Source organism: Sander lucioperca, chromosome 6 (assembly GCF_008315115.2).
Source record: "Sander lucioperca isolate FBNREF2018 chromosome 6, SLUC_FBN_1.2, whole genome shotgun sequence".
NCBI classification, from domain to species: domain Eukaryota; kingdom Metazoa; phylum Chordata; class Actinopteri; order Perciformes; family Percidae; genus Sander; species Sander lucioperca.
Genome location: NC_050178.1, coordinates 5234417 through 5347537, shown reverse-complemented (window position 1 = coordinate 5347537; position 113121 = coordinate 5234417). Strand labels below are relative to the sequence as shown.

At 40.7% G+C, this 113121-nt stretch overlaps 3 protein-coding genes and 2 long non-coding RNA genes across 8 annotated transcripts; 2 read left to right on the top strand and 3 right to left on the bottom strand.

Annotated features, from left to right (window-relative positions):
* Positions 1–2700: 2700 nt before the first annotated feature.
* Positions 2701–17585, top strand: edem1 (ER degradation enhancer, mannosidase alpha-like 1). The gene is made up of 12 exons (XM_031301513.2): positions 2701–3273; positions 11697–11769; positions 12322–12425; positions 12787–12958; positions 13162–13345; positions 13526–13700; positions 14185–14305; positions 15347–15517; positions 15603–15676; positions 15777–15873; positions 16130–16315; positions 16425–17585. Exons 1-12 carry the CDS (start codon positions 2804–2806, stop codon positions 16512–16514), a joined length of 1917 nt encoding a protein of 638 aa, XP_031157373.1. The 5' UTR covers positions 2701–2803; the 3' UTR covers positions 16515–17585.
* A 1120-nt stretch (positions 17586–18705) lies between these two features.
* gnat1 (guanine nucleotide binding protein (G protein), alpha transducing activity polypeptide 1) lies at positions 18706–22618 on the bottom strand. The gene is made up of 9 exons (XM_031301514.2): positions 22311–22618; positions 21173–21215; positions 20941–21082; positions 20671–20828; positions 20466–20594; positions 20230–20359; positions 19950–20103; positions 19634–19850; positions 18706–19553 (listed from the first exon to the last, which is right to left on the bottom strand). Exons 1-8 carry the CDS (start codon positions 22414–22416, stop codon positions 19660–19662), a joined length of 1053 nt encoding a protein of 350 aa, XP_031157374.1. The 5' UTR covers positions 22417–22618; the 3' UTR covers positions 18706–19553; positions 19634–19659.
* A 1264-nt stretch (positions 22619–23882) lies between these two features.
* sema3fa (sema domain, immunoglobulin domain (Ig), short basic domain, secreted, (semaphorin) 3Fa) lies at positions 23883–75546 on the bottom strand. Of its 4 annotated transcripts, none has more exons than XM_036002273.1 (19): positions 75109–75546; positions 73455–73608; positions 44413–44573; positions 44267–44329; positions 41846–41965; positions 40264–40353; positions 39116–39209; positions 37862–37981; positions 36200–36339; positions 34427–34541; positions 29669–29738; positions 28710–28854; positions 28332–28554; positions 27947–28035; positions 27599–27640; positions 26961–27118; positions 26736–26818; positions 26354–26487; positions 23883–26240 (listed from the first exon to the last, which is right to left on the bottom strand). In XM_036002273.1, exons 2-19 carry the CDS (start codon positions 73564–73566, stop codon positions 25812–25814), a joined length of 2388 nt encoding a protein of 795 aa, XP_035858166.1. In that variant the 5' UTR covers positions 73567–73608; positions 75109–75546; the 3' UTR covers positions 23883–25811. The 4 variants fall into 4 exon arrangements, with proteins under 4 accessions (XP_035858166.1, XP_035858167.1, XP_031157677.1 ...); XM_031301815.2 differs by having other exon boundaries at positions 25812–26240; positions 26736–26803; positions 75109–75544; XM_036002274.1 differs by lacking the exon at positions 40264–40353.
* A 406-nt stretch (positions 75547–75952) lies between these two features.
* LOC116051479 lies at positions 75953–112281 on the top strand. The gene is made up of 3 exons (XR_004105359.1): positions 75953–76085; positions 108545–108827; positions 111329–112281. It is a non-coding gene; the product is annotated as an uncharacterized LOC116051479 (long non-coding RNA).
* Positions 84391–90605, bottom strand: LOC116051480. Its single transcript, XR_004105360.2, has 3 exons — positions 90594–90605; positions 88899–88902; positions 84391–84552 (listed from the first exon to the last, which is right to left on the bottom strand). It is a non-coding gene; the product is annotated as an uncharacterized LOC116051480 (long non-coding RNA).
* Positions 112282–113121: the final 840 nt, after the last annotated feature.

Below are 113121 nucleotides of genomic sequence, written 5' to 3'. Positions count from 1 at the left end.
ATAACCGGTGCGACAAAGCTTACGGGAAAGTCAATCGAGTACAGGTTGTACACCTGCACAGTCCTGACGAGGTCTAATCAGCCAAAGTGAAAACACCTGTGCAGGTGTACCATGGCTCTTTAAAAATCCCATTAATCCTGAAGTAAAAGAAAATATTTTCAACTGCACTTCTTACAAAAATGTAATTACTCTTTCTGTAGACAGGTCCATTTTAGTGTTGTGTATAGACATGGTGTGCATGAGATCTAATGACTTAACATAATATGGTGTTGTGCCTTTATAACTCCAATCTGCACAGTGATAAATAGCAATACCATCAGATAAACGTGATGTATGATTAAAATCCAACAGTAAAGTCACTAAAGTAATGCAGTCTAGCAAAGTGCATTTCAGTGTCAAATGTCTATACTTTTATTGTAATATTCAGAATCCTAAATGGGATTTTTAAAGACCCATGGTACATCAACACAGGTGTTTTCAATTGGCCTGATTAGACCTCTTGTCAGGACTGTGTGGGTGTACAGACTGTTCAATTGACTCTTCTGTAAGTTAGTTCTGTATGTGGAGTTTGGTGGACTTTTCACAGCAGTGAAAGCTAGTTCCAGGATCCTGGTATTGTGCATCCTGGCTCACTGGCATGGCTTATGGCGACACTTAATGGAAGTGAGCCATCTGTTATGCCAAGTCAAATGTCTGCTGTGAAAAGGGTCTATAGTGCTTATCTGAGGCAGTAAGACACCTCATGATCTATTTAGTCAGTAGATTTGAGTCCTAAACAAGATCCAAACTCATTAAGTATATGGCGTTTAATGTGTGAAACAACGTGTCTGCTTTTTTACACTACAGGCAGTTGTGAAAGAAGTACTCAGATCCTAATTAAAAGTACTAATACCATACTGTAAAAATACTGCATAAAAAACATTTCTTAAGTTAAAGTATGTAAGTATTATCAGCATTTTTATTATTATCAAAAATAAAAGTACTCATTCTGCAGAAAAATTGTCTGTTTTACTGTTATAGGCTACTATTAAGGGTGCTCTGATTGATCACAACCGATCACAATCGGCTGATAGCCATTCTAAATAATCAGATGGGCTCAAAAGGGCCAATCAGAAGAGCTTACCAGATGATGATACGTGCTGAGGTGCTATATTGTCTAATTTCTGGTCCATCGTCGCTTCTGTGGCAAGTTGTCGTTTTTTAATAGCTAGACTGGATATTTATTGCAGATATCTGTAATTCAATTCTTCCTAGTCAAAATTTCATTTCAGATATCCACAATGACATTCTTCCTAGAACAAATTGCATCACTTTTGCCATTCATTGGGCTTTCAATTTACGATATCTGCAAATTCTTACTAGGAAAAATTCCAATTTCAGATATAGATATAGATAGTCATTATTTTAATTGCAGATATCCAAAATGAAAAACAGATATACGCAATACATTTGTGGATATCTGCAACTGCACCTTTAGTAGTCTTAATGCAATTGTGGATATTCGTAATTTTACTAGTCAAAATGTATTTTTGGATATTCCAGATTACATTATGAATATCTGGAATGGTTTTAATAAAACAAAAACATTATATAAAATGTAATAATAATAAACTAATTAACATTTTAATTACATTTAATTATAATTATAATTTTTTTATATACATTTACGTTTATTGACAAATAACAAGGTACACACATATAAACATATAAAAACAGAAAGTGCCAAGGGATCAGAACATAAATCAGTTCACAAAAATGTTACACAGATTCAGTGTTTAATAGCTTTCTTGTTTTAAGAATACAGGATTGATGTAATGTAAAGTTGATTTGATTTATGATTAGAAAATTTAGATTTATGAATATGAGATGAGCAAGTAATAAGATCAAATTGATGACATATATATTGATTTGCTTTGGTAGTAGAGCAAAAATTGCCAAACAATACATTCTAATAGACATAAATCATCTGGAACCATTTGACAAAATGAGCCGGCCACTCAATGTTCTTTGTCATATGTGTGTAGAAATATCTTGGAGGGATAAAAACGATTAAAAATTTTACTTTCTTAACCTTATTTAAAATCAGATGTTCAGGTAAGAAATGTAAGCACCAGATTTACTTCCAGTCCAGGTCTGAAGTAAGGTTATTTCAGTAGGAAACAGCATTTAGAACAGAGACCATTTATTTTTTAAATAAAGCACGTATATCACGATTATTATCTTTTTACAGGAGAAACAGGTCTGACCAACACCAGTAACAACAGGACCCAGTAGTAAAGTAAATTCACATAATCCTGAGCTTATGAGAAGCATTATGGCACCGGAATTGATTGCATCAAAAACTAACGAATATTGCTTTGGTTGTTTAGGAATATCACACTTGTTCAGAAGTTCATGACATCAACCCACAACTAGTATAATTGGAGGATATTTACACCTGACCCAACCATCGCTTTAAAGCTCTGTGCCCCTGAACGTCTCACTCCTGTGGCTGTTTTCTATTGGTGCAGAAGTTAAATCAGAATAATAAGACACGTCAGGACTGCCACGAAAACGCAACTAGGAGATTGACAGCTCTGCGACCAATCGCAAGACGAGCCCACTTCGTTCTTTTGCATGACGACACAAGAATAAACCCAATCACAGCTCAGAATCTGGTAGGGGCTGGTCTATTGACAGGAAGTGTGTAGGGCGGAATCACCACTATCTCTATGCTTGTAGTTGACAAACAGATGATTTCACATTCATTCCTCGGACGTATGTGGACTTAAAGTATGCGTTTTAAGATCGACCCGGGGCAAAGATGCAATGGAGGTCAATAGTAGTTGGTCTGGTTGTATTGAGACTCTCCCTCAGCTGTGTGCTGTGGCTAGCTTTCGGACTGGGACCTAACGTTAGCTGGGGGTTCAACTTCCCACTCGGTTTCAGTTTGCACAAATTAGACTTGTTATTCAGGGACGAAAAAGGGATCGACCCGAAGGGTAACTCGTGGTCTCAACGAATACACGGTCACATACATGAAAATGCGGCAACCACCTGCGCAAATGTTGGAGAGGCGTCAACCAAGAGATCCTACCTGAGCTTCTTCGATGGCAACAAGGACGAGTACGTCCGGAGATACAGCTCCTTCCCAGACACACTGAAAGCAAAAATGAAGGACATGGCCAAAGACATGTTTTATTTCGGGTATGACAATTACATGAAATATGCCTTTCCCGAGGACGAGCTGAATCCCATTGACTGTAAAGGGAGGGGACCAGACGTGCTAAACCCGTGAGTCATAAGCTGTCCTGACTGTCTGCACCGACAGGTTAATGTTTTCTTTAATAAGTGTATTCATGTTTGTGCTTTCAATGGTGGTGGTTTCAGCCGAGTGGCACCCTGACCTGGCAGTGACCGACAGTTAGATTTGAACTCTGCAGACTGTAACGTTAATTTGCATGTACTTTGCAATAGTAGCTGTAGTGTAATCCTACTGATCTCAGTGCTGCCTACTGCTGCTCAGTAATGAACAGATTATGTTTCAGACACCTTTTGCATTGAACAGTAGCAGTAGGTCTTGATGGGGTTCCTATCAGATTAACCCTTGTGTTGTCTTCTTTTTTTCGACGCCTTTTTTTCACAGTTTGTTTTTGCTTTTTCCAATGTTTTAAATTGTTAAATTTTTCTTCTACACATTTTCAGCGCATATTTCTACGTCCCATATTTTCTGATATAAAACAAAAATTGAAAACGGGTCAATTTGACCCGAGGTCAACACAAGGGTTAAGGAACTGTTTAACCACTTCATCGCTTAATTCATTTGAAATTGAGATTAGACCTTATAGAAATATATGAAATTAATGAAGGTAAAGAAAAGGGGCGGGAAGTAACAATTATTTTATTATCAATAATTCTGCTGAATATTTAATCAGTTTATTGTTTAGTCTATGAAAGAGCCCTAGGTGACATCTTCAAATTGCTTGTTTGGTACAATTCAATTCAATTCAATTTTATTTATAGTATCAAATCATAACAAGAGATATCTCGAGACACTTTACAGATAGAGTAGGTCTAGACCAAACTCTGTACTTTACGAAGCCCCAACTATTACAGTGGTTGCCTCAAGAGCAAGCATTAGCAGTAGCTATTGCGACAGTGGCAAGGAAAAACTCCCTTTTTTTGTTAGGAAGAAACCTCGGACAGACCCAGACTCTTGGTAGGCGGTGTCTGACGGCACCAGTTGGGGGAGTGGTGAATGGTGGCAATAATAGTCATAATAAAGATAGTGAAGCAGTGATCACAATGGTAGTCATAGTAGTTCATGTCATAGTAGGGCACAGCAGGGCGTTACGGGGTGTAGTGTGGCACAGCAGCCTGGGTGGACGCGGTTGGACGCGGCAGGACGCAGTCGGACACTGCGGGGAAACGCAGAGCGTAGCAGGGTGTAGTAAGTCCATAGCGTCAGCTGCACCCAGGACCCCGGTGTAGGTGCCACCCAATTCCAAGGCGATGTTCTGGGTGAAGAAGAAGCAAAGGGACTCCGGGGAGAAAACTCCCCAGAGCTAGGTTAGTAACAGGCATTTCTGGGACTAAGATGCACACAAAAGGAGACAAGTGAAAAGAGAGAAGAGGGAGCGGCTCATTGTGTCCTTGGAAGGAGCTTCCCACAGCAGTCTAGAGTTATAATAGCATAACTAAGAGAGGCAGGCTAAAGAGAGGGGCCCTGGACCGGGCTCGTACTCTCCCCTGCCGGAACGGGCTTGTACTTCCTGCCTCCCTCTACTCTACTCTACTATGCTGCAACTCCTCACTCCCTAACTATAAGCTTTATCAAAGATGATGGTTTTCAGTTTATTCTTAAATGTGGCGACGGTGTCAGCCCCCCGAACCCAAGTTGGGAGCTGGTTCCACAGGAGAGGAGCCTGGTAGCTGAAGGCTCTGGCTCCGATTCTACTTTTAGAGACTCTAGGAACCACAAGTAGCTCTGAGTTCTGGGAGCGCAGTGCTCTAGTGGGACAATAAGGTACTAAAAGCTCTTCTATGTATGATGGTGCTTGACCATTTAGTGCTTTGTAGGTCAGGAGAAGGATTTTAAATTCAATCCTGGATTTTACAGGAAGCCAATGCAGAGAAGCTAATACAGGAGAAATGTGATCTCTTTTGTTAGTTCTTGTCAGAACACGTGCTGCAGCATTCTGGATCAGCTGGAGGGTCTTGAGGGACTTATTTGAGCAGCCTGATAGTAAAGAATTACAGTAGTCCAGCCGGGAAGTTACGAATGCATGGACTAGTTTTTCAGCATCGTTTTGAGACAGGATGTTCCTGATTTTGGCAATGTTACGAAGATGGAAAAAGGCTGTTCTTGAGGTTTGTTTTAAGTGGGCGTTAAAGGATAGATCCTGGTCAAAAATGACTCCTAGATTTCTGACAGTAGTGCTGGAGGCCAGGGCAATACCATCTAGGGTAGCTATATATTTAGATAATGAAGTTCGGTGGTGCTTGGGTCCCAGCACAATAACTTCCGTTTTGTTTGAGTTCAACATCAGAAAATTGTGGGTCATCCAGGATTTTATATCTTTAATGCACGCTTGAAGTTTAGCTAACTGACCGCTTTCGTCTGGCTTGATTGACAGATATAATTGGGTGTCGTCTGCGTAACAGTGAAAGTTAATTGAGTGTTTCCTAATAATATTGCCTAGAGGAAGCATATATAAAGAGAATAGAATTGGTCCAAGCACTGAGCCTTGAGGAACGCCATGGCTAACTTTAGCGTATTTGGATGGTTTATCGTTAATATTAACAAATTGGGATCGCTCAGAAAAATAGGACTTAAACCAGCTTAGTGCGATTCCTTTAATGCCAACTAAATGTTCCAGTCTCTGTAAGAGGATGGTATGGTCAATAGTGTCGAATGCAGCACTAAGATCTAATAAGACAAGTACGGAGACAAGTCCTTTGTCAGCAGCAGTTAGAAGGTCGTTAGTGATTTTCACCAGTGCCGTCTCTGTGCTATGATGCATTCTAAATCCTGACTGAAAGTCTTCAAATAGACTATTTCTATGCAGAAAGTCACACAATTGATTAGCGACTACCTTCTCAAGGATTTTGGAGAGAAACGGGAGGTTAGATATAGGTCTATAGTTGGCTAAGACCTCAGGGTCGAGGGTGGGTTTTTTCAGAATAGGTTTTATCACAGCTACTTTAAAAGACTGCGGTACGTGACCCGTTAATAAGGACATATTGATCGTATCTAGTAATGTGGTGTTGACCACGGGTAGTGCTTCTTTAAGTAGCTTCGTTGGAATGGGGTCTAAGAGACAGGTAGTTGGCTTAGCTGAAGAGACCCTTAACATTAATTGTTGGAGGTCTAAAGGATAAAAGCCGTCTAAATAAGTATCAGGTCTTATCGTTCTCTCTAGCCCTCCTGCGCCCAATGGTGAGTCGTTGGAAGCTGTGGGCAGAAGGTGATGAATTTTTTCTCTAATTGTTATAATTTTATCATTAAAAAAGGTCATGAAGTCATCACTGCTCAGAGCTATAGGAATAGATGGCTCAATAGAGCTGTGACTATCTGTCAGCCTGGCTACAGTGCTGAAAAGAAACCTTGGGTTGTTCTTATTTTCTTCTATTAGTGTTGAGTAATAGTCTGATCTGGCATTTCTGAGGGCCCTCCTATAATTTTTTAGACTATCTTGCCAATCCACACGAGATTCTTCCAGTTTGGTGGAACGCCATTTACTTTCAAGTTTTCGTGAGATTTGTTTTAATTTGCGAGTTTGGGAGTTATACCAAGGTGCTAGTTTCCTTTCCTTCATCATCTTCTTTTTGAGAGGAGCAACCGAGTCTAAAGTAGTCCGTAGGCAGGCCGTAGCAGCGTCTACAAAGTTATCAAGTTGGGAGGGACTAGAGTTAACATAACAGTCCTCTGTTATATTAAGGCATGACATTGAGTTAAGTGCTGTTGGAATAGCTTCCTTAAATTTAGCTATAGCACTGTCAGATAAGCATCTAGTGTAGAAACTTTTATTTAATTTCGTATAGTCTGGTAGTAGGAATTCGAAAGTTATTAAAAAATGGTCTGATAATAAAGGATTCTGCGGAAATACTATTAAATCGTCAATTTTGATGCCATATTCTAGCACAAGGTCGAGGGTGTGGTTAAAACAGTGCGTGGCCTTATGCACCCTCTGACTGAAACCAATAGAATCTAGCAGTGAATTGAAAGCAGTACTAAGGCTATTGCTCTCAATGTCCACATGGATATTAAAATCACCTACAATAAGTACTTTGTCTGATTGAAGGACTACGCATGATAAAAACTCTGAGAATTCAGATAAAAACTCAGAATATGGACCTGGTGCTCGGTAAACAACAACGAATATAATTGGCTGTACTGTTTTCCATGTTGGGTGTTGAAGATTAAGAACAAGGCTTTCAAACGAGTTATAATTTAGTTTAGGTTTAGGATTAATTAACAGGCTCGAGTCAAATATGGCTGCAACTCCCCCTCCTCGGCCTGAGCCTCGTGGAATTTGGGTATTATTATGACTGGGAGGAGTGGCTTCGTTTAAACTAACATATTCGTCATGGCCCAGCCAGGTTTCGGTGAGGCAGAATAAGTCAATGTGGTTATCTGATATCAATTCGTTTACCAATAATGCTTTCGATGACAGAGATCTAATATTTAATAGTCCACATTTGATTTTCCTATTCTGTTCTATCGTTGCAGTGGTTGTTTTAATTCCAATTAGGTTGTTTAGTATAGCACCTCTTTTGTTAGCGTTTGGTTTAAACGGTCTCAGTCGGGGGACAGACACGGTGGTTATGGGATTATGAATGGGTGATTGCTCTGAAGGGAGCACAGAGGGGCGTGTAGCGCTGTATCTCTGATTATTGACTTTGGGAGAGTGTGTCTGGTCAGTGTGCTTGTGAGAGTGTTTACGGGATGTAAACAGTCAATCAGAGGTCTGGGTATGCAGGGCGTGGTGCAAATTTCCACGTAGCATCTGGCTTCCGCGTGTATTGGGATGAATCCCATCCCTGCTGAACAGGGAGCCACGTTCCCAAAACAGATTGAAGTTGTCAATAAAACCTATCCTGTGAATACTGCATGTGAGCTGGAGCCAGGTGTTAAGGGAGAGTAGTCTGCTAAAGAGGCCTGATCCGCGACCTAGAGATGGAAGTGGGCCCGAAATAAAAACCGACTTCCCAGTGCTTTTTAAAGCCTCAATGAGAGTGGTAAAGTCTCGCCTTGTGCGCTCACACTCCTGAATCCGAGTGGACATGTCGTTATGTCCACAATGGACCACGATGCGTTTGATAGAGGTCGGAAATGAGGGTATCAGGTCCATAACTTTAGCCAGGATGTCTGCAACTTTGGCTCCGGGAAAACAGTGTGTGACAGCATTATGAAACCGTAGGTCTCTAGTGATGGAGTCCCCAATAATTACTGTGGTTAGGGGGAAGAGCGGACGAGGAGTGGGGGGGTGTGGGTAGCCGGTGACGGGAGCAAAACAGTCAGTGTCGGTTTCAGATGGGCAGGGAAAAGAAGAGGAAGAATGCTTACCGTTCGGTTGTGGAGATTTTTTTTGAGGAACGTTGTCATTTGGCCGATCCAGGCAGTGTAGGCCACCGGACCGTCTGACTACCGCATCCCTCAGAAGCTTTCGCCGCGCGGTAGCAATCGTCTTCCGTGACGACGGCTGGTCAGTCTGCTTTGAAGCGGGGCGAGCCCGGTGAGCCGCACTGGCCACCACCGGCTCCGACTCCGACAAAGCATTGAAGCGGTTGGAGAGGCTGAGGGCAGGAGGCGATGGAGCCCTACCCGAGGCTCTCTTTCGGCCGCAAACCACCTCAGTCCAGGGTGGCTTGATAACCGGTGTCGAGCAGGACGATGGGCGTGGGCAGGCAGCTGGGTCCCATGGCGCGGTATCCTGGAAGGCCGCCGAGAGAGATGAGATCCGGAGCGACTGATTATGAGCCACGTCCAAGCAGGCGGTTAACAAAGCATCTTTGGTTTTTAAGTCCTCGGAAAGCCGACGAACATCTTCCCTGAGGTCAGCAATTTCTTTGTTTGTATTATTGAACAACGAGGAAATCCTGAGGGGGAGTGGGGACTCGCCAGGTGTAGAGGTTGCCATGAAGCTAGCGTTAGTTTAGCCGGTAGGCCTAGTCTTGATAAATTAGCGTGAGGCTAATACTTACTTACACGTAAAAATGTATCTTTGGTTTTAAAAACACTGTATTAGTATAATAAAAACTAGGCGATAGAGCCGACTGTTAGGTAGGAGGTTGAAGGCAGCTGCCGGCTGCCTCGTCCCCGCCGACTGCTGTCGCCTGTTAAGAACAAATTACATTTAACAATGAATCCAGCTAATTTAAATAGCTCACGTTACTGTATTGTGTGAACAGTTAACATCCTTTAATATTGTATGTTGCAGTTTTTTTTGCGAGGTGCAAATGTTCCACCAAAACAAGTTCCTTCCTGAGGAGATTTTGCAGAGGCACGCTCGCTGCCCAAGACGATTGAGGGCAACCGAAAGACCAAAACCTAAGGATAATTTGTTTATTATCACAAAAGTTTAAGAAAATCAGCAGATATTGAAAAGCAGGGAACCATGACGTTTTTGTTAAAAAAGTCTTAAAATTGATAGAATTAATTTAATTAATTAATTATACAAATAATTATGATTGATTCTATGTTGATGAACTACTTGGTTAATCGAGCTCTCTCTGCGCTTAAAAATATCACACTTAACCAAAGACAAAAAGAGAGAGAGAAATCCAGCAAGCATAAGAACTGTTTGCATACCCAGCTACCCAGTCTTTATGTTACTCTCAGGGGAGTAAAATGCACAGACAGTCTATACCTTCTTCAGTGTGCAAACGCATAGGCTAGCTGAAACACCTGCATGTTATTGCCCTGTGCTGGACATTGAAACAGACAGACTAGAATTACACTACAATAAGCCATCTAATGAAAAGTTTCACTCCCCATACTGTTATCTTAGACTTTCAGGGTAAACCGTTGTCCAGTTTGTATGCAAAAATAATATGAATGCAATCATTGCACAGTGTCTGTAATAAACACAAAATAAAAGACATCTGAGGTTACGATATGTTAAATAGGCTAGCGGTTTAACAGAAGTAAATTTGACATGTCATATAAAAAAAGCAGGTCGGTATATTTCTAGAGGCCGGTTCACTCAAATTACAGAAAAACATTTTCTGCTCAGCCATCATGGTAGCTAGCCATGCCGGACGTAGGCAAGTAACCAAACTCTCCTTTAGATGCAGCAGAGTACAGAAGTTGTGAGGGTTTTGGGGATTACTAGAATAAATGTTCAGTTAAAAGTGTATTGGCATGTGATTGACAAATGAACAAAACAAACATTTCTTACTATCTGCAGCAGCAGAGTCAACAGTGTTATCCACCAACATTCCTCTCAGTCGCATAATGTGTAACAGGTTTTGTCTTCAGTTTGAATGAAATTGGCGCAAGACATACAGTTGCATCAAAAATAATGGTGCCTGACGGGACTTGAGCGAAAATGATTAGTAAATCATCAGAAAATGTAGCATTGACTATTTTGATGATTCACTTTTCAAACAAATTCTTATAATTCTTCTCATATTTAATAATAGCTTGAGAGGTGGCCAGGTTGGTCAGTGGGTAGAGCAGGCGCACATATACTGAGAGGTTTATGCCTCGATGCAGAGGTCCACGGTTCGAATCCGACCTGTGACAATTTCCTCCATGTCTTCCCCCTTTCTCACCTAGCTGTCCTATCAAATAAAGGCGGAAAAAGCCCAAAAAATAATCTTAAAAAAAAAAATAGCTTGAGAGATATTTGGGTTTGAACTGTTGGTCAGGCAAAATAAGTCATCTTGAACTTTAGGAAATTGTGACGGTTTTTACTATTTTATAGACCAAATGATTAATCAATTAAAAGAGAAAATAATTGTCAGATTAATCGATAATGAAAATAGTTGTTAGTTGCCATCCTAGCTAGAGCTGCAATGATTAATCGATTAGTTGTCAACTATTAAATTAATCACCAACTATTTTGATAATCGATTAATCAGTTTGAGTAATTTTTTTATAATCTATAATCTAATTCCAGCTTTTTAAATGTGAATATTTTCTAGTTTCCTTACTCCTCTGTGCCATTAAACTAAATAACTTTGAGTTGTGGACAAAACAAGACATTTGAAGGTCTCCTCTTTGGCTATGGGAAACATTGATCCACATTTTTTCACGATTTTCTGATATTTCAGAGACCAAACAACTAATCGATTACTCGAAAAAATAATCAACAGATTAATCGACAATGAAAATAATTTGCAGCCCTATCCGGAACTGATAATAACTATGTAATGAGGGAAAACAGCCACCCGTTGTCTTCAGATCAGCTTTGGCGTTAATTTTCTCAGGAGTCCTGAACTGTGCGGTGGGATGTCAGACAATTAAAGAAGGAAACCCTCTAGTTAGTGGGGAGATGTTATTTATCATTCACATGTTTTTTTTTTTAATATGGTGTTTCTGTTGTTCTCTCCATCCCGTCTGCTAAGATAAGACTTTGCACTCACATCCGAACTCCACGTTGTTGGATTTAAAAGATGCTCTGTGTTTGTGTGTGTTTTTGTGACCTGTTCATTATTTCTCCCTCTTTTGCAATGACAGCACTGAGTCTGTTTCACTGCTTTCATTTCAGGTCAAACATCAACATAAATGACGTCTTGGGGAACTACTCCCTTACACTCATCGACACCTTAGACACCCTACTGGTAAGTTATACTATGTTATACCATGTCCTGCAAAATCAGCAGAGTTTTTCTTTCTGACTAATCAGTGATTAGTATTGACATTTTCCATTATATTAACTTTAAATATGAGATTGAAAGCAGCTTAGTTCAGTCTGTGAGGTGGAAAATGTGAGTTTAACATCATCTGTTTTGCAACAAATGTACTACGTTAAGAGGCACAGTGGTTAGCACTTCCTGTGTAGTTGTCTGTTTTTCTGCCACAGTCAAAACATTTCTTGACGTGGAATCAGGCGGAGCCGAGTTTCTAAACTCAACTTGTTACTGTGTCAGACCTAAACCGGATGGATCAGGGTGTCTCCTAAGTCAATTTCACATGCACTAGACTCTATTCTGCAGTTGTGACTTGATGGCTCAAATTATTAATCAGAGCTTCTTTACAATAGTTGCCATCTATAATGATAAGAATATAGATAGAATAGAAATAGAATTTTAGCAAAATACCTGGAAGCCATTTAGTAGTTATGCGCCCAAATAAGCTAAGCTGTGGTTACATAATGTGGTGTTTCTCTACAGGTGCTCGGCAATGTGACAGAGTTCCACAAAGCTGTCAAGCTGGTTATAGATACTGTATCTTTTGACAAGGACTCAACTGTGCAAGTTTTTGAGGCAAACATCAGGTACAAATGTTGCTACTATTTTCATTCTGCTATACTCATACATAAGAAAAAAAACTGACCTACTTGCTGAAGATACAAATCTTTCAACCAAAAACATGCACAGCAATTGTGAAAGCAATAATCTTGCATGTGATCATTGTAGGATTACTTCTATAGTCACCTTATTGGACTTTTAAATTATTTCATTTATGACCGTTTTAAGTTGTCTGGCTGTTACCGTGAGAACCATACTGACAAACAATGTGACATGATATGTACACAGATTTCATGATATCAATACCAGAAAAAGCTTATTGTAATGATCTGTTCACAATATGCTTCTGTGTGGAACCCCAGTGTCATATTTCTCTTTCCTTTGAAGGATCCTGGGCAGCCTTATCTCATCTCACATCCTGCTGACGGACCCGAAACATCCATTTGGCAAGGTCGGCTTTGACGATTACGATAATGAGCTGCTTCACATGGCTCATGACTTGGCTGTCCGCTTACTGCCGGCCTTTGAGAATACCAGCACAGGCATTCCTTACCCCCGGGTGTGTGAGACTGTTAAAATCTAGAGCTACTATTATTATTGCTATTTTTACAAGATGCCTGCTCATAGACACACAACTTCCTCAAAAGAGTTTTAGCTCTACCTTAAGTAGCTATCATGTGAGGGAAGTTGCATGACCTCATACATACCATACTGTAAAGACTGAAATGTCACACAGCGTCTTCATTGGTTTGTAAAATGCAGGTGAATCTGAAGACTGGCGTTCCTCCTGATAGCATCAATGAGACTTGTACTGCAGGAGCTGGGTCCCTGCTGGTGGAGTTTGGGATTTTGAGCCGCTTGATTGGAGATTCCACATTTGAGTGGGTAGCCAGACGAGCCGTCAGAGCTCTGTGGAACCTGAGGAGCAACGAAACCGGTCTGTTGGGTAAGTACAGCTGTGTATGTAGTCACGTAAATACAATTATCTTCTATTTTCTTTTTCTTTTATTTAGTTCTTTTTTAAGCTTCTACCCAGCATGGTTAAGTCTACAACATGTAAATATGATGCCTACAATATCATATAACTTAAAGCATTTTTATGTGATTTCTATCTGTAATTCTTTAGGGAATGTAGTGAATATCCAAACAGGCCAGTGGGTTAGCAAGCAGAGTGGTCTGGGAGCCGGTATGGATTCCTTCTATGAGTATTTGCTGAAATCGTACTTACTTTTTGGTGAAAAAGAGGACTACAGGATGTTCCAAGCTGCTTATGAGAGCATTCACAACCACATGAGGAGAGGGTGAGTCTCATTCTGAAAAAAACGTGACACTGTGTGCATTTGGGTGAAAGTGGGTGGGACTGGGGGATTCACATCAGGTTGCATCTGAAATGAGAAACTTTCTCTGCTGTGTGACTGAATCTCTGTCTAGGATTGGCCAAAACAAGTGAAATTAATACAACTGCTTACGGGTTTACAGAATTTTTTTTTTTCTGAGAGATGTGGAATATGAATTCTGAGACTTTAGGATGTCATGAGATGTCTGATGGGACATCTGCATTCACACAGAAACGTAACACTTTCCTCTTCCTTAGAAATCACTGATAATTAGCCCTTGAGCAAGTGACACAGCCTTAACTCTAGCTGAGTTTGGCTGGTCAACAGCAAAATAATCACAGGGGCACTGTGGTTGCTTTAGTATTTGAATATACAAACATTATATTAGGATGTTGATACACATACTATGACATATTGTGAACCCTCTTCTGCCTCTGTGTTTTTCCAGGAGAGAGTCATGTAATGAAGGAGAGGGTGACCCACCTCTGTATGTTAATGTGAACATGTTCAGCGGTGAAATAATGAACACCTGGATTGACTCCCTTCAGGCCTTCTTTCCTGGGCTGCAGGTTAGTTTATGCACTTTCAGCTATGACAGATCTTATATTTAAGTGTAAAATATAGGGATCGACCAATAACTGGTTTTTCAAGGCCGATACTGATACCGATTATTAGTAGTTATTAAAACCGATAACCGACATTTGGAACCGATATGCATTTACAGTGGAATTGAAAATCAAGTCAAAATTAAGATTTTGGAATGTTACCATAGACTGTATAATATTAATGGACAGAGCATGTGTGACGTCACCCATTGGTTTGTGGAGATCTGCTATGAGTCGTCGAGTTTGCCGTTACGGGCGCAGCCATCCTGGTTGCGGATGTGACGATTTTAGACGAGAGGGAGGAGTGAGGAGTGAGGGAGGAGCCCTTACACTCTACGTTACGTTACACACTTTCACTGGCAATCACGTCATAGCCACGCCCTCCATAATTCAAAAAATGAACATCATTCTGTGTTGCAGAATACTTAAAACTAGCGATTGAGACCATAAACTAATTATGAAAATGTTTACTGAGGTAATAAATCAAGTGAGAAGTGGATCACTTTTTCATAGACTTCTACAGAAACCGACCTCCTTTTGCAACTGCACGTGTCGCCCCCTGCTGGAATTCAGATAGAATGCAGGTTTAAGGCACTTCGCATTTGCAGCACTTCAACGAACCTGATGCTTTGTCCATTAATATTATAGTCTATGAATGTTACATTTGCCAATAAAAAAATGTTTAAATGCTTTATGCAATTATTTAATAAATTGGAAACTTTCAACGTAATACACATTAAAGGATAGTCAGATATTGTTGTGGGCGGGACATTAAGTCAGATTCAGTGGTGAGTGAAACTGAAGCAGAGGGACAGACACACAGCTGTAGTGGAGCCAAAGTAGCACACTTTTTAATTAGTTAACTTTATCGGTTATCAGGCAAATAAAACGCTGATTCAAATAATCTGCAAACTGCCAAAAAACAGGTCGATAATCGGCCTATCCATAGTAAAATATGTGTTGTTGTGTTCAGCTAAAGTAAAGTGTTGCCACTCTGTGTACAAGGTGCTGAATGGTGATGTAGATAATGCAATTTGCCTGCACGCCTTCTACTATGCCATCTGGAAGCGCTTTGGGGCTTTGCCAGAGAGATACAACTGGCAGCTGCAGGCTCCTGATGTGCTCTTCTACCCCTTAAGACCAGAGCTGGTGGAGTCAACCTATCTGCTGTACCAGGTACTGACCTGTTGTAACACAGCACTGGTGGTGGTGGTGGTTTATTATCTTTTACTCAAAAGTTGTTTTTCTTCACTTCCCACAGGCGACCAAAAATCCTTTCTATTTACATGTTGGAATGGATATCCTTCAGAGCCTTGAGAAAAATGCCAAAGTCAGGTGTGGATCATGTAATATATACCTTGTTTTATTTTAGTTTTTATTTTCTACTATGCTTTGATACTTTAAGCTGAGCTGAGCTGAGCTGTGTCGTTTGCAGATGTGGGTATGCCACTCTCCACCATGTTGTGGACAAATCCAAAGAGGATCGCATGGAGAGCTTCTTCCTCAGTGAGACATGCAAATACCTTTACCTGGTAAGTTACAGTCTGAGTATGCCAGAGATGGAGCTGGTATTTATGGATATAGAATGACATGAGAGCATACTATGATGCTAGATATGTTGTAAAGTTTTGATAATTGTAATAAAAGCTATTGCAATTATCAAGATATTTATTAAAAATATCATCTTATCTGATTTTGTTGGTGTCACCCAGACATTGTCAGAATACAACTTAGCCCAACGTTTGGCTCAGCTGTCATACAAACAAAAATGTCTCTCTTGCATTGCAGCTGTTCGATGAGGACAACCCACTTCACAAATCCGACAACAAGTACATCTTCACTACAGAGGGCCATGTTGTGCCTATAGACAAGCGCTTCAGGGAGAAACAGTGGAACGACTTGTTTCCTTGTGAAGAGGGAGTGCTGGCAGAGCAAGAGCCAAACAAGCGGCCACCACCGAGCAACACCAGCAATGTTAGGCCATCCTCCTCGCCCAGCCCATCTCACTTTTCACCATTTTTAGTGTCATGCGTATCTTATATTGTGATAACATTCTAACTTCTTCCTTTTCTCCCTCTAATAGTGCAACAGGATCCCAGAGGAGCGACGGTACACTCTGCCATTAAAGAGTGTCTACATGAGGCAGATCGATAACATGGTGGGACTTTTCTGAGTAAGAGGATGCATGTGGTGACATTGAGATGAACAGGCCTTCTGTACACCCCCCTCAGGTGCAGATGCGGTGAGGTTAAAAAGGATCATTGTTGGTCAAAATCCTCGTCCCCTCTGTTCCGCTGCTCAGTATCCAGACGGGGAACTGACACTAAAGGAAACCTGAGAAAGCAGATTGATCACTTGCTGTATTACTGAAAAGACTGTGTGTGGGTACTTTTGCTTTGTTGGGTGAGCATGAACTTATGTGCTGGAAAATGAGGAGTCATGCTTCATTTTTGCCTAGTGACGAATTGAGATTGGAAGGGAAGGGGATTTTAGAATTGCTGGTGTGTTTTTGTCCGTTTAGGTGTTGGTTCAGGTGTGAGTGTGTATACATTGTTTGTGTGTGTGTGTGTGTGTGTGTGTGTGTATGTATGCATAATTGAAAATTACAGCTGAGCTGTGAATCATTGTTTTTTTTGGGAACAGTGCCATCTAGCCACACATATGTAAAATGTATAGCCTATAAAAACACTCACCTCTTAAACTATCTCTCTAAACATAATGATTAGTGCCTCTTTCCAGTTGATTCACTTGATTAGATCAGTGCTTTTAAAGAAGGGCTGCACATTAGCATACTGACAGTGAGAGAGAGGCTCAGGACAACTCGCTGTTTTAAAGTGCCTTTTTTATTTTTCTTGGTCTGTCTGGATGTGTTGAAGTATTTGTCAAGAATTTGTTTGAGGCAACTGAACGAATCGATATTTGCACAATAGATGTCATTCCATGTGTATGTACAGTTTACGCTGATTATGACATTAAGATCCTTTTTGTTTTTAGACATGACAAACAAGCCATAAAATGTATTTTTTAATGTTATGAGCGAAAATGTTCTGTCAGACGTATTTAGTACACAGACTCTTGTTCAGAGTAGATGGAAGTAGCCATTTGTGTTTCTTTTTCTGTTTCTCTGTCACATATTTGCACATCATCATTACTTATTCATTGTCATGTGGGGAGAACTCAGGGTTGAAAGAAAAAAAGAAATCAATTAATGCTTTCATAAAAAAATAAAACTTCATTGAAATGTTGTTGCCTGAAATGTCTTAGGATAGTCCTAGTTATTTATATTGCAAATCTTCCAACTTGGTTATCTGAGGTAATAGAATAACTGCACTGAACTAAAGTACAGTCATACTGTGAATATATGTGATGTCCCCTTAACTGTGATGTTTGATTCATGTACAGCTCTACTGAGATATCTCTACTGGATTGGTTCATTTTATACCAAACATCCTTAGTGTCTGTAACACAGCAGAGAGCTTCAGGCTGCATGACTCGATTATGTCACAGCATCGGCATCTTCTTTGGCTTTTGGACACACATATTCTCAAGTGTTTTCTTAACTGCTCCAGGCCATAGCTGACATCACCTCAACCATTTTGTCTTAAATTCTCTTCAAAGAAAGAGTGACATTTTAGGAATTTCGCTTATTCACTGTCTTGCTGAGAGTTAGACAAAAAGGTCGATACCACTTGATACCATTTTGGGGCCCGTTTCTCAAATGTGATTTGCGAGCACAGCTTTCATACAGGTGACAAATGTTTCTTGTTCAGAAATAGAAGATAAAAAAGCAAGTCCTGTAGGACTCTGGCATGCTAATGCACTGGTCAGAAGTATGGTTTAGGTTAGCTTTGATTAGCACAACACATCCAAAATAATTGGACAGGAATTGATGTATGGTAAATATGAAGCTAACCCCAGCAGCTGGTTAGGTTATCTTAGCACAAGAACAGGAAATGGAGAAACAGCTAGCTTAAATACGTACAAGATGTAGCGTGTTAATTAGTGAGCTTAAGAGATGCTACTAGGTGGTTTTTGGTACTTGGACAGAGCCAGGCTAGCTGTTTACCTCTGTTTCCGGTGTTTGTGCTAAGCTAAGATACAGCTGTCACCAGCTGCTGGCTGTAGCTTAAAATGTACCGTACAGACATGAAACTAGTATTGATCTAGTCATCTAACCTTCGGCAAGAAAGCAAATAAGTATATGTCCCAAAAACTATTCTTCTAATCTATCTGAATTTATTTACCTTTTAATTAAAGGTAAAGGATGTTTACATTTTAAAGGAGTAGTTTTTGATTCATAATGCTAGAAAAGAAACCAGAAATATTATGTGAAATTGAATAAATGACAGATTATGAACAAGACATTGCTGTGTTAATTTTTATTTGTGAAAGTGGGAAAGTACTCCATTTTCTATAAGCTTTAATAGGTTTAGGCAAGGTTTGCAATTATTGGTTTTTGTACAGGATAGTTGGCTCACAGGCCTAGAGATTATGTTAACCTTTAGACAAGTATTTTTTAAATTGAAGTATATTACATCTACCACTTAACAGTTACAGATCCATATGGTATCACCACCATTCATGAACTGTCAAATAGAAAATTGTTTAATTGTAGACTTAATTAAACTAGTCCTTTTAACTATAACTATTTCAGAAAGTTACATGTTCTAACACTTAAAAATTAAGTATCTCATCTGTTTAAATTTGGTCTCAAAGTGAGCTGTAGACCTGTACATAAAAGCCATTTCTAGTGACAAGTTCAGGTTGAATTGTGTGTGCAGTAGGTGAGGCCCTCTTGTTTGCTTACTGGCTGTATACTGACCAGTTACTGGAGAAAAGATGCATTAGCCTGACATCTATTCACATTAGTGGATGTGAAAAGAAAACACGTAATGCTGACATAAGCTTTTGATGTCTTAACTACAGATTGCATAGCTCTCCAAAAGATGATTTCAAGAGACTCAAGAGAAAAGGTAGCTAGACTAAAATTCAACTCATCTGAAATCTGCACAGGATTTTCTGACTGAAGAGCTGTCTTCTGGACTTGACCCGAAGTCTTGTCAAAGCTACAACTTCATTTGAACACAACAAATTGATTTTTATTTTTTGCGTTCGCCAGTTTTGAGGATGGTCAGGGGTTTAGTTTTCATCCTCAGTCCTCAGTTTGAATTGAGAGAGGATTTGTGGAATGTGACAGGGCTACAACATCACCCTGTAAAAAAAGAAAGAAAGTGACACTGCTTAATATCTGCTTATTAGTATCATTACGATACTGTGCAAACTTTTTCTCACCTTCATTGGGTTTCTCAGCATGACTTTTAGAAGAGACCACAATCTTTCAGGTTTTCTTTGATTATGATGTCGGTTACAGCGTCAAACACAAACTTCACGTTCTCTGTGTCTGTTGCACAGGTCATGTGAGAGTAGATTTCTTTGATGTCTCGGCGCAGGTTCAGGTCTAAGAACTGAATTTTGATGTAGTTACCAGCATCCTCATATGTATTGGGGCCTTAACGGAAATATGTCAAGATAAACAGGCACATTTAATCAGTTTGTCACTTTTTAAAGTCCTTCAATATGCTGCAATTTGTGTTTTGATAAACCTCACCATCGTATTCAGGGAAGCACATGCTGAGATGAGCTTTCTTGATCTTCTCAGTGAACACATCTTTCTTGTTGAGGAAGAGTACAATGGAGGTGGTGGCGAAGTAGCGGTGGTTGCAGATACTGTTGAACAAGTGCAGACTCTCGTGCATTCGATTCTGAAAGAAAGGATTTGTGTCTTTACCAAGTCCCAATAAAGAGCCTTTCAAATTAACCAGCCGTTGATTGTCCAAAATACACACAAAGTATAGAATATGAAGTGTGAAATATTACTGCCATCATACCACTTCATCATCCTCCACCAGCACCATGTCGTAGGCGCTCAAAGCAGCAATGAAGATGATACAGGTCACACCTTCAAAACAATGAATCCACTTCTTCCTCTCTGACCTCTGGCCACCCACATCAAACATTCTGCATGGAAACAGAAGCATGTTATCTTTATGATTGCAATCCAGCAAAGTGGGAGCACTGATGAGTTATTGGTGCCATCCTCTTGAGAAATACTACACTGACTAACCTGAAATTGAGATCTTTCAAGCCAAATGTGGTCTCGATGATACCAGTGGTCTTCACTCTTGATCGCAGCACATCCTGCTCAGTGGGCACATAGCCTGGTTGGATCAGCCGCTCCAAGTCACTCAGGTAGCTGAGGGGAAATCAAATTCCTTCAACAACAAACACTAATGTGGCAATTTTATATTTCAGCTTGGGTGATTTCTTACTATCCAGCTGAGTCATTGAGTTGGTACTCTGAGGCCCTTTCAAAGCACGCTTGAATGCCAGAGTCCTTCCATAGGCGCAAAATGATGTCTGACATCTCTTTAGGCATGGTTCCTTCCTCAATGGTGTCTGCAAGGTGCATGAGTTTCCTGGCATCATCCTGCAGGGCGGATGGAAGAGGACAGGGACACGTACAATTTATGTTTACTAGTCTGCTAGAAATCTTAAAATCAATTCACCCAAAACCCATTAAAGTGTATCTCAGCTGTTACCTGCTGATCAGGGTGGCCATAGTTCATATTGAATGTGCTCATGGCCTTCACAATGGCCATGATGGACTGCAGGGTGTTGCTGTAGATGATGACAATGAACTCCATGGATTCTTCAAGTGAGTAGCCATCTTGGTGGATAATTCTGATAACAAAATACAGCATTAGTATGTGATTTACAGTCGGTTAGAGAAAGAATTAGACATTTCTTTGGCGCAAGAGTCAAATATCTTACTTCATCTGTTTGACGATAGTGCTTTTGCCAGATTCTCCAGCGCCTATATGAAGGTAGAAAAACATATTAAATGTAATTATTCACATCAAATAATAACACAATGCTTTTATTCCAAACTTGATCTCAACATTTATGAGGATTTTGAAGAAATGTGACTTCTTCTTAACCATAGTTTTTGTGCTTTTATTTATGTTTTGGATTATATTAATGTGAGAGGAGAATGATTTTAACCGCAGGTAATGGCATTCATCAGACAGAGGATCCCAGCAAGTCATAATACTTCTTACTTCAGGTCTTATCTTGTTCAATGCTTAGGTAAGGCAGAACTCTTCCTGCTGCTGACCCACATTGTCATGCAGAGATGATTAAGCTGAGTGCAAAACTAAATCTGTAAGAAGCTGACAGATATTTAGAACAATATATGCCAGACTCGACCAATCTTGCATATGATTTTGCTTTTAAATCCAACGTTGTTATATACAATATAGCCTACAGATATTTTGGTGTATAGAACTTGTTGGTTCTTGAATTAAAAAGCTAACCTAATCATACTAAATTGCCCCCTCAATGGACAATTTACAAAATGCCTGTGATGTATTTGGGTTATTGTATTTGAATGCTGCAGCCACAGGCCCTGTTTGGGTTGGGTGGTAGTGTATCTGTGTCCTTCAGGGTTAAGCCCTTTGTTTTGGAGGACCTGTTTCAGGATTAACAAGGGATTGGGTTGAGTGATTATTAAAGTGTCTAAGCAATTCACTGACACAGGTATTAAGCCTTTACTCAAACATGTTGCTTGTTTTCTCACAGTTAAAAATGAACAGGCTTTCAAAATTACGCAGTAAACATTTAAAGGCTATTCAGAGCCATATGGTCTATCCATAACGCACTTAAGTCAACAAGATATGTCTGTGTTAATAACGTCAAGTGTGTGGAAGATTAAACCAAACTTTTTACACGAGACAAAGTAATGCCCCAGCTACAATTGTGCCCCATAGACAGATAACTATTAACTATTACTCTTGTAGGATCAAGGGGTAAAAATATTTCCACCATGTGGCCTTATGGGGCCCTTAAATATGTGTTACTATGATGATGAAGTTTCCTGTTATACTGTAGCATCCAACTTGACTGTCTTTACCTAGCAGCAGCAGCTTAACAGTTCTTGCATCCCTCTCGGCATCCTCCTTCAGCTTCTTCTCCAGCCCTCTTGAGTGTTTCTCCTCGGCGCTTGCTCCAGCCCCCATTCTACTTTTCCCGGTTTGGGCCCCTCTGCTCAAAAGCCAAGTGTCAGGAAAAAATCCGAGATGGTCCTAGCTGATCGCCTACTTTCTAACCGGTGCCTTAATTATGCAGCTGATGCGTCACCTGCCTGCGGAAACAACTGGAGAATGTTTGAGAATTTTCCTGTCTTAGGAGAGGATTTCGCATTCTCTGCCCATCTGACAGAGGAGGGCCAATGGAGCACAAGGACAGGAGTGTTTTAGGGCCGAGCCAAAGGTGTGAGCAGAGGCAGACATACATCAGTGTAGGAGTGATCTAACCTTTAGGGGGACTTTGCTGTGCTCAGCGGAAGATGAACATCGGCTCAAGTGCTTATCTCTCTATGCTGTTCTTGGGTGCCTTTAAAAGAGAAGTATGTAAAGCTCAATAACTTCGTGCTGAGTGTTGAGTGTGTCTATGGAAACCAGATTCATCTCACATCAGGACCAAAATAAAAATGAAACCAGATGTCTTGAATGTATGCTGTTTGGAAAGAAGTCCAATAGAGGGATTAAAACAACTCTACTCCACACAGTAGGCCTACAACAATCAGCAAACGGGGTTACTGAAATAAATAAAAAAGACCCCCCACCGCCAAGTCCAAACATAAAGAAAGGCAAAACATTTCTTATAGGATACTGCAGACTGAAGGGTGAGCTCCGAAGTGCTTAAAGAGCTTTGCAGTTTCACCTGACAGATCTCATTGACCTCAATCTGAAGCTGGTTAAGAATCCTAATCTACTCACTTTCAATTATGTGTGCATGCATGTACATTATGCGTGTGTATGAGCATTGCACAGAATTTTCCTAAGTGGTTGTCTCTTTTTCTGTTTGTCTGTTGTAAAGCACTTTTGTGAATAAAGTTTATAATTATCACTTCAACTTTACAGAGCTCTTTTGTGGAGTCAACGTTGCTTAAGCTCCCGAGTCACTACTGCGAATGAAAACACTGATGGTGGAACCTAACTAAGTACACTAACTCAAAGTACTTGTAACTTTCTTGAATATTTCCATTTTCTGTCACTTTGTACTTCTACGCCGCTACATTTCAAAAGGTAAATATTATCCATTTTACTCAACTGCATTTATTTGACAGCTATAGTTACCAATGACTTTACAAATAGAAAACAGATAATATTATATACATTATAATCTAATATGTGCAATAGTAGATCACTCAAAGTGGGCATTATTCTGTATTTTTACCTTTGATAATTAAGTACATTTAGCTGGTAATACTTGCAAACTTTTATGTACAGTAAGTAACATTTTCAATGCAGACATTTTACTTGTGAGGGAGTATTTTACAGTGTGGTTTTGCTATTTTTACTTAAGTAAAGGATCTGTATACTTCCCCTACCAGAATGTGTATGCTACAGATCACATACATATTACACAACAGAGCTGGCAGACTATGTGCTCACCAATGGCAAACAGAACAGAACCTCTGTTATTATAAAATATAGAGCTTTAATTTATTAGTCAGCAACATTGATGAGGAAGAAAAGAAAGTATTTTTTGTACAAGTCATTACAACAACATCAACTGTGCATTATATCATACATTACTTTACCTCAAAGACCCAGAGCAAAATCTGCCAAACAGAGAAAATAAAACAGATGCACGTTTGAAATATATGCACATTTTTGAGAAGAGAGAAAAAGAGAGAAAAAGAGAGAGAGAGAGAGAGAGAGAGAGAGAGAGAGAGAGAGAGAGAGAGAGAGAAAGAAAGAGAGGATTTAAAATCACAATCTGACCTTTCTGTACTTTCAGCATCTTTCTTTCTTGCACTGATAGTATTTCCATATTCCCACAACGAGAAAGACATTCACTGACATCCACAGCAACTTAGCATTTTAGACAAATACCATATACATTACACTGTACATGCCATGCACAATGAAAAGCCACCTTCTGAAGAGTTTGGTACATGTTCTCTTCAGGTTTGGTGGTGATCAGCTTGTTAGTGGTTGTACTTGTGACATTGTGACAATTTCTTTTTCTCCACTGTACGAAGTTTTATATTAAGTCTGTGGCACACATAGCAGTATGACACTGCATTGGACTGACAAACACAGTAGCTATGGAAGCTGATACAAAAAATTCAGAACCAATCAAAGTAGTCAATTCCAAAGCACTGCAATCAGCAACTTTATCGTTGTCATCTAATAAAAGTGTAGACCTATTACATGATTAATATTTACTTAGTGAAACCAATATTTAGCATGAAACTGGCAGGAATGGATTCATTGAGAGCTAAAAAAAACCCCCAACCTTAAATGAATATACTGCATATGCCACAGATACTTGTGAAGTATTTACTGTTTTATCAAGATTACCAATTTGGCAACAGAAGGTGCTTTGTCTCTAATATTTTGATATCACAAACTGTCACAAACTCACATATAGCTGCCTGCTGGAATTTCATATCTCAAAAGAGAAAAGAGAAGGCAATGTTATATTTTCAGCTTTTTTGTCATTAAAGGACCCTTTCCCCCAGCAAAAAACAGCTTATCACAAACATTTGTTAAGGATACAACATTGAGATGTGATATTCACATATAAACAAAAACAAACACTTGGCAGCAACTGATTTTGGAAGAATTTGGGTGGGTGATGTAGCATCATTGCTTGAGGCCAGGCTGGACCACTAACATGAAAGGAGAGACATTTCACCTGCCAAAGGGCCTTTCATTAACATGCAACATGTTGTCACAGCCTCAGTCTGTGGGCATTTCTTTCATCCTTGCGTGTCCCAAGAAATGCGATCATCATTCTGTCAACAGCTTGTATCTTTCAGTAAAAAAAAAACTGTTCTGGTGCTGAGTTCTGGTGAAGAAGTTTAGGAAAGTTCGAGAATTTCACTGAAGCAGCGACTCGACTTCCAGCTTGGACACTGAATACTGCCAGCAGTCACGGGATCCAACATGGTCGCCTGTGACAGTTAAATACATGTTCATCGGTCCTCTTCCATGTGTGGATACTCCCAAAGTCCTGGGTTGTCGTTGCGGTTTCACAAAAACACCCAACATAGAGATATTTTCAACATAATAACACATTGTAATAAACAATAACACTAACAATAATATAATAATAACAATGTTTGCACAAATTTACCTATTCACAAAAAAAAACATGTTTTCTAGATAGGTACAAAGAATTACTTTTTACAACCTACAATAAATATTGTGTATTTTTTCCAACAGTCACATAGAAACGGTTTGATGCTGTTGCTTTTGGTTGCAGTATCGGTCTTGTCTGTTATGATAATTAGATTTTTCTAACTGGAGTCATTCCCCTAAATGGAGGGGTTGCAGTGTTGAGGAAGTGGTGTGAAAAGGTAGACTGGGGGAATATGATGAGGTGTATATCCAGCTCCTCATGTCTCAGCTGGAGTTGTTTGCTCATCATGATGCCTACGGTTGCGAGGCTTCTTCTGTTCTTTCAGCTCCTTCAGGCTTTTAGCTTTGTTGTCCCCGAGGATGCTGTCTCCAAGCTGCCAGTAATCCTGGCAGTACTGGTTGATCAGGCCCATCTCCGGCTGGCTAAGGATGGTCAGCAGGTCCTTATACTGACCGGCACTGGGAGTCCAGGCGCTGGACTGCAGAGGAGGTAGGGCTGGGCTGCCTGTTTCCACCAACACGTTGTTGACTGTGCGACTGGAAAGGACTACAAGCTGCAGTTTGACAAGCGTGTGTTTGAAGTTTTTCTCGGTGGATGTGCACTGGTAGATGCCGCTGTCGGAGGACTGCAGTGAGCGGATCAGAAGACCTTGTTCTGTTTTTAGGATGCGGCCCTCTGAGCGAATCTGGAAGGACGGACAGTAAAGAGGACAATTAGTGTGAAATTTAAAGACTTTATTCATTCATTCATTCATTTAAAACATAACTGTAACTGCTTTACAGTGAAAGCTTTGCTCACCTCTTTTCTCCTGTCACTGTTTTCCTTCTGCAGGTGCCACTTGAGAGACACATGAGGAGACCTGGCCTGACACTCCAGGAATGTAGTGCTGCCCTCCACCCCATACTGAACCATCTCCAGAGTATTCTTATTGGCTATAAAACAATATATATATTTGATGCATTATTCCTAAATAAATATATAAAATATATGAAATAGATAGATAGATAGCACTCAAGGAAGTAGGCAAGAAATAAATTGGAATAACCAGCAAGAGGCACAATAATAGTTCAATATTATTCCTATTTCCATTTGAGTGACATCTTTGGTTCACTAATTCTGTATGTATGTCTGTATACTCGGTACTGTATGGGCTTAATACAAAAGTTGTCCTGATACTCACTGTTAGAATTATAACCTCTGCATTGGCGGATCGGGTTGCCGTACTTTACATCCTGCCGACGGCTCCGTCTAGAGGGTTCAGATCAACAATCGAAAATAAAAAGCTTAACGTCAACATATTTTGAAAATATTACATCATGTCATGAACACACATAAACTAGTAGCTACTGTACCCATCACATGCCTGTGTATACTGTATTCTATACTGTATATACTTAATCCTCACCTCTTCTGTGAGGAGGAGTATCTGGAGCAGGATTTGCCATCCCAGGCACAGTACGGGTCTCTGGCCAGACAGCAGTCAGCGCAGACTTCCCCGTACACATCACAGCGATGGAGAGCCAGGTGGGTCACCCCCAAAACTGATCCTACATACAGTTGTTGCTATTTAAAAAAAAAAAAAAAAAAACAGAGATGAAGATCAGAAAAAAATAATAAAATATAAAGATTTTGGATACTACTTTATTATACAGTTCTGTAATTTCTTAGTGATTTCGAGATATTACATTTCCTTGAAAGAACTCAGAAATTGTTCATTTATTGTATCATTAGAAACATTTTCTAGGCAATATGTGCAATATGCCTGTCTTTAGATAATTTCAACATTTTTGCACATTTGGCTGTGCACTGACTTAAAAACTCCTGCCCTACTGCAATCTACCATTTGAACACCATTTGCCATAAAATATACATAGTACTTTTCAGGACCCCTATGGTTTATAGTTATCAATTCCTTTCTATGAAATTGTATGACAACTATGGGAACTGTAAAGTTAAGCGTTTTCACGTGTTTTTTCAGATGTTGAGATGTAAGATGATTGCTGTGCTACTTTTTTCTTTAACTATTTGGTCTGAGCCACTCACCCGTTTTGATGAAATCTTCATGGTGGTAATTGCCGTGGGAACCTGCAGTGACACAGTTAACAAAAGCTTCAAATGAGCAGACAAGGAATATTCAGTCGATTACATTTTCTCTTAGATAACAATCACAGTGTATATAAATGATGCGCGCACGCACGCACGCACGCACGCACGCACGCACGCACGCACGCACGCACGCACGCACGCACACACACACACACACACACACACACACACACACACACACACACACACACACACACACACACACACACACACACACACACACACACACACACACACACAGGACAGAGAGAGAAGGAGTAAATAGATTTAGGTCAGAAAACTGACCTTGAAGACCTCCACTTCCTCTAAGACCAGCTCCTCTGTCTGCAAGTCGTCTCTAGGCAGGACAATTACTTTCTGGACTGTCCCCCGATCTGCAAAACACAAGAGAGAAGCAAGTTTAACTCCAAAACTGTTGACGTTTTGAGCCATGGACCTAAGCTTCAGCTGAACTCATTTCATCCATCCACTTGAATATCTGTTTTCTTTAACAGAAAACTGCTTTGAGAACTCCCAAAATTAAGAGGCAAAGCAGATCCTCTACTTTTGTGTAAAGCTGCCAGACAGAGCCAAGGCTAGAGGACTTAAACTTCACAATAAACTTCAAACTTGACTATTAGATCACTGGACAATCATCACATAATGTCAACTAAGGCTTTAGAGCACTGACCTGTGCCCAGGAAGAGCACCTCGTAGCTCCCGTCAGCAGCTGCCACTTGGTCCACTGCAATGGTGGTGAACTCATAGTCCACGTTGGTTCTGACCACCAGGGGGCGCTTGTGCACTGGGTATACAGCATTGTACATAGTGGGGTGGTTTCGCATGAAGTTGATAACCTCATCTGGGTAATCCTTTGTGGATTTCATGTTGGGGGTGAAAGTGCCTCCAGGACACTGTTGACAAAAAAAATAGATCTAACTGTGAAACCGGCAATTTACCAAATTCTTTTTGCAGTAAAAACATGTTCTTATAAAAAAAGGATGACAGACAATTTTGTTTGTAATGGGAGGAGGCGTGGATTCAGGATTGTTTATTGTTTATAACTCACAGTGCCAGGTCGTGGGTAGGGAATCTTCCCAGTGTACGCCACCCACTGGTAGTTGGGCCCCTCCTTGTGGGCAAAAGGCCCATTGAAGACCATACGGATGTCAGCCATGGAGTAGATGCACACTGCCGAGCCTTTAAACACAGCTCTGGAGGAGGGCAGGAGAAAAAAGGGTGAACACACAGAGACAGCAGCTAGAGGATTCAGATAAACTCACTCCCTGAGATAATTACTACGGGTGATCTTTGCGGCTAGTAGAATCTACTTCCTTCCCACGTACTCAGCCGACCTCTTACAGAAACACGCTGAAACATTATGGCGCACAAACACACCCTCAAACCGACTCAACTAGAGTCAAGCTGTCTGACACACTGACATACAAACACCCACGTTCTGCAGAGAATCGCCAGAGCCCAGGCTCTTGCTGCTGTGTGGTGGGTGTACTATGTTTATAACTCCTGTCATGGACCTCTATCATTAGCACCCCATGTGTTTTTATCAGCTGGGTTTAAACATGCCTGATGTCTAAGGAGAGGATGGGAACAATAACAACAATTATAAGTATTTGTTTCTCAAATACATTAATCAAGACATGGTTATTATGATTCGGCGCACACCTCTCCCTGCTTCTGCGCAGTCAGAATCTCAATTTTCATATCTGGTTGGTTCCCTTGAATTTGAATTCTGTGTGTTGAATGACAACTTGCTATCAGACCTATGATGAACTATGGGCTCAGTCAGTCTCTCAGAGGAGCGCGCTCCCCCTCTGGGCTCCAGATTCACAGCCTGTGTTGTCTTTGTAGCCTGATTCTGACAGGCCCTATGCAACACAGCATTTTAATATCAGAGAAAGAGAATGACACTTTCAGGCTGACTGAAAATGAACAAGAAACTGCAGGAGGGAAACGAAAATACACCCTCCATGAAAGTTAGAAAGTTTGAGAGACCTGTCAGTCACTCACCCTGAAACTGAGAAGACTCCATAGATGACAGGATTCTTTGTGTCTTGAGTTGGCTGGATATACACATCCCCTAAAAGATAAAGACATCAATTATAGTAATTAGTCCCAATCATAAACCATAATAAGCAGAGGTGGAAGAAGTACTCAAATACTTAAGTCAAAGTACGTTCAATCAGAAACAAAAATCAGAAAATACTCCTACACGCCCTGCATTCAATGGACTTTTTGGTCTAATCTTTTCTGTTTTCGGGAAATATTGGGTGATTTGACCTCATCGGGCCTCAAACAGTTATTCAAATGATCTGTAAAGTTTAGAGGGGAAATCACTCTCTTATACACACCTGAAACGTGGCAATGAGCCAAAGCCAGATAGGTTGGGAGCCACTGATTTAATGTTTAAGCTACAATATCTTCCGCCCTTGCTAAAAATCCCGTAATCTTGTAAATATTATCAGTTACATTTCGCCACGGATGAATAAAGGCAGCCTTTCTACAAAAGCATGATAACTTCCATGATGAATGGTCACACAAAGAAAACATGGTGTAAGTAAATATTAGTGTCTCTGTCTCGTATCAAATCATTCCAAGGCTTTATTAGTTCCCAGATTCCACCTGGTTCCAACCCAAAGTAATTGTAATTGTGACATATGGAGACTTTTTGCTTCCTTGGAGGGGGCGTTAAGGCAGACTTCCTCATGAATTGCAGTTACCAGAGCCTCAATGAAATCCTGAATCCAAACTCTTCCAATGCTAAAACTACAGTTCCTTAGTCTCAGCAGGGAATATAAGTGAAATAGAGATCTCTGGTGAAACATGACTTTAATGGGAGCCATATGCATCCAATGACTGTGGGGGTGAGGCAGTTGTGAACCCTGCATATCCTCTTGATGGCTTAATGAGAGAAAAGTGCAAGGAAAAACAATAAGGAAGAAAACTGGAATAAATTTAAAGTAGACAGGTTGAGAAGAATAACACTTCACCCGCAGTTGAAAACATAGGGTCTAATTAATGCTGTGCATCAATAGGAAACTAGTGAAAAGAGCTTAGATTGCTTGTTTTAAATGGTCTTAAAAAGACAAGGACAGCAATTACCTGTAGTCAAAAATCTTTAGAAAACACCAATTACAATAAAGAGGCATGAAATCCTATCCTCTCTTTTTTATAACCTCAGATCTTTCCATTGCTATCCGCGAAGCTAGAAGCAAGACATTAATCTGCCACTCCACAGTATAACAATGTAGAGCTGTCCGCTCAGATTCATCTATCAAATATCACCTGAATGAATGTGAGAAGCAGCATGTGAAAGAGCAAAATGTTAAGCCACAATTATACATGTGGAATTGAGGGTGAAGTGTATAACAACACATGATTTGATCCTTGTGCCTTTGGCATTATCTAGTGCGCACAAAATAAACACGAGGAAGCTTAAATTCACATGGCTTGTGTAAAAACATCATCTCTGACTCTGCAAAGTTGCAAAATAAACATACTCCTTTGATCACAAGTTTGAATAATGTAATACCTTACATGCCAAGGTAGGAAAATGGCAGGTAATGGCTGCACAACTAAAGCAAAAATTTACTTTTGGCAGACAAAGTGGAAATTCATAACCCATCTGACGCCAATTTGACAGACCTCCTGGCTGCAGAACGAACGCGGTGAAGGAGAAGAGAAATAAATCAGCAGAGAACTAGAACAAGTTGAGTCATTGCAACTTTTGTTTCTGATGTGTTAGATCAGAAAGAGTCTTTGAGGCGCTCTTAGCGTCACATTAGCAGAGAAACATCTCTGATTTGCTGTAAGCACAGAAAGAACACAAAGAGAGGGTTTTTTTTAAAGTAAAAATAAGAGAAAGTCTGTGTTTCACTCAGTGAATAGTCACTGGATGGAGGAGGGACTGCCAAATGACTACAGATAATATATCATTAGCTCCTTGATACCCACTCTAAAAGGATGTGCAGCTAAAATATGTTGTTGAAATGTTCACTTAGAATAATTACAGAGAAAACTGAAAAACAAACAAAAAGCAACAACAAAAAATGACCTATGTCTTCACATACAGTAAAGAGTTTTGAGGATTTGTGAACTACAGTAACATAAAAAATAACTCAATGAAAAAACAATGATCCCCTCCATAATTACATCTCAGAAAAGGCAATAAAACTTTATCGCCCACTCATTCATTCTCATTTTTGTCTGGCAGACATATTCATCTCTCTTGCGTCTATGTGTCTCTTTCCCTCCGTCTTTATATTCCTCCTCTCCCTCGGTACAACACTGAATGCTTTCTCTTCCGTTAGCCCCAACTGAGGCTCGCCATCTGAATCTACTCCACTCTCTCCCCCGAGTCCTCATACAACCACTCCGATGCCTCTGCTGGGCTCCATCAGGACCAGAAGGACTGGAGACAGAATACACTTCTACCAGACTGTCTGTGGTTGTGGGACGACTGACCACAGAGCTGTGGGATGTTACACTGTACCTCAGGACTCACAATGACCTCACCACAACTGACCTGCTGTGCTGTGGAGAGATGACTAAAAAGTACAGCAACATTGACAGAAGAGTGCTTTTCTGCCACTGACACTGAGGGCTCTTAATGCATAACATACATTTGCAACTCGCAAAGCCTCACCACAGCAGGAATAAGAGATGCTACTCTACATTTAGCTCATAGCTGTGCTTGATGTTACTGGGTGAATTATTTAATACTGTCACAATATGTGGGCAAAATCTGAATGAAAGAAAGTATGACTGAGAGACAAATGTGTATCTATCTATCTATCTATCTATCTATCTATCTATCTATCTATACACATATATAATTTCTAACACTTTGATTAAGATGCATTTTAGTTAGTTAGTTAATTCGAAACTTTATTGTTCCTGATGTGGAACATTGTCTTTACCACAATCAACATAAATTAGAAATAAGACAATAGTTAGAAACAGTAAAAATATTGGAAGAGCTTGGCATTCAATCATATGCAATGTGCAAATTCTGTAAAAATAAGACAAATATGCTAATTCAGCGAGGGGTTGAGGGATGGCCCTGTATGATTGACTATGTATTTAATCATTTAACTGCGTTTGGGACAAATTATTTCTTGTGGACATTTTTGGTGGCTCGTGGCAGTCTAAAGCACCTTTCTGAGGGAGTGATTCAAATGTGGCTACAATGGATGGGACGGATCACTTGTTATGTCAAGAGCTTTCTTTTTGGCATCCAGTACATGTCTGCCGCTTAGTTGCATCTACAAACTAGTTGCATCTGTGGTTTTGACAGTTTCCCTTTACATTTGACATGCAAGTATCCGTACGACGCGGCCATGTTAAAAGACAAGACGCTTTCCACCAGATTCTTGTACAACAAGAGTATTCTGGCTCACCCCAAACTCATTAAGCATCCTGAGTAGGTGTAACCTCTCTATAGCTTTTAAGACAGAGACAGAAAATAACATTACATGCATAAAACAATTACATTTTGTGCAAAAATAATTAATTTTCTTTTTTTCTTTTATTTAAAAAAATGCATTACATTGTAGTTATTCCAAATATATATATATATATATATATATATATATATATATATATATATATATATAAGCTACTTACAGAAACTTGATTGAGCATTATCCATTTGAGTTCAACTTAAATCCATTTTGTCAGCTGGACAAATTTAAACTTGCAGTTGAAATCACAATGAATTGTAATGTCTTTCTATCACTGAATTGTGTGTGTTTTATTCCCCGCGAGAGCACATTTTCCCACTAAAACTGCGAAAAACCAGTGAAAAAAGGTAGTGAAAGATTTGTTGCTCATACCACCAGTCTATATAATTTCAAGGATACTACAAATCCCTCGTTAATCCTGTCAGTCATGTGAATGACGGACAGGCCGGGATGATCCACAAGGGTCGAACTGAGCACAGCTGCTCATTACTTTGATGACTCTGTATGCGTGTGTGTATTTGCTTTTCAATCTCTTGTTTTTTTTTATTTCTTTAAGTACAAATTCTCTGCAAAACATGTTGATGGTGCTCAAAAGCAGAATAGTCACAGTCTTACAGTAACGGTGTTACCTTTCAGGATGTTGCCGTGTTGATGTTCAAAGGAATAGAAATGTCAAGCTTAACATGTGAGTCAGTGATACCTTAATCTAAAGCTGCAGCTTCCCTGGGATTCTTCCCAGCATTGCTGTATATAAGCAGACACATGCTGCTGTAAATGCTGGCTTGCCGGGTGTGTGTTCCTCCAGTACAGTGAGCTTTTGCTTCACACACTGCAGCAAAACTCTGAGTAGACGCTAATGCTGAAGGCCTTAAAACTGTAACAACATGGTGAAAGTATGCAAAGCAAATGGAGGGCAAAATGTGAAGAGAACTCTACAAATGAGGACATTTGTTGATACTGAATCTGTCAACGAGAGGTCCATCTGGAGACCATTGTTTTAAGTTGTATTTACACAGTCACGTAAGATTTCTCACTTTCCATCTGCCACGTGCTTCACACCAACTCTAAGCTGATGCATTAAATGTTCCCTGAGTTGTGGAATATGATCTGTAAAAAGCATTTTAGATATCTGGTTTTGCAGTTAACTTTTAGGTCACAAACACTGACTAAATGATCAACAGGTGGTGAACACAGGACACACCTGGTGGTGAGGGGCCGGGGTGTATACATGAGATGAAAGAGATGCTGTGAAAGGGTCAGCGATGGAGGGAGATAATTAAACAGCCAAATAACAATTTAAACTCACTTAGTTCATCAAAGTGTGTCTCGATGCCGTCAGCTCCAGGCACTGAGCAGATGAGTCGAGCTTTCAGGAACGTGCTCCACTTGTTGACCAGACAGCAGTGTCCACCGTCATCATTCTGTAAGGAAAAGACAGTAGTCATCCAACCACCTCTACGGAAAGATTCTGACCAACGTCTGACTAACAGCTGTTTGAAACAACCGTCCAAACTAACTGCACTAGGTCTGTTGTTATTGGGCCCGTATGACTAAAGATCAGCTCTGTGTTTCAGCTTGGCCCATCTGCACAGGAGGTCGGCCAACTTCTATTACTGAGGTAAAGATTCAAAGCCTTGGGGAAATGATTCATGGGCTGGAACTCAACACATTTTACAGAGTCCAAATGATTTGCAGAGCTGGAAGATGTACATTTGGTGTCTTTTTAAAAATCTACTCTAGGGAAGAAGTCCTTTTGAAGTTTTGTGTGGTAAAAAAGGGTATAATGTTTTAATATTTTCCGGAAACAGATAGAAATGTTTTACATTGTTATTATTAACCATGCTAATAAGGATGGCAATGTTTGGTGATCCTCTAGAGCCATAAGCAAGTCTATCTTTTGTTAGACTGGAGCACCTTGGTAGATGAGTGGCTATGGTGCATGTCACATAACCGCAACGTCGCCGGTTTGACTCCAGCCCAGGACCTTTGTTGCATGTCAAACACCCCTTTCTCCCCTGTTTCCTATCTACCCCTTCACAACTTCGTCATTTTCACTTTGTCAGTGAAATATCTCAACATCTACTTGATGGATTGGCACCAAATTTTGTACAAATATTCTTGCTTCTCAGACGATGAGACGTAATGACTTTGGTGATCCACTGATGTTTCCTCTAGCGTCGGCATGAGGTTGACATTTTTGTGTTTTATTGAAATAACTCAACAAGTCTGATGGACTGTTGTACAATTTGGTACAGAAAGTCATGGTCCCTAAATGACGAGTTGTAAAAATCTTTCATCTAGTGCCATCATCAAGTCAAAAATGTTTGTTTGCCCAACACTGGTTTATGGCCTGCAAAACTGATCATCCTCAGTAATACTTTGTGTTTAGTACCTAATTATTATTATTTTTTTTAGCTTGCTAACATGCTAAACTACAACGGTAAACATGGTAAACATTATATCTCCTAAAGATCCCTGCTCTAGCATTGTCATTGTGAGCATGTTAGAATGCTGATGAAGCCAGAGTCTAGAGTCCCTAGCATGGCTGTAGACTCTTGTTTAATATATTTATTGTAAATTGCATTCTTTAGGGATGCATCTGGCAAACACTAGAGCATCTTGAGATACATTTTTCTGAAGTCCATGTACACATGGTTTGGAAGTTGTGGACACTGTGCCAGTATTTGTCTGTCAACAGTGAAAATCAAACCTCCAGGCCGGAGCACTACATTACTGAGAAAGCAGAGCTCTGGCTTTATATGGATGTATATGCATGTATACAGATGTGGACTAAAATAAACTCTGCTGCTCAAACATTTCGTGCAGAGAACCAAAATAACTTTGCTTTCCAAAACTTAGCTGTTGAGGCAAACAGCAAAGATTTTGTTTTCTGACTGGTAATTGGAGTGTGTTCCGGTTTCGTGCTCAGCAATTACTGATGATCATGAGGGAACGTTCTTTATGGGCCTCTAAAAGACTAGGAAACAGGCAACAGGCTATAACTAACCATTACAGAGACTTATAAACCTTTCAGTTGTGATGACCAACATGAGGTTTGCTGGCTGTTGTGATAACTCACCAGGCAGATCCGGCCTATCCTGGACTGGGTCATGGGACTCTGGCCCATCTCAGAGGCTTTCTCGCGGAAGAAGAAGTACAGCTTGTCATCATTCTTCTCAGCGCTGTCTGGGATGAGGTGTGCATGGACAAATGTGGGATCTGTAGAAAAGAGAGAAGAAAAAAAAAATGCTTTAATGTGATGATCCTCAGCTAAGGCTTTGGTGTGAATATAACATAAGAAGTGTCTATTAATGTAATCAAAGTTGCATATCAACGTCAACCTCTGTCCTATTTTATCTATCCGGATAAGTCTGTCTAAAAACAATACTTACATGCCCATATGTACACTAAAACAATTTTTTCGTAGCTGCAATAATTCCTCCTGCACATAATGACTGTTAAGAGATCCCTTCCTTACATTCTTCCAATGTTGATTATAGAGTATGAAATCCTTGTTCAGTGCAAAAAAGCACTCTAAAGTTCAGCTGAAGCTAATATGAGGCAGTCTGACTCAGACATATCGAGTTTATGTCCTCCAAAGTTAGTCTTTAAGTTTGATATTCACTCAGAAATTGTGTTTTCACTAAAAAGTACATTTGTTCATTTCACACAGAATAAGGCCTGTGGATTGTGTCCCCTATCACTAACATGAATGGCCTGTATGAACAGGAGAAATTATAGCATTATAATATAGCATATTCAATTACTATTGTTTTAAGTAAGAAAGTGAACCTATCCTTTAAATGTCCCTGAAAGCAGTAGACTCTGAAGAAAAATACTTTGAGATGGTTACATAGTCATACATGGACACACATGAGGCCTAAGTACTGTTTTGAAACGCATTTTAGCCTTACCCTCACTAACCTGATGACAGTGAACATGTCACAGTAAGTATGAAGGCCCCACAGAGAAACTGGATGAGGCGGATGTCTATAGAGAATGATTGCTGCTGTAACCTAAATAATAGTAGCCCGGAGCCCAGAATAGCACTTTTACTGTCCTAAACCCACCCCTTTATTTCTTCCTAGTGACAATGCTTAATATGGCATCACAGCGCGGTCCCACTGGCTGACTTACTGGGTCAGCGGTGGGTGCCCCTCCCCACTGTGACTGACCAGGGTCCCAAATGAGGACAAACCAAAACCAAGAGGAGGGAGGGTAACCAGGAACAATGTAATGGGGGGAGGGGAAATATCCGAGGGATTCCACATGGCTGATTAGCAGGACACAGGTGTCCCGATTCAGCATGCCACTACCATGGGACTGTTGTCAGGGAAACAGGGTCAGAGCAAAATCTCGGAGCCAGCTACGCTGGGGGAGACTGTGATTGATTTGGCAACATCAACTGAATGCTCCCGACCAGCATTTATAATGCTGTGACAATCATGGTTCATTAGAGAGCGGAGGCTACTGTGACTCATTATTGACATTCAGTAATTTCTCCCTGCTACTACACTACTGACCTTGTGGTCAGGCTCTGCAGGCACGCAGTCAACAATTAGCATAGTGCATTTTATGCTTTGAGTCAAATGATCATGTGGTCATGTGGAGCAGGCAGGAAAGATCAACAATCTCTTTCCTAGACGACACAGCTCTAGGAATAGACGATGTGCAGGGCGGTGTTGGAAAGAGATGAGTGAAAGAAATAATGATGGCTGCAAGCCGTGAGTTGAGACATTACCGTTTAACCATCTGGAGTTGTACTGATCCGTCCTCATGGCTGTCTGCTTCCCCAGTGTACGGAAGATAGCTGAGTCTGTTCCCATAAAATCAATGTAGACTCCTGAATACAGCTCTCCATCTGTCAGTCACAGAGAAAGAAGCGAGGGTGTGTGCAGAGGTGAAATCATGACAGATGAAAAATGTTCAGGTTCATGTATAGAAGACAATTCTATCTACCACGTCTGATTGAAACTTCATTAAAAAGTAGCCTCATCCCTCCAGGTTTCATCAAAATCAGAATAGTGGCACGTACAGTACAGCAGCTGTGGCCATTCACATTTATAAGTATTTACTCTGAATGATGATTATAATGCCTTTAAAAACCACAGGACAGTGCCAAAATACATCATACTTGGGAAACCTCATCAAACCTGGTCCAGCAGTCCAGCAGTGCCAGAAATGTCACGTCTGGGTTAAAAATGTTGACCTCACAGTTATATTGCAATCATTCCTACATCACACACACACACACACACACACACACACACACACACACACACACACACACACACACACACACACACACACACACACACACACACACAGGAGGTCACTGATCAACAGCAACGTCTGACCACCTGTAAGCTGCTCACAACAAAAGACCACCCACCAACATGAGAGCACACACATCAGTCTGACAAAACAAGTGAACATTTTGATGAAACTGTTCTAGAGCTGAAATGTCAAAAATCATCTGGTTGCAGATTCCTAAATGTGAGGATTTGCTGATTTCTTCTGCCTCATATGATTGTAAAGTGGCTGTCTTTGGGTTTTTGGACTGCTAAGCAAAAACATACAAGACACGCCTTTTTTTTTTACATTTCATTTTCATTTCATATACAAAATGATTAAATGATTAATGGAGAAAATGGGCAGATTAATTATGTATAATGAAATAAAGCTGCAGCCCCAAACTGTACATTGGTGCAATCTAATGCACAATAAGAAAATTTAAAGTCTTCCATAGTCAGAAGAGCTTATTACCTTCGAACAGACTAAGAGAAGAAATAAATAATCAAAAACTGAAAGAAAATATTTAATTCCATAATGTAGAGTTTCACAGAATTCATGCAATCCTTTTGAGGCAGGCACAGACTAAAACCAAAGACTATACTGCTAGAAATATTGCAGAACTTCTTTGTTTTCCACAGATAGCTATTTAAAGCTGCCTGTACACGTTGGATGAAGGAAAAAAAAACAAGCAGGCACTTACTGATCAAAGCAGAGACGCTGTTCAGTTTGGGGTCATAAGGACATTTTCCTTTCCCAGAATCCACTTTACCAGGTTCAAGTCGGAAAATGTATTCCTATAAATGGTAAAGAATCAGGAAAAACATCATCAGTCATTTTCTCGTTTTCCTTTCTCATTTGATAACAGATTTATTGTGTTTAAGGAATCATTTGCGTATGTGTGTGTGTGTGTGTGTGTGTGTGTGTGTGGGGGGTTATTCTTTAAATGCAGCATGTGCAAGGCACTTTGAAGTATACTTTGATGTTAAAAGAAGTTTTTAATAGCATCAATCTAATAATGTGATCAGTGTACAGACACAATGACGAGGTGCGAGCTGTGACCCTACGGGGGCTGAAAAACAGACTCTCTCACAGCACTACTGGATCTGCTGAGGGGAACAAAAAGCATACAAAGCCAGTTATCTGTGAGATGAAGAGGTGGAGGAAAATGCTGAGCACAATCCAAAACTCATCCACCATGCTTCTGATGTTAGTGGCTCAAACAAGAATTCATTATTCCACAGTGCAAGAGGACATTTTGAACATCTGTGTCAACACTGGGTATGTGTCTACATGGATTATTCGTCGGGTATTTCAAAAGTTGGCTAATGATGTCTGACAGGTAGGAAATATGTAAGGGAAAGCAGAAACAATGCCATAGCAGTACGTTGTTTATACCCGTTCTTGGATATGTTTTTAAGTAACAAGATAAAGCATGATTTAAAAATGTGTGCAGAAAAAAAACAATAAATCAAGCTCTTTGCTGGAATTGTTTTGACATGGGCAGAAAATGTTGCGTTCATGTTGGAGCCAATCGCTCATAGTAAGAATCTGATTATGTTTTCAGGGCCTTTAAAGGCTCCAGTGGCATGAGAGCAGTACATTTACAAAGCATTCTTTTGTGTCGAGTGCTGTTGGAGGGAAGCAGGTTTTCTACATTTGCAAATAAATGTATTCAAACTAATATTTTGATACGGTTTTTGAGATTTAGAAATTTGGCGAGCTGTTTCTGTTCAGTTTGCTCAGTTTCTTTTTGGATATCTGTGTTATCCCTACTACTCCAACTGAGGCTAAAAAAGTATTCCAGGTGGGCGCCAAACTTAAGCCTTTACAAAACTCCCTTCAGCCCACCTTCGCCTCCAAAGGCTCTGATGTAGTGCTGTAGTCTGCTGCCCGACTTGTTCTCCCTCCAGATTGGGGTGCCTGTAGGTAGTGGGACCCCTAAAACAGAGACATGGCACAGCGGGCCATCTCATTACGACATTGGACAGCTCAGAACAAAGTGAATTTAACTTTATGATTACCATGACATAAACAGAAGAGGAAAATAGTGCAAAAACGAAGGACCGGAAAAAACAAGTAGACTTGACGAAAACGAACAATTCTAAAAAAAAAAAAAAAAAGAAGAAAAATGTCAAAGTGGAGGTCAAAGTAGAGTGAAGAGAGCCTGGTGGGTTACATTCATCATTTAGTAACCATGTTGGATTAGACTCAGTGTCAAGCAAACTCAGCTGCAAACTCCATGCATAAACCATGCAGTGCCGGGAAAGAAAAGGAAAAGGAAATGCAACAAAATGAGACACCAACAATTGGGAAAAAACACATTACATCTAGCAATATCAAATACAGTGAAAAGGATGGAACAAGATTGTTATTAGCAACTTTTAACATACATGATTGAATCACAAAACTAAGTCTAGTTTGGATTTTTTGAAGTCTTTTCTTAAAATGTATAAGTTTTTCATGTAGAATTCGACAGGGTGACACAAACTCTGAAACACTCTGAAAGGAGCTCTGAAACAGCATTAAAAAAAGCAGGAAGAGTGATGCAGTTAAAAAGGAAAAAAGTTTGCAGTTAAGGGAAAAAGTTGAGAGTTAACGGTGGACTGTAAATGTGTGAAGCCCTCCGTGTGCAAAGCGGAAGAATTTCAGAACAATTGGTTTCTGTTTACATCTACTCTTGCTGGAGAAAACCTTTACAGTGTGAAGCAACATAGCATTTGGGCCTTCGGGGAGAAGTTGAATGACAAGAGGCTGGACTGACCTTTACATTGAAATCTGAACCCTCCCTTTGAACAGTGAGACTAAACAGGCAGAGTGGTGAATGTAAGTGTGCGGACTGTAGCCGTGCTGGCAGCTGCTGCCGCTCTGCGTGGCCGTCGTGCTGGAGCGAGGGAGGGATGGAGGGATGGACGGAGGGAGGAAGGGGTGAGCTACAAGGCTGATGATGGATGAGAGGCTCCATCAGTAATGATGGCCTTTCAGAGGCTCTCAGCCAGATAAAAAGACAGGCCACAGGCTCTGCTGTGTATAAACAGGTGAGGGGGGTACTACGGATGGATAGAAAGGGTATTTGCTAGATATACTGTCGACATGCTATTCCCAGCGGTAAGAGAAGATTGGTGCCTCAGCGTTTTCTAAGGGTTGGCAGTTAGGTACCTTACCAACAGCAATTTTGCAATAATAATAGAGATCTAGATAGGACTGGCTGCAAGTTTTTTTTTCTTTGAGTCTCCCAGACCGTGAAAAAGCACAAATCGATGAAAAGTAAGAGGCTGAAAATGATGGAAGAGAAGCAGAACTCATGAAACCGAGGAGCAAGAGCAGAAGGAGATTCTCTGACCCGAGATTGATTGACAGATATGTTTCTCAAAAGAAGCAGAGAGTAAAGGTCAAAATGTCTCCACGGCTGCCCGGATGCGTCTTTGGTTACCTGTGACCTGCGTCCTCGGTCCACATAGGTGCAGATGGGGTTGTACGCGCCTGTACCACACACATACAGGTGGGTCCGGTTCCATGGCTCAATCAGACGGATGAAGTTTCCACATTCTCCCTGTGGGAGAGCAAAAACAAAACCCACTAGGATTAGAGACTTAGGTTAAAAAAAAACAATTCTGATCATGAAAGTGCAATTGAAAAAAAAGTATTACATAATACACAATGTCCCACTGATGTGTAATAACCCCTCTGCCTGGCTTAAAACCATTGCATCTATAATTTTCGCTGTTGGCTGGCTTGTGTTTGGCAGCTCTGTTCCCTGGCTCTGTGTCTCTGCCCGGCCCAGGCTTCACATCAGACCACACTATAATAGGGAATTGTTTCCAAACACCATATAACTGTGTGGCAGAAACCAAGAAAAGCAGTGCCTCTCAGCTGTGAAGAGTGTTTGCTATGGGGATTGAGGGTAGATACGATTCAATGTTCTGTCAGACTTGAACTGAAAAACCTTTTGGCTGGGATTCTAAAAATCCAATACTTTTTTTTTTAGAAGAGGCTTGTTGTAGTTGATGTGGTTTATTTCTAATTTTAATTATCTAAGTGGTAAGAATCTAGACAAGGACAACACTTTTTTTTGGAGTGCAGACAAAGAGGTGCTGCTGGTGAAAACAGCTCTGTGCTTTCGAGGTCTGCAGCTTTCTAATCTCTATTTGTCTGACCAGCTGCCTGCCTTCCTGGTGTCAATCCACCCAAATCAAAACTCCCAACTACAGAAATGTAGAAGCCGGTGATATCTGTTCAGATTTATCCGTCGTGTCTGCTGCTAGTGACAGCTGGCGAAAAAGAAAGGATGTACCAAGCGTAAAAAAAGATTGTTTGCAGGATGGGGGATGAGCCATTTTGGCAGATCTTAGCAACACGACAGATGCACAAGTCAGAGGTTTGAGAGGATGTGTTTTTGTGTGTGTGTGTGCGTGTTTACGCATGTGGGCCTGTGTGTATTATTCAGCGCACAGTTGTGCTCCCCCACAGACAGCACAGTGGGGATGATTGCCTTTGACCTCCTGCCTGAACCGACATCCCCTCTGAATTGCTTTTGAATTGTCATCATCTGTCATTCCCTAAAGAGCGGGCCAGGATTGCCAAGATGTCTCCTGGTAGCCAATTTTATTTCTTATTTTAGTTATGAAATTTTCAAACCCACCACTGAGACACACACACACACACACACACACACACACACACACACACACACACACACACACACACACACACACATTCGATGTAGCCAGAGGCGGTGAGAGGACCGGGTCACCAAACACGCATAAATGAACATTCCAGTTGGATAAACATCAGCCTGCGCTCTCTACCAGCAGGGGAGAGCAGGGTTATTAGCCAGAGCCTCATCACCCTGCCAGCGCTCACCCCTAACATGGTTGAGACGAGTGTGTGCGTGTGTTTTTTCGGGGGGGGGGGCAACGAGAACAAAATCAAAAGATAAGGATCTGGTTTTTATATGAATTTCAATGATGACTTTCCTTGTGGGGGCTGCACCGGCGGTGGCTGTGTTTGAACGTGTAAATCATATTAACACTTCAGACAGGCCTGTAGCTTCCAGTGGCTGATTCATTTTGTCTGTCTGCCTGGACAACACAGGGTACATGTAATTATTGTGCAAAAAAAGAAAATTAGATTAGAAACTACCTATAATATGTATGAGATATGTGCATGGAATATGTTTTCAGCTCTCAACGGAAACGGCTGAATGTCGCACGTTCCAAGTTCCTGCTGGAGCTTAATTGGTGGCAGCTGTATGCAATCAGCAATCAGGGATGCAGAGACAGTCAATAAGAGCTTCACAGCAAGTCACACACTGGACGGAGCTTTAACGTGTCCTCCACTGACCCCAGTGCCACATTCAAATCTTAAGTGTCGCCAAAAAGACACATTGAAAACACACTTGTGATTTTTACACAAATGTATCACCAGATAAAATGATGTTTAATGATGAATGTTTAAATGTGCAGCAGGTCAAAAGGGAAGATGGTTTAGGGCTTTTTTTATTGATTAATCTGTCCAATGTTTTTTTTTTTTTTATTATTAATCATTTAGTCCATCAAATGTTACAAAAAAACTTGAGGCAAAAGTGAGCACAATCTCCTAGAGCACCATGTGACATCTTTAAAATGTTCATTTTATCTGACCAGCCGTCTAAAATCTCAAAATATAAATAATTTACAATAATATAAAAGAAAATATAAGCAGTAAATCATTATATTTAAGAAGCAGGAACCAGGAAATGTTTGCCATTTCTGCTTAATAAACATTATCAAAATTGTTGGTAATGGACTGATTAATTATAAAACTAATAAACAGCACTCTTTTTAATTTAATATCACGCTATTTGAATACTTACATTGGTGTCTTTCCCTGACAGGACACATTCAGTCTTCCTCTGGAGGGCAACAGGCCAGTGGATCTGACAGGGACACATCAACAAGTTGGTTAGATGTAAACCTGAGGGAGCTCAGCCAGGATTATTGTTTGTGGGACATTTCTTACTATGAGTGGCTCCTTGTTGATGTCGTGCAGGTCCAGAGAGAGGATATAATCTTTGCTGCCCACATACATGCGGTCATGGTCCTCATCCATACGAAGGATCCGATAGTCGGTCGAGTTCAGCAAAAAGGAGAAGTGGTGAGCGGTGCCGGTAGACTTTAACTCTATAAAGAGGCAAACAAATTGAGAAATAAATGTTTTTTTCTTTAAGGTATGCCTATTATACTGTAGTAGAAAAACATAAAATACAATTGGGAAACACAAACCACAGACATGGTCACAAGAGAAATGTGTAGGCTGCTCATTTTTGGCACAGATATGCCCTTTGTTTTGCCAAAGTAATTTCATTCTTTCTGTACTTAGAGGTGATCTTCGCTCTATTTACTTTACAAATCTAAACCACACGCGCACACACAAACGGTATGCAAATGCTGATGTCATTAAAGTATGCTAATGGTGCGCCGAATCTTCCCTTAGACTCTCCTAAATTAGTTTCCAGAAGCTGTTTGTTCTTTTTTTCCATCCAGTACTACAATTACATCCTGCCATTATGGGGTGATGGACAGGCTAAATCTGGTTATGGCAGGTTTGACAAAAGCAAGAGGCATACAGTAAATCTCACAAGAGTCAGAAATGAATGGTAACAGACAAACAATACACCGATGTATGGCAGCATTAAGGTGTCAAGAAAACATTACCATTCATTTTGGCCTGTGCTGTTTTTTTCCACACTGGATCACTCTATGTTTCATCGCTATTGGTATCCTGAGATGCATCACATAACATGGCTTGCATTAGAAAAAGCCAAATGACAGATAATGTTCAGGACCTGGCAGTCTGACTCTGGCTTTCCTTCACCTTTTTTTAGTGGAGATGATGGCCTTCACTATAATCTCCTCTTGTTAATTCTCATTTTCAACTGCAGCAGAGAAGATGCCGACCACTCCAGGGCTTAGTCTCACACCATATCATACATAACATTGCCGCATTCTTTCTTCCATATCACTGTTAAAACTATTCTAACATGAAACTTTTCTCAAACGGCTTACATACTGCTCAGGGCAGATCGCTGGAATGTGAGTTTAAGTTACACTTGGGTGTGAGGGGAGATAAGTGGAGATCTGGTGTATGGAAAGCAGCTTTTTCTCCCGGTCCTCCCATTACCTCCCGAGCTGTTAGAGAATCTGATAGGAGGTCTCTCTGTTTCTCTTGCTCTTTTTCAAAACTAAGCTTGGGAAAGTGGAGCCTGCACTTGTGCTGTTCTATTTGCAGAGACAACTAGAGGACCAGATAGAGGACCTGTTCATGTTCCACTTTAATGAGACCAGAAAATTCCCATACTGTTCTCCTCAGCCAAGTCTCAGACTCTCTGATGCTGAGAAAAACTCCCTAAAACAGCTTTTCTTGACTAGGAGGAAGCAGAATGTCTTGTTACTTTACTGGGAATAAAAGGCAACATGATGTTTTCCACCTGCACAAGGCATTTTGAAATACTGACATGAATCCTTTGCCAGAAAGCTTCTCAGCTGTTGGTGTTCTGAGCTCTTTCAGGAACTGTGAAATGCTGTAGTCACGCTGCAGCATCACGGCACGCAGTGGGTTGGATAAGGTAGTAAATAGGAATAGACATGGCTGTCACCCATGTAATTGTCGTAAGATGCCTCCAAACACACACACATGCTTTCATTCTCACTTCCCCTCTCATGGACACTGAATTATAGGAGGCCTGGGTGTTTATGGACATTCAGTGGAATCACATGTGGTGATATGAATATATCAGGATATTGTTTTAGAGAATGTCGTACAATCTATACAAATGAATGATTCAAAGCCAATTTGAAATGAAATCCTAAGAAAATGAGTTACTGAAGTTTGTGTTATGTGAGTTTCCCTTGTCTGCTTAATTGCGTTGAACATCAATTTTTGACATTTAAAGCTGTAATCCTTAAAATTTTCATGATATCAAACTACTTTTTTTTGGCTTTTTTGGGCCAGCATATTTTTTTTCAGAAATACCCATTCAATATATTTAAATTCTGTAACTATCTCTCTTTATAGTGGTTTTCATGGCGGAGTCCATCATTCCCATGTAGGATTTATATCGCTCATAATTGCCTTCAGTAAACAATGCATACATGCATGCAGCGTTACTGTTCATAATCTTATGTCATTAATATTAGCTGCACCGTTTACTGTTCACTTTCTTTATACCATGTCAGATCTATATTACGTTACTGCTGCTAGTTTACATTAAAAGCATTCACTTGGTAAAACACGGGGTTGCTTGTATTGTGAAGAAGTCGCAGAAAATGCAATGTACTGTATTTGCCATGGAGGTTAACACAGACAGCAATCACAAGAAGTGTTTGCTGTAGTAGCAAACCGCCTTGTGGTTACCACCAGTAACGAAGGGTGTTGCAAAATCAACTAGAACTGAATTTTAAGGATTATAACTTAAGTTGATACTGATCTCAACCATATCACCCAGCCCTAGATCAGAGGAGCACATGCATAAGTACAGTAAAGTAGGACAAGGGTGCAGGCGGTAACAGCAATATGATGATGAATTACAGCCCCACTGGATGTCCTATGTTAAACATCTATACTCGTGCAAAAACAACACACACACACACACACACACACACACACACACACACACACACACACACACACACACACACAACCTAAAACAGTACATCTCCTTGTCTGCTTGTCAACTACACACACTCAGCCAGCTAGCTGCTCTGGCAGGCCCAGTGGTCCAACGATACTGGAGCTTCAGGGACACCAGATGTCACCAGCTGACATCCCACATTTATCACCTCTGCTCTTAGAATCACACTCAGGGGCATCTGAGTGGGAGCCTGCTGGCTGTCACAAGTCTGACAGTGGTTAGGTCACCGAAAAGTTCAATGAGAGTGCAGAGACAGACAGACGAGACAGGCTAGACAGGCAGACAGATAACCTACTACATTACAAATAAACATTCATCAAATCACATTATCAGTTAGCAGTGACTGACTTTGAGTGTCTGACAGCCTGTCAGCTTTCTCCCTCTCCTGTAGTCTTGGTCGTCCGTTCAGGATCACTGGATCCATATCTATCACTTTTGGAGCAGACCTAATTTCATTCTGGCAAAGATGACTTGAAAAAAAAAAAAGAACCGCATAAATTGAGGTCCAAACTCAACTCTTTATACTCTAATGCTAACAAACACATAGTAAAAGATAACTTTATTATTTAATTAATTTGGGAAATTATACTGTAGTAATGATATTACCTGATAAAACCTTTCTTGGCAACACAATTAAACAAAAATAAATAATAATATTGTAATTTAAACTATGTGTAAATAATTATCTTGTTTCTGTAAATTTGCATGACAATTATATACTTGTGGTTTGTCCAACTGTTAATCATCCAACAACCACATTAAAACACACTATTCTTGTCTAATTTGTCCAAATCTAACTGCTATTGATAGACCACTGACACATAATGGAAAAAATGTTTGGCTGTGTTTGACAAAAATTAGGCCTACATCAAAAGGAAAGAAATCCTTTCATAGACGTCTGCTTATCTCTCATGATAACTCATTGTAAGGTACTGTTAATCTAAAGAGCAAAGATTAGCCAAAGCATAAAAACATTCAGTGGGTGATGCATGTATACACATGCTTAGCTTCATCACAGAACCCTTTTTTATATGCAGCATCATACTTTAACGCGCATGGGACTCATTCCAAAGCGCATTAAAAGCCTACATAAAAGACATGTCCCTTCAGCTAAAATACAATGAGTCTATTATAGTTATACTGTACATTGACTCTATTCATTTTACCATTTTAATCTGTGATGATAAAGTGGCAATCTTGCACTCAGGGGAAATGCCACATCTTTGCGAGACAAGACATGCTAAAACACATTTTCTTTGAAATAATGCCTGTGGCGAGATAAGGAGTAATGCATAACAGTCCACCTCAAAGCGCTCATATGCTCTATTGTCAGCACAAATTGATGTTCTCAGAAGCATTCCTGTGTGTTGCAGCTCAGCCTAAATTGGGCATGCCTCTGAAGCCAAGAAAAATGTTATAAAACGAAACACAGCCTTGACATGGTGTTAAACGGTTGAATTTATAACCAGCTGGTGAATTCAGCAATAATAGGCTACAAGTGTCTGTCTCCAAAGACCACATGATCTGGTGTATAGCAATGGGTTTCCCAGCAAGGTCTTTGTAATTACTACCAGACCGACAGAGCTAAATTATCTTCTCTGTCTTTTTATGTGCGTGTGGAATTGCCTTTGTTTTGTTAAAGTTCTTTTTTTGTTGGGTAAAACCCAATCTGTTCCTACCACTGCCCATATGAACGACATCTGCTGGTAATCTGAGCCTGTAGTCTGTCCACCTGTTGATGTGATCCCTCTGCACTGTGGTCACTCTCTGCTTTGTTCTGCAGCCAAGGTATGTAGCCTTTGGGCCAAGAGTTGTACCTTGGCGGGGTTTTCATGGGTCGCCCTCAGAGGAACATAAGCGACCACTGTTTTGAATCTGTAAGGAGATGTCGAAAGATGCAGTGCTCAGACACCGCTGCCACTTCTTTTCATGCCACTATCAGTGTGTGTGTGTGTGTGTGTGTGTGTGTTACGGGTAAAAGAGAAGGGGGAAAAAGCCACATACCTGCCCAGGCATCCCCGGCATGTTGTCTGAATTCCCCAATCTACTCATGTTCACATCCTCATAAAGTAGAGGTGTGGCCCCACCTTGCTGCAGCTTGTCTGCAGCCATGCATGCAGGGATGTGTCCCTATGTGGATTTTCTTCATCAAGTGATGGACACACACAGCTTACATATCAGCACTGTCCTCAACAGAATAAAGAATTAAATTACCTCAACAATTAACCTCATGGTTCAAGTAATGACTATTATTTGTCCATAGCAAATGCAGAGGTAACATGATGTTATATTATTACTTTGACATAGTTGACTACGGTCTCATTTGATCTCCTACTATCAGTAAAACCTGGTTTCTTTTAACCATGATGGCAATTTTTTTAAATCTTGAAGAAATAGTTCAACATTTTGGTAAACATGCTTATTTCACTTGTTTTTGCTAAGACTTAAGACTAGAATATCAATACTCAAACTCTCATGTCTGTACATTAAGTATGGAGCTAACTTAAAGTGCCCATATTATGAAAAAATCACTTTTTCTGGGATTTGGGGTGTTATGTTGTGTCTCTGGTGCTTCCAAACACATACAAACTTTGAAAAAAATCCATCCATGCTGTTTAGAGTGAGATACGGTTTCTGAATGTGTCCTGCCTTCAGTCTCTGGGTGAGCTGTTCAAAATTGGCACGGCTTGTGACGTCACAAGCCGAAACGAGCAGGCTAACCGCAACCATTAACTCGTAGCGTTAGCATGCTAACGCTAGCATGCTACCTCGTTCTCAATTGCAAAGCACTGCTACAACACACACAAGTTCACCATAATCTACAAAAGAACTACTTACATGTGCGCCCTCATTTTGAAGTCTCCCAGCTAATCCTGCCTTGTAACTGACTGAAGTTGTAGAAACAGCCTTTCTTTTACTGTCTATGGAGCTAGCTAGCTGACATGATCTACATCTGAGCTACTGCACATGTGCAAGTGCAATCAAAGATAGTCCAGAAGAAGAAGAAGAAAAGAGGTCTCACTCTGTAGCTAAAACAGAGACCAGCTGAAAAGAGGATCTGCAGCAGTGAGAGAGAGCGGTGCAGTACAACAAAAATATGGTGTTTTTTGAAAATTAAACCATGTAAACCTATTCTGGTACAACCTTAAAATACAATTATGAACCTGAAAATGAGCATAATATGGCTGCTTTAATGATTGGAAGCAGGGGGAAACAGATGGATCTTTTTAAAAGTTAAAAAATACACCTACAAGCCCATCTAAAGCTCACTAATTAACTCATTTCTAAATATTGTATACTGTATAATTTGTGTAATCTGTACGTGTGTGCTTTAGAGTGCTAGTAGGCGTATTTTTTACTTTGGACAGAGGCAGACTAGCTGTTTCTGGCTCCTGTTATACTAAGCTAAGCCAATAGCTTCCGGACTCTATCTCCATGCCACAACGCACAGACAGAGTGGTATTGATCTTCTCATCTAACTCTTGGCAAGAAAGTCAATAAGCATATTTTCCCAAAATATCAAAGTATTACTTTAACCATAATCACAATACTTCTCTATACCATATCCAAGAAGGTATAGTTGTCTAAACCCAAGCAGACCTTACCTTGTTTTTTTTAGGTATGAGGTCTTTTGGATCCATCGGTGTATTGTGAATGCATACAATCAAGGATTGAAAGTATGGGTATGTTTAGTGCAAATCCCAAATGCATACTGAGTGTCTGATGCTAGTGTATCTTTGTAAGGGTAAGCGCACAGGACAGAGGTCATTGCAGATATCAGAGGGGCGAAAAGCAGTGGGAAGTCTTATCAGCCCAACCTGTCACAGCTTTGTGTTTGCCTCCGTTCAGCAGCTCATAATCAGCCTCTCACCACCCACTGGGGCCAGGACTATTGACTGAGAACACATGTCACTGGAGCTGATTGCTGCTTACCTGTGCTTGTCAAGGACAAATAATTGGCACCAGATTACGTTTTATCTCTAAGCTTCCGGATGCTGTCACTCAGATGCTCTTCACGCTCATTTGCCACTGACACACTGTGTGTGTGTGTGTGTGTGTGTGTGTGTGTGTGTGTGTGTGTGTGTGTTTACATGGAAATAAAAGTAGAGCTCTCTGATCCTCACATCAAATCAGGAACACCTGTCTTCCACAGCACAAATCAAGAGCAGAGAATTGAGATTGATTTAAGTAGTGAGTTTGCTTCCTGAGTGGCAATGAGAGATTATACCAAATCTATTTCTGATGTTTTAGATGACAGGAAAGGTTAATTAAAGCATGAGGGAGTAGAGCAGGAATTCATCCACTGACAGGAAAGGTCATTTAGTTTCTCTTTCTGACTGGCTGGTCTGCACAACCAACCGTCATTAAATGTATGATATACTGTATATGTAGTCATCAAAGGTGAATACAGTGGGATTACATGCATAGAGGGGTAATACAATGCATGTTATTCAAAATCTGACACATATTACACAAAAGGATGGACTATAATAAATAATAATTCTTCATTTTCCAGAAAACCAGTCAAGAAACATATATAACGGTTAGTGAAAAATTATGAAAAACTCATATTTTTTCCATGTTTCTTTAGATATACATTCAGTAAAGACCCAGCCAAACCAATGCAGTGTGACTACTAAAAGCCTGAGGTGTCTCATATAATAACTACCATTTCTTCTCCCCTAACACACACTGCCACAGACAGCTGCCCCCCACAGCCCTGCAGGGCCGCAGGTGAAAGGTTAAAGGACAGGAGGGGTTTGGGGTGAAAGCTCTTCTCTGGCCTCCTTACACACTTCAGCATAATCCGGATTATCTCTGGGGGGTCAGGCCGGGTGCCTGCTGCATCCTGGGTCAGGAGAGAGGAGGGTGGTCATGATACTGGGGTAGGATGGTTTGAGGAGAGGAGGACAGCAAGGAGAGATTGGGAAAATGTACCTCCTAAGTAACATTTGATAGGGGGGAAGAACACTGTTGCAGCTGTTAAAAAAAATAGCAAGTACGATTAATTGAGATACGGTGCTGTACTGTTGCTGCTTCACAAAGTGACGTCTGATATGATGAAAACATGAATATAAAAATCTAGTTTTTATATTCATGTTTTCTGCTTGGTTACACATAAATAAGTATAGTGGGATTCATTCAAGCAGCATGAAACCTTTACATTTCACAGAAAAAAACTTCAGGTGGCAAGAAAAATTACAAATCCATATTCATGCTGATTAGTAAATACTATAAAGCCAAGCCTTTCAGGAAATCAGTGTGCAGGTCTGACTGTCTGACTGTCTTCCCTTACAACTAGAGCCTGACCGATATTAGGCATTTTCCAAACTAGCGGCATTTATAATAGCCGATAAATGAATATTTAAAAAATAAAATAAAAACAGACGAAACACCCTTCAACCATGTTATGAGTGTTGGCGTTGCATAGTTTGTCCACCAGAGGGCACTCTACAACGTCCCTGTTGGCAACACTCGTGTTTAACCCTTTAAGTTTCATATCTTAAGTTTGTATTTTTATACATTTTATTTATCAGAACTTTAATATATTTTGATGTTCCTGTGTTCTGTTGTGACAATAAAACAAACGTTTACAAAAGTTTAAAACAAAAGTTTATTTTTAAACTGCATTATCATATTATTTTAGTGAGGACTCATAAATAACTACAAATAACTAATGTTAGGGAAATCTGTTTATGTTTTGTTAAGCGTATCTTGATTTTTTTAAAATATATATATTGGCCGATATATCGGAATATCGGATTTTTAAATCACCAAATATTTGTATCGATATTGGCCTTAAAAATCCTTTATCGGTCGGGCTCTACTTACAACACTAATCTCTGGATTTTGGAGATCATGAAACACTGGTTGGCGTCTTACTTTGTTTATAAAATGCTCTATCCCAAGGCTCTGTCTGGCCCGAGGATGGCCGTTTTATGCACAAGACGTGTTTGTGAGTGTGGGATTGGGGTGACGCAGATGCTGCAAGCCGCTGTAATGATGATGAAGCTGTGTTTGTTGTTGTAGCTGTGCTGTCGCTTGCAGCAGGCTGGTCGGGGCAGCAGCAGTGGTCACCGGTGACAACACAGGTTAGAGGGATTATGGAAAGGGCTGAATAATGGGACAGCGCTGGTGTGAATGAGTGAAAAACCCTTCCCTCCCTGGCTGACCTCTGACCTGGCACTCAGAACAAATACTCTCCCTCTTTTTCAGCTGCACCAACACACACCCAAATGCACAATGCTCTCAGATGAGTCTATTCATTCTTATATATGGATTTCTCCTAATCCTCTATTCAATTGGAAGCGTTAAAATTTGCATAGTTCTTGAGCCAAAGCGTCGATATATCAGTTCTCATCCCAGTGATTTTAACCAGAACTGAACAAAGAATAATTTTAAGCATGCCCTCTTGCTTCCTCGTGTATCAAGGTCACGGTGTGTTGCTAGCTGGGGGCAATAAGAGGGGGTAATTAGGAGGTGAATTTAGAGAGACCATTAGCAGCAAGTGTTGATTCATGGTCCACTGGGGACAACAGCCACCTCTACCCTCTTTGGGTGTTCCACCCTCCAGTCCAGGACTGAGACTCCGCTATAATCCCTGAGGTCATTTTTCACCCACAACAGCAAATGGTGTGGTAGAGGAGTGAAAATGGAGGGAGGAGTCCCGAGGGGAGAGGAGCATGACAGCGAACCTAAGAACTTCCATTTATCAATACAGGCAGGAGAGAGCCATGGAAACTCTGAGTCAAACTCTCAGAGAGCTCCTCTGTGCAGCCAACACAGAGAGGCTGAGATCCCCTCTACTGCTGCTGAAGGGGCAAAAAACACAGCTCACAAAGGCACAGAGAGGCTCTCCAATGTGTATTATAATCATGAGTTGGACAGAGGACAAAACACCCTGATTGTGTGCCCAAATAGACAAGAACACTGATTGAGAGCTCAGCTGCCAGCTTAGGTAGAGGGCATGAGTAGAAAGAGAGGAGAGAGAAGTTTTCAAAAGTCAAGATTACTCCAGAGAAGAGAAGGGCGGCGGAAAAAATGAGGAAGCAGGGTTTGGCGGTCAAGCGCTAATATATTGTATATACAGACTGTCAAATTCACATGGTAAACAGACTGCACATACCATCATTTAAAAAGCTATGTGCTACATTTTCACTACACGTATTATAGATCAAATGAGCAAATAGCACTATTCTATAAGACACACAAGATGCTCGCTATCGGCTCTATATTTTTGTAAATACAATAGAGAGCAGAAGAGTTTGGTGCTAGTAGGTGAGAAGAAATTGTTCAGATCCCGCCTGTTAAGAGTCAAGTTCAAATAATAATGAAGGGGAGTGTTGAGGACTCTTTGGCCTTTGGAAAGAACTGTGACCTGGTGGTAATGGTTCAGATGCTCTGAAAATCTTTTTCTTGATGGAATGTGGGCAAATAGTCCAATGCTTAGTGGGAGGGATGTTAGCTGTGATAGTTGTGCTAGTGAAATGCTGATATAGCATTTATGGTAGACACCCTGGACAGAATATCTTACCAGCAAATGCCCCAACACCAGCCATGGGAATTATGACCCTAAGTAAAGAGAGTTATGAGATGTTGTTATAAAGCTACAAAGTATGCAGAGGGAGGCAGTCGAGGTGGATGGACAAAATGTTGGACTTTGACACAAGAGAATGCTGTTCTTTTCCGTTTCCTTTCGACAGCCAATGTCTTTAACCATGACCAAGATTTTTACCTTAGCCTAACCAAGTCTTTCTTATTTTGTGCCTAAACCTTACCAAACCTTAGCCATGGCAGTCTCAGATAAGAATATTTTCCCAACAGTAATTTGGAAGGCACCGATAAATGCTGTCCCAATCGTTCTGGAGGCCATGCAAAGAAAGCTTATTTTTTTGAATGAGTTGCAGTCTGAGGCAGTGCACTTCCTATTCCAGACAGTGATGCAGCTCATTAGGATAACCTCTGTGGTCTCAATAAGAGTGAAGATGGAGTGGAGGAAACTGTAGATAAGTAGAGACACCACTGTGCTTTTATGTGTAAGGGTTCACTCCTCCAAGCAGTCCAGATAAGGTCTGATACGGAGTTGTGACTGCAGTTAAGACCAAAGCTCTATTTTATTAAACAATATTTTTTTCCTTTTTTCAATCAACCATTTATTTGGATGATTTTCAATTTACAGCAGGCGATGGCCAATGTCAGATAACCAAAATGCTGCTTCCTCTATTTTACAAAATAAAACAGAATTATCTCTTAGTGAGAAGTGAAGAGGAAACAAATACCTCAACAATCATTCATCACTTTCCGGTCCTGCATCAACCTCTTAAGATTGTTTGAGCATTTCCACCAGCCTTGCGCATCATCCAGAATACTGTACGGATTCTTTAAAGATGTTGTCACGCATGCAGCTCTTCCAAAAAATATATAGCATCCCCATCTATCTTAAATCTCCCTCTCTATGCCTGGTTAATGTCATTTTGTTTAATCGCCCAGCTTCCTCTGACAGCTTTTCTTTTTCTCAGCTTGTCTGGTCCTGCCAGCATCCACTAGCCCCTGTCTGCATACCAACCTATTGAGATAACACACATTTCTTTCTTTAACACCCAGCATGCCGCAGGTGGAAGAAGCAGGGTGATGGGGGAAATACATGCATAATGTGTTCAGTGATGATGTATTTTCCTATGACTGTCAGGCTTGTGCTTCACACATTAAAAGTATTTAGCTCCAGCATGAAGAAAGAGTTAGACATGAAATGTTAAGAGTCACATCTAATGATATTCAACAGTTATGCTTCCATCGACATGTTGTGCAAAATTACTCAAGAGGATGTGACATAATGACATATTCAAACAAGGAGCAATAAGTCTGGCATTTCATTGCCGCTTCCCAGCTAAGATGGCATTTATGTTATTTTAATGAATGACTTTGTCTCCTCTGTCCACACACACACACCATGTGGCAGTTTTGTGCTACCCTGGAGACAGTGACAGGATGACAAGCAACAAAGGCCACTGGCTACAGCTGAACTTAGGATGTTTTGTAGTACATGTCTTCAACTAACAGGACACATGGAGAGTCGGGAGAGAGAGACAATTTTTTTTCCTTAGCCAAGGGACCAAATGTTTTTTTTGCAAACATGCATTAAAACAGTTGGATGGAAATGTATTCAATAAACTCAGCTGGAGCATTTGGATTAAGTGTGCTGATGGAAAATGTGGTATCCTTTGTTAAATGTGCGGCATTGCTCAAGGCATGCTGTGCATTTATTCAATATTGGCCGTGAAATGAGATGAACAATTAGAGGTTTGTGATGTGAATATAAACCTGCCCTCGATCCCAAATGGCCAGCCAGGTCAGCTAGTTGAGCTCTGGGATCACCAGCATCTGTGGAGTTATCATACTACAAGCTACTAATGGGCGAGTGCCAGAAGCCCATCTGACTCTGCACGGTTTGACATAATACTGCATGCTCTGCTGCTGCATACATCCACTTGACCCAACGTGGCTGCTGGACAAAGGCAGGGTCACCCCCAACCAGGTACGCGTCAGTGCAGATCCCGGGCCGAGCCTCGTGCACTAATGCCATATGACAGGCAGGAGACAACCAAATAATGTTCAACAATCAGGCGGCTGGTTGTTGAGCAGCATGGCAAGATGCTCAGATGGGGTGTTGGAGTCTGGGCCTGCAGTGAAGACCTGCTTATTTGTGCTCAGTTAACAGAGAGTGGGAGTTTTGCCACAAAGACTTAGACAGGCATGCATAAGACCAACTGTATGTTGGTTAGTCCACCACTTTAATCAAGACTGAGATATACAGTTGAAGTTCCCTCGCAGGAAAAATAAAGTTCTTTGAATTTGATATATCAACGACTATTAGATGGATTCCCATTAAATTTGGTCCTGACATTCATGGTCCCCAGAGGATGAATCGTAGTAACTTTGGTTGATACCGCCTCCAGGTCAAAGCTTTCACTTACCCTGTGATATATCTAAACATCTACTAGATGGATTGGCACAGCATTTTGTGCAGACAGTTATGGTTCACAAATGAACACAACATGAGGTTCACATTTGTGGGTTTTAGAGAAAGGGCCCAAGAACTATCAGATGGATTACCCCCAAATTTCATTTAGACATTCATGTTCCCTTCAGGAAGAATTGCAATAACTTTGCTTATCCTTCTTGCACCATCATCAGGTAAAAATGTTCATTATTTTGCTTATGACATGAGGGTAATAAAATATAAATATTTAGTTCGGTCTCTGCCACTTATTTGAACGTAGAAGGTCAAGACACTCCCTAAAGAGAAGTTCTTTTCAAACAAATCAAACATAACATTCATCTAGTAATCCATACCATTAGTGTCCAACTGTGCACCGGTGAACCAACAGATCAATATGGCATTGACCTCAGCAATAATTCTGAAGGTAATCACACTCAGAGCACAAACTCTGCCTTTCCAGTCTCTTAAGCTCTGCAACCACAAGCTTGCCTAAGAAAAATAAATTTAACAGCAACATACTCGGACGATTCATAAATATATTCTCCAAAAAAAACAGATATTCCCTGACAGGTTATCACAGGTAACTCCTGAGCTGTTATTACTTGGGAAAAGCCCAGAAATAATATTATGTTTTTTTCTTTGGCCTGGGTGAGAGCAGCTTGAGCCCCACAAATGTGAGATGTTATTTGCTAGTGTTTCACTTCTTGGGCCCAACACTGGCTCTGCTTATACTAAGTATCGTCTGTCACTTAATCCTTCAAAGGACAAGCAGCAGCTTTATCTGTATGTCTTTGAGTCTGTCCTTTAGTCATTTCTTAGTGGCATATCGAGTTTCATGGTCAAGTGTGCAAGAATTGCATCCCTGCCTCTTTTCATCAAAACTCTCTTTTGTATGCCTCCTTTAACAGTAACTGATTATATTTTGGTACATTTACAGGCATGACATTTGATACCAATACACTCACAAAAAAGACCCATGCACACACACAGAGAGATTTGATCTAAACACTCAATGAAACACAGCAGGAAAGTTGGGTGAGGGCTGTGGGAAAAAAAAGAACGTAGGGAGACCAACTGGTGAGAATAAGCTGACTGGATGCTGTGAGTGACACAGAGTCCATGTTAACTTGTTAATTTGCTGTGTGTCTGTCTATCTGTCTGTTCGACATAAATGGGAGAAGAGGAGTGGAGAAAACGAAGTGGGGATGATGACCGTCAGTCAAGGGCATTCATCTTTTCTAAGTGGAAAAGTGGCTGAATGATGCGAGATGATGGTAGTGGGAATGGAGGGAGTTGGAGCAAAATGAGAAGGGGCTGAAGTGGGGGAAGACAAGGCAGAAAGGAATGCAGACAGTGAGAATGCTATTGAACATTGTTATGGAAATAGTTGGGTTTGGGAACATATTCTATTGCAGCATGGTGGCCCAATGGTTAGCACTGTGGCCTCACAGCTAGAAGGCACCGTGTTCGAACCCTGGTCTGTGTGGGTTTTCTCCGGGTGCTCTGGTTTCCCCCACCAATAAAAACATGTTTCCCTCCCTCTCTACCGGGCTGATGTGTGGTGAGCAGCTGGCGTTGTAAGGTTGCCCTGCATCATCCAGGTGGATACTAGACATTGGTGGTGGTAGAGAGTAGGCCCCCCCCCGAAGTGCTTTGAGTGTCTATGATAAAGCGCTTATGTAATTAATTATTATTATTATTATTATTATTATATTCAAACTGTAATGACTGCAGTCGAAATTCTTGTTGCAATGATACATTGATATTCAAGCTTTTGCAAGATGCCAAATCTTTGATATTTTGTTTTTACTTTTGCAATTCATCATCATATGCCACCTGTCTTGTTTCTAGGTCAGAAGGTCTCTGTGATAATTTGACAAGGTAATAGCTACGCTTATCAGAGGTGTGAGGGTAGATGTACATTACACAGTTGCAGAAAACAGCAAATAGGTGCAGTATTAAAGTCCAATCTCACAGGGCAGCAGTCAACTTAGACCACCATCAGCATTGGAGTTTTTTCAAGTATCCTCCAAAAAGGAACCACTGACTTCAGTATGTGACCAGAGGAATGTTTGCATATCATGGTCTTTACCAGCAGGAACGGCCTGCATCACTCAAAAATGAGGGGGCTTCACAGAAAAACAATTACAGGCTAAAACTTCAATTTACATTCCAATAGGTTAAATATGTGCTTTGAAAGCAAAACAAAAATGTCATTCAAGATGAAACATGTTGGCAGCCATTACAACTTAAATGGATAATGTGAATTGTCTGCTAAACGCGGGCCCCACTCTCTCATCCCAGCCTGCAATTAAAGCAAAGCCACCAAAGGTCAGGCTGACTGACAGGCTGACAGACCTATAGATTACTGTCTGTCTGTGTAATCCATGGCCTTTTTACTCCCTTCGCTGAGTGACGCTCTCACCCCTCCCATTTAAAACACCAGCGCCTGTTGAGTTGGCTGCTTTCATGTTTGATGGACAGATGGAACATCCTACCCCGTGACCCTGCCACCTTCTTCTCACCCGTGACCATAGGGGTCAGTGTGCAGAGTGCGGCTGCTTAGGGGAAGTGGGGAGAGGATATTTGAATGGTTCTAGTTAGCAAGAAATTCATATCTACATATAAGGATACGTTTCCCAATTTGAATTGTGGGGTTGAATCGTGAGGTTTTGCAGTCAAAGGAGGCACAAGTTGCAAAACTGAGAAGGCTTGAAGAAAAGGCAGGAAAAGAGTAAAAAAACAAATGCAAGATAACATTTCTGGCCTGAACAAATCACATCAAGGCCTCTGGTTCTAGTAAACCCTTAATGTCAATACTACTCAGCAATTACTGCACACCAGGCATGAAATGGGCAAATAAGATTGTCCCTGTTCAGATTACAGGCTATGCACCTAAATACCAACATTGAATCAGAAAATGGCTGTGATATCTCTGGCATGTTATTGTTGGCAGTTCTGCTCAGTGAGATTTAGTATGCGCACAAATGGAGATAGACAGAGAAATGTTGAAATTACCTTTCAACAACAGTTGTTGTCATGATGCAACACATTCAAAACCATAGCGGTAGTGTCTCATAACCATTTTTTACAGTAGGATCCAGCAATTCGTGGCTATTTGGCTTTAGGCTCACACTTTTACTGAAAGCAACAAGTCTGTACTTCCAAGTGGAAGATGCACAGACAATTTCGACAAGTACCTGTTTTGATTAGAGAATGAGAGAGATGACAAGATACAAAGAGAAAACACAGAGTAAGGCAAGAGTCTTATCCGTTAGGAGGTAACATGCGTGACAGAGAGAAATCTTAGTCACAGTCCCTCCTTCCATCCTCACATGGAGTGTTGAAGGAGGCCAGTGATTGCACGGACACATGGAGGCTAACAATCCTCTTATCTTACACTGTCATACCTTCTCATAAATCAGTGCTTAGCCATCCGCTCTGCACTGATAAGGCAACCAAAAACAGACTGATCCACACCAGGAATGGAGAGAGAGACACTTTTTTTCTTTTTCTTTCTCACTCTCTCTCACACACCCTTCTTCTATCTTCGGTATCTGTTTTTCATTCATCAGATGTGAACAGAAGACAAGTTTTTTTTTCGGCTTGGGGCTTGTTTGTTTGCAGTTTGCCATATTTTCTTTTGTAGCTTTTCCAGCAGTCTGGTTATGATCATCTGAAGAACTAGTGAATCATTCCCAACATTCACACAAGAGTGAGGAGTGCTGACTAATTGTCTTTTGGTTGTCACACAATCAGGTCCTTCAATAAAAAAGGTATCCAGTGGAATGGCTTTTATTTAAACTGAAGGAGCCAGGTGGATCTTACTGCAACAGGAAAGTGTCAAGGACCGTCCATCTCATGATACAAAACAGTGGTCCGATGATGGCATTTCTCTGGTAGACAAACCCAGAAGTTATCTCCACAGCGGCTCCCTTATCTTTATAGTTTATGTCGTTTTGTGGATTAATGATGAAAATATATCTCTGTTTATTAGAAAATGTATGACATTCAGTGAGATAACCTTTACAAACCACTGCTGCTTTTAATAGTTTTAAAGGAACAATCCAATTTTTGGAGAAACATATTGTCTATCTTACCCAGAGTTGAATTATCAAAGACTGAATCACACACAGAACTGGATGTAACATAAAGGAGCTAACTAGCTTCCCAACAACTCCACACTATTTTTTATGATGTAGGTTTGGGCGATTGGACAAATATATCGGGTATTGGCTGAGTACATCAGTTTTTTGGGGGTGAAATTTGTCACTTTATTTTGCTTATTTAATATAAGAGAGCCAGCGTGGGAAAAGCAGTGTGAAGAGCCAGCATATTTTGAGTTAAGAATTGCACATACACCTGCACGAGTCTCGGCAAACGTCGGTTGTTTGGGCTGACGGTGGCCGGAAAATGTTAACATATCACCCAACCTTAGTTTAGAGGTACAGCTTTAACCCTTGTGTTGTCTTCCCTTCAACCTTGAAAAAGTCACTTTTTTTTTTTTCGATGTTTTTGACGCCTTTTTTCACAGTTTGTTTTTGCTTTTTCCAACGTTTTAAATTGTTAAATTTTTCTTCTACACATTTTCAGTGCTTATTTCTACGTCCCATTTTTTCTGATATGAAACAAAAATTGAAAACGGGTCAATATGACCCGAAGTCAACACAATTAACTCTATTAGCAACAAAACCCAGTTAACTGCACACCTGATGTGACTGGAAATGCTGTGCAGTGATGCTGGGGACATGAATAGATTGGTAGTTTGTTAAATTACAACAGCACAAGTACAATTTGTAAAAAGCTAATGCACTCTGCATATAAAAATATCTTTGCAACTACAGAAACAATATGGCTTTTAGTGACACAGCAGTGTAGTTCCTGTTGTTTTCATGATCTAATTTGCTCAAAATGCATTGCAATGGTTTGTTACTAATTAATCACGCATGGATGGTTTAATAGGACAGAGTAATCTGGCCACGGTGGTGAAAAGGTACATTTCACGCTGTGCACCATTTTTTATGCGAGTGACATCGGTATAATCAAAAGGCACAGACTAATGAATTCAAGGCTTTTTATTCTTTCTAAATGCGATTACACTTGAACAAAGCATCATTTAGTTTGGAGATCTTCCCAATGCCAAAAGACACTTTTTGTTTCCTCTATGTGATTCTTAGCTGAGTCGACCACATTAAAACTCAATCTGTCAGCCGTGGACAAAGATTGTGTCTCTGTGTTTGTGCCAGGAGATGTTGCTTCCTATAAGCTCTCGGAGGGGCTGTCTGTGGTTTTCCATCATTGTAGTGCAGCAGAGCACATAGTCCAGAGGAGAACATCAATTCATCTAACATGAAATCCTACAGAACATGAAAGCCCAGGATCACAGCCAAGCTTTGAGTGATGACTGTTTCAGCATTTGTGCCAAGAGGAGGAAAAGTGAGAGACGAGAATGATGAGAGACAGACAGAGAGAGCGAGCAGAGGGAGGAAGAGGACGGACAGAGATGCTTTGAGTGTTAAGGCCGCGCCAGTGTTGTATGCCACTCCCCCTCCGCTTCCCCAGGGACATGAATGAAGTAAATGAATGATGGACCCAGCCCACAAACGCCCCTCTTCTATTGAGACCAAGCAGTCCATTCACGGGGATGAGTGAGGCGTAGACACCAACAACAACAATAACAACAGCAACATAGGAGGCCCTTGCTCCTATTTCACATCCATACATATGTATGCAGTCACGCAGACACACACATATGGCACAGATACCATTGACAACACTGCCAACATACCATTAAGGACACCTAGAAAGAGTTCCTGAGAACAGGGCTGACTAACAAAGCGTGAAGGCAAAGAGGAGTGAACGGGGCAGGCCTGGAAAAAATCTTGGCATCACGTCAATGCAACCACCACAATGATCAGGGATGAGAGGCCATCCCCTCCCTTCCACAATCAGCACATTATCAGGAAGCCCATCAGTGCATGAACCCAGAAAATAAGGCCCGGAAACCTCATGTTCCACCACATTCTGCCCTTTCCTCTTCAGCTGGGCTCTTCTCTGGGATGGGTTCAGGGGGTTCTCGCACACACAGGGGTGATCTCACTCAGAGGTCCGACCTTCAAACTCAGGCATTACTTGCCCGAAGCCACAGCAGCTAATGGAACATGGGGAACATAAATCCGATTGAAGCGAGATCAATCTGAAAAGCGAGGCTTTGCTATTTACAAAGCATTTACATCTCGAACCTTGAACGTGGGCTTTGTAATGATGTTAGCATCTGACTGAGTGCTCAGTTTTCGCAAATTATGCATCCTGCAGAGAGAAGGTATGTAGAGTGTGTGAAAGCCGGAGAGGGCTAAAGCTAAGAGATGAAATACAGCTCTGACAGGAGCAGGAGAAGAAAGAGGAATGCTCTGGCTTTTTAAATCCAATAGTGAGACACCACTACTGCAGCCGCCCACAGGATCATGGTCAGGCTCAACCACAGGCCTAATTTCTTCCATAATCACATAGACAGCTACTTGGTCTTCATCCAACATATATTGTACACACAGAGAGGCTTGATAGCCTATTAGTCTAAATCTCCCAAACCTGAAGCATTTCACAAGGTTTCGGGTGTTTGAGGTTGCCTAGCTTCTGCCTAAAAAGAACTTTAACCTTTAATTTTTGAAAGGAAGCACTTCCCATAAAACTTTGCCAAACTGGCACAGAGCAAGCTACTTTGATCATATAAACACTCTGCAAAAAGAAATATTTGTACTTTGGCTCCACATCATTTTGTAATGTTGATGAATAGATGTGTGGTTTAGAATGCACGTTGGGCTTTAGTCCAAATGTTCCCAGGTGCCAAAAACACTTCTTCTAAGACAATCTGTATGACAATATGTAAGTGTGAATAAAGTCAGCACTTTTCATTGACTCTAACATCGAACATTGCAGGGCAAGGTTGTTGCCGGGGCATTGGCACGGAGCTGAGTGGTCCGATGCAGTCTCCAGCTGAGGTAAACCATCTCAACCAACACTCATACACCGCTAATGGGAAGCAGACACACAATTTGTCCTGACTATGCCTTTGCACCCACACTTCTCTCCTCCTTCTCATTCTCACATCCCTCAATCTATCCATGCTCAGGCTGAGATAGCAAACCTGACACTGATGCCCTGTAGTCCATTAGCACTCTCAGAGAGCCACGTCAAAGTCTGCTCTATTGCTCCCTTCGCATTTTCCTCCACTCACCCTATCTTCCTGACAGACTCTTGCACTCCTTATCTGACTCTCTCTGTCTTTCTGCCTCTCTGTCTCTTACCCTTCCTCCTTTCCTCTTGGATGATGTCTGAGCTGGAACAAGACGTGCTCCTCGAGTTCAACATGCCAGTTCGTGTCCATATGGAGGAGAACAAGATGGTAGTCACTCATCAAATTCAGATAACATTAATGTGATGGGGCTGCCGAAAATCTCCTTAGACACAATAGCTGCACAGATAACTCTCCTCCAGCCTGTCTCCTCTAATGTAACGTCAGACACACCTGTTATCACTGATAGGATGGCCAAACAGTTGCCTTTTCCTACAGTGTGAGCTCTCTACCTCCAACAGTTACTCCCTGTCTAGTCTATATCCACGACCTTCCACTTCCTGGATTGCTCCGTTGCCCCCAGAAATTCCTCCATATGTCCTTTTCGGCCGGATGTCCGTTGCCTTACATTTTCTTTGTGTTGGAATTTTAAACTCTGGTGGATTTATGAGGACTATGGTTAAGTGCTCCTTAGATCTCTGCAGGGTAAATTGAGACACCTAGCCCTTGTCCAATCTGAGTTTTCTGTTGCACGACTAAAACAACCTTTGAACGTACACATGTTCCACCACAACAAGCTCCACAGCGCTGTGGAGGAAGGTCTGGCAATGCGAGACAACTCCCTGTCCAGCAGGACAGAAACTTATTATCATCATCGATTCATGTGTTGATTATTTCTTAAATAAATCAATTCATCAGTCTATAAAATGTCAAAAAAGAATGAAACATGCTTCAAAGCATAAAATAGCTGGTTTTGTTCAATAATTTAACTAAATGGTATTTAATTTGCAATGACATCAAAATTAGTTATCACATTGCAGGCGCTGGAACCAGCAAATGTCTTGGAGTTTTGCTTGATAAACCACTTTGAGAAACAATGAATACACTATCAAAAATATTGACTGACTAAGCAACTTATCAACTTATTGTTTTTGCAAAAAACGTCAATTTCGCAGTGCTCTATGAGAACACTACTATACTATACATGTTTTAGGGTTGCAACTAATGATTATTTCCATTATTAATTATTCTATTAAATATTTTTGATTTATCAGTAAAAGGATATGCTGAATAATCATTTTAATGATTCGTTAGTTAAAGGATTACCTGTACTTGCAGATATTACTTGCACTTTACGGTCTTTGTACATCTGTTTATTGTAGCTGTTGTGTACACCGTAGCACTGAAGGAACTCAATTTCTTCCCTCGTATACTATACTATTGTATATAGAGAGAACAACAATAATTTCTACGTTTTACTTTGATTGATATTAGAATCAACTAAGCTCATCTGAGGTCCTCATATGTATAAACTCACAAAACACAAGACGTTTTGTTTACAATAGTCACCATATAAACGAGGTCAATGGCACTGCAGTAACCCGATCCCACCACTGACAGACAAATGATAATGAATGATAGCTGTCTGAGTAAACAAGTGGAGAGGTGCCCTTGACCCGCTGTCTCCTTAATTCCAGTCCGGGCAGCTCACAGATTGCTCCCACACCTCGGTCACATCTGGAGAGCACGGCCAGTCGGGTGAGGCCTCCAAACAAACATCCCAATCCTTCAGTTATTTGCTCACTAAACTCTCCAACCCTCCCCAACACTTTGACCAGACTGCAGCCTTTTAAGTCTATTGTTTTAGCAAATTTATTTTCTCGTTTGTCTTAACCAAGCCTCAAAGCCTCCACGATGCTTTACTTCAGGATTTCCTGAGAGCAGACGAGACAGCAGACATCAGGGGAAATAAGCACAATGCTGTGATTACATCCCGCCTCTCCTCTGTGGAAAACATCATTTGAACCCGATTTGGTTTGTGAAGAGTGACAGGTAGGCGCTGCTATGGCAACCAAACCAAAGCAGTGTCATATAAAGCTCTTTACAGAAGCTCTGCAAGCATGTGAGCGCATGCATGCACACAAACAATGCAGACATAACCACATGGACTTGACATGAATATTAAGACTCTCTCCCATCCCTCTCTGTCACTTTGAATCTTGAGAGAACCACCTCTTGTAAAAGCCATTGCTCGCTCTCTAACTCTGGCTTTAACCACAACTGTCGTCCTCTTCCACCCCCTTCATCGCCCTCATGCTCTTCTTCTGCAGGTGGCGAGGTTGATCACAGCCTGTATAATAATCTTCCTCTAATAATGATTAAAATCACACCTTTAGAATCATGGGCTCTGTAAAGTGCTCTGAAGCCAGAAATAAAACAAGTACAAAGACTCCACTAATCATTTTAACTACACAGGCAAATCAAGTTCCTCAAACATGACAAATAAATGACATCGGTCTGATGTACCACTGTGGCTTTTGCCTATTTTTATCCTGTCTGCCACATTTCGATCTAAAACAAATGGCTGCAGCAGGAAACCAAGGGACACAAACACACCACAATGTTCACAAACACCCACCAGGATGTGTACACACAAAAAATGGCTGCGGCAGGAAACCAAGACACACACACACACACACACACACACACACACACACACACACCATAGTGTGGCTGTCTTTCACCCCCTGCTGAGTGTTGCCCCCCTTTACACAGCAGACAGAACTGGAAGGGCTATTTATCGAACCTGCCAAAGCATCCCCTATGTACAGTAACTATAATTTACAAAAAGAACATAAAACATAAAACTGTCAACATTAATGTTTTTAAAGTAAATGGCCTGATCGACATTGTTAGGGGGATGAGGTTAGTTGGAGCACTTTCAAGGCTTGGATGGACATTCCAAAATTTCTGCTTCTTTGATAAAAAGTTTAAGGTGCAACGCTGCGTACATGATAAGGACTATGTCCAGTGTAATAGTAAGAACCATGCTATCAGCAAGTTCAAAATTTGGTTATGCAAGACACTAATAGCAAGTCAAAGCTAATGATTATAGTCTGCAGAAACCTGATGAAACATTCAGCAGTTTAAATCAGTTTATTTTTAGATTCAATCAATTAGCGTCAATGTCAGATGTACAACTATGGCAAAGTGTTTTATTCTCCAGTTGCAATGATGAAGCCGCTTGTTCTCTGTAACAACACTGACTCATGCTCATGGTTACTGTAGTAGTATTATTTCTGATAAAGTTGAAACAATTTAAATTGACAGCCATACTGTATTATAAACCTTTAGTTTGGTACATTATCCAGACTTCTATGCTTCTACTAGAGGAACATTGATGATGTTATTAAAAGAAAAAAAATGAAAATGCAAAGTGAAGCAAGAAGTTAGGGAGTTGCTCGCACCAACAGTAAACATCATGCCGTCTGTTGGCAGCTCCCTAATATTACATTACAGTATGACATTGTCTTCACCACACTCTTGCTCCAGTCCTGAACCAAACTTCTACACTGTCGTCAAACTACCTTGAGCATTAAAAATATACAGGCTTTCGTGTATATATACGCGCTTTCACTGTGCTTTACCGCATCTCACCGAAGAAGACAAGCTTATTCTGAGGAGGCTGGATGAGTGGATCTACTCCTCCCCAGTACAAATAATTAAATCTATGATTAAAATGCCTAAAGACTGGAATAATAAATAGCAGAGTGATTACGGTTTCATTTGGATGTTGTGCATTTTTATCACCACAGGGGGAGAGTCCAGCATTAATAAGTGCTTAGGCACGGGCTCTGCTTGTCAGCTCAGAGGAAATATTCAAATTGCAGCAAACTGTTTTCAATATAGAGCTTTTCACTGGGAGCAGTGATTTGTATGTGTATTTCTCTCTGTGACACCATTACAGGGTGGGGAGCCAGTAATCTATCGAGCGAAAATTACTCAAAAGAGCTACACAATATTGACACATTTTTTCCTTTCAAGTCTGCAATCGTAGTTAGCACTGCACTTACTTCACGTTAGCCTAGCTTGTATGCAAAACCTTTCTGTGCATTTCTATCCACCCACTCCTCCTTTATGCATTCCCCTGCCCTCTCGCCGTTGTGCCTTCATCTCAAGGAAGGTCTGGGCACTTTAGAGACCCTGCCGCCTTTTGAGTGTAATAAAACAGTGTGGTCCTGTGGTGGGCGGCATACTGGGTGCTCTCCTCCCTTACCTCACACTGCCAACCTCTTATCAACAAGCAAATAGAGAGGGTGTGAGTGTAGAGTAAAGGCAGAGGAGGACGACGAGGCAGAGGGAGATAAAAAGAGAAAGAAACAGAAAAGACACTATATTTAGCACTGGAGCTGTCGCCTTCTGTTTTTCTCTCCTGAATAATCATAGTTTGACAGCATGTATCCAGAGCAGAGGTTGCTGGGATGCACTACCCCCCTCCCCTCTTCGTCCCCCACCAGCAGCATCTCTGGAGAGAAAGTAGCAAAGTATTGTAATAATTGCTGCGGGCTTGCGTGCCACAGCCACCACACATTACTCTGTGGAAACATTTTGCAGTGCCCTGACATTCTCTAATGGAGATAATAGGGAAGGGAGGCAGCTTTGGACTACTTTGCCAACAGGTACAATGTTGTATATGTGATGCATACCAAGAAAGCAAACTGCACCCAAGTACTGTATGTACGCATGAGCAGCAACGTGACCAAAAGACTGCCATCCATAATTTCTAAGAATTTGAATGCATGTAGGACAGGGACAGTAAAAGGCTGTGACAAACTTGTTACCCTCATGTACCGATGATGATTATCTGCTGGGAAAGAAGTAAACAAGCACAGCTGGTAGGATGTGAATTAGTTAATGCTGAGTGGTTCAAATGGAGCAAAATGGACATAAACCAGGGCTAAAAGCTTATTTGCTTTTGTGTTGCTATTGGTGTCTGCTTGTTTCTCAAAAATAAACACATCATTTAATATTCAGTTCAGAAGAAATGTTGCTTCTGCACGTCATTTATTTCCTAAAGCTTTAACTTGTTACACTACTTGTCTTTCATGGCCCCGACATTGCTTGTTGTTGTTGCTTATCTCTTTATTTTCAGAAATCCTGAACAGTAAAAAAATAAATCCACAAACAATCTGTCTCTGTTCCCTCCACGTTTGGGCATGTTAACCAACTCTATATTCTACATAAATATTCATTAGGCAAAGCAAAACCATGAGCACCTCACACTGTGAATAATTATTATTATTATTATTATTGCATTTTAAGTTAGGCAATCTGCTGAGGATGTTCCGCTGTGCAATGCATGTCACATAATGTTTAACGTCTCTGATGATGCATGTAATATAATGCACTGTAATGTGTAATGTGACTAATTAATGACATTACATTTGTAGCTAAACAGCAGGAGGGTTTCTGGGTTATGAGAACAAGCAATTCCTAATGATTAGCCAATCACAGGAGCTGGTTACATACAGCCTGTTCACCTTTGTTTGAAGGAGACAGATCAAGGCAATCAAAGCAGCTAGGAGATATGTGTGTCTAAATGACTTAAGGTTTACTTCTTTTTATGTATGTGGGATTGTTGCAGGTAAACACCTTGTCTGTCAGGTTTGTCTGAACTTCACTGGCCAGACTAAGGGTAGCCAGGGGTCATGTGCTAGCAGACAGGTTAGATGTGGATAAGCTTTCAGCAGCTCATTGATTGCTGAGACTTGATTGCAGCGAAGCCTTGCTGAGGCACTTTGCTCTGTCTCCAGTGTCACAATTATACATTATAATAAGGAGTGAGGAGGCTGGGCGAGGTAAACCTTGCTTTGGTATCCTTTATACATTCTAAAGAAAGGTGTAATATCTCATTGCAAGACATAGGTGGTTATGACTAAAATACTTTCTCTTTCACCAGTGAAGGCAAAAGGACACCAGCAGTACAGACCACCTACATAGAGACACGTCACATGGATATAACTTGAAGAAGACAAAGGGCTTTTCTCATGTACTATATATACACATAAATCTGCCTATAGAACATAATCTATGCAAGATGAAGTCTATTGTTGTATGGATCAAGCGGTGAAGTTCAAACTCAGTAGCAGCTCCTCATTATTCAGAGAGGTGGAGGACATCTCGCAATTTCTGATCTTAACCCTGAAAACAGTCGGGGGAGATGAGCCGATAGTGAAGTCTTTGTTCAGGCGTTAACAATCATTGACGCATTACGTGGGACAAAAAGACTGTCGGGAGAAAGTGCAGAGGAAGGAGTAACCTTAAGATTGTCCCTGAGAATTACAGGACTGCCCGGCTTTGTCTGGCTTTCTTCCCAGAGCTAACCTTGCACCCAGGTGTTCCACAAGGACTAAAGAGGCCAAAGAAAAACAAAGTTAAACACTTTCAAATGGGCCAGAGGATTAGCGTAACAAGCTATTACTTGTTAATATGGTGCCATTCTCCCACAGTTTGAGGGCAGTTAACCTCTGGTGTGACTGGCTTCTGTTTGAAGGGTCACAACCTCGCAAAGCCCCACGCACTAAAATAGCATGTGATTATAGACCTTGTTTAAAAGTAAATATAGGAGTTCTCAGCAGCTGATCTAAGCCAGCCTCGTTCAGTCTTTTATGAGCGATAATACACCTGTGACCTCTTGTTTATGTGATATCATCCGTACATCTAACAACTAGGTTATTTGAAATGGTTATTTTCATAACCTCAACTACACTTTTGAATTAATCAAATAATGTATTTTAAAAAAGTTACACAGCAAAATACAGCATGCTGTTCAATTCTACTTTTTAGGAAAACACAATGTTTAATTTGAGTGATGTACTGCAGCCCTGTGTTTTGTAAGTGTGTGTGTGTGTGTGTGTGTGTGTGTGTGTGTGTGTGTGTGTGTGTGTGTGTGTGTGTGTGTGTGTAAGTCAGGGTTGGTGATCTATCCTACGTGCATTGAATGGACATTCCTATGGTCTTAGCGTCTGTTTGCTCCCTTGGTCCTTATCAAAATTAATAACTCAGCTTGCACAACATACACTCAGTAGCTACTTTGGGAAACTCAATTGACAAAATGATCAGCATAGGTTACTTAAGGTTGTTTACTTTGTAAACCTTAGTTTTAAGTAATCTGCTGGTAATGTGGTGGTATCTTGTTTTTTTATTTTTATTTTGGGATCCTGCAGACATGGAGCTTAAATGTTGAACAAGAATGAACATACTACAAGTTCATAACATTCACTAGAATATTCCATTTTGTTTATTGAATAAAGGGAAATGATTAAACAATTCATATTAATAGAAACATATGTACATAAATTAAAAAATAATTACTAGTTCAAGTAATAAAGTTGGAGCCAAATACAAGTGGGCAGGATTTTTTTAAACAATTAAACTTCAGCTGCTATGTCACTGTAATGTTACATATGATCTGATTCGTTCAGGCTTTTATGCAGGAAAATCCTTTAGCTTTCAGTTATGCAGAGTTCCAGGAAAACTGTACAAAGAGTACACAACAGACACAACTGAAACGTAGTGATTAATAAAAGACAGTGTATGTAGAATGGAAATTCAAGGAAAATGTTTATAGCATATGGTCACACTGAAATGCAGAACTAATACTGTATACTCTATATTTCATACAAGATGTTATCATTTTTCTTCAGAGAAATGTGTGTGTATCTTATCTATGTGTATAACCCGTTGTCTGTTGCTTTGACAAGAGTGCAACAATTTGAAAAGCAAAGACAAAGTGTTTTGGATTGCAGCCAAAAGCAGCAATCTCTTCTCTACCAACAATATGAAATGTAAATAATCAGTGGGAAGTGATACTGTGTAACCTTTGTGGATAAACATGTGAAGCTAGGTCACAGACAGAAGCAAACTCAACAACAGTGGGAAAAAAAGGTTATATTAGCTGCTACTGTTAATACATATATTAATACTACATTTGTAGCTCGTCTCCTTGTTTTGTTTTATAATCAAAATTGAAATGCTTATTAAAAATGTGTCTGTATCTGTATGCCAACACTAGACGCATATCATGAAACCTAAAGCCAATTATTTGGTTAAATACACTGGCACATAAAAAAATGAAGAAAAGCACATTACGGAGCTATTCCCAGCAGTACGGTGCAAAACCAATACAATTAGGGAATGAACAGCTTAGAGGGCATTTCCAGTCTCCAGCTATCTGACGTTGCTCTGTGAAGCATAAAGTAACCTCCGAAACTAATTAAAAACAAAAAGGAACTCAATTAAAAGAAGTAGAAAATAAATGAACTCCAGTTCACCAGCGGAGGGTGAAATCCAACTTGATTAGAGACATGGAATGGTGAGAGAGGAAACAAACAGGTAAGCAAAATATCTGAGAAAGAGGGAGAAACTGGGAACGGGTAAATCTTAATTTACAAAACCCTTTAATTTAAAGTTTCAGTAGTTTAGCAAAAGACCACGACATGAAGTAACAACAAACATATTAAAGCAAATAAGTTATTTCTGCTATTCCAGGACAAACTAGATTTGACTAGAAACAAATGACAGCTCATAGATGTTGAAAGAAAAAAAAAAACATGATTTTCCACAACTCCACAGTTCAATGCCATGATTTGCAGAGAAACTTTCAGTTCCCATTTAGTGTTCCTAACTGTTCAAACTGGACACAGAGTGAAGATCTGAAATGTGGTGACCTCATGACAGATGCCTATCAAAGTCTTCTTCAGAGGCAGAGGTACTATAAAACCTTCGGTGCTGGAATGACAAAACACAAGAGACTGCACCGCTGAGACCTATTTTAACAGGACAGTTCAACACACACAGGGTCTCATGTGGCACTGGCAAACATTCATAACATGCTGGATCTGCGCCCTGAGTGTGTGCCCAGCCAAGTGTTAAATCTGACTTGATTTAAGAAGGGAGCCGAGGTCACACAAAGGCCTGTTTGGGGAACTAATGGCAGCCAGGCGGTTAAATGAAGACATATTCTTTGGTCCTGAATAGTCAGGATAATCAGCAGCACATCTCCTCATCCCTCTCATTACGCCTCTCTCACACCGACACACAATCAAACTCTCTGTTAGTCAGTAAAGGAATACACAGGCCTGCCAAGCCCTGAATTCAGCTAGTGCCAATAGTTTACCCACAATAAAACCAAGACATAAAAGACTGATGACAGAAGCGACCAGAAGCGGTGATGTCTCTAGAGAAACAAAGAACTAAACAGTGGGTCACAGACACAACAAGTATTTTGAGTGCCTTACCTTTGAAGGACAGGAAGATCCTGGGAGCAGAGAGGGGCTCGTTGGAGGCGGCCAGCGCCCCGGACGATAAGGCCAGCAGGGCCAGTAGCCAGCACAGTTTGTCCCACAACATTGTCCCTCTGTTTGTTAACAGAGGAGAAGGAGAGTCCAGGAGCTGAGGGACAGAGAGGGATGAGCGTCAGACAATAAGCCTGTACTTCATCTCACAAACCAACTGCAGCAACCAATTCTCAGTCACTAAGCTGCACAGTGTAGTCTTTTTGGTACTGAAGTCATACACTGACAACACAGAACATCAAGCAGGGGCTGAGGCACATCTGTTATGTAGCCTTCCACATATGGATCTGTTATGTAGCCTTCTATATCTGCTGTGCATTGGCTGTTGGTTGGATATCTTATTAAGGATGCTTAAAATCTTTCGCTGGTAATTTTAATAGGGTGTGCAATATGGACCAAGTAACTTAACCCAAACCATAAAACCCGAGGGTTGTAAGAGTCTGGAAAGAAACTCTGCTGGTTCAGCACGGATTAATCTCTCATTGTAATGTGCCTTTCCTAACCGCCCACAGTTATTCTTGCCTGCGTCTGCTTCTGTGTGCTGTAAGGGCAACAGTGTGAATGGATGTCTCCTTTCAGCTGGGAGAGCCAGAAGGAGCCCGCACCTCGCCACTCAATGCCGATCCTCACTTTAATACATACGGATACAAAACGTGTTTGTGAATGCGGCAAATGCCTGGTCAAGACATATTATCACTATAACACATCAAGAGCTGAATTTCACCAGCAGTAGCCTACAGGGAGTTGCTCGTTAAGCCTGTCGAGCACTGGAAGTGCTCAAATCACAAAGCGCATCAACATGCTGTTTTGAGCCACAAAGGGAGCTGAAGTTAATAATATCCACCACAAAAGGATCTGAAGACGCTCCAAGTTATCAGCGTGCGTACAAAAAAAAAACCGTGTAGGCATGTACAATGAATTGACTGTGCCACGTTTGGAGACAATAAAACAATTTTAGCGAGCGTGTTTTGCTGTAATTATCCATGCATGGCACTGATCTACTCGTAAACGTGGATCTGAGTCTGAGGTCAAACTGTCAGTTAGGGTTTAAGATCAAGTTCCACATTGAGCCCTGAAGGCACAACTCCAAAGCAGACCGTAAACCAAAATAAAGCGTGACTGGGCTTTGAGTTATGAGGACATGAACATGAACCTCGTGTCAAATAATAGGATTTTATAATTGTGAAAAGTAGCGCTGAGGAGCAGTTACATACACTTGATCATTGATTATCAGATTATGAAGATACAATACCACAAAAAACTTTCAGTGCGCGCGCGCACACGCACGCACGCACACACACACACACACACACACACACACACACACACACACACACACACACACACACACACACACACACACATAAATATAGGCGAACTGACATAGTCCATGTTACTTAAAATAATACTTAAATAAGCCTATTACAAATATTTGGACTAAATTATTTGACAAAACTTTTAAAAATATATTTTGAATATTAGAGCCCTAATTTTGCTCGACTCCTGGCTTCCTACAGCTTTATAAGCACATCTGTATCAATACAAATAATTAATTCGACTTGTCATGTGTCAAAACAACACTTGCATTATAACCTACCTTCTAGTTCAGTCCAGTAAATATTGTGATAAAGCTGGTCAACATTTAAAACCATCCACCCCAGATCCTTTGAGCTCCTCTGTCCGCACGCAGGAATATCAGTGTATCCGCCGCAGATCCTGCACGATTATCCCCAGAGCCAAACAAAAGCTTGGATTTAAATTAACTTGACGCGGCCGCCTTAACTTAAAGTGATCTCTAAATCGCATCAACAGATTCTTTCTTTTTTTTTCCACTAAAGGAGGTTAGAAACAAAGAGTTGTTCCTGGAGAAGAGTGGCAGAGAAGAGCGCAGCGACGCTCAAGTGTGTGAGTGCAGGAAAGCGTCTTCTGCAGGTGGATACACTCACTGAGGTCTCCCAGCAGTGGACACACCCATGGGGGAGGGAACCTACCTTAGCATCCCTGCGCTCCGTCCCGCCCCAACATTAGCACGAAACAAGGCTGCTCTGCATTTTCGTACACTCAAGAAAGGCTACAGAGGTAAACAACTGGTAAATGATTAAGAACACACTATAGGCTACATGGGGTAAAGGGCAGGAGGAGATGTCACGTTCCCTTCAACATTAGGCGGGGTGGGGAGGGATTGTCCAAAATGTTCTGCTACAATCAAAAAAATCAATAAATGTTTCCCTTAAAAAAATGAAAACATTTATTTATACCTCCGCCAGTCCGTCTGTGTTTGTTTGTTTGTTTGTCTGTCAACAGGATTACAGTAAAACTACTCTCCCGATGTTCATGACACTTGCTGGAAGGCTGTAGCATGGGCCAAGGACCAAGAACTCATTACATTTTGGAGCGGATCCGATTTACGGAGCGGATACACAAATTATTTTTCATGCGCATTAGTGGCATGACTTTTCCACTAGGTGGGGCTATGGCTTTTTAGGTAGCTCTGCGTATTTTCCCCATCTTCGTTATGTTTGCAGCTGTGACCTGGGATGCTACAGAAAGACACTCAGCGGCAACGTTTAGATGGTGAGTTTAAGTTTGTGTGATTGATTATTATGTTATATTTATAGTATCTCTGCCGACATTACTGTCTTTTAGATGTTGTAGCTGGCTCAGTTTTAAAGCTAGAGTGAAGGTATCGGTATCATGTCATGCTAGCTTGTCAGGAAGGGGGCTAAATAAATTGGCAAAGGAAAAACTGGTTCTAATAGTTTTGGAAATATATCCAGGCATATATGGTTGCGGTTTCAGATTTGCATATCATAGAAGACTGGACTATTGGCTTTGGAGAAGGTCTGCGCTCTCTGACTGCTCTTCTAGTTTAAATCTATTTTTAATGACTTTAAAAGCATTTGACAACAAATATTCACGCATGCGTCCTCAGTGTCTTAGTATTTCCCACTGACCATCATCATATCATATTTCCCATATTTTCTGATTTGGAATTTGGGTTTTTATTTGTTCCTATAAAGTGTGGGCACACAGTTGCATTTAGGCTACTTCTGCACTTATATGTCAGTGTGATCTGTTGCCCTGAAGTTAATTCACAGAGTTGATAACAAAACCTAAAGCCTTTATGATATAATTATGCAGTTTGTTTTTAATTACCATTAGCATTCATCTTTGTCACCAAAATGTAAACATATCAAGATTAATATAAAGATAGATTAAGATAAAACATGCAAAGAAATGCATTTTATTGGAGCTCTCAAACAGTGAAACGTTTCCAATTAAAATATGCAAAATCACTGTAACTCATGGTAACTTGGGTTAATGTGAAGTAGGCCTAGGCTTTATTTTTCCTGAGTTAAGCAATATTTAGCTGTGACAAATTCACAGCAACCTGTGTCCAAACTGCATGCAACAATAAGGCCTTAAACACTGAACTCAGATGTCTCAGTTTTATCGGTGATGCTTTTTAAGAGGGTGACATGTCTTTTTGAATGTCCAGAGGAAGCTTGAGTATCAAAATAGGACTGATGTCATTTCACAACTTGATAAGCCTGTGACTGCCAGGTACTGATTTTTATTTGCTGACTGGTGCCAACATCGAGTTGTGCTGAGAAGCTCTCAGATGCCAGGGCGGAGCCAAACAATTGTTCAGTATCTGCTGGTGTTGGCAGTCTCGCAGTATGGAACACTGTTTGTTTTTTGAATGAGACATGAATCACTTACTGTATTTTGACTCAGGAGGAGAAGGAAGAATATCCAAGCCGACTATAATTTAAGATAAGAAACATTTTATATTTGATGCAAACAGCTGCTGCATGACTCTTCAGCACAAGCGGAATCTGGCCGCGTGTTCACATAAGAAACAGTTGAAAAGTGGCCAGGTGGAGATAAAGTAGATTTATTCCGACACCTCGATGACCTGACAGAGGATCACTGGCTCTCGCCTCAGATAGGCATCAGATATTCATGGGCAAATGGAGCCTTAAATCTTTTAATCTCACTCGATCCCTCCCTTGATCACACTGGCTTATTTTGCTTCTTATCCAGTCAATGCACAACACAGCTGACACCCATGTGTGCATGCTTATTATTGCATAAATGATAAATACAGTAGCATAGGTTTCATGCATGTTGTGAGCATGTTACTATTGCAGGAATGTATAAAATCAGATTGGAATTTGGAGAATACAATCACTGTCTTTCATTGAATTATGGCTGTGGAGATGATTTACTGTGTGTGACCTATATATTATATAGCACGTTTAAAAACAACCATAGTTGACCAAAGTGCTTAACAAAGTTCAAAATCAAAGAGATAATATACACAAACAATACACAGTATACAATACAAAATAACCAACAGCACAACAACAAGGTCAAGATATCAAAGCTCAACTTGATTTGAAAGCCAAAGCATAGTAATGGGTCTTAAGCAAGGACTTGAATGTTTCAATGGTCTGAGCTGTTCTTACATTAATAGGTAGACCACAGTGAAACTTACTTGGGTGCTGCATTTAAAGTAACCAGTTTGATGATGAGTGACTTTGCATGTTTATTATATCATTTATTTTGTCAAACATGCAAATACTTTGCTTCTTTTTCTATGCTTTTGTGTTATGTAGAATAAATTGGATTCATGACAAAAAGACATGTTAAGCACATTTATCTAAATGGGAACAAAAAGATACCAGATCCCTGGCTGTGACTTTGAGTTTTCTGTCCTTTGAAAGATGTCTTGGAAAGATAATCATTACATTAGTCTATGCAAAAGGGGCTTCACAGTGTGACTTCAGGCTTTGATGCTCATAGCCGAGAAAGCAAGAGAGCTCAGCATCAGCATTTGCCATTAAAATTGTTGAATTTCCCTTGATACTGGCAAAAAGCTCTGGGAAACAATTACCCCCACGCTGACGAGCTCACACACACACACACACACACACACACACACACACACACACACACACACACACACACACACACACACACACACACACAAGGTGGAAGACAAGGTGGAAGATATTGATATGTTTCAGTCCATCTGAATCTTGGACGATCTTGAAAAATCATCAGGCTCTTTTAACGTATGCAGGTGGGCGTGTTTAAAATGTGGTTCGAGCACCAGACAGTACAGAGCCAAATAAATAACTTTCATAAAAATCTGGAACACAACTCCCAATCCCTCAGGACAAACCAAGAATAAATCAGTCAAATAAAATCTCTTTCCCTAAACTTCACATATCAGCAGTTTAAACAATCTCCAATCAAAATGTATGTGGGCCAGCCAAGTTAAATTGTTTCATTACCAATATTCTCTTTGTTTCCCAGCTCTATCTATTCTTATTTCTCTCTTTCTTTTTTGTCTTCCCTCCTCTTTCTTGTAGCCAACAGCTGCATGTTGTTTCCTATATTTCTTTTTAATCAACAATATTATTCCCATCTTCAGGCCTCTGGTGGCCTCACCATCTGTCACTTGCGTGAGACAAGAGGAAAGCAATTATTGAATCCTGGCTTTGAGGAGCTAGCGCCTTCATAAAAGTCTCTCATGCTTTCCAGTTTTTCCTCTAGTGTTGCTTTCTCTAGCAAGATATCTGTGGAGTACAATGTGAAAGATAATATTGAAACCAAAGATCATCATTGGGTGCCAGACCACAGAGGCAACACATTCTGCGAAAAAAGTGACGTTAAGGTCTTTTTGTTCTCCAGAGAAGATGCCAGGTTTATAAATCTGAGTTTGAATACTGCTGGTGGGATACTTTATCCTTCTGTCTCTTGATGAGTTATGTTTGTTACAGATATTACGTCACTTCACTTAGAGTGCTTCGCTTTTATCAGACAGACTAAACCTGCCAGTTTTAACAACACAAGTTTGACTCCAAGTTGAACATATTTAAAAATGTTGTACTTTTCCTGGAGGACATGAACGCAATGCTGCATAGATTATTGTTCTCATTCGTTCTATGAGGATTGCTCATGAGAAGCACTTTACATTTATTTATCCACTGCAACTCTATAACAAGACAACAATGCACTGCATTAACCATTGTGTAGTCTTCCCGTTGTCCCGTTTTTTTTTTACTGCTTTTGACGATTTTAAAAAAAATGTTTTTGTCACTTTTTTCAACGCTTTCTTTTTGTTTTGTTTAATTCATGGTCAATAAACCTAATTTAAATGACATCATACCTAATTTTTAGTTTAAAAAGGAAAAAATTATGAATTATTTTGACTAATAGTTAAGATCAGAGGATGTTGAGTGAATCACAGACTTAGGTTTATGTTGAAGTTTAATTAGGATACTGTTTTAAAACCTCTTAAAACATTTTTTTTTCCGATTGCTATGAAATGGAAGTATTCATTTTACCTGCAAGGAATGTTGTATGGGTTCCATCCAACGTACATGCATGCATCCAAGTTATTTTGTGGCAATTTGGTTGTATTTGTGATATAAAAAAATCTTTGAAAACGGGTCAAATTTGACCCGAGGACAACACAAGGGTTAACATTTACTCACTGCATTAACATTTACTTACTGTAGAAGACACTGGTGGTTTTCATGGAAACAGGTGCCAGAGGGGAATACAAATCTAGGAGTTTCATTACATTCAATGAATTTTCCTCTAACCTTTTGCCATCAATGACTCCACCAGCCACAGCAAGTCATTTTTAACAGGCTGTGACAACCTTAACCTCTGTCTGCTAACTCCACCACATGATGGGAAGGCAATTAACAGCTGTTCATTACTGATGAGGTGAAGAAAGAAGTGCACCCGCACACTGCGGCGCACATCTGCATGTATGCACACATCAAAATGACACAGGCAGATGTGAGTGCACACAATAGACCATGCACATTACACCAGCAACACACACACAGCTAAGGATGCCGTGACACAGAATGGCCCTCAGCGCTCTCTGAGGGACACATCGTTTGTGTAGAATATAATGAGGGAACATGTACTCATCCCTCTACCTCACCGGGAGAACTGTTACCTTTTGGTGTGATAAGATATTAAAAATTCAGCGCTTTGACTAGTACGGCAGCATGCTCATTAGCATTTAAATGGGAAAAAGATAACGCTGCACTTCGCAGAGTCATACCTCCATCACAAAGCTGGCAAACAGGAGAAAACTTGAATCAGGCCCTGAAAACTTTGGTTGTCTTTAACACCCAAGAGTGGAAATAGTGACATATCTAATTACTATCGTGTCATTGTCTTTTTCTTTTTTTGTAGCTTTTATACATAATTTGTAATATAACTGTCAGTATATCTAACTTTAGACATACATTTCAGTTTGTTTTTAAAGGAAGCCTAAATCATCACCGCTGGAGAAGCTTTAAAATCCCACTTCAAATTTTCCCGTGACACATATCAACAGTGATTTATTCGGGATTAGAGGACAGTTTTCTTTATGTACTCTATAGCAAAACAATACACAGTTAATTGAATGTAAAAACGCAAATAGAAATGCTGACTCTGTGGTCAGTCCCTTGGCGTTGGAGCAGTTCAGGGATTTTGTCTTGATACTGTTACATTAGAGCCACAATTCTTTGTTTTCTCTTAATGAATACAGCAACATTTGTCTATTTTTCTTGACGTACATGCTTGCCTGCAGGAGAGACATTCACACTGTTTGTAGATTCCCATTGAGACCCCAAACTAGATTTGACTTTTGTTGGCCTGCTGTGATGCTGGCAGTGTTGACTTTAACAATTAAATAGTCAAGAAACTAAAAAGCTAAAAAACAATAGCCTCTATGTAATGTAAAGGACAATGTTATTGCTTGCTAATGAATCTGTAATTAGCCAAACATACATGCGGTTTAGCGCATACTTTTCTTCCTTTGATTGCTTGCACATGACGTGCCTTTTGAGAAGCACTCTTAAGATTAATGGCACTCTTTTCTTCACAGAAATTTTTTTTCATCCAGATCTCACTGTGTTTGGCTTAATTGTCATTTTTCTGCTCGTATTTGTCTCTCAGTCATTTGTCACAGAAGCTGACTGTGACTCAGCTGGAGCTTTGCAGGGCTAAAAATGGGACAGCTGCCTTTTTTTTTTTTAAATGTCACAAGTTTGTCTCATTGTATCTGGCTCGCATGTCTCTTGCCTGGGAATGGGAAACGGAGGGAGGAGGGCAGCTGTGGTGGGATGATTTGGTATGAATTAAAGCTGTTTCCTAACAGGCTCCACAGGGTCTGATCCTCTCCCTTACTTGTCTGGTGGATTCTCTCCACCAGTATCAACCAGAGGAGCGCATGTATTACATTACATCAGCTCTTTTCTTTCCTCTTCTTTTTGTTCTTCACAACTGCAAACAATAACAAAGGTTTTATATTTAGCATGACTTTGTGGTTGAAGGTGCCCCGGCCATGCTACCTGTGGTTGGTTGAGAGGGGTTTGTGTAATAGTTTTCCCATGCAGCGTTGTTGGCGTGGGCCTCCTGAGGGTCCGGGCTGTCGGTGTCATTCTTCATCGGCATCCAGCCGCAGGTCTCTGGCCAGAGGGGGAGACTAAAGACAGCAAGAGGAAATAACTGGTCTTTTTGTTCTACGCTGCACTCAAAAGTGGTCAACTTTTGTAGTTGAACTCAATCTAATATAGTCTGTGGTCTGATAGGGGAATACATGGGACTTTTGTGTTGTTGCCATATTTTTTACAGTCTATGTTGAAAACCTCAATAGTTTCTTGCTTATTTTCCTGCATTATGTTCGAGTTCAGCTACTGAAAGACTGAGAAAAGTGTTGGCTTACAAGACAGCACTTTGCTGTTTGCTACACTGCATCACAGAGCCTTCTCCTTTCCCTTCTTCTGCTTCTTATTTACCCTTCATTTTTTCAGTATGTTGTCACTCCGTATTATCATGGCTCTAGGTATGGTCTGTTATGGCGCTTTTCCATTACATGGTACCTACTGGACTCGCCTCGACTCTACTCGCCTTTTTTTGGTTTCCATTACGAAAAAACAGTACCTGGTACCTGCTAACAGGTACTTTTTGTAGTACCACCTCAGTCGAGGTTCCAAGCGAGCTGAGGCGATACCAAAAGGTGGCGTGAAAGCGAATAAACCTGCCATTTTTAAATAGTTCAGCCAGCTGTGTTTTTTTTTTTTTGCTACCTCCAGCTTCATTTGAAACAAAATGTGTCTTCTGGCTGTGGCAATAACAACACACCTTTGACGTTCTGTGTGTGTGTCGCGTTAAGTCACAGCAGTTTACTGCGGCGCCGCTTGTTTTACAGTTCTGCGGAGGCTCCAGGCAGAGCTTTCGCCGTAGCCTACGCACACACACACATGCCGGCTCGATAAGTATAAACATCAGGCCACTTACATAGGCTATGGCGAAAGCTCTGTGTGGAGCCTCCACAGAACTGTAAAACAAGCTCAAGTGGCCTGATGTTTATACTTGTGCGCTGGTGTGTGCGTCGAGCCGCTATAGACGACCAGCCACACTGAGGCGGTACTAAAATCTGCAATGGAAAACGGACGCACAGTGTGTCGAGGCGAGTATAGTCGATGCGAGTCAAGCAGGTACCATGTAATGGAAAAAAACGCCTTTAGTCAGTCGATCCACCACTTTGGTCTAAAAAACTAAAATATCGCAACAACTGCTGGATGGATTGACATTCATGGTTCCCAGAGGATGAATCCTAATAACTTTAATGATCCCTTGACTTTTCCTCTAGCGCCATCATGAGGTCCACATTTGTGGTTTTGAGTGAAATGTCTCAACACATGTTGGAAAGATTGCCATGGAATTTGGTACACACATTCATATTTCCCTCAGGATGAATTTCAATAACTTTGGTGATCTTTGACTTTTCATCTGGTGTCATCATCAGGTCAACATTTCAATGTTTTATTTATTGATAATCAGCAAACAGCATGCTAACCGACTAAACTAATGCTGTATCATCAGGCACTTCTGTACTTACATTTGCTATTTTAGGTACATAGTGTGTTCACACTGATGAAGTATGGCCAAAGAAAAAGAAGTACCCAAATGCTGCACAACGTTGAGTGAGGAATGCTGGACACTACTAGCCCTCAGCAGTGGCCATTAGGGCTGTGCAATTAATCAAAATGTAATCGTAATTATGATTACGGCTCCCAATGATCACAAAAACAGAATAATCGAGAAAAATAATTATTTAGCTCATTACGTTTTGCAAGTAAACTGAAAAAATAAAGTTTAAATAGAAAAAGTATTAAGGCAAATTTCACAGTTGTACGTGTTTTTTTTACTGTTGATTTATTTAACTTTTTCCACTGTTTTTTAAATTCAGTAACTGCAACATATTTCCAGAAGTCAACGAGTAATTGTGTTAAATTATCGTGATTTCAATATTGATCGAAATAATTGTGATTATATTTTTTTCCATAATTGAGCAGCCCTAGTGGCCATCTTTGCTACGTAGCGGAAGCTTGTGAATATAGTGGGCGAGGAAGCCGCAGCGGTTGCGATTGAAGCATCGAAAACCTATCCACTATACAAATGTAACTTATATATGTGGTTTTTTTTCAATAAGTAAAACGTGGGGTATACTCGCCGCAGCCGATCTGTCGAGCGCCAGTGTGATGTCATGGGAGCGCCGTTATTGATTATACTCGCGCGTGGTGGTCGCGACAGTAGTGGCAGTCTTCTCCTGAACAGAGGTGGCGCTAATGAGGAAAGGCTACCAACTTTGCTATTTCTACGGACATGAAGAAGAAGAAAAAGGTAAACAATGGCAGAACTGGCAGCAGCATTGATGTCAATGCTTCGATTTGATTCGATGACCTACTTCGTCGGATCAAGCCTTTCATTCACCATAAAAGAACTCATCTTAACCCAGTAAGTTTACAAGAGAGACTTGCAGTCACTCGCATCCGGTTGCTCATTCATGCTTCCTGTTTACGCTTTGTCGCGCGCCGCTGAAAAAAATAGAGTGGTGCGCGCCCTCTGGTCGTGCACTCAAAATCCTGGCACGCCAGCGAGATCTACATCATTTTGATGTCACATTGGCGCGCGCGAGCTCGGCTGCGGCGACTGTAAAACGGCCTTAACACTATACTGTAGTCAGATAGTGAGAAAACAAGTCAGCATATACTTTGCCAGGTGACAATAGGTGGCGGTAATGCTCCACCCGGCTGCAAATTAAGAAGAAGAGTCATTTCCGGTCAGTGCATAATGGCTGTGTGCGGTTTGAGACAACACTACCCTGTCAAAATGTACGCATTACACAAGAGACTGTATAGTGTACACAGTGTACGACATGTACAGTAAGTGTACTTATGGAAGTATCCAAATTGAGACACACCTCAAGACTAACACGGTTAACATTAGACCTGCATCAGCATGTTAACATTTTCAATGTGCGCATGCTAGCATGTTGATGTTGGCAGTTAGCTCAGAGCACTGCTGTGCCTAAGTACAGCCTCACAGAACTATGGCATGGCTGCAGAATTTTCGTCTTGTTTTCAATCAACCTCCGACAAGGACAGGATTGTGTGTGCTCATACGGGGTTGAAGGCTGTAGTATATAGTGTTTTATAAATATATATTTACAATGCCTGTCTTTAATTTAACCTCCCTTTGCTTTGTAACAACTCTAGCTGGACTATGCCGAGTCCCTTGTCCTTCACCCTTCCCCTCTCCATCTCATCCTCCTGTCATCACTTGCTCTGATGAGGCCGTGAAACAGGTGGCTTGAGAATTCAAAATGACGGAGGGATGGAGACCAAATAGTTGTGTGTGTGTGTGTGTGTGTGTGTGTGTGTGAGAGAGTGAACAGAGAAAGATTTTGTGTCTGTATGTCTGTGTTCATGAAAGAGAGAGGAAGAAAGGAAGAGGCTACCCAACAATAATAATAACAAACCAGATACAAAGTTGGTTACTTTGTGTTTTTGCTGATAATCCTTGCAGAGCCTGAAACCACATTACGTTTACTTCTCTCTTTTAGAGTTATATTAGATTCCTCTCTCTGCTTAGACTGCCAGCCTTTTGCCAGAACACATCTAAATTAAAAAGTTAATGTAATCCATCTTTATTCAAACCCTGGACTCTAAAGTAACACAGATGAAGAGCTGGAACAGTAACAGATTGGACGGTTTATACAAGACAAAAGCATTCATGACTGTGGCACTGTACAGTTCAGATGAAACAGATATAGTGACTTAATGATAAGTAGAGCACTTTCTATGTAACAAGAAAAATCTAGCAATGGCCTGGAAGAAAGTTTTCGCACATTTGCAGAAAGAGAGCATATCTCCCTGGACATCTGTTCCCAGAATTTCCAGCAGCAGTTGTGTTGTAAAAGATCCTGTAGTAAGTTGTCTGGAGACAGTATGGCACATCAAGCGCATATTCTAAACTATGTCTTACTCTGTGGCTTAGCTCTCAATTTAATTAACTGTGTAATGTTGTAGGGGGGATGTCACAACTGTCAGTGGCTCCTCAGTCAATCCCAGAAGAAAGTCCCTCAGTCTTATCACCGTCTGCTTTCCCATCAGCACTCCCTCCTCCCAACACTCGGGTTACCGATCAGTCTCACACATTTCGCAAAAATTCTGTTAGCATGATTGTTGTCAGTTGTCAGATTGTTGTCAGTTAGTCAGTCATGTTCGAATTATGGCTTTGTTTTCAGCTGTGATTCATTTAGATTTGCGGAAAAACTGAAAAAAAAAATCCCAATTTGTGAATACAATGGTCATTTGTGTCAATTGCTTCACAGGGAAACTGAAGTGAAAAATGCCAAAACTTTTAAAGTATTATACTAGTTGCTTCACTAACATTACACCCATTAAACAACGCGTTGACCGTTTAATGGTCAATCACTGGGGACAGTGTCCTGCCTCAAGCAGCTGCCAGTAAATGGCACATCTGGCTCCTAATTTTGTAGTAAGAAGCAGAGCCTTCCGTTGAACCAGTTGCGCCAGCAATCACCAGCCAAAGTAAGCTAACCTCATCTTGTGTCTCTGTGTGAAGTTGACAGTGAGATAATATGCATCTGTATTTTCAGACCTGCTGTTGTCCACTGTAATGAAGTGGACTGAGACTGTATTTATGTGCAGTTTGTACGCATTTGTAATTTTTGGAATGGAGGTTTCTTCACTTTGTTGTTTGTAACTCACACAGAGCAGACAGATATTTTATTGTCTTAGACCCCATGGATACCAGGTTTCAAGTTGTATAATAATTACTGAAAAAAATTGGGCAATGCTGGAGGAGCCTGGATCCCAGATCCCATGAGTCTCTCCTCTCCTGTTAGCGTGTATAGATAGTAAAAAAACTGAGGATTTAAAAAAAAGAAGTGTGGCAGAGGTTGCACAACCTCCCAGCAAGCTGTGTTTCTGATACAAACCAACAGGCTAAGTCAGATCAGCCAAGGCTTAGATGCTCCAGCAGTTTTCTTCTGGACGTATGATGGATGTTGGCCTGTGCACATGAATTCCACATTAGAACACGCACTCTAAAGCGAGGTTGACAGATTCAATTGTTGAATAAATACCATCGGCTCCACAAACGTGGGGCACATTTTTTGCTGTTACACAATGTAAACTGTTCAGCATCTCTAGTCTGTGTGTGAGTTTTTGCATGGGCTGTAAGGACATGAACATGTGGTGTTATACAAAGTTGACAAGTTCATTTTCAAAGTAAAATAAGCTGTAACTGAAAACACATTGTACTCAAAGGCTGGTGGCTGACGGAAGCAGTTGACAGGCCTGTGTTGAGTTTGACATGTTCATTCAGTTTTTGTTGGTTTCAACATCACTTCCTTTTTGAGACATTTTACCAGGCATACTAAGCAGCTAACACACATTTTACTCAGACACATAGACACACAGTCACAGTCTGTACATAAAGCAGCAACACATGTAGTCAGCAATCTGATTGGGCCAGAGGAGATGATCAGACAGACAGCCCAGGGAGAGGTGGCGCCTGTCATGTGGAATGGATCTCATTAAAAGTGTGCCCCAGGTCACACTTTGATGGACAGGGAGACGTCAGTCTTCTGCCAACTAGATTAGCAGGGACAGAAGCCCCCCGTCCTTCCTCTCTGCCCCTTGAGAGCCCACAGCATACCAAGTGGGTCTAAGCAGACTCTTATGTGTGCCCCGCAGCCTCCGTCAAACCTCTCACCTCTGGCTTGCCAATCACAAAAAAAGACGAACACATCCACCTCAAATCCGACAGAAAAAACCCCACCTGCTGTGTCAAAAGGTAGGTGGAAGCAGACCTTTTCTTTTCCACCTTTTCCCTGGTGTATCAGGTTGTTCTGCAGTCTCAAAGCCCAAGTCCTCTCTGCTCTATACTGCTATATTTGTATGAAAAAGAACCTGTACAATCCAAACACTGCTGAGAGTTGAAAATGCTTTTGTCAAACGCCTGATATCATAATTCACATACTGCACTACTGAAATCTAAAACTTTCCTTTCCTAAGGTTCACTGAATTGAGGTAATGCTGTGACCTGCAACATGTTTGTGTACAGTCAGTCTGTTTGGTAAGATACTCTCTATCACTGAAATAAAGTACAACCTATTCAACTTACATTTTACATTTCTGGAACAGTGGTTAATTTAGAACAGATAAAACAAGAACTCTGTACAGTAAGCATAAAAAACATGGCTGAACAAATAAAGGAAAGATCAACTCCAACTGCAACCCATATTTTTCCATAACGTCAATACTTGTAGTTGGAGCCAGTATCCAGTTAGCTTATCTTAGCATACTGTAGCATAAAGACTGGAAACAGGGATGCAGCTAGCTTTGCTTTGCACTACTACATTTAATGATTGATGAACAATTTGTTGTTTTACAATGGGTTATGTTTCTTGGCCAGGCGCAATGAATTCCTGGAGTCTCTACTGAATCCACTTATTCACAGAGACAACAAGACTCAAGGGGCCCTATTTTAACGATCTAAGCACACGGTGTGAAGCACATGGCGCAGGTGCGTTTAAGCCGTGTCCAAATCCACTTTTGCTAGTTTGACGGCGGATGCCGCATGGTTGCATAGTTCAAAAGGGTTGTACTTAGTGTCTTCATTAATTCATAGGTGTGTTTTGGGCGTAACATGCAATAAACCAATCAGTGTCATCTCCCATTCCCTTTAAAAGCCAGGCACGTTTGTACCTTGGCGCATTGCTATTATGATGGCGGATTTGCACCGTAATATTTTTATTTTGTAATCGTTTCGCATGTTTGTGTGCTGCTGCGCTTCCCTGTGTGTGTGTAACAAGCATAGTGTGCGCGTGCTGTGCACGAGCCTAGGCGCATTTTACTAATTCACTGTTAAAACAACAATGAAATGCTGCGCTATTGACTTTAGACCAGGTTTTTGTTGGTCAATGGCGCGATCACTTCCCGCTGCCTCAAGATAGCAATACGCCAAGAATTCACCTGAACACACCTCCCTGTAAGACCAGCACGCTCATGGGCGCAAAGATGGGCGCAGGTGCATTTACTATTTAAACGACATGGGCGCTGGACAGGAAATTGACAACTGCGTCGGTCTTAAACTAGCAAAGACACTTGGGCTTTGTTTTGTGCTGCGCTGCGCCGGGTACAAGATAGAGCCCAAGGACTCTAAGTCAGTGCGCCTGGCTAAGAAACATAACATAACCACTGGTAAAACCACAAAATGTTTTTATAACTCAGCATATAATTTAATTTGCATTAAACAAATGTGACAAATAGTAAGCTTTAGATTTGACATTGTGTTACCTGGGAACAAAGCCAGGATAGCTGTTTCCTCACTTCCAGTCATTATGCTAACATAACTGGCTGCTGGTTGTAGCTTCATATCAGCATGAGACATGAGAGTGCTTTCAGTCTTCTCATCTAACTCTTGGCAAGAAAGCACTTAGGCACACTTCCCAAAATGTCGAACTATTCCTTTAAAGAAGTCTGGAATGCAATCAGCACATGCAGATTCAAAGCAATATAACCATGACTATGCAAATCACTGCTGGGGTTATTTGAATTAAAACTTGCTCTAACAAACATGTTTTCCTCATAACCTGTTTTGTAAGCTATGTATTTTCGCTTCACAGGAAAATGAATGGATTTCGGGCAAACACTGAATGATTGAAATATACTAAATACATTTGATGTGAATGCTATTAACTAGCAGTATACTTCTACTGATTTTCTCCTTGTTCAGTCTCTTCCTCTTTTCAGTCTTGTCTTGGAGAAAAATAATGTGCACTGTAATTATACAGTGCACTGTAATCATATAGTGTCTTACTGTTTATCCCAACATCCCCAAGAGTTAATGTCTCCAGCAATAGACCTGTGGCATGATGCCCAGGACATGGGCCATGGGTGGATCACTTTGACAAGCATGCAGTCAAGGCTGTGCTAGCTTCACTCAAAGCAGATCAGGACTCCCAGAAATCTCTGACACGCTGGCTGACGTAATACGAAGTCCATTTGAATTACATCTAAATCTGGGGCTGGTAAAATTGAGAAATAGTTTTGGCAAAAGATTGAAATAATTTGGGCTATTTACAGAGCTGAGGATGGGTGCTAGGAAATGTGTCAGTGTTTAATAACCCCCATCAGCATTTTGATTTGTGACAACCCACAGAGATATATGAAGTATCCCACATTTAATCCATGCTGGAGTCTGATTGGTATGCAGTGTGTCATGCTCGATGCATCCGTGGTGATAAAGGCCAAAGGTAGTCAAGAGAGATATGAGGCAATGTCATCTGCATGCTCTATGTCCAGCAGCTTCTGTAGCTTCTGAGCTCCACTTTTGAGCATTAACTAGTGCGGGCAAAAGTGAACGAACAAATCTTCTCTACTGAAACATTTTCAAGTTCTGCACTAGTGCATACTGAGGAAGTAGCCACAGCCTCACAATCTGAGTCTAACATGACAACAGGTAATTTAGTGTCTACTCTGCTTTTATATATTATCAATCTAACTGCCAGTGATCAAAATGTAAGCATCACAACCCTAAACAGTGTTGCAATCTCACTCTCGTTCAGCATTACAAACTTGTATACTTGACTCATGTGGTTACTATTCCTGGCAGCCAGCAGAGTTTGACGAGACTTCTTTTAGTGCCCGTTAGTGTTAAAAATTGTCTTCAGGTAACAACATACATATAAGTTTGTTTTTTTTCTTAGAAAAATAATGCACTAATAGCATCAACATAATTATCACAGTAAGTTAATAAAAAAATACTTCATTTCATAAGTTATCAGCCTTAGGCTGTCTACAATGTCATATTTTGGAGGGATAATGAAGCATAAATTGCTTGACTTCCACTCAATACCAGCACATCATGTTAGTGTGCCCTGTACTCTTGCAGCTAAGGTGTGCAAAGCCTAATACTCGAAAATCCTCAAAACTCAAAAGTTTGGGGGGGGGGGGTACATAACTGTCAAACTTCCCAGCACTAGCATGAACATTTCAATGGATTTATGACTGTCCAAATTACAACTATGGATGACTGCTTATTGTTTCTTTTTATGAGAATCAGCAGATATGTTTTTCGCATGCATTAAGAGGTCACTGGGGAAAAATAAAGGCCTTGAAGTCTTCGTCAAATTGACTGAGGGGGTCAAAGGGGCTTAGGAGTGGATGTGATATTTGCCTTCTTGTCCTAAAGGATTGTGACTTTTAGACGTCTTTGCAATATGAGCTACCCCAGAACGCCATGCTGGGACTTCCCTCCTGAGATACCCAGGACCTGGGTCATGGGCTCTGACACGACCCCTCACCTCTCCAGTACTCACTTGCCAATGTTATGTAAACTGATATGTATGGGAAATGTTAAGCGGTGTGCATGATTTGTTGTTTTCCTTTGAAATGTCTCAAAGATTGGGTGAGGCATGTTAATTTGTGTAGAACATGGTACTTAATTAGTTGAGGTTATTAGTATAATGTGGATTAAATTCAAATGAGAGGCTTTAGGGGCTAAAATGCCTGAGGAATGACAGACCTTGGTGCATGTGTACAACAAGAGATATTGAGGTGAGGTTGAACACAATGCAGTAGTAATCACAATACATTTACTAATCCCTTCCTGAAAACAGTAGGGGAAAACCCCACATGCAGCTCTCCCTGAGGCACCAAGACTATCAGCAGCCACATTTATTTGGTCCTCTCTGCTGACATGCCAGCAATAAGGATTGGAGAGGTGATTGAAGGGGGTGGTGGAAATGATTTAGTTATTATCCAAACAATGACCATCAGACTTGTAAATGTCAGGAAACGACTTTTTGAGTGGGATGCTTTTAGTGAACCAACAAAGTAGCCATCCTCACACTGCATTCAGTTTAGGAGTGTGTGTATGATCAATACATTGTTCTGCAGGTTTGCATAGACACCATATAGGAAGGCAACTGGGAATTTAATGCGAGAAAATGAGGAAGATTACGCTGTGGTGGTACCCTTAAAGAAATAGGCAAACAACATCAGTAATATAGACAATGATGAAACATTACATAGTAGCATTATGCAGTTTGAGTTACTGAGGTTTATTTTTCATTTTTATAAGATATGCCATAGTTAAATGTCAGATGCAAATAATGAAATGCCAACAACAAAATAGCTACAAGTCTATAAATGGCACAGTCTTCTGATTCCTCTGAGGTGTTAAGTGTTGTTTTCTTCACTGCATAGATAATAACACCGTTTTAGGTATAGCAGTGAATTAAACAGCATGATAATGCCAAATTTATTCAATGTGTAAATCTTTTCCCCCACGCTAATAGATACTCAGCTGGATTATCTGCATCTGCATCTTTTTCTCATTAAAAATGGCTGGGGAGCCTGCATGTATTCACAGCAGCCACAGAGCGATCAAGTAATCAAGCTCCTGCCTCTCGCAGGTTGTTGCCTTACTCACGTTTTGCTCATTTGACTGTCACTCAGCGAGATACCACTTTCTGTCTCCCCCTTTAATCACCTGTCATCCCTGCTCATGCAAAGTGACTGCCAGGGCCATGTAGGAAATCAGCCACATCTTTAGTGTCACTTCTCATCAACATAGAAAGTCAGGTAAGAGAGAAGGACACTCATTTACTGTATATCCACATGGACCTGGCTAAACCTCTGACAGTGAATTTCTCTAATTCAATAAAAAAAAAACTGCACTTCTGGGTATTTCCTGTTGCATGGCATTTAAAAAAAAAGGTGATGTCCTAGATGTGACAGTTGGTGCCTTTGGCTGTTCTGTAATTGGACAGTTTTCTTGACGCTTCCTGCACCTTCACTGGCCCTTTGCTATCCCCAGCTGTCACAGCTCTTTTCAGATTTTTGTCTCCATTCACACATCAGGAGGAGCTCTCCGCCTCACCCACATTGCGCTCTCAGGCTCAACTGTTTCTGCTGCCTGCTGTCGGATTTAACTTTTAATATTATTGAAGCTTCAGTAGATTCGAGCCTGACACTCACCTGCAGTGCAGCGTACTGTGGGAGCGAGAGGAAGGGAGGCAGGCCTCGTTCATGTCTGACAGCCCACCGTGGAGAGAGAGCTGCTGGTAAACTGATGTTATAAGTCTCTCCCCCATCCTCCCTACATGTATGTCATCCCTTGGTGCAGTAGCATAAAGCCCCTGCATGTCAGAGCATCAGAGCCCATCTGGGGTGTGTTCACCTACTGTACATGCCTGACCATTTTTTTTCCTCCCTCCAGTCCCAACTGAGATCTGTTACCATGGTGACGTAAACTGTACAACACTCTCTAGGATGCATCTCTTGCAACAAGTCTACAGGCACAGCGGGACCGCACAGAATGCATGGGCTTCAGGGGAATACTGAGAAAGCATGTCTCTTAAGTGGATTCAAAATAGCTAGCTGCAGAAACGGTTTCCTACAGGCTTCTGTTACTGAAGACAAGTTGACATAATAATGGCTGAATTCCATTTAACTGCTTCAACTGGTATTGGCTCACTGTCATTGCTCACTGGGACACTTGAATAAAAACAGAGCCATCGTTAATGTTATTATTAACACCTGTGCCTTTCTTACTATGACATGTCAAAAGGTCTGCTGTAAAAAAGTTACCCAGGAAGTCCTTTAAATTAAACAACAAATATTGAAGTGCCATTTAAAACAACACATCATTTATTACACCGTTTTATGATGTTACCATGCTATGGTTAATGTTTGGTAAGGTTTAGGCAAAAACACGACTTGATTAACATCAGATAAAGATCATGGTTTGAATTAGAATAAATACTTTGTTAAGGTTAGGGAAACGTGGTTTGAGTTAAAATTACTACTTCATTAAGGCTTGAAGCAGTGGTTACAATAATAACCATGTGGTCAGTTTAGGAAATGATCGTGGTCACACTTAAAAGAAAACTAAGTTGACTGTTGGAAGGAGATGGGAAACAAACCAATGGTCTCTCATTTTGTTGATTCATCCATCCACTCCAAACTCCTCCCTTTGTGGACTGTCATCACCTTACTTCCTCCATTCTCCCGAGTCATATTCCTATGGCCATTAGAGAGCAATTGTCACTTGAACGTATATGTTATTTTGAGGCATTCGCTAAAACAAATGATTCTGTATTTTCCTTGGGAGGACAGTCTCACATTAGCCCAGCGATTCAGTTACTATCTCTAACCTTTGCCGCACTTTTGCAACAAGTGAATGTTTTTTTCTAACCTAACCAGCATGATGAACTCCGACCCTGCACGCCATGCCTTTTTACCTCCAACCCACGGGCATGACAGTCAGGCTGCCCTACATATTAAACTGGTCATGCTCTGAATTGGGGTTATCCCTGCACCCACCCTCCACCCAGCAGACTACCCTCTGGTTGTTTCTCCTTATGTGCACAAACAATCCTATCTGCTGTGGTAACAAGGTTATTTACAAAGGGGTCAGCTAATCCACTGATTCTTCCCTGCTGTTATGGAATGAAGAGGAAATGTCACACTTTCAACTCTGGTTGGTGTGGTCAGGTGTGGTTTACATCTGAGTATCTCAGCCAAAAAGCGAGAAAACAGCGAAGAAATGGCCAAAACTGCATAGCGCCTCTTTAACTGCAAGAATCCCGATGCATTTGGTGTATATTGTCATGTATACTTATCTTTTGACATAAAATGAATGAAGTAAAACTATATAACCATAATAAGAGCCATCTCTTTTCTTTACATTAGCCTTTTGATAGTCACCATGAAGACATGACTGGTCACGCCTTTTGTGTTTTTATAATTTGATTCAAAATTATTGATTCTTACGCTTTTAAATAATTCATTTATTGATTTTCATAATTCTGTATGTTTTTTATTTAATTGTATTATATCTCTGTAAAGCACTTTAACGTGCTGTTTTTATATGTGCTCTATACATAAACTGACTTGAATATATATTTAGAATAATAACTGGCAGAATTAGGAGATTATTATCACAAGCTCATCATATGCTAGTTCAAACATAGATAATCTTGTTCTCCTCTGGCATCTCCGGCGATATCATTTCCTAGGGAACAGCTGTACAAGACGATAGATAATGCAGCCAAGTTCTTGTGTGTTGAATTTATTCAGAGGTGTGTGTTGATTTGGTTCTGCGAAGAGATTGAGCTACCTCCACACGAGTCTGAAGCATGAGGATATCACTGGCCGGAGGCAGCTGACATGTCCTGTTACTGTGACCTGGCACTGTCCTGCCTTTCCAGACACAGCTAAGCACAATCACAGCCAAAGTCCTGCACTTCACAGCCAACACCGGACACCTGCCCCTTCCTAATGACACCAGCCCTCCCTTGTATGTAAACACACACACACACACACACACACACATACACATTCACAGGATGGTAGCCTGTCAGTTCCCCAAACCTTCCCCCTTTGGGATACTGTCACCTGTTTAGTGTTTCCATGGAGACCTAGTACACTAATGAGGTAGGGTGTGTGTTTCTGTCTGTGAATTTGTGTGTGTGTGTGTGTGTGTGTGTGTGTGTGTGTGTTTACATACAAGGGAGGGCTGGTGTCATTAGGAAGGGGCAGGTGATGGGAAGCAGCTTGGGTTATTACAGCTGAGTTCGGCCTGACAGGAACACTATCTGTAGCAGAGAGGACACAAAAAAAGTAAAATAATTACTACACCAAAATGTTGCATATACCTATCTGTTAGTTCATTAAAAGGTGAACTTTTACAGTAAGATATTCGTAAACAGATAGATAAATAATATTCCTTACCTCCATTTGTGACAGCAGACTTAATGAATCATAAATCCGTATGTCCAGAGAGGTGGGATAAAGGAAGGAAACTGCAGCCAATTAACAGTGGGGAAAAAAGCAGATGGCTCGTTTGGCTGCTAAAACAGGATTTTCACTGACTTCCATGACCTTGAAGATTCGTTGCCTTGTCAACGAGGAAACACCTCAAACTTTTGATTGGTCACAGCAGGAAATGACTATGAATAAGAATGCAAATCATGTTATAGATACATAAACGGCACATTAACAATGATAATAATTATGCAGAGTTTATATTGTGTGCCTTTTAAATCCCTCAGTGATATGTGTTTGTATTCATGCTCTGAAGAGGGCATGAGTTTGTCACCTAGAGGTGTTGACATTGACATGTGGGAGTGGATTAGTGGAGTGGATCAATGGAATAAGGCAACACGTGAATCTAGTGGCCTCCGGAGTTGTAAGAGAACAGCGCGATAGGTCGACGACAAAGTTAGTCATCGGGTCTGAGCATCTCACTGTTGTCGGTTCATACGATCTGACCTTGCAGAAAGAAACGCTGGTGAGGCATCTCTGATATAAAAAGTCCTTTACTTTAGAGAATGATGAAGAGGTCATTATTTACTGACACCTCAGCAGATAATGCTGCAGGCAACGTAGTCAAACAAATGCTTAAAGAGATGAACATAGTTCCTCGTGTGAATTTCTGAAGTACAATAATTCCCTTTAGCCCCACCGATAAATTTCTGGAAGAAACTTGATACCTTAATTGTTGCTTGCTCCCCTCAACGTTTTATGACGTTTACCTGAAGCTTCTTGTTGCAGCGCCTCAGACATTAATTACAGGCAATGCTAAACATGTCACAGAGCCTGAGTGGATCTGGAAAAGAAGAACGTGCCGCTTAGGAAGTGGAAATCTCTGCACAGTCATCAGTGGTGAACCTTACAGTACGCACGCATTTCACAATATATACAATATATTTGGAATAATAAACAACCTAGGCTTAAATACTCTACCCTGCAACGTACCTCAAACACGGGAGGCTTGGCCCTCCCCAACCTTAAAGTGTATCACAGATCCTTTCAGCTACGGGCCCTCAGAGTGTGGATGGCCCCTCATCTACAGTCCCATGGAGAGAAATAGAGCAAAACCTCACTAGAAATCCAAGACTACAAGACCTTGCCTTTGCAGGTGTGTGTCCAAAAAGTGAATGCTAGCCTGTGGCCCTATTATCAACAACACATTCACCACCTTTAAACAGGTGGAGGAGCAACTATGCTACACCAATAAGTGGCATTTGAACACCCCAATTTGGCACACTACACATTTAATGTCTGGTAACAAACCCTTTGCTTGTAAGCAGTGGAGTGACAGAGGCATGTATACTGTAAAGCAGCTATTCAATGAGAAAGGTATGTTGAGTTTTGAAGATCTAAGAGCTAGTTTTGAGGTCCCCAGGACATCCTTCTTCTTGTATCTGCGCTTAAGATCAGCCTTAAAATGTTATGGAGTGCCATGGGGAAACAGTCTTGAGCCGCACCCAGTCATTAAATGGTTTGTTGATTTTCCTGTGAGAGGATTAGCATCCAAGATCTATGCTAAACTGATGCAAGTATCCATAGCAGAACTTCCAATAGCAAGGAAATTTGGCTAGCCGGCTCAACCGCAACCAAGAAAATGATAGCTCAATGCTGACTCCCCCCCTCTCGCTTTGTATAAAACAGTGGTTTTGGTTGGTTGGTGTATTTTCTAGACATAATTTAGTTATGCTTGAGCTCTCTACAGCAAGGATTAACAAAGCCAAATCCTCGACTACAGACCTATAGAAAAACGCAGCAGCACAAGTATCAGTCCTAATGACCTCAGCATCACAAGAATTAGAGGAGAGTGACTAGGCAAGGTGTGATTTTTGTTTTTGTTTATTTGTTTGTTTTGTTTTCCTCGAGACTGCAGAGGGTGGGAGAAGGTTTTTGTTCTTGTTCAATTGTGTTTGTCTGTTCTGTATGTTCAAAAACATAAAAATAATAAAAAGTTGATCCAAAAAAAAAAAAAGAAATGCTTAAAAAGGCCAGTTTCATCTTCATTGAATCACCTCTTCCACTTACTGTCACAATATTGAATTAATTGTGTAGAGAAATTTGTTTTCCTGTTTTTTAAAACAGCTGCACATTATCAGAGAGACTGTTTTGCCCATTCCACACCTTCTTCAAGCCCTGAAACCAGGTCATGTAATCAAAAACCCTGTGCAGAAAGCCCACGGCTCACATCAGATTTGCCATCTGTGAAATGGAGGCCCTCATCCAGACAAAGATGACAGACCTCAGGTGCAATGGACACTAAAAACCATATATTTTCTGTTTGTGAATAAAAATTCAATGTTCAGTGTGTGTGTGTGTGTGTGTGTGTGTGTGTGTGTGTGTGTGGATTGAGCTATCCTTTTTGCAGTCAGTCAGACACCCATAGGATTTGTGCTCAATACACTCTCTGCCCTTTGCACCTTAAAGGAAGTCCATCTGCTCTGGAGAGTGTGGAGCAGCCTCCAGGCTGCTTGTGAGATGCGTGCGTACTGTACGGTTCACCACTGATGACTGTGCAGAGATTTCCACTTCCTAAGCAGCACGTTCTTCTTTTCCAGATCCACTCAGGCTCTGTGACATGTTTAGCATTGCCTGTAATTAATGTCTGAGGCGCTGCAACAAGAAGCTTCAGGTAAACGTCATAAAACGTTGAGGGGAGCAAGCAACAGCTGTGGAAAATGATTGACCTCATCCACATCTGTTAAACTACTTTAGACTCTATTTAAAAAAAAATTAACAATAAAAAGTCCCATAATTCTTATATTGTTTGAAATGTTCATACATTATACATGTTTCATTTACTACAGTTCACAGTTTATATCCTCTTTAACAGCTGCAGCAATGTAGCTACTGTATAGGTCATCACAATTTCTTATTTTCTTTCACACTTTCTTCAATTTCTTTTATTTATGTGTGTAGATACTTCCGCCGTTTACTGCACAGCAGCCTGCAGGGAACAAGTGTGAGCAATTATTTCTTCACATGGGATATGTATGCCAAGCTACAGCCACACAGGAGATGTAGACTGCTTAACGTGTCTGTCAACATGATGGCATTTTATTTGGTCCTCCTAGCATCCCATAATCCCTCTGGATTGTTCAACACACAGCTTGGTATAGTGGAAGAGTAGCAAGGGAGGTGGTGTTGGCATACTGGAGCTTGTCAGTGTTCATTTACTGTACATTCAATGTTCAGTATCACTTACTTCAGAGCTATCAAATGTGACAAAATTATATTAATACATGGGTTAGGGTTATAACCTATCTGGAACATGACCTGTCCCTCTCATGATGACTTGAAACACTAAAATCAATATAATTCACATTATGTTACATATATATTGTATTCAGGCTGTTGTGATACAAGTGAGGACGGTGACTAATTCAAACCGCTGTCACTGTAGATCTGCTATTCTCTTCTTCCTCTGTCCCAAAGAGAGTAACACCATAAATCAAAGCCTGATGAGCTGCCTCATGCATTTAAGGAGTTCACCAATGGCATTGTTCCACTATTTACTCTCTTTGGTCTGGGTGTCACAGAACAAAAGATTAATGGGATTACCCAGAGTCTGTCTCCCTGTGTGCCTTTGAGGACAAAATGGCCTGTCCACTCTACACAAACTCCACCTGGAGGTTTGGAGCTTGTAATTGGCTGGCTGTTGACGTCTGTCAGCCTTTTGAATAACTTCTACAGTGTAGAGCAGTTTGGGCTTTTTCCTACAGCTCTTTTTGACCTGTAGTGCAGTTTTAAATATGACCTAATCCAAAGAATAACAACCATAACTAGTCAAAAATGTTTAGGTATAAGACCTGGCTAATGAACAGACTCTGGGTGTTGTTTAAAGTCTAGTAAGCCTTGACATATTAACATATTCAGATAATGACTTGTCCCCTTATTGGATGGCTATTTGCATTGTGCATATGCCCCATAATTCCACAGTGTCATGTTTGGGTTGATCAGTCAAAAATATTGCACAGTTGCTGATTGAATACTCTACAATGAACAAGGACGACCCAGACTAGTGGTTTAATCTGACCGTACCATAGTTAGTCAGGCGAACTATATACAGTATGTGGTGAGGGAATTAATCAATTAATTCATGAAAAACAAATTCACCATCTAGTTGCTGTCTCATAATCATGACCTTCCCAACAGAACAGACATATTAACATTTACCACATATGAAGGGTTCAATATGCTTGACACACACTGGGTCATGTTACCCTACCATGTCTAAAAGCGTACCCATGCTTAGAAGCAGGGCGAAAAGCCAACCATCAAACCTCAAAAAGCTCTGAAGCTCAATAAAAACTCATCTGTAGTTCATCAGTCATTATACATTGATATATTGAATATAAAGCTGCATCCCATATGTATTTGCAAAACACATGATACCCTTATTCTATTGTAGATGACTCTTTTGATGCTGTTCTCAATTTTATGACATTTAGTTTTTTTAAATAAATTTGTTTTACTTTTACTTGTGTTAAGATAACAAAGAGCCATGCTGTTTTGATAGTGGAAAACCACCCGGTATTTTCAGTTTAGCCTGTCATTATTATTCAAGTTCCTGACTACAACCACACGAGCCGTTTCAGTACCGTTCTGACGGATTAGGAGAGACAGACCTGCTTCACAGCTATCAAGCTAAAAGGATACTTTCACAGGGGAAAGGTGACCAGTTTAAATGCTCTCCAATCCCCTGCACATGTGTGGTAAAATACATCACTGCTGCAAGAGAACTGTCAACCTGTGTCAGAATTAATGAACCTCAGTGACACAGACCCAGGCACCTACACACATAAAACTGAAATCCAAACAAATACCTTTTCACTTAGTGTTGATGGAGCTCCTTGTATTGGACCTATTTTAATGTAAGAAAACAGGAATTCAAAATGAGAAAACTGCCAGGATAGCAACACATACATTAGCTTATGTGCATTTAAATGTGAAAGTTTATTGAAAGCATGTTTAAAACCAGCTCTACCAAAGGGGCAGCAATGTTTTCTGTCGCACTTTTAATGCACTGGCAGTAGTCTAAAGGAGAGGGATATTCTTCGGAAGTGTTTACAGCTTCCTGACTTCTCCCCCTGCGCACTGAGGGGCTCTAATTTCAGAGTCATTCGCATACTGTCCATGCTTACCCCTCACGCCTCAAACATGATGCTCCATGCACACAGTGTCTGCGAGCTGAAAGAATAGCAGCCACAGCTGTTGCACTGTCATCAGAGGCTCATCCAGCAGCATGAGGTCAAAGGTCAAATACAGCTGAGTTCATGTTTATGTGGACATGCCAGATATTCAGATTCACATTATACAAGGGGAAATATAACGTTTGAGCAATATTTAATTACCAAAGCAACACATAATGAGTTTTAGGAAGCCCTTTTTCTGTTGCAACTTGACAATTTTAACTGAGCACTGAGCTCAACCCCATCCAACACCTTACAATAAATTGTAACGCCAACTACAGTACGAGCCATACTAGGCCATGTGGTATAGGCTTTATCACCATAACGCACAATAACATGATGATTCATTATTTACAGAATATTGAGATAAAGGAATGTTGGCAATATTCTATATTTTTGTTACTGCCAACAAATCCCATGAAAAGCAAAACCAACAATGCATTAGTCCATCTCAGTGCCTTCTGACCCTGTCTGTGGCGCTCAGACCCAAGTCCATTTGTTGCTTAATCATTTCCTACAACAGCTGGGCATTGCACTATATTGGGACTATTTTCAGCTGCAGATTTGGTGCTTTAGTGCCCACATTCATCATAATGACGGAACATGTCAGCCAGTGCAACAGTGTGGCTGACTGATGTGTTTTTAACAGTTTTTGGACAAAGATTGAGGTCTATGGCAAAGATAAATATGCTGTATTAGGCTTTGGCTACACAGCTACCTGTTAAGATCAATTAATGGGATTTAAAAAAAATAAATAAATAAATAGAATATCACCACCCTCATCTTTTAGAGGATAGTGAATAACCCAGTGAATATGTAAAGAAACTGTGTAGCCACAAAAATATTCTAAGTAGTCAGGTATGTGTAATTGGTTGGGTGGAGTGATAACCTCTCTCTGGGGGAGTCAGGAGGAAAAACACGGCCGATTCGACAGATCATCATTGATGCCGGGTCATGCATTCCTGACAAAAAGTCTGTACAACAAAGTTGCTCTGAAGACCCTGGAGTATTCTCTCATAATGAAAAACATGTCTCTCTTGAACTTTGACTCTCTGCTGGGTTGAGTTGTGATTGTTTTGCCCCTGTTGGAGTATGATTACATAAGGCCCTTGATTTTAACAGGCCTCCACTTTCTGTTCAGACACACATGCTGGGGAAGAGGTGATGAAGTGAGGGAATGTTAAACCTCAGGAGAAAACCTCTTTTGCAGCTCCCTTTCTAACCATTGCACTTAGGTCTGTTATGGCATAACACCAAAACAAGAGTGTGATATGTACTGCAGCCGTCTCTGGGTCAGAATTTGTAATCTGAGGGAGCTTTATGACATTAGATTGTTTTTGCAAAACTATAATGCTTCGCAGAATGCAAATGAAAGGAAAATGTCTGGTAGAACCCTGACGCATGCCCTTGGAAAATAAAATTAGGGCAATTAGATTAGAACAATAAAGCCAATAGTGCAGCCTTTTAACTATTCAATTACGAGGCTGCGGGGATAAGATAAGACCTTGGTCCAATCCACATGAAATGTCAGCTTCATAGAAATGGCTGGGTGTTCCCTCAATTAGATACACGTTCAAATATTTTTACCAAGTTGACACAGAGGTGAGGTCAGGAATTCAGCTTTCTTAAAATAATTTATCATACAAAAAACATTATTTTGGGAATCATCGCCCTTAACCCAGTTTCCACTCAGAACGCATGTGTATTAATGCGATATTTAACACATTAAAACCAATAATTTGATGTTGATAATTGATGTAAAATGACACAACACCTCCATTAATTTAAAGAAGCTACATATTTGTAATGGATACTTTGGTCTACAAAGATAGAAGTAATGACTTTTTAAACTTTAAAATCTTTAGAGACTCATAACTTAAAACCATGGCTCCACTGTTGTGGAAAAAATGTTTATACCTTTTGCAACAAAATCACATGGTCTTCACTACATCAGCGGTGATCTTCATGTTGTGCTCACTTGCACAAATTCCGAGCTATCTCCAGTTTCCAGAGCAGAAGCTGATCATGTGTGTGTATGTGTCTGACCTCTGATCCCTGCTGTAAACAGACTTATTGAGTTATGTCTGTTCCTCCAACATGTAAAGAGGTCTTGGATTCTATGGACGCCACTGGCGAGACGAGAAGGGGTCAGGAGGGGACTGGGGGGTGGGAGGTACTAACAACCGGAGAGATAGGGTTTTTGACTGAGATTGGATTTAAGAAAAAATGCAGCCATCTGAGGTAATAAACGGATCCTTCTATTGAACTCATCGCTAAAAATACCTTATTTTAGACATGGTTTTCAACTGGCAGAGGCAGGATCAAACAGTAGCGTACATAACAAAAATCCATACATTTCCACACTAGCAAATTTGCCAGTCAACCAAAGAGAAGCATCGCATTGTGCTTGGACCACTTTAGCGACCACAAGCTCAGCAGCCAAATTTGGCCAGTTAGCAATGTCATGCGATTGTTTCACATTTTGCACAAGTGTGTCTCTGAGTATTTACTCCTTTTTTGAGGGGCTTGCGAGTGGGGTCTGCTCCCCATAGATGCTGCATGCTCTTCCAAATGACGTGGCTGCCATTAAACAAACAGACCCCGCTCCACAGCGAGTGGAGAGGCATTTGTTTGCAGCACAGTCAACAGCAGTTCATTAGCCTTGGAACACCTGCCAAATTCACTTTTGTTTTGAGTATACAGCTGGACTAATTGGATCATCAAAACAGTGGGATTGGATCACATTTCGCTTCCAGATATCCAAAGATGGATCAAGGTGATGCTGCAGCTAATGTGACGGCCAAATATTTACTTGCTACTGTAGTTATTTAGTTTAGTTTATAACTACAGTGCGGCTGTGACTCAGGAGGTGGAGGGGGGTCATCCTTTAACCACAAGGTTGATGGTTTGATCCCCAGCTCCTCCTGTCCTATGTCGAAGAGTCCTTGAGCAAGACACTGAACCCCAAGTTGCTCCTGATGGCAGGCTAGTGCCTTACATGGCAGCTCCGCCACTATCGGTGTATCAATGTGTGTGTGAATGGCTGAATGAGAGGCTATAGATAAATGGCTATATAAATGCAGACCATTTACCATTTGGTATAATATTGAGTTGCTCAATTGTGGCTCAACATTTTGTCATAAGGTTTTTTAGAGCTCCAGTAAGAGCACCAGTCCTTCCTCACCATCCTTCTGCTCTTCAGACTTGGCATCCCCAGGGGAGCCTTCAGCCCATGTCTACACTAATTGCTCATTGATACAGATTGTGATTATCTATGCATACAGGGTAATTATGTAGTGTCAGAGTCACTAAATCAGGGTTGGAATGAGGCTATCACAGTGTTGGCTCTCCGGGATTAAGGGGGGTATGTCTGGGCCTCTGCGTTATCTCGATTCCTCTTCTGTCCTTATCTCTAGAGCGTGAGCCAGGAGAGAAACAACAGCCGGGCCACAGCCAAAGCAGACAGATAGTTGGAGTGCCAGGCATGCAATGCAAAGACACAGAGTGAGATGAATGATCCACATAAAACACACACACACACACACACACACACACACACACCACACACACACACACACACACACACACACACACACACACGCGCGCACACACACACACACACACACACACACACACACACACACACACACACACACACACACACACACACACACACACACACACGTGGCTCATTTTGTTGCTTTTGTGTGTCGTGTGTTCCATTTCACACTAAAGGATTAAAAATTCCCTGTGAAAGAAAATAACAATTTAATTAAAAATTGGCTGTGAATTCGTCTCCAGCATCTTGTCAGCCTCAGTCTTTTTTATGCGTTTCACCAAGATTTTATATGGAACCCAGAATTTATAGATCCAACAAATACTGACTAAACTGGTGGTCGACCATTTTATGGCTGGGTGTTTTGACATCACATCATGTGGTATTATATACAGACTGTGCAGCCGCAAAACTGGGCCAAGGCTGACCGAGTGCCACAATTGTCTTAGGCCCCATTTGTTAAACTCAATGAGAGCCCACAGCACAAAACAACACCAGCACGATGGCCGCATAAAAAAAACATTATGCCTAACTTAAAAGTTGCTTTGTCCATTTATAGAGGGAAAGATACAATGACCCTTATTTTTAAATGACCCAAAATTTTACTTCATGACCTGTTTTTAAACGCAGCCACACTGGTTTACTGTTTATGAAGAATGAGCAATACTTCCATTACAACATCCTCTTTGTATCCTCTGAGTGTGTGTGTGTTGTATTGGCTCTACCAGTTCACTGTCTGCAGGGATGCTTGTCACTCAGAGTAAGTGAGCCGAGCCTCTACACATAAATTACATGTAATAATTGTTCAGGGGCAAACATTGTGCCTGCCTCTAATTTAATTTCCCATCCAGCGACATTTACAAATGGATTTTTATAAAATCAGGGTATGTTTGTCAGGCTCCAACAACTGTGGAGTCTAATACAATCTCTTTTAGTACTTCTAGTGTGGGTGGGGCATTTCTCTCTAAATGTTGATAAGCTATTTCCACATCTGCATACTATTTTACAAATAAGGGATCACCACTGTTAGTGTCAATTCTTCACATTTTCTTCTTTCTTCATGTGAGAACAAAGAATAAAAGTAGAATATTGATGGATTACAAGAAGTTAATATTTTAACTGTCCAGTTCAGGTATACATGGTATGTTGCAATATGACTTTGGTACGTTTTTTTCACTGTGCCCAATGTTTTCAGTGATGAAAATGCCATGTAAAAGTTTTTGAAAAATTGCATTTTTAGGCAATAAAATATCTAAATTTCGTCATCTTTTTCCCTCTTGGCTCTGTGGCTGACTATGCAATGGTGAAACTTCTCAACACTTGCGATACTGAATTAAGAACAATTTAATATCCTTGGCAATTTAGGACTGTACTACCCTATCACCAGACAAAAACAATGATATTGGACCATGTTGTAAAACCTTGAATAAAATCAAAGATTTTTTACATTCAATGTCAATGTTTTTAAAATTCTATGTTCATGGCAACCACAGTATTAGAGAAAGATCATGGATATGACAAATTAACTAGGTCCGCTAGGGTTAGCCAACTAAAACACCTAGGTAATGTTTGTAGAGATTGTGGTTACAGTTAATTTATTTTCACACCCTTAATTCTCACTTCTCTACATAATGGGCACACTACTTCCTGCATTGGCATTTAAACATTCAACGTAAATTATGAGGTGGAGAATCGTCCAATATGGATGTGATTCTCAGAATACTGAGCTGGATTTTACTGTTTCACCAAAACCTTACAATGACGCATACAATAAAGAGCTTTGCAAATGTCTTGCAAGTTGGAAATATACCATACAATCGGAGTTGTGCATCCCTGCCATGGTAAAAATAATATGGATTCCATATGTCAAAAGTTCTTTCAAATGAAGTCAGAATGTTTCTCATCAAAACAGTGACATAGGGAAAGTTTCATAGAAAAATACTGAGAATATTTCTCTGTAAGCCCTTGAACATTTCTGTTTCTGTTTCTGCATCTGCACAATGTAACAGCTATAATTTCTCATGACAACTTTCAAGTTCTAAAGTATCTGCTATGATGACAGAAACTTCCCACGACCCTGCATCCATTCTTCAAATACTCTCTTCCTCTTTCTCCTCGCTGCAGGTCCTCCTTCCTTCATTTTAGAGCTTTTTTTTATCTTGGCGTTAGCTCTTTCTTGTCTCTGGCAGCAGTTGTTCAGCTTTAATGGGGATCTTGAGAACTGGATAACATTGTGGAAAACTATAATGTCATTTGGAGCACATTTACTGGCACTCATGTCTTACTATTGGAACATAGTACTCAGCTGCTGCGGTAACAATACAAAACAAGTGATGGACTCCTGATTTGCATACATCTTTGTACAGTAAAGATGTGAACGACTGCTCTAATCATATGTAGCTATGTTTTCTGAACGAGTTTCTGTTTGGACTTTTAAAGGAGTTTAAAATTGGTGGTTTTATGGGGTGATTAGCTGGACTATTTCTTGGCCTGGAGCAGTGACTTCCTCTCACTTAGTCTCGTTGCCTGCTGAGCTAAGCTAACCAGCAGCTGGCTCTATTTTCATATATACCATGCAGACACCAGTTCCCTAAACATATCACTAATACCGTTTTCCCACCAAACTTAGCGTATATATACGGATAAACACAAAGACCAGCTAAAAATAAGCAATCCTGTCCTACTGCGAGTGGATGAGTGTGCCTTTATGTTTTTTTTATCTGGTGTGTCACGTTCGACATCACGAACACGCTGAAAAACAGGTGTTAACTTTTCCTGCTACAGCTTTCTGATAGAGTGCACAAAACTGCAAACCCTGCTGTACATTCACTTGATACTTTCAATACTAGATATACCGATATACCAAGCTCTTACTCTGGGGGGCCATATCAAATTACATCACCAAATCCGCTCCGCGGGCCTTGAGTTTGACAGGTGTGTCTTACAACATAAGGTTAGTAAAAAGTAGAAAGCAACATGGAGGCCAGTGAAAATGTCACGGTAATTGCTTCTTTTTTTTAACTTACATTTAGTCTCTCTTTCAAATTCAGTGTCAACTAATTTGTAACAATGTCCGAGCGCTGCTTGGACAGAGATTGATGGAATTTGTGGCTGAGATGACGTGCACGTCATATCATCACGCCAGGAAAATCCATCATAGCCGATCGGAGTTGGACCCAATAATACCTGTGACTACTGCAAAGTAATTTTTCCCGGGAATAAATGCCAATTGCAACCTTTCCCACTGAATACAAATGCCAGATGTTAGTGGATGTAAGTGGGTTTTTTGACCAGTGGGAAAGAAGTATAATTAACATGTCAGCCCTTAACCTTCCAGCTCTCCGTACAGCCCTAAATACAAATAGTATACTACACTGATAACTCATGTTAGTGTTGGTTGTCAGTGACCCAAGTTTCCTCACAGTAGTAGTACACACAGGCTTGTATGCCTTTAGTGCCCTATTCTAGCTTCTCTTATTGTATTTAGATTTTGATAATGGCTCTGTCTCATATAATGTTTGAATTCAACCTCCGTGTGTTATGATGACCATGCCATTGCTGCTTTGTTATTGCTTTGCACGCTATTTGCTTCATGGGTATTGCTGGACTCTCATCCTTTTTTCTTTCTTATGTGCCTTTCTTATCTCCCACTTCAAACAAAAGTCACTCTCCCCCCCAAAAAACAAAATTGTCTAACAGCCGCTAAAGAGGCTCCTTCTGCTTTCAACTCACTTGTAGCTTCCCCCCACCCTTTTACTGTCAATGCACGAAATAAAGATTATCAGCAGAGCATCCCTTTGTTGTTGCATGGAGGGGATGGGGGTATTTGAGTTAGATCTCCTGGATAACATTCGGAGCACCCAGATTTCATTTCACGCAAGGTTCTTTCATGCTGACAGAGTTGCTCATACTGGGATGCTGATATGGTTATCATTATTTTTGGGAACATTTAGAGTGAAACCTTGAACTCACCAACATCAATGTGTTACTCTTAGGTAAAAGGAAAGCCTGCAATGGGATGACAAAACTATTGTGTGAATGTAGTTCATGTTTTCTCTTTTTCAGGCTCCAAAGCTGTCTGCCTTCACATGTGTTTGCTGAGATTCTTCACTTGAAGAGGAACTAGGAAAGTAGACTCCTGCAGAAAGGCAGCTCAGTGATGTTGCTTTTCATGACATGATGGACTGGCCTTATCAGTGGCCATTCTGGCAATGCTGACAGACTGAAGGGGGCGATCTGATCTGTTGTTTTGTTTTGATCTCCTCAGACTTCTTATCTCAAAGTGAGTTGGTTGGAATCCAGCCGCAGACGTAACGTCCAGAGAGAAGACGACACGCAATGGTTACAGGTAACATGTCTGCTCAGACACGCGCGACCCACCTTGGCACACACTCTTGCATCTGTCGTCCTGGTTACCTCTCCAAACTGTTTACATGCTAAGGCAACATTTTAGTTTGTTTAGCCTTTTTGGTTATAACTGCCTTTCCATTTATTCTTGATTCCTTATCAGCACATAGTTCTCAGTCGACCATTCAAAGGAATAGTTTGACATTTTGGAAAATACATTTCTTTACTTTCTTGCTGAGAATTCCATACCATTCTCATGTTTGTAGAGTAAATATACAGCTACAGCCAGCAGCCAGTAAGCTTAGCTTAAATATTCCATACTGTAAAAAGTGAGATTTTCATGTCTTTTTTATTATAAAGCATGAGGTGCTATATAAATAATGTGAATTCATCAAAACGTTCAATCCACCAAGAAATGCACACAGCCTGTATTCAGAAATGGTGCCTTTAAACGAGCGGTCAGTACTTCCGTATGATTGTGATGTCACAACTATACTATATATATGTAGAGAGTGCTGCTACAGTGCCGTTACAGTCATTCCCGGCTGCAATGAGGGTGCAGAGATGCAGAGAGTGCAGATGCGCAAGACCCAGAAACGCTGACTAATCAGAGCAGACTGGGCTTTTTCCAGAGGAGGACTTAAAGGGACAGGTGCCAAAACGGTGCATTTCAGACAGAGGGTGAATACAGGTATAGCGAAACAGACCATATGAGAAATATAATGCATTTTTTGAACATTAAGCCATGTAAACATCTTATAGTAGAAACCCAAAATACAAGTATGAACCTGAAAATGAGCATTATATAGGACCTTTAACATAAAAACTGGAAACAGCTAGCCTGGGCCTGTCCAAAGGTAACAAAATCTGCCTACTGTTAACACACTTAACACATTAAATCCAAAAACCAAAGTTTAAAAACGACAAGTTGTAGTTCTTGTCAAAGGAGACAGATGAATTAAAGGCAACTCTGTGTTTGTTATCTTAAATTGTGGTCACTCAGGTGGCACATTCTAGTGTAAGCCATGTGAATGGAAAGTAAACACAATAAGATGGTCGGCACAGGAGGCGGAAACAAATACTTTGGTAGGATAATACATCACCTGGACAATGACAGTTTGAGGTTCTTGTATCTGCTCTATTCAGAGGCCTGAATCACCAGCCTCAAATTGCATAAACCAATAATTCTCACCTCCACGTGTAAACCTTTTTAAAGCAATATTTACACATCCAAATGATATCTCCAAATGAGGATCATTTATTTTGGATTACTTTAAACAGTGTTACCCAGGCTTCCTGTCAGAGATGCTGTCATACATGAGATTGTTTACAAGAGCAAAGTAGCCTCTTCAGAGCTATATAGGGCATCTGTGAAAGCATTTGTCTTCAGATAAAACTATTAATAGACCACATTATTACATCTTCCTTATCCTCTTGTTAAAATGAGTAGTGGTCCTTTGGGTGCATGGTACAACTGATAAGGTAATGCACCCTAATAAAACAAGATGTGTCTTAAAAGAAATGTCAGAATACAATTTATATCTGGTTTAGGTCTGGTTCAAGGAATGCCCATATCTATTCCAACTTTCCCTGAGGAGACCATGAGGGTCATTTCTCAAAGTGGAGAAGACTTATCCTCACACTTAAAACAGAGCTCATCCATCTGCTGCTATCAGGACATGCCTCGCTGAGGAGCAAAAACAAAACAGTTCATAGCCATCCAGAATGAGCTCATATACTGAAGCATCATGGGAATACTTATTTCAAAACAAAACCAGTCTCTGAGAGTGTGGATCGGGCAGAGTGTCTTGCCAGCTTTTCCCTCTTTGGGCCACAAATGAGCTTCATGGAGAAGTCATCACACTCAACACATGCATTGCTAATAAAACTAATTTATTCCAATGAGGTGGATTCCCATAAATTGATTTTCAGATTTTAAATCGTACCTCCTTTATTTTCTAGACAATTGATGTGCCCTGACATGAGCAATCTCTCTGTTTCATTTTGCATTTATTTTATTTTTATAAGGCCCCTGTAAACATAGTTAGTGCTTTTATTTGATTATACCAAGTCGTCCATGGAGATATGACTCTTTAGGACACCTCTTGTACCAGTGCCAGATGGCGCCTCTTGTCGCTCCCTCATTGAGGGTTATACAGTAGGTTGAAGTTGAGATGGAGTGAAAGTATCATTCAGGGATTGCCCATAGGATCAAGTGTTTTCTATTATATTCGCCTGTCATTTTTATCCAGCCACAATATGCAGATACGTTTTATCATCACCATCTGAAGAGATAAACCAAGCTTGCTCTGACATGAGAGACATTAATAGGATTGAGTCAGATGGGTGTTAGGGGGAGGAGATACAATTTCAATCTGAGTAAAAGAGCCTATACTACACTGCCATAGTACACGAGTAGAGACGGTTTTACATGCATAGATGAGGGAAGCAACAGAAGTGTCCTCCTCTTAGAAGTGGCGATGTCCTCCTCTCTTTCTCCAGGGCATTCCACACACACCAGATCCAGGGAGCGGCCCACGTCAGACGATCATCTTTCTGCTTCATACACCGCCGACAGGGCTGTCGTCAGAGGGCTTTACCAGCGGTGTCTGTGAAACCTGAGAGTTGCTGGACAGGCTTCACACTGGGGGGCAAGAGGTGAGGGAGAGATGGGTTAGTACCGTTGAAGAGGTAATGCACACCTCAAGTAGTAGGGAAACCGTGGCTTGGTGGCTAGCCACAGGGCTGCATGAGTATGAGGAAAGCCAACCCGCGGCCTCTAAGAGGATCAGATTTCCTCACAACTTGTTGCCCAATGCTATATAAACTCTGGCATGCGGTCTTGACACCTGATCTGGACTAAAAGAGCCGCTGGAGAGCTTCTTTGCACCCACCGTGTCCCCTGCTCTTTCAAGTCCACTGGCCCCATCCTCTAGCCCAGACCAACCCATTGGCATGGTCACCCTCACTGGGGCCACAAGTGGACCTTCACAATCACCACACAGCTCTCACTCAGTCATCACTGCTCTGCTAATGAGGCGCTCAAGGGACAGTCTGCCACCACTAAAGGGACACTGTGGGACCAGGGAGTTCCCTTTAACTACTAAGGGAACCTCCCTCCTCAACTTTAATGAGTCCCTGATGTGTGACAGCTGTCCATCTGCCTGCCAAAACACTCCAATGTGAACCGAGATATGATATCATGTTTGACAGGCCCACACACAATCACAGAAGTTGAGTGTGGCTCTGAAATGGAGATTTAAAGGGCCAGTCCACCAATTTTACACATCAAGATTAGTTTACTCGTCAATAGTGTTTTCTGAGGCTCTGCAGGAAGAGGCTCAAAGTCTGAAAAAAAGCCCTGATGATGTCATATGGGTTATCTCATTAGGGTTATTGAAGACTAATTTTGAACAACAAGCCTGTGTTACATGTTTGCAATACAAATTTTGAAAGAGTCAAATGAAAGATATTATCAAAGCTCATTGCATTATGGCAAATGTAGAATCTAGAGTTTTTGGAGCTTGACCCATACTAAGGACTAAAGACAGGATAGCTCAGCATCTGCTGGATCTGTGTCTTGCAAGTCCCCCAACTTATGCAAGCGCAATTCTAAATCCCTGGAGTACCCCTTTGAGGTGTTCGCATGACACTCATACTTCTACATATGTGGTAATGTTTAATATAAAATGCATATTTCTCTATTTACATCAATGCATTCATATTGTAACATTCATTCATTGCATTATGGTATTTTTCAATCTAGTTGCACTAATGCTATCTGATCACTTTGTGTTTGAATTATGGCTTCCACAATAGAAAACACTCACCTTGTAAGGTTATCTAACAGTGAATGGTGGAGGTTATCTTTATCATCTTGCAAACATACAGTATATATGACACCAGTGGAAACAAGCAGCTGAATTAACCAAAGCCATTAAAAACCTTGACCACCATTACATCAATAAACAACTCAAGGTTGGCAGTTAAAAGAACCCTGAATGGAGTAATCCGTGCTACAGGCATCAATTATTTAACTTGAGCAGGATATGAGTTTTCTACTCTTCTTACTTCAGAGACCTGATGAGCTGGCAGCCTCTGAGCAATGTCCACTGTCTGACATAAATTTAGCATAACAGAAGTCTAGCGGTCGATATCACATACTTCTGTGAAGATCAAGCTAATGCAGATGGTTGACTGAGTGTTGTTAGCTTGGAGGGATAGACCAGGGAGGAGAGATTGAGTATGAAGTAGGAACAGAGGAACAATGGCAGTTCTAAGGGGTGCCAGTGCCC

Bases quoted from the DNA above. Each gene is read 5' to 3' on its own strand.
- edem1 (XM_031301513.2), top strand. From the start codon at position 2,804: ATGCAATGGAGGTCAATAGTAGTTGGTCTGGTTGTATTGAGACTCTCC. The intron at 14,306-15,346 runs GTTAGTTTATGC...TCTGTGTACAAG, and splicing joins CCTTCTTTCCTGGGCTGCAG to GTGCTGAATGGTGATGTAGA. The intron at 15,874-16,129 runs GTAAGTTACAGT...CTTGCATTGCAG, and splicing joins CATGCAAATACCTTTACCTG to CTGTTCGATGAGGACAACCC.
- gnat1 (XM_031301514.2), bottom strand. From the start codon at position 22,416: ATGGGGGCTGGAGCAAGCGCCGAGGAGAAACACTCAAGAGGGCTGGAG. The intron at 20,360-20,465 runs GTTAGTCAGTGT...GTTTCCATGCAG, and splicing joins TTGAAAGATCTCAATTTCAG to AATGTTTGATGTGGGTGGCC. The intron at 19,851-19,949 runs GTGAGGTTTATC...ATTTCCGTTAAG, and splicing joins GTGCTTCCCTGAATACGATG to GCCCCAATACATATGAGGAT.
- sema3fa (XM_036002273.1), bottom strand. From the start codon at position 73,566: ATGTTGTGGGACAAACTGTGCTGGCTACTGGCCCTGCTGGCCTTATCG. The intron at 44,330-44,412 runs GTAAGAAATGTC...TGTCCCTGTCAG, and splicing joins TCAACAAGGAGCCACTCATA to ATCCACTGGCCTGTTGCCCT. The intron at 26,241-26,353 runs GTGAGCAAAGCT...CCGTCCTTCCAG, and splicing joins ACAGTGACAGGAGAAAAGAG to ATTCGCTCAGAGGGCCGCAT.